Source organism: the organism of the source record quoted next, unplaced genomic scaffold (genome assembly GCF_019419815.1).
Source record: "Pyrus x bretschneideri cultivar Hongxiangsu unplaced genomic scaffold, Pyrus_bretschneideri_v1 Contig61, whole genome shotgun sequence".
Classification (NCBI taxonomy): domain Eukaryota; kingdom Viridiplantae; phylum Streptophyta; class Magnoliopsida; order Rosales; family Rosaceae; genus Pyrus; species Pyrus x bretschneideri.
In genome coordinates, this window is record NW_025999800.1 from 2,070,908 (window position 1) to 2,215,086 (window position 144,179).

Genomic DNA, 144,179 nt, shown 5'->3' on the forward strand with positions numbered 1-144,179 from the left:
GTCTATACGACAGGCTGGCACCTGTCTTGGATTCAAGGTGAGCGTACAGTGCGAGAGATGAACGATCATGTGAAGGCTAGGCCCTACTCTGGCAGAGCACAATCATCGAGGTGCAGGAATATAAGCTATAACTCAATCTCATCAACACCACATCTATTACTATCAACATACTCACCTGACTTACTTGAGCGTCCGCGGCACCAAAGCATAACCAACACAATCACAATAATAATAATAATATCAATGATATTCGACATGGCATTTCAATTATAAAACCATTAAAACGTAATTTCTAGAAAGATACCAATCAATATATATATAGAATATAAAAGCCCACTCATTGACACGTAGAAGGATTGAAAGCCCCGAGCCTCGCGTGGTTGCGCTCGTCCTTCGGATAGTCCTCACCTATATGCGAAACAACTATAAAACCGTCAATTTAACGCACATAACCAACCTTAGGTAATAACTTCTCATACATTACTCAAATGGGGTGTTTGAATATACCAACAGACTCCACTCAACCTCACAAACATCCCCATATTTTTAAAATAATTTTCTGACCTCCTACGCGCTGGCCACGCGCGGGCACATGCTTGGCACGCGTGTGAAACCCTAATGGCGTTAGGGAATATTCGGTTCAAACCCTAATAGAAGTTGATGACTGTTACCTAACGCCATTAGAATATTCCATTAACTTTGACAAAAATATTTGCCTCCTTCTCCGGTGAGCCTTGCCGGTCGCCGCCGTTAGCAACTCGAATTTCGCCGGTTTCTGGAAAAACTTCAAACCTTAATATCTTCTTCATTTCTCAACCAAATTCCATGAAATTTGTACCAAAATGAAGCTTACAACGAGTAAAACAAAACCTTACCACTTTGGGGACCTAAAACCAACAGAATCTCGCCGGAGAAACCTCGATAATTCGACCAACCCTGCAACTCGACAAACTCGAGCTTCCTGACGTCCAAAACACTTCAAAATTACTCCCCAAGCTTCGTGAAGACGTCCTAAAGCTTTCTACAACCTTAAAAACTTCTAAAAACCTCACGATCACGTGTGCATGAACAGTGCACCAAATCGGGGTTCCATGGTTCTTAGGTTTTCGAGGTTCCACGTCGATTTAAGGGTATGGATGAGCTTCTGAGCTCACAAAGAACACAAAAGTAAACTCCTCGATGTCAATTCAGTGAAAGATGAAGGTAGTTTGAAGAGTAACCGTACCACTTGTACGGACAACGGAAGGAGAAAAGAGAGAGTCACGGGAAGAAAGAGATGGGTGTTTGTGAGTGTGTGGTCCAGATGGCAGCCCACCAACCAAAAACAAAAGAAACCAAACACCCTACAACACAAATTAACGTCCAGGGGCAAAATCGTCATTTCACATCTACGGTACAAATAATTCGAGACGGGCTGTCACATAACAGTACTAGAAGTGTTTTGTTAGAACTCCCTTTTTTATTTCATTGATTGAATTTTTATTTTTTTAATTTTTATTTTTATCAAGGTCTTTGATTTTTATCCATGTCATTATTTCAATAATAAAATATTTACATGTTAGCATCTTAAATTTTATTTTCAAATATATCAATTTACTGTTAAAAAACCATTACATTTAGTATACTTAAGTTTATGGCAAAAATTTGTATCATATATTTCTGTTTTTAATTTGTAACTATTTTCAATTTGCAACCATTTTTATTTTTTTTTTGTACCAATTTCCTTTGTAATTTTAATTTGTATCCATAGATTTAAGTTATTTTTGTGCCATATTTTTAAAATTTAGTTTGTATTCATAATTTTTTTGATCTTTTGTTTGTACCCATAGTTTATTTATAACGTACCTATTTTTCATTAAAAATGTACCGAATTTTTTTATGTAAAATGTACCCGTTGCTTTTAATGTTAAGTTTTCACTTTTTGTAACTCAAAAAAGTAAAATCTAGTCGCACATTTTAAATTTGAGGAAATAATTCAAAATCCTCATATGGAATAAACTTTGCATGATTACAGCAAGGAATTATTAATTTTTGTTATTAATTTCTTAATTAATTTTGTAATTTAGCATTTTGTCTTTGAATCAAAGTATTCAAATTAATAAAGTTTCGGTCTAAGATTTTGGTCAATTAGGGACCGTTACCAAAATTTTCATTTTTTTGAACTGCCGATTTAGTCCCTGAATTATCACCTAAGTGAAAATTAGGTCCTTGAATTATTCTTTTTAGAAAATAGGTCACTAAACTCATTACAAACAACCAATTTCATCATTGCCATTAAATTTTAAGTTTTTCCATCCAATTTTTTGTTAACTTAGGTTATGTGACTTGCACAAGACACAATTTGAAAGATAAAATCGTCATTTCATCGCTCAAGAAATACAACCAGGAGAAACATCCATCTCGTCACTTTTCCCTGCTCAAATTTTCCAAATTTTGAAATTTATAAAGCCTAATTTGCAACTTTTTAAGCTGGGAATCTTATACAAACATTAAGGGCTTTCGATTTGACCATCCCAAAGCAAATTTCATGAAAATAATTTCAACTCTCAACAACAAATTTCATTGAAATAATTCCATACTATATTTTCTCTATTTTCAATCCAAAAATAAAGTCTAAGGCACCAATTCCACATCATGCCAATTGCTGGAAATTTTGAATAGAATTTCATTGTTCCACATTGCTCACCACTCAAGATTCTCCCTTTATAAGGCTTTTGTCCCTTATAGAATGTGATTGGACTATAGTACCATACCTTGGAGAATAAAACTGAGCTCATCCTTGGAGTTGGGTTTTGGGGTGTAATAATTAATTGATAATTAATATATAATTAATTATCAAAAGGGCCTTGGGCTTGCTCTTGGGCTCGGGCTCTAATAATTAAATTATTTAATTAATTATTTTCATATTTAATTAATTTCGAATTTAATTAATTAATTAATTTTTTATTATTTCCAACATACTCATCATTTCAAATGAAGTCTGAAGAGTTCATAAAAAACTCAGAGCAAAGCACCCCTCTGAAGAGATGTCTCCCAATAGTCACACCTCATTCTCATACCTGTTGCGAACAGGCATAATCCCATTATATATACATCCATCTGCATGACATTTAGAATACAGAAAATCAACATTCTTCTTCTACAATCATAAACATCCTTTCTAAGAGAACCACACAAAAATTCGCCAGAAGTCAATTTTTCCGGTGCTAGAATTCCCGACTTAGATCGTTGAATCCTGGTGAAGCAGACGTCCGTAGAACTACAAGCACTGAGTAGGGACGAAATTTCTGTTTCAAGGACATTGCAGTACGCAAGCATCGATCTTCAATTTTTCTGTTTAATATTATTTCATTGTTCATACTCTGTTCAATATTTATTAGTATTTATTATTTATTAGCATATATACTTTTATTACAGATTGTTGACATATATCCAACACCAATAACATAACAAAACAAGGTTCGGGAAGCAAAGCAAGTCATGAACTGCTTTTCTTAAGTCATAGGCAGTGTTTACTTTGTCATCATCTGCCTTTTACAAAACAAGTCATTAATTGTCTTTTACAAAACGCAACATCTGAACATTCACGGTCTCCAAGTCCTTGCTCTTTTTGCTACAGATTTGTTCCTTTTTGGTTCTCCAGTTATAACTGATTGGCCTTGTAGCACTTCTTCACTTCCTCTTGGATGCATCACAGATTGGTGCTCGGATCCCCCCCTTCGCTTGTAGTCCTTGTAGTCTGGGCAACATGGCCTCCTCTTTTAACTAAACTTTCTCTACGACCCTATATGCAAATATCAAACATATATTCTTACTGCCATGCACATTGAATATTAATATCATTGATTCAATTTCATGAAAAGAGAAAAGAAAAAAAAAGAAAAAAAAAGAAACAGATGTGCTTACAACTTGTAACTTTCTCTACTTGTCAATTGTTGCCGCCTTCTCCTTGTTTTAGAGGACACTTGGAAAAATTATGTGCATCTGAGCCACAAACTGAGCAGTGCATGATTATATCATACCTCTTCAATTTAGTAGCACCTTTTAGTATCTCATCTTGCTCCTTATTCCTACTCTTTTTTGGTCTTCCAGTTTGCTTGCGGTAATAAGGAGGCTTAATGGGTCCATTACCAGTTTTTTCCCACAAATCTTGGCCAGGCATTGGGGAGATAAAATTCCCGTAAGCTCTGTCATATGCCTTTCTTTTGTATGCTGGGTTTACATAGTCGATTGGACTCTTCTATTGTCTAGTAATTGCGGTCACGACATGACAAGAAGGAATACCACATAGGTCCCATTTTCTGCATGAGCATGAGTGTCTATTTAAATCCACTGCATATTGCGCCCCATAAATGTGTGTCACCTGAAACTTGCCTCCCCCAGCATTTTGAGCAATGCATGATCCACTCTCTTGAGCAATCTTTTCCAAAATCTTAACAATTTTAAGTCCAACCTTTCGATGCCATTTCTCTTCTCTTGCCATTCTCAACCTCAAGTAACTATGAATTCTCTGTAGCATTCTCAATATAGGCTTGTCCCTTGCTTCTAGAATTTTAGAATTGACGCACTCACACAAATTATTTCGCAAAATATCACACTTAGAACCAATGGAGAAGTGTGACCTGCTCCAATTTTTAGCTAGCCTTTTTACCAACCAGTCATATGCACTTTCAGATAGCAACAGGATCTTATCCATCTCTGCTTGCCATGTAGGAATAGTAGTGACCCTAGCTGCAACCCCTAGCCTTTGTTTTAGTGCCAAACTACCATGACCATCTGACCAGAAGTTGCTATGAAGGTGCCTAATACAATGTCTATGCTCTGCATCAGGCATTAAGTTCACAATAGCTAGTCCCAGGCCCTTCTTCTTGTCTGTAATAAATATCCATCTATTTCCATTCAGTATACCAACATTTTTGAAAAAAAAAAAATATCAAGAAACCAAGTCCAGGTCTCTTAATTCTCAATTTCAACTATACCAAATGCTATTGGGAGCATGCCATTATTAGCATCAATCCTAATATCACTAAGAAGTTGACCTGGATGGTTTCCCTTGATGTGGCAGCCATCAAACCCAACCATAGTCGTTCACCCTTCTATGAATCTCTTCCTGCAAGCATCGTAGAATATATACATCCTCTCAAAAACAGGATCATCACCCCTCAATTTTGTCTTCACTAGCACTGTACTCCTTGGATTCTGAACCTTGACCTCATGACAATAATCCCATAATTTACCATACTGCTCCTCAATGCTTCCTTGTATTTTTGTAGCAGCAAATGACTTAGCTTTGTAAACTTGATCCTTAGTCACATCAATGTTGTAGTGCTTTCTCACCATTTCCATGAAATTTGGAACAGACATGTTAGGATTTCTCCTAAGATCCTCATCAAACCTTTCAGCCAACCAACTTGGGGTTGCAAACTTTGCCTTTTCCTCTCTACCACAAGTATGACTTTTGATGAATGTCTTAATCCTAAAAGTCGACCCTCTTTTAACTCTGCTTGCATACAACTTCCAAGGACAAGGTCCTTCTTCAGATTCACCATCACAGACCATCTTAACTCTAACAGTGTCATTTTTCTCAAGTCTAACCATCCTTGCACAACTATTTGAATAGTACCTTAAAGCTTCTCTACACTCTCCAACAGTAGGAAATTCGAAGCCCAAACAAAGTTTTGGATCTCTTAAGTTATGATCTCTATTATATTGTTTAAATCTTGGGGCCTCTAAACTTTTCGACAATTTCAACTTATTTTCTTGCTCAGATTCAGACCCATGCAGACTATCAAGCTCCTCGGTATCATACTCATCTGTTTCCTCCTCACCTGGTTCTTTATACTGCTCTTCGGTATCTTCTGGTACAACAAATCTATGAAAATTATTGTCATCTTCATCCTCACTTTGCTCATAATCACTGTCCCTGGAATCTTCATCATCTTCATCATCTTCATCAGGTTCTTCTGCTTCATCAACAACATCATCAACTTCTAACTCAGCATCCACCAAGGCGCCACCATTAACTACATATTCTTCTCTATCATCCTCTTCATCACACTCATCATCTGCAACATACTCTCCTTCAAGATCTACATAACCAACTTCTTGAGCAACATGTGAACCCTCAATCGGAATAACATCTTCTACATTGATCTGAGTTATAGCATTTTGCAATGATGCTTGAATCTCTATATTCTGCACTTCTTGTGACTTATCTGTGAGGTAAATCACTACTATGCTTCTTTTGGTTACACATTTTGCACATTGAAAGCAATCTGCATCACAAGTAATAGGAACCCATCATTTCCTTTTCTTCATATAAAAGAACTTTGTGGTCTCTTTATTGTACCCAAGATACTCTGCTAGCCCCATAAGTCCCACATGGTTATACAATCTCTACTAATATTGTCCTTCCAATGCACTTTTCCCCCCAAGTAAAAGCCATCCACTAAATAACCCCCATGGTGAATTTTAAGGGAGAATTAGTCTGTTACAGCTGCATAGTCAGTAAAAGGAGAGTCAAATACCCCATCTTAGTGAGCCATTATTGGCTGTGGATATGCATACCTAAACTAATATCACCACAAGGTTTATTTCTCTAAAACAATGAAGGAATGGTTGCCAAATGAATATGCAAAAATGGTATATGCCAAATGAATAAGCAGAATATGTATGAATTCGTTCCAATCACTAAGTCAGCAAAACCCCAAATCCCAAAGATTCATTTCAATCACTAAGTCAGCAAAACCCCAAATCCCAAAGATTCAACCACAAACCAAAAAATTCAATTTTTTTTTATTTTTATTTTTTCGTCAGATAAAAACCAGTGCATTCAAGTATGAAAACAATAGGACGACACAAACACCAACTTAATTCATTAGGACCACCCAATCAACATTAAAAATAAAAAAAATAAAAAAATAAAAAAATAAAAACCTAATTTGATAGTATTAAATTCCCTGAAACCTAGTACAACGAGGGAATCTGTGCAAACACAGAAAGAGACGACATAACTTTATTTTTTATTGAACCAAATTAAGTCCTCAATAAAAATTCATCTGATGAACCAAATTATGTACACTTACTGTAATGTGGAAGCTCCCCACCATCTCTGAGTTGGAAAGACATCTCTTCGTTCAACCAACGTTGATAATTCATTAAGATTTGTCTCTGTTTGAGAATTTTTTGAGCAAAAGTTTCGAAATCGCCTTAAAGTGCAACGCACCTAGATCATCAACCAATGGGCACAAGAAAAGCTGAGGAGCGATGCAGGCGATGTCTCTCTTCTCTCTTGAAAGAGTCCTGGTAACCTTAAAGACCAACGGGCATAGAAAATGATGATTTTACCCTTTTACATATGTCATGTGCAAGTGACATGACCTAAGTCATAGAAAATTCTTTAGTTAACGATACTTGGAGGCCATTGTATTTGTCCTATCTTTACAAGTACTGCATGTGCGTCTCGTGTCCAGTTTTAGATTACGCTCTTCCGGTCCACCAAACGAGCCCTAAATCTTCATTTATTAATTTTATGAAGCTATGCCAAAACAAGGATGCTTCTGGGTTGGAGGCTTCTAGGGCTTATCATTTTGGTTCAGCATCAGGAAGACACACGTGCGGCGGTTGCTGTACCTGTAGCGTCTGTTGAGAAATCCAATTAAGCCGAGCCACACAAGAAATGCAACTCTGCATGTTGAAGGTCGAGGACAAACCCTACAGCTTTCCCGAGTGGCTTCCTCTTCTGCATCAGAAGAGTTATTTTTGTCATACAGATGAATGTATATTCAAGACAGCACCGTAAATAAATAATACATGTACATATATTTCCACGTCATATTTATTTTGTGATCTTGGATTATAATTATCTACAAATAAAAGACACCAAGACATATTAGAAGTTGAAAATGAATCTGAAAATTTGAAAACTATGTGCTAAAAAGCCTTGTATAATACCTCTCTGGTAAATCGGCAATTCGATGGTTGAGTTGAGAACTATAAGGTGTTCTTCATCAGCTTCGTCTTCACCGTCATCTAGAGTTTCTAAAGCTAGCATCCACATTCTAATTGTGTATAATTAATTAACTCCAATTACACGGGAGAAGGCTACTTTTTGTTGGTGCAAAAACACTCAGTAATTAGGCCAATTTATAGGGAGGGTGGAGGGTTGGTGAAGGATAGGGGTATATGATTAGGGTTAGGTTTAGGTTTTGGAATTCTCAGCCATGCAAATTTTGGCCCCTTTTTTCCTTTCCTTTCGTTTTCTTTTTCTGGGTGAGATTTTCGTTTTCCCTTTTTTCTTTTTTAACCGTTTGGCAACGTAGTTAATGTTAATCTTGCTAATTTGTGGACCAATACAATGTATTTGATGACTATTTAGTGTATTTGAAATGACACTGTACACAGAAAAATTAGGATCTGGAAGAAAAGGAAACAAATTTCAAATGTATTTGAAGATTTTATGGAAAATAATGTATCAAAAGGTTTCCAATTAGGGAAAACTAACGAAAGACCCTGAAAACTTTAGGTTTAGTCTTTAGTCCAAAAGTTTTCAAAAATATCAATTCTACTCTTCGAACATTTGTATAAAATGGCCCAGTATTCAGCAATGTTCACGTGGTCTTCATCAAAGAATACAGCCAAAAGAAGGAAATCACAAGTAAAATAAGAAAAATGACAGCTTTCAAAAATAGTTCTGATAGTTTTAAAAAATAGTGCACTGTCACTATTCAAAAAAGTTGCAAATAGTTGAAGAGTTGTTTTGTTGTTTAGGATATTGTATATAAGGGAGTTTTTCCTCCCATGCAAAACACAACTCACACACTACTCCAACATACCTCTAACAGATAGCATCTGAAGTTTTCCTAGAATTCATTGTAAACACTTCTCTTTATAAACATCTTACATATCAATAAAAGTTCAAGTATACAGATTCACTCAATTACCAAGTCTTAAGTAAATTTTATTTCCTTCCTTAGTGTGTTTGTTTAATTAGACTTCTAGTCCAAAAAAAGAAAACATTATTGTAGTTATATTATTAACCTGCAAAATTGACGATCATACTTTGTTCGAGCACTTTGTTATAGTTGAATGTTTACCATACAAATAACTAGACATTAACTAGGGTACCTTTGAGTTCAGCCGTTAAGACCTTATGCATTTACTATGAGTGGCCGTCATGATGAAACATGTCGAGTTCCATGTGCAAGGTTTTATGTCTAGTTGTTATAATAACCATCAAACTATTTAACCGGGCCTTTGCTATGCGAATTTGATATCAGAGCCAAGTTTAGCATTTTAATAATATAATTATATTAGTAAAGTACCTTGAGGACGGAAGTTATTAACACAACTGATATCATACACTTGCTTAATTTTGTATGAACAATAGATATTATTGTCCTTGTAGACCTTGTCAACCACAACCGTTAGACATTTATTGTCCTAGACACCCAACTATAACTAGCATAAAGAGAAAATTAGCATATGTATCCAAAAGAATTAGCAGGACTTTGAAGAAGCAAAAGTTTTATCTTGGTTATTTTGAACACCCTTCATTTATTAGTAAATATAATAACACAGAAGTGCTTCATAGAGTTTTAGAAGCAAAAAGAGCAACAGATCAAATTTTAGAGAACTTGAGAGAAGAAAGAGAGTTTCTAAGAAATCAGTTAGCCGAAACTTTTAGAGAAAGGTACCTTAATTTAGAAATTAGTGAACATCAAAAAAGAAAAATAACCTTCAATCAAAATAGTTTAGTTTGTTATTTTTCATTAAGAAAACATAATCATATTTTGCATGGTGAAGAAAATCTACAAGCCAAAAGTATTGTAGATCTTATTATTAGTCAAGCAAAAAATATAAAATTATAAAATAATAAGCATAATCATTTGTTAAACCAGTTGTTAGAGCATTTTCAGAAAAATTCCACAAAAGCAATTTGAAAAAATTTAGATTATATTACATCCCAGTTAAAAGATAATAATAAAAATATTCAAAGGTTTCCTAGCAAAGGAGAGATAAAAGAGCTTACTAACCTCATAGATGGTAAGCCTAAACTGTCACATCCCGGCCTGGATGGGACCACTTCCCGGGCCCACTTCACCACCATAGCACGATATTGTCCGCTTTGGGCTTACCATTCCCTCACGGTTTTGTTTTTGGGAACTCACGAGCAACTTCCCAGAGGGTCACCCATCCTGGGAGTGCTCTAGCCCTCTACTCGCTTAACTTTGGAGTTCCTACGGAACCCAAAGCCAGTGAGCTCCCAAAAGGCCTCGTGCTAGGTAGGATGGGAATATACATTTAAGGATCAGTCCCCTGGGCGATGTGGGATGTTACAATCCACCCCCTTAGGGGCCCGACGTCCTCGTCGGCACATTTCCGGCCAGGGATAGGCTCTGATACCAATGTCACATCCCGGCCTGGATAACTTCCGGCCACTTCACACCATAGACGATATGTCCTTTGCTACCTCCTCACGGTTTGTTTTGGGATCACGACACTCCATAGGCACCATGGAGTGCTTAGCCCCAGTTAAAGTTCTAGCAGTGAGCTCCCAAAGCCTGTGTAGTAAAAATCATTTAAGGATCATCCCCTGGCGATTAGTGACAAAAACAGTAGAACTTAGATCATTAGAAATAGTTTGAGGCAGTTTAAAAGTAATAGTTCAAAAAATCCAATTAGTGAAAAAAATAGTTGAGTGAACAAGTAGATAAGTTGCATAATAAAATAGATAGATTATTAGTTTAATGATCGATTCTAGAACTAATAGAAAATATATCCAAGCTTTGAAAGAAATTAGTAAGTTAGATAAAGAGCCAATAGGTTTAATAGATTTTTCAACACCAGTAGCTGGTAGTAATATCCCTATTAGACAAAATAATTTAATTATCCAATTAGTTTTAAATTTAGATGAAAAATTAGAACAAGTTGCAGAACGAAGAGCAGAAATAAATCAAATTTTAGATAACACATTTTCATCACTTCCACCATCTTTGTTTGAAAAATTAGAAAATTTAACTTTAAGTACCAATAATCATAATAGAAGACCTAAGATAAATCCTTTTGATAACAAAAAACTAGAACTCTTTAGGAGAAAATGAAAAGAAGTAGTTAGAGCTGAAGATATTTATCAAAACAAAGAAGAACCACAAGAATTCATTAGAAGAAGTTTTGAGAGAACTCAGAAAAATAAATATAATTTGTATCAATTAGGTTTCTTTGAAAATAGAAGTAAAATTGTAAGTAGCATCAATCAACATGAAGTTAGTTGTATTGATAAAGAAGTTACACTTAATTTACTTAGTAAATAAGCAATTACTCATGTAAGAAAATAACACCTTTAGGAACAATATTAATTAGAATAGCAAGATTAACTGTCACATCCCGACCCGGGGCGGATCACTTCCCGGGCCCGCTTCCACTACCGTAGCACGATATTGTCCGCTTTGGGCTTACTATTCCCTCACGGTTTTGTTTTTTGGGAACTCACGAGCAATTTCCCAGAGGGTCACCCATCCTGGGAGTGCTCTAGCCCTCTTCTCGCTTAACTTCGGAGTTCCTACGGAACCCGAAGCCAGTGAGCTCCCAAAAGGCCTCGTGCTAGGTAAGGATGGGAATATACATTTAAGGATCACTCCCTGGGCGATGTGGGATGTCACAATCCACCCCCCTTAGGGGCCCGACGTCCTCGTCGGCACATTTCCGGCCAGGGATAGGCTCTGATACCAATGTCACATCCCGACCCGGGGCGGATCACTTCACGGGCCCGCTTCCACTACCGTAGCACGATATTGTCCGCTTTGGACTTACCATTCCTTCACGGTTTTGTTTTTTGGGAACTCACGAGCAACTTCCCAGAGAGTCACCCATCCTGGGAGTGCTCTAGCCCTCTTCTCGCTTAACTTCGGAGTTCCTACGGAACCCGAAGCCAGTGAGCTCCCAAAAGGCCTCGTGCTAGGTAAGGATGAGAATATACATTTAAGGATCACTTCCTAGGCGATGTGGGATGTCACATTAACCAGAGCATAAGTAGGCACAAAAGCTTTAGTATACATATACGATGATAGATGAGATAATCACCAGCAAGCAGCAATAGCAACGGCTAAAGTAGATTTAAGTTCAAATTTAGCAGTCATAAGTTGTATTTCTAATTATGTTATGACAATAAATGAATTTAGTAAATATATTAAAGTAAGTATAAGAAGAAAAAAAAATTATAATATGAAAGGAGAGTAGAAAAATTTGTGTATTAGTTTAATGTATATTGGTAAAGTTTCTGATAAATATAATCATAAGTTTAATTTAGAATTTCAAAATTTAGTTTAAACATTTGGTAGTAAACATATAAATATGATAAAAGCAAAACCTGTAGATAATAACTTTTTAGAATGAACTCAGTTGATATTAACTAATTTACAAGTAACAAGAAATAGACAACAGATAGAGTACAAATATATGAAACTAGTACAGGTGAAGCAACAATTAGAAAATATAGAAGATGATGAGAGTGAGATTGAAAATGAGAGTATTCATATGGCTTTTGATAATTTAGATATTAATTTAGTTGAGCAAAATTTTGATCATATTGTATATAAGCTTATTGAAGATATTGATCATTTAGATGAAGAAGAATACTTAGAAAAATATAAGGCATATGATTGAGGACTACATAGGATTTCAAATGAAGAAATGAAAAAAAATTAATTTTAGAAATACAAGTAAAACATATTTTAGGATTAAAAGAATATAATAATTTATTAGAGTTAAAAGCAGAATGTAATCCAGCAGAAGAAAATAGTACATCAGGAGTAGAAAATCCAAGATATGTAGGTAGAACTGATCAACAATTTTTGAAATAAACAAATGAACAATATAATGAATAAGTAGGAGTAGATTATGTTGAAGAATATGATGAAACCACCTAGAAAAAATAGGATTCAATATTTAAGAGGATTATAACAAATTAATATAGTAGTTAATATATTAAACTTAGATAATGTAGATCCATAAGAATGAGAGAGAACAATTGAGAGATGGGAAAAAAGTTGCATACATGCATCATTAATGTTAGATTTAGTAATTCACAAAATATGTTAGATTATTTTGAGCATAGTTTAAATGGTCTAGTTTTTTATTATTTTCAGTCATGGAAAACTCAAAATCCAGAGCAATCAGGCAGTTAAAATGCATTTTAATATTGATGGTTTTGTTACTTTAATTAAGTAAGAATTTTTAGATCATAATATGTTAAATGGTAGAAGCGAACAAGAATAAATACAAGCAATTAAAATTTTAAAACAATTACAAATTTGTGATTTACATTACATAATTGAGTATATATCAGATTTCCTTAAATTTTGGGAATAACAAGTAGAATTAGTGATATTAATTTATTAGATACTTATATGACAAAAATAAAATGACCAATAGGAGAAAAGATTTGGAATGAATGATAAAAACATCCAAGGAAAAATGATATTACAATAGGACCTAGAATTCAAGATGTATATGATACACTTAGACATAAGTGTAGCTAAGTAAAATCTAAGAGACAAATTAGGAAACAATTTTATATGAGCTGTAAAAATATAGATTTACCATAACAATATAATTGTCATAAGAAAAATAAGCATAAGAAAATATACAAAAAAAGAAATATAAGTCATACAAACCATACAAACAGCATAAGAATTTTAGCATAAGACCTTCAAAAACATATAGGAAGAGAAAATATATTTCGAAACAATTTAGGAAAAGAAGTGACAGACCTTAGATTAGAAAATATAAAGCTTCAAAAGATAAGAGTAGTTGTAAATGTTATTCATGTGAAGAAGTTGGACACATTAGACATAAATGTCCAGCATTAGGAAAACAACCGAGAGATAAAGTATATTTAATGGAGTTGTTTAAGTTAGAAGAAGATGAAGATATTCAGTCAATATATAGTTTAGATGATTTAAGTGATAATAAGTGTATTTAAAGTATAGAAAATATAAATATGATAGATTCAGACTCGGAAAATTCAAGTAGTTCAAATAATGATTTAGAAGAGTATATGTGTGCATTCATAGAAGAACAATATGAAGAAGAACACAAATACATTAACTTAGGTTGACCAGAAAAAATGTCATAAATGTAGTAAATTAGTTGCAAATAAATATTATAATACATTTTTAATATTGTGTGAAAAGTGTTATAGTGAAAGGTTATTAAAAATTAATTTAGTGGAATCATAAGAAAGTATTGAAATATTAGGAAATATTGTTCATAGTATAGAAAAGCCAAAAAATAGTTGTTTAATTACTATCAATTGTGAAATAGAATTAACAAAAGAATGCAAAATATAAAAAACAGCTATAATAGATACATGAAGTACAAAGAGTGTAATAAGAGAAGAGTTATTACCAGAAAAATATAGACAAAAATTAGCAAAACCAGTGAGAATAACACAATTTGATGAGAGACCAGTTTATTTAATACATTACTTTAATAATGAGTCTATTAAAGTAGAAAAACAACAATTTAATTTACCACTAACATTTGTTTCACCAGTAGGATCATATCCATTCATTTTAGGTTTAAACTTTTGGAAAAGTTTACAAGGTTTTTCTATTTATGAATTCTAACATAACATTTTTCAAAAGAGGCATTACAATAACTGATCAAAGTAATACTGCAGAATCATACAAAAGCATAAGTATAGAATAGTATAGTGGCTAAAATAGTTATTATTTAGAAAGGGATGTGCTTTCTAGATGTGTTATCCACACACTCCATTTTACTTCTCACACACCCCTTGATAATTTATATCCGTTGATTTTCTTCAATTCATTCGATCCGACGATAGAAAATTTAAAAAATGTATGAGAAATAAAATGGGGTGTGTGGATATCACACCCCATTTAGAAAACTAAAAAAAAAATGATGAGCATAATAATATAGAAGAGTTTGATGAATAAGAAGAAAATCGTATAGAAGTATTATAGTGAGATAGACCAAAGATTTTGGAAAATTATGACAATTAGCAGAACAAACTAGAATCATAGGAGAAGACCCACAATCACATTGGAGGAAAAAAATAAAATATTAGCAAAATTAAATATAATTAATCCAGATGTAACCATTAAGACAGCTGATATGCCTTGTAGTTTATTAGAGAAACAAAAATTTGAACAACAAATAAAAGAGTTATTAAATTTAAAAGTAATTAAACCCTCTAAGTGTAGACATAGATCAACAACATTTATTGTAAGAAAACATTCAGAGCTAAAGAGAGGTAATGCTAGAATAGTTTACAATTACAAAAAAATTAAATGATAATACATATGAAGATAGTTATAAGTTACCAAATAAGGATGAGCTTATAAATAAAATTCAAGAGAGTAAATATTTTAGTAAATTTGTTGTAAACCAGGATTTTGGCAAGTAAGATTAGCAGAAGAATCAATTGAGTGAATAGTTTTTACTTGTCCAGAATGACATTTTGAGTGGCTTGTTATGCCATTTGGACTTAAAAATGCTCCATTGATCTTTCAAAGAAAGATGGATCAAATTTTTAAGAAATATGATAATTTTTGTAGTGTTTATGTAGATGATATTTGTAACAACCCGTTCCAAATTTTACGTTTTTATTTTATTTTAAAAGCATGAATTTACGAAATTGCCCTAGAGGCAAGGACTTTGACTTCCGTTGACCATCGACTTGAGAGATGTGGGACTTGTTCTTTTAGCATATCCTCGTAGTACTCATTGGTACGAACATATAGGCGAAAGCCGTTTGCGAGTCCAGATTATAACGGTATAGTTACGGACGTTCGAAATTAGTTATTCAAGGTTAGGGTTTATTTAAATTAAATCCCATTTTGTGGGGGAAGCCCAATCAGAAATGGAGAAGAAAAAAAAAAAAAAAAAAAAAAAAGAGGAGGAAAGCTTCCCGTGCACGCATACCTGCACCACCGCGAGTCCATCTTCTAAGGCCGATTCCGGCCAACTCCGGTGGAGTTTTTCGATGTCACAACCACCATCTTGAAGCTCTCATTCCCCTCTACAAAACCCACCCAAGAACCAACTTGATTAACCATGGGATGTGGAGGTTTGAGGCCACGAAAGTTGACGAAAATCAATGGTGCTCCGCCCACCCTTTTCGATTTTCCGGCAAATCGGAAAAGCGATGGCCGATACCACCACTTGGGCTTTGTAGCCCATCATCCCATTAGCAAAACCCAACCAACCTTGACCCCGTTGGACCACCGTAGACGACGAATCGACGTTGGGAAGTTTTAGGCACCCGCCGGCTTCGTGGGCAAAATTGACCATCTTCCGTCCACTCTTGGACTTCGTTGCAGGGACCAATCATTCAAGACGCCTCGATGCGTGCGCTGGAGAATCATAGCGTGGACTCCAGGTGAGTGCATATTTTCCTTTTTATCGTACATATTATTGAGAGTTCTATCGACACCTTTAAATTGATTAGGCATATTACTTTCATATATAATTATTGTGAATGCTTGAAGTATTATGTGAACTACGAATGGCTTGATCCCTGTTTAGGGTACGTAGGCAGTCTAACGAGACGTTAGATGCAGCCATAAAATATTTGAGACAAAAGCCTTGCTTGGGAAATTGAGTAATGCGAAGGAAATTGGTTAAGGCAAGTTTTAGTTTTATAAATTAGTTAGTTAAATTAGTGTTAATTGGGTTGTCATGAATAATTATCCTTGAAAATAAGTAGTTTGGGAGTAGGGCGTTATTAATTGTACACTTCACACTATATTGTTTATAATTGAAAATGCTACGACATGGTTGAGTAGTAGATTGCATCATGATATATCCATATGTATATTACTTGCATATAATTATTGGGAATGCTTTCAAGTGCAAAGGTAAACTCAGGACATCCAGGTAAGTTCAGGTGAGTTTATGGTACTAGTTGAATCGATTGCGTTATAGCATGACTACAGTTATGAGTTTGGCAACTTCGATACGGTCGTACTGGTTGCCATGAGTTGCACATGTTATATTAAGATGCATTGAGAGCTCATAAACCTGCACCTCGGTGTTAGTGCTCCCGCCCGTGGCCATGGCACAGTCCTTCACGTGATGTTCACCTCCCGCACCTTACGCTCACCTTGGATTCAAGGTAGGTGCACAGTCCTGTCGTACAGACCACTTTGGGTGGTTCCGACTCGTAGGTGACCCGCGATTATTCGCCTAGTCTTCACGTGATCGTAGCAATTGAGCGTATTTATTTACACCCAGTCTTGTCGTACAGACCACTTTAGGTGGTTCCGACTCGTGTGCAGGTATACTTATTGAGCTATTGGCTAGCCAGGATTGATGGGATATGGATAAGTCGTACAGGTCACTATAGGTGACTCCGACTTATATCCTAGCCAGGATTGACGAGATATGGATAAGTCGTACAGGTCACTATAGGTGACTCCGACTTATATGCTAGCCAGGATTGACGAGATATGGATAAGTCGTACAGGTCACTATAGGTGACTCTGACTTATATCCTAGCTAGGATTGACGAGATATGGATAAATCGTACAGGTCACTATAGGTGACTCCGACTTATATGCTAGCCAGGATTGACGAGATATGGATAAGTCGTACAGGTCAATATAGGTGACTCCGACTTATATGCTAACCATGATTGATGAGATACGGATAAGTTGTACATGTCATTTTAGCTGACTCTAACTGATATATCACTTTGTATTGATTTAGTTCATTTGACCTACTTATTAATGTATGGTGGATGTGATGGCAAACCGTGGTTTTGGTCATTTCCGAGTATGGTTTGGATATATGTATATATGTTGTACTGTCTTATGGAAAACGATACGGGTTTTACGTTTAGGGGCATTACTTTTTGAGAGGTAGTAACTTTGGGAAGCTTAGTTTTATTGCTTACTCACGCCTTCTGTTTGGTGCCCTCCAGATTTTAGCTGCTGAGTTTGTATCGACAAGAATCTATGGTGAATCTTAGTATGGATGGATATTTTTGAGGGTATGATTCTTACCCACATTACTGCACCTTACTTATGCTCTGACATCGCGTGTGAAATGGGTTCGCTCCCACTCGTAGCGCACTCTGGTATTTAGACACTTTTAGATTCAAATTTATTCAATTTTTATGCACTATCACATTTTATGGCTTCGTCAACTTCCAGGTGTTGGCCAGCACAACTCGATTCAGGGTCCAAGTGGACTTTCTGGGTCGGGGTGTGTCAATATTTTAGTACATAGTAAAAATAGAAATGAACGTAGGAAGCATTTAGAGATAGTTTTACAAGAATTTATCAATAATGGAAGTGATTAACAAAAATAAAATAGCATTAGAAAAGCAAGATATATAAATTTTAGGAATTTATATTATGTCAGGCATAATACAATTACAAGATCATATAGCTAAGAAATTTTAGAATTTCCAAATAAGTTATAAGATAAAAAATAGTTACAAGCATTTTTAGGATTATTAAATTATTCAAGAAAATTTATCCCTAATTTAGGAAGAAAAATACCAGTATTACATTGTAAAACTAGCAAAACAGGACAAAAGTACTTTATTAGTGAAGATATTAAATTAGTCCAAAATATAAAGGAAGAAATTACTAAACTTAAACCATTAATATTACTATTAGATGACAGTTACAAAATATTTGAAACAGATGCTTCATTATTAAGATGTGCATGTATACTGTACCAGAAAAACAGAAGGAGTCACCAAAGTCTGATGAATAAGTTTTCAGATATTCACTTGAAAATTTAATAATGTACAGTCAATATTACCATCAACGGATTTAGAAATTTTAGAAATAATTAACTCACTTGAAGCATTCTTTTTATTTTTACATAATGAAGTATTTACAATTAGAACAAATTGTCAAAACATAGTTTCTCATTATAATAAGATGCATACTAATAAACAAGTAGCCTGAAGATAGGTTAATTTTGGTAATTCAATTACAAGAAATAGTTTTAAATTAATTTTTGAACATATAAAAGGTAGTGACAATACATTAACTGATAACTTATCAAGACTAATTCATTGAACATAAATGAAATATCATGGACCATCATCCTCAAATAACACAAGACCACAAGACAAAAAAGCATATTTCAATATCATAATGATGCACCATGGATCTCCACCATTTAGTGTATTCCAAAATAGTATAAGCAAACTAGCATCACCACAAGTACCCACCTTTAACTTTAATGGCACCATAGTTGAAGGAATTAGAAATCTAACTCTGAAGTATAAGTCAAGGGTATCAGGACTCACTGATAAGCAACAGGTTCTCTTAAATAATTTTTGGAATGTTCAAATCAAACAGCCAAACATGAGATTAGGCTATGAAAAATTAATTAGAGCCCTAAAACAAGAGTTTGATAGTTTTAATTTTAATTTCCATCGAAGTCAACATCATATTCATTCTCTTGAACACAATCTTCAAGCCATTTATAAAGACCTCGAAGTCAACATCATATTCATTCTCTTGAACACAATCTTCAAGCCATTTATAGAGACCATGAGTCATTACTTAGTAAGTTTACTAAAATGAATCAAGAACTCCAAACTCTTAGAATGCAGCAGAACGTAAGTGATATCCTGAAAAGAGAATTAAAAATAGGTTTAGAAACTGATCAGTATAAGAATAAAGAAAAAGAAGTTATTAAGCCCATATAACAAGAGGCTAATGAGCTCATAGAAGATAGAAAGATTAAGATTGAGCTCTTAGGAAGAAGATATTGAAATGAAGCAGCATCAACATAATGAGCAGTATCATCATCTGAGTGATAGAGAAAAACAAAAAAAATATTAAAGTTTTCTTAGGAATTTACCTTTAGACTTAATAAGAGATGATATCATATTAGAAGAAATTTCAAAAGCAAAATTAAGAATAATGCCACCAGATATGCAAAATAAAATCTTGAGCAGAGCATCACAGTGCATGAAAAAGTTACAATTACAATTACAATGTGCTTTGCATTAGTCCATTTTTGATCCAAAACTAAGGATGAATATTATTACAAAGATGTATCCACCATGTCTTTGTGATAGTACAGAGAGTTGTAATTGCAAACCAGAAGTTAGCATAGCTGTAGCCAGGATTAACATGAGAGATTTTACACCATGATATTTTAGTTATGAGCATCAGAAAAAAACATATTGCTGTAAAAGTTACCCCAACCTTACTATTAGAGTTTGGCTATCTTGATAAAATATTCATTAACCATATTTCCTAACTAGAATCATTTCCTGAAAAGCTTATACAAATAGCAGAAGATTATCTAGAATAATGGAAAGAAATTTGCATAAGTTTTATTAGTAATCCTCCAGATTGGTATGTAAATATGCATAAGAAGAAAACTAGACACATAACCATGATTAATGAAAAGTCTTTTAGACTAGCGTCTATTTCCTCACACAGGTGGATTCCTTTATACAAAAATATTCTGAGATTTAGAGGGATCCAAATATTAGCTTTAGATAAGTTTAAAGACTTTAGGTATACATGATATTAGTAGCAGAAAAAGAAGAAATGTATATTTACAGCAAGTTAAGAGTCTGTCATCAGCCTATATTGGAAACCTCAAAATTTTAAAGGAGAAACAGAAGATATGTATTATAAGGTAAATGAAGATAGAGAAAAAAATGCAGAACTGGTAGAAGGAGATGAACAGTACTGGGAACAATTTAACATAAGAAGAGCTGCATAACATCGACTACATGATGGAAGCTTGAAAAGTTGGCAACAAATTAACAAAAGTAGCATAAGATGAATAGCATCATGCAAAATAATGTATTGTAATCAGACAGAAATGTCAACATCATTGTGGACCCCGCTATAATAGTGAAATAATGGCATATGAATAAATAAAGAAAATAGCTTAATCCATTATAGACTTTTCATACATAAAATGTCATTTTCATTAAGAATGAGTGGTAAAAAACCTTTTTTTTTTGGGGGGGGGTTTTGATATGGGTCTAAAGTAACTAAAAATTGGACCTATTTCAAAAATAAAAAATCACTAAAAATTGAACTTATTTCAAATTTTCCTTTTTTATTTTTATTTTTTTTTATTAGAACTCCTTTCCAATTATTCTTATTTCCATATTTGTAAAAATAATAAAAACTAGAGACCGGTAAAATTTGAAACCATCCCGATCTAAGCTTGGGAAACGAAACTCTACAGGTTTGGCCACATACATGCTTCTCATTTTGGATATAAAAGATGAGATAAAAATTGAACTTGAAAACTCAATATGGATGAGCACCTTAAAAGTGAAAGTTTTTACGTTTATTATTTTGACGTGACTATTAAGTTAACTATTATTCTTAAACAAGATGTTTTTTGAATTTGAACATGAACTGAGCATATACGTACAAATTCCGACCATTCAATATCAACGAGTACATCAACATTATATAACATTAAAACAAGATGAACCGGTAATGACCAAAATTTTCTCCGACCCAAAATAGGCGCAAGCAGGGTTGCTTGCTGGCGCTAATGCCATAAAGTTTGTATTTTCTTAACAACAAATAAAATAATTAAATTTCCACTAAATTTCTGGGTTAAAATATATAAGAATTAATTGTCCATTCTGGTTTGTTTGGACTAAATCCTAGTTAATGTAGTGAGAGAGTGTGATGCTGGCCGCAGCACCTTGCTGACTAACAGACTTAGCGACCACCTCGATCATCGATGGAACCCGCCGCCCTCTTCCGCCTGCTCTGCCCATCCTCCAAAACCGCCGCTCTCATCCCCAAACTGGGCCCCACCCCTGGCGCCAAGGTCCGCATCGAACACCCAACCCATGGCGGCGACGAGTGCGTCGTCCTCATCTTCGCCGAACCAAATGCCCAATCGCCCAACGCCGCCCAAACCCTAGACAAGGCAGAAAGGTCGCCTGCCCAGCATGCCCTGGTTAGGGTTTTCGGGAAGGCGGCGGTTGATGACGCCGGTGAAGCAGAAAAGGGTAATAGCGGCTGCGGCTTGGTGTGTTGTAGGTTGCTGGTGGCGAGCAGCCAGGTTGGGTGTGTGCTTGGGAGAGGGGGAAAGATTGTGGAGAAGATTAGGCAGGAGAGTGGAGCGCACGTTAGGATTTTGCCTAGAGACCAGATTCCGCCGTGTGCATCCCCTGCAGATGAGTTGATTCAGGTAAAGAATGCTTTTTTTTTTTTCCCGGTTTCGATTGCTTTCGTTTACTTGCATTGGACATGATAGAAATGTTGGTACTTTGTAATTGTTGTGCTCTTTAGGTAGCTTATTCCCTTTTTTATGTGCTCTATCTGTTTTGTTTTCGGGATCAATGCACAATCTTTGAGATTCTTGTAGTTGTTACTTGTTGCGATTACTATGAGTTTTTTTAATGATGCAATTAGTAATATTGTGTGGTTTCTTAAAATGGTATATAGCAGTTATGAGGAACTACATTAACACCAGAACTTATGTTGAACGGGCTCTCATACCACGTCATCATGGCTAATATGGTATGACTAACCACTAAGCATTGTTGTGTGTTGAGATGGAAAAGAAGTTTCTCAGTTCGAATTTCAATGCATACTTTGATGTACTAGATAGTCCCACCGAAGTTTTTCTCAGCTCATTGATGTACTAGATATTCGCGCTTAGACCTAAACCACATGCCCATGCATATTATGTGTTGGTGTGAGAAGCAAGTGCAAGAAGTTCTGTATTTCATGATTTATATACTAAGTTTCTAAAATGTGATTGATTTATTTTCTTTCTTTTGCTAAGTGTATGTTTCATAAATGTGAGTGAGTGCTCTTCGTATCTTATTAAACATTTGCATCAATGAGGAAGACCACATTATGAATATTGGGTAAAACTACATTACTAGGACGTTTCATCCAGGCAAAGATGGTAGGACTTTAACTCAAAACCTGCCCAAGGGCAGAAAAGGGTGAATAAAGACAAATAGGACAATGATTGCTAACACTACGAGGGAAGCATGCTTCACCTACTGCAGGGGTACAAATAACATGTTAGGTTTTTGTTGTGCTAATTTATTACTTAGGGCATTATCCATGTTGGTTTGATATGCAGATAACAGGAGAATTTTCAGCAGTGAAGAAAGCACTTCTGTCTGTTTCAGGTTGTCTTCAGGATAACCCTAAGGAAGATGTAGCTAACTCTGGTGCTACCAAAATTTCAGGGGGATCAATTCACGGAACTGGTATGCCTTCACAAGTTGACCCTATTGCTCATCGGGGCTTTGGGCCTGGCTTTAATGCGTCAGATTATCACTCAAGGAATTATTCTTCTAATCCCGGGACTGAAAATATTGGACGTGGTCACAGGATGGCTATGGAAGAAGAGGTGGTATTCAAGTTGCTATGTCATGTTGATAAGGTTGGTAGTCTGATAGGGAAGGGTGGCTCCATTGTTCGGACTATGCAAAGTGAAACTGGTGCATCAATTAAGATAGCTGATTGTGCACCTGATTCAGATGAGCGGGTTGTTATCATATCTGCACAAGAGGTACTAGAGGCTGTATTTGCCTTGCCATTTTATCATTACTTACAGAAACATTTTGTACGTTTTATGTTTGGTTCCTGATACCATAAAATTAATATAAAACAAAACGAAAGGATTTCAAGTTTAATATTGGAAGTTCATTGCAGAATCCAGAGCAAAAATATTCCCCGGCACAGGAAGCTGTTATTCGTGCACATCATCGAATTGCAGAGATTGGGTTTGAACCTGGTGCTGCAGTGGTTGCTAGGCTTCTTGTACATCCACAGCAGATAGGTTGTTTATTGGGTAAAGGAGGTTTCATTATTACAGAAATGAGAAGAGCTACTGGTGCTAGTATACGAATTTTTCCAAAGGAACAAGTCCAGAAGGGTAGCTTCCAAAATGATGAAGTTGTACAGGTATATTAAGCTTATATTGGCCGCAGACATTATTATAACGCACATTCCTTCCGTTTTTTACAGTGTTTAATCTTCAATTTGTTTCCCTCTGAAAATTTATACCAAAACAAAATTTATACCAGATATATCTGGTTTTGGTAAAAATTTTATGAAAGTGTTGGGAGATTGGAAGTCGTAAACTAATCCAAGTGGTGCTTGATACTCATTGATATTTTGTTAGAGTATAATTGGAATTAACTTTTCTGCTTTATGTGCAAACAACTAAGAAGGTTAATGTTTTGCATTTACTAAAAAAAGCTCGTGGGCTGTTGACGTCGTAGAGAAAACGTATCATGCAATACGAAAGTTTAATTTGTTATTAAAAGAGCTTTGAAGAAGTTGAAGATCAGAGCTGGTAGGAGGTTAAATATGCCCAGGTCAATGTCTGTTTAGATTTCTGGTCTGCCATCCTTTGTGTAGACTGGCCAACCACATCATTAGAAATGTGATATTTAATCATAATCGGATTAGTTAAGTAAATGATATTGAGTGTTTCTGCAGGAAGATAGGCAGACAATATTAAACGTTAAAAACTACTTTAATTTTTGGATTGAATTTTGTCAGAGTCCATTATGATGTCTTTGTGCCGGATAAAGTGATTGGCTGTTAGACTTATGTTAACGGTCGATTGATTTACTGGATTTGAAACACTTGTTTGGTTCAGAAATGTACTAGTAACATAGTTCATGTGTTTTGATCTAATTGCATAAATATCAATCTTCTTCTCTCTGTCAATTGTTTTTGGTCCACAGGTTTTCATTTATGAACCGAGCATCCTATTCTTGCTAAATACAGTAAGAATAACCTCTTGGTGCTTTATGGCAGGTTATTGGAAGCTTGCCTTCTGTACAGGATGCACTCTTTCATATAACAAGTAGGATTCGGGAAACAATTTTCCCTATGAGACCCCCTTATGCTAATTTCGGTGGCCCGCCCTATATGTCTCCATTTCCCGAGATGCCTCCCCCTTCCTTTAGACCGAGGCATAATCCAGCCTCCCCTGGTCCCTATCCTTCACCTGGATTCCATCATGGAATTGATCATTCTGCTTTTCCATCACAAACTCCAGATCATCAGCCTTCATTTTCTCATGGTATGGATCACAATGGTCCAGCTCATATGGACCGAGTTCCCTATTCTTTTGGTAATGAGCGACCAGGACATGGTCCAACATTTGAGAGTCCTTCTCCAAGAGCTTGGACTCCCCAGGTTGGTGTCTTACACTTTGAACAACCTAATAGTTATATATATATTTTTTTAATTTTTTTTATTTTTTTTTGTCAATAATGGAGGGGGTTTCAATCTATCACCAGTGATCTTTAATATTTTTGTTAAACCAACTTGAGTCGATACGTCTAGGGAGTAAGCTGTGGGACTCCTAGGGGAGCTGCTGATGTTGGTTCAGGCTTGGCTCCAAGAAATGGGTCTCGACGAAGGTAATATTTCTTGGCCTCTGGAAACATTTGTTGTCTGCTATTGAAGTCCAAGTGTTTGTGATTAGATGGGGTAAATTTTATTACTAAAGTGCACTACATGCTGTCAATACTCGCCATGTTAATTTACCTCAGGGAATTCAGTTATTGTACATTTGCGATATTATCAACCCCCTGTTTAGTAATAATATTTGGGTAAAATTGACTGGACACATAAATTTGATTTGAATTTGTCCTGAAAATATATAGTCGTATTTCTCTGTAATTTTATCCATGCTAACAAGAAGATAAAAGTATGTGATACTGCTGCTACGGTGCATTCTAACTTTTTTTTTTTTCTGCAAATTTTATTTAAGCAGTGGAAGTCAACAATCTTACTTAACCAGCACAACAGTTGAGATCACGATTCCTCAGACGTTGATAACTCACGTTTATGGAGAGAACAACAGTAATCTGAACCAGATCCGGCAGGTGGGTTATCGTTCTCTTTGTAGTTTGATATCATTGTGCTCAAAATTGGTAATGAAGTGCTGGATTGTGTTTTAACGCGTCCATTTTCATGGGTACAATTCATTCCAGATCTCAGGCGCACATGTGATTGTTCACGATTCAAAACCTGGATCGTTGGAAACCCTAGTTGTCGTGTCCGGAACTCCAGATAAAACGCGTGCTGCTCAGAGCCTTATTCATGGTTTCATCCTTTGTGGGCAGACACAACTTTGACAATCTGTCCACCTTTTCTAGTAGCGCCCATTTGAATGAAGAATTTGAAGTCTCCCTTTTAAAAGTTTAGATGAATTCATCACAAAAAAGCGTGTTGTAATTTACTTGAGTTTTCCATCAGTGAAATTAAATTTCTCTTTGTTCAATTACAAGCGAAAAAGTCCGAGTTCGAAATCGAATTCTCATTTTTCGGAGAAAAAATACGAATTAGGTACAACATTATATGGTAAGTACGTATATACATCTCACGTATGAATATCTCATGTTCAAGGTTTAATGCACGAAATATTAGTGATGTAATTAATTAATTTAAGAATTAATCATATTTCTCTCTTCGAAGTTGAAATTATAATTTAAATATCACATAAACTCGCTTTGTCTCACTAAACGGTTTTTCGTAATTACATTATTCCTAAAACTCGTTTTGTCTCACTTTTTCTATTTTTTTGGTTGGCAAATTCGCTTTGTCTCACTTTGGTCGCTTGTTTTCTTATTTTGGTCAAAACCCTTGGTCGCTTGTTGTTTAGTCAATCCGTTAACGATATTTTATTTTTTTCTTTTCGGATAAGATGATGATCAAATTAGTTTGGCGCCGTACGAAGCACAATATAATACAAAATTCGAATTATATTTTTAATAATTATTCTAATTTTAAAACGGAGGGAATAAGATTAAAGACCATCTGCAGCCCCCTCTCCTCCACCCACGGCGGCGACTGCTCCTCCTCCTTCCCCATGGCCCACTTCCGCAGCGGCAACCACTTCATCAGCAACCACCGTCTCCCCAGCTCCAGGAAAGTTAGTGACGGCACGAGGACCCCTGAGCATCAGCGAAGCTCTGTCGTACGCCGCCGCAGCTTCCTCCGCCGTGTCGAAGGTTCCGAGCCAAAGCCGTTTTCCCTGATTCGGGTCTCGAATCTCCGCAGCCCACTTGCCCCACGGTCTCCGCCGGATGCCGACGAACCTCTTCTCGCCGTCCGGGCCCGATTTCGGTTGCAGCTTGGCTCGTTTGGACAGCTTAGGACGACCGGAGCAAGGCGGAGAAGACGAAGCAGAGGAAGGCAAAGAGACCTCAAGGTTGATCTCTCTGACGCGACGCTTCACCGTCGGCACGACGCTGTCCTCGTTGTCGTCGCTGGAGGAGTCGGTGGCGTCGGCGTCGGCGTGTATGATCCGCACAAGCTTTGGTTGGATTCTCGGGTTTCGGGGTGGGTTTGGGGTTTCTCGGATCACGAGTTTGGCTAGGGCGGTTGATTGCTTCGAAAATCGGACATCGGAATTGGCGGCGGAGCGGTTGATTTGGACGGTTGACATGGAATTTGATGGCGGCGGAATTGAATTAGGGATTTGGTGGTGAAAGGGATGAAGAATCGAAGGGGGGAAAAAGCTCAAATAGTAAAAAGCAAAAGAGAAGCGAGTGAGGGGGAATTAGAATCTGACATGGATATTCCTTCTTTAATTAGAAACCGGAGGGAAATGACGTGGAATTTTCTTACTTTGTTTCCAGGTAGATCCAACGTGGCTTACATGCAGGCAAAAGGATAACGCCGCCATATAAGCAAACGTAACGGAAGTTTTATTTATTTATGATAAATAAATTCACGACGAGTAGAAGGGTGAATGCTTTTCTCACATTAACAAAATTAACAGATTTATGACTTGAGGAAATGATCGTTAATTTCTTTTTATGTAGATGAAAATAAATTAATAAACCACATGCCACGTAAGCAAATTCAACGGGCTCTCTTGATTGATTTAACATGAATTAATAAACTATGTACCACAACATTAAACTAACAAATTATCTCCGATGCAAATGTAAACGAATAAGGTGAGACAATGCGACATTATCAAAATTTACGTGTCGATGTCTCATATCCTGAACATTCGAAACGTGACACCATAACCATAAAGATTTAGAAATCGATGACAAACTATTTTGTTGTGCAAGAATTCCTCGATAATTTTGTGGAGTAGAAAGTATATCTCAAACAAATCAGAGTAGTGTTACAACTTACACTTATTCTCTATTTGTACCATTATTTGTTTCATTTCTTTAATAAAAGTGGACCGACCAACACATGTGAGTTTCATCTCTATTAAAGAAATAGTAGTACAAATTTTTTACAAAAATTATTGTTAATCTTCGACTAAATAGTTCCCCACCAATGAGAATGAGACACATAACCAATATGACAAGAATTCGAGTACAAGGAAAAGAACCCGGAAAAGAATCTAGATCCTCGTCGAATCCTCGATGTGAGGATCTCGGGAATTCGTGAATCATATCTGTTCATCGTGCATCGTGGGGTCAAAAATCATTTTAAATATTCTCATTTAAAATTAAATACAAATTGTCACATCCCGGCTCGGGTGGGACGACTTCCCGGGCCCGCTCCACCACCGTAGCACGATATTGTCCGCTTTGGGCTTACATTTCTCTCACGGTTTTGTTTTTGGGAACTCACGAGCAACTTCCCAGAGGGTCACCCATCCTGGGAGTGCTCTAGCCCTCTTCTCGCTTAACTTCGGAATTCCTACAGAACCCGAAGCCAGTGAGCTCCCAAAAGGCCTCATGCTAGGTAGGATGGGAATATACATTTAAGGATCAGTCCCCTAGGCGATGTGGGATGTCACAATCCACCCCCCTTAGGGGCCCGACGTCCTCGTCGGCACACACGCGGCCAGGGTTAGGCTCTGATACCAATTGTCACATCCTGGCCCGGGTGGGACGACTTCCCGGCCCGCTCCACCACCGTAGCACGATATTGTCCGCTTTGGGCTTACCATTCCCTCACGGTTTTGTTTTTGGGAACTCACAAGCAACTTCCCAGAGGGTCACCCATCCTAGGAGTGCTCTAGCCCTCTTCTCGCTTAACTTCGGAGTTCCTACGGAACCCGAAGCCAGTGAGCTCCCAAAAGGCCTCGTGCTAGGTAGGATGGGAATATACATTTAAGGATCAGTCCCCTAGGCGATGTGGGATGTCACAATAAATAACTGCCCACTCACAGATCACATCGACGTCTCGTAGGTCCCTGAGCCTCACTTAGCCATGCCCTGATGTCCGTACAAGCCTCGCTTATACGAGAAGTAACCAAATTGACGTTATTTAACGCACATACACAAACATTCGTCAATAACTTTCTCATACGTTGCTCAATTTGGGTATGTGAATATACCACGGTGATCTACACGACGTCACGAACACGTGACAATTTTTAGAACTCAATTTGGAGCTCTCACACGCCTTCACGCGCCCCGTATACGCGCTGCCCACGCGCGCGTCTTCTTCCTCGCAGTCGCCGGACTGGTTTCGCCGGAGGTGGGTGTTTTGCTGGAATTTCTGGGTAAACTTCAAAGTGTCATAACTTCTTCATTTCTTAACCATTTTCGACGTTCTTTATATCAAAATGAAGATATTGACGAGACGAACACATCCATACCTGCCTTGACCCTTAACTCGGCGTGGATTCACCAGAAACAGCCCCGAAAGCTCCGGCCAAACTTACGGTTCGTGATCCCGACGTCCAATTCCTTCAAACGAAGCACTCCGAGCTTCCTTAGGACCTCACCAAGCTTCCTATAAGCTTCAAAATCCCAAAACCATCAAGTTTTACGTGTGCATGAACAGTGCACACACACGGTGAAATTGAAATCCATGTTTTCCGAAGTGAAACTCACCTAAAATTGGTACCATCGTGTTCGTGTGGTCTTCAGGAGTACGATGGTGGTCTTAAATCCTTCGTTGGTATAGTTTTAGGGTGGTTTTGTGGGTGGTCCGTGTGAGTTCGAAGGAGAGAGAGAGAACTGAGAGAGAATGAGAGATTTGTGAGGAAGGAGAGAGAGAGGGACAAGGTACGGGAAAGGGGGAGAGATTTGAGGGATGTGGGGTCCTACCCAATCCCCAAATCATCAAGTTATAACATATAAACCTAGTTCTAAGTCTTAAATTTAAGTCCCTAAAACTAATGAATATTCCAATTAACATTAGTTTAGGAACTTCAGGTAAAAATCAATGCCAACTTTACGCCCCTTAGTCCCGTTTAAGGGCATTTTCGTAACTTCACGTCCTCGGAATTAAAAATTCCGGGACGGGTTGTGACAATCTTCCCTCCTTATAGAATTTCGTCCCCGAAATTCCAACAACCAACTAAATCATCTAAACTCATACAATAGCTTCGGATAAATCTCTCTCATCCGATTCTCCTTCTCCAGAATCAGTCGTACAAGTCATTCTAGTTGACTCTGGCTGATATATTTCGTATTATGGATGATGTTGCCAAAGAAAGTGATGATGGAGCATGATTGAGGTGTTTATATGTAATTATCCCCGAGTGGAGTAAGATGGAAATGTAACACCTTCAGGAATTGTTGCTTACTTATCGAGACAACAGTGATTTATCTGTATTGCGGGCTGCAGACCGTAATATTTATAACTTATTCGTTGGATCTGTTAAGCAAGTAAACAAATAGGTTATCTACATGAGTTGGTGATTATTCAAGGTGTTCAATAAAGGTTAAAGTTAAAGTTATGCCAGTGAATTTTATTTTGTGGGATATCGAGGAACTGAAAGTGATTTTAGGCACAATTTAATGGCGTTAAATCATGACAAGATGGATTACTACGGGAACTTAGTTACTTTCCATTGATTTGATTGATCAGAGATTACTTTGGTGGGCAGGCAAAGTGGTTTGAGTTAGGCCGTTAACATTGCTGTGAGAGCAAAGAGATTGTTATTAGAAGATTACAAGGGTACTCATCTTATGCGGTACTACATAATGTTGCTCCTACTAATATGAAAAATGTAAAAGGGATTGGACACTTTTTCAATGTTTTCCCTGAAAGTTTACCTGGATTGCCTTCAGGCAGAAATGTGAAGATCAATATCGATTTGTTTCCAGGTATAAAATTTTATGTTAGAGATTAATTCATGATGAGTTAAGAGAATTGGAAATTTAGTTGAAAGAATTGGTTGATAAAAGTTTCATTCAACCTAATACAACACTTTTGAGGAGCCCAATTCGTTGGTGAAAAAGAAAATGGACTTTAAAGACTATCCATTGATTATAGACCATGAAATCGGGTAACGATTGAGAACCGTTATCCATGATGGTGTACTGATGTTTAATGAATCAGCTCAGAGGTATTTGTGTAATTTCAAAGATCGACTTGAGGTCTGTCCATTACCAATTGAAGACTTTGAGCGACGTTGATCCTAAGATTTGTTTTCTGGACTTGTTATAGTCTTTATAAATTTTGGTGATGCTATGCGGATACTCATGCTGTTTCATAAGTTGATGGATGAAGTATTCCAGGAATGCCTTGATAAATTGTTATCATTTTCATGGACGATATTCTGGTACATTCTGAGCCAGAGCAGAGCATGTAAACATATTAAGTCGGTGAAGTAAAGATTGTTAGAACGTTGGTTGTATGCTAAGTTTAGCAAATGCTAAAGTTAAATGAATCAAGTGGCATTCTAAGATTTACTATATCTGCTTAAGGTATTCAAGTGAATCCTTAAAAGGCAGCAGGAATTGAGAAATTGGAATAACCACGAGCCGTAATTGAGATTCGGAATTTCTTAGCTTACCAGACTATCTTGGACGGTTGTGAAAGATTTTTCAGTCATTGCTTTGTCATTAACGAGATTGTTGAGAAAAGAGGTTATGTATGAGTAGGAAGGAAATTGTGAGCAAAGGATTCAACAACTGAAGTATTTCCTCACTCATGCACGTATTTTAGTATTCCCAGAGAATAGTGGTAATCATAAATTTTTAGTGATGTTTCTTGAATGGTATTGGATGCATGTTGATGCAAATGTTAGGGTGATTACATACGTTTCACGACAAAAGGAACCTCATGAAATGAATTACCCTACTGGTGATTTGGAAGTCATGATTACCATTCTTGCTGTGAAGTTATGAAGACATTATATTTGGTAAGAATGCAAGATTTTTACGAATCCAAAAAGTCTCCAATATCCATTACTTGGAAGGATTTTGATATGAGGCAGCGAAGGTGGATTGAATTGTTTAATGAACATGATTGTACGACCAGGGTGATCGTAAAATTGTTCTAGCTGATGCACTTGGTGAAAAGACTTGCGGTAAGAGTAAATGTCTAGCACGCTTGCCAAGATTGTCTTTTTGTGGATTGGAAATCAACTGAAGTAAAGTTGAGAATGGAAGATTGAGAAGAAGTTGTAATTGCTAATTTTCAAGTTAAGTCTTTTTAGTAAGGTCGTACTCAAGACTCAAATGGTTAACGAAGAAAATTAAGAATTAACCAAGGCAAAGAAAGAAAGGAAAAAGAAAGATTGCTGAGTTCAAGAATAGGATGGTTATGATTGAACTTGAAGTGATAGTTGATCAATGTACCAAGTTAGTACATTTACTCCAGTGTTGAGTAACAACCACAGTGCAACAGTACTTATATGTTTTATGGAGAGGAGATTTGGGTTACGGAACTGCTGAGTTTCTTAAGTATGTTGGTTGCGCAGTTTCCGATGTAACGCCATAAGGACCATGAAATGTGTCAATTTTTGGCTGATTTGTGGAAGAAATGCTTCTGGATAAAGAAGATTCGATCACGAAAGAGTTTTGGTAGGCCCTGAAACTATGGATGAGTCTTCTCAAAGTATTCAGGTGATTAAGTTTAACCTGAGAGTAGCCAGGAATGGCAAAAGAGATTAATAGTTGAACATGTCACTAATCGAGTGTTTAACGTAGATGATCTTATAATTTTGAAGTTTTCACTTTAGAAAAGTATGATTCGGCTTGGAAAGGAAAGCAAATTAAGTCCTAAGTACATCGGACTTTATGTGATCATCGAAGAGTAGGTGAAGTTGCTTGAATTACTTCCAGAGTTATTGTAAGAGCATGATGTGTTTCATGATTCAACATTTTTAGAAATTTCATCACGAAAAGAAATAGTGAGATTTGGAAAGGAGACAAAATAAGTCTTAAGCACATAAGACCGTTTTTGACCACTAAAGGAATCGATGAAGTTGCATACAAGTGGTGATGTCTTCAGAATTGGCTAAGGTGCATAATGTATTATATTTCGATGCGTTGTCACTAGGTGGCAGATTCGTCACATGGAGTTCCGGTGCAACTATTGAGAATTAATCCGAATTAGACTGGTTAAGGAACCAATGACGACTTTGGATTGGAAAAAGAATGTATTGAGAATTAAGACAGTGTAATTGGTAAAGAATTTGTGAAGAAAGCGTTCAGCGGAAGAAATTACGTGGGAGAAGGAGAATCGGATGAGAGAGATTTATCCGAAGCTATTGTATGAGTTTAGATGATTTAGTTGGTTGTTGGAATTTCGGGGATGAAATTCTATAAGGAGGGAAGATTGTCACAACCCGTCCCGGAATTTTTAATTCCAAGGACGTGAAGTTACGAAAATGCCCTTAAACGGGACTAAGGGGCGTAAAGTTGGCATTGGTTTTTACTTGAAGCTCCTAAACTAATGTTAATTGGAATATTCATTAGTTTTAGGGACTTAAATTTAAGACTTAGAACTAGGTTTATATGTTATAACTTGATGATTTGGGGATTGGGTAGGACCCCACATCCCTCAAATCTCTCCCCATTTCTCGTACCTTGTCCCTCTCTCTCCTCCCTCACAAATCTCTCATTCTCTCTCAGTTCTCTCTCTCTCCTTCGAACTCACACGGACCACCCACAAAACCACCCTAAAACTATACCAACGAATGATCTAAGACCACCATCGTACTCCTGAAGACCACACGAACACGATGGTACCAATTTTAGGTGAGTTTCACTTCGGAAAACATGGATTTCAATTTCACCGTGTGTGTGCACTGTTCATGCACACGTAAAACTTGATGTTTTTGGGATTTTGAAGCTTGTAGGAAGCTTGGTGAGGTCCTAAGAAGCTCGGAGTGCTTCGTTTGAAGGAATTGGACGTCGGGATCACGAACTGTAAGTTTGGCCGGAGCTTTCGGGGCTGTTTCTGGTGAATCCACGCCGAGTTAGGGGTCAAGGCAGGTATGGATGTGTTCGTCTCGTCAATATCTTCATTTTGATATAAAGAACGTCGAAAATGGTTAAGAAATGAAGAAGTTATGACACTTTGAAGTTTACCCAGAAATTCCGGCAAAACACTCACCTCCGGCGAAACTAGTCCGGCGACGTGAGGAAGAAGACGCGCGCGTGGGCAGCGCGTATACGGGGCGCGTGAGGGCGCGTGAGAGCTCCAAATTGAGTTCTAAAAATTGTCACGTGTTCGTGACGTCGTGTAGATCACCGTGGTATATTCACATACCCAAATTGAGCAACGTATGAGAAAGTTATTGACGAATGTTTGTGTATGTGCGTTAAATAACGTCAATTTGGTTACTTCTCGTATAGGCGAGGCTTGTACGGACGTCGGGCATGGCTAAGGGAGGCTTAGGGACCTACGAGACGTCGATGTGATCTATGAGTGGGCAGTTATTTTTCAGTATATATATACGTATGCTTGACGTATTTCCCAGAAAACGTATTTTAAAAGAAATACGAATTAAATATCCTGTCATATATGCATCATATTTTAATATGTGCATTACCATAATTATGCATACTGTTGCATGGTGCTGAGAAGGTCCAGGTAAGCTACATTTGATATACATTTGATATACGTATGAAATACATTTGATATATGTATGAATTGGTGCGGTGGACGCACAGGTGGGTATCAGGTGAGTATTTATTGTTGTTATGATGATGTTGATATATGCTTAGAGAGCTCATAACCTGCACCCCCGGTGTTAATGCTCCCGACCTGAGCAGGGCACAGTCCTTCACGTGATGTTCACTTCCCGCACCTCATGCTCAGCTTGGATCCAAGCTAGGTGCACAGTCCTGTCGTACAAACCACATTAGGTGGTTCCGACTCGTAGGTGACACGCAATTATTCGCACAACCTTCACGTGATCGTAGCACTAGAGCGTATATATATACGTCACACCCAGGCCTGTCGTACAGACCACTTTAGGTGGTTCCGACTCGTGGGCAGGTTCAGTTTTTTAGTTATTGAGATTGAGATTTGAGCTCTAGATTCAGCCATACAGGTCACTTTAGGTGACTCCGGCTGCCAGTAACATGTTATTGATATGGTTTATACCTGAGCACTTGCATATCATTATGAGGCTTTGATTGGCATACCTGTGGGTATGATTGGCATACCTGTGAGTAGGATTGGCATACCTTGAGCTTGATTGACGTATCTATACATACTTATATATGTTTATTTTCTGGGAAAGTATACAAGTTTTACGGAGAGGGGTTACAAAGTTTTTGAGAAGTGTTTGGATTTGGAAAAGATTTGTTTTACTGACCCACTCAATTTTGGTTTTGCGCCCCTCCAGGTTCAAGAATTGCAAAGGTGTGGTGACTACGAGGAAATTCAATGGTGTTCTGACAGAATGGACCAAATGAGGACTCACCTTCAAGTGGTTCATCTTAGAAGTTGTATATTTTAAAGCTTCCGAACTGTGTAAATGGTTACGTCACTCTCACGTGACGGCCAACATGCCCTCATTCGGGACGGGGTGTGTCAGTTGGTATCAGAGTCTAATATTGTGAAATCCCACATCGCCTAGGGGACTGATCCTTAAATGTATATTCCCATCCTATCTAGCACGAGGCCTTTTGGGAGCTCACTGGCTTCGGGTTTCATAAGAACTCCGAAGTTAAGCGAGTAGCGCGCGAGAGCATTCCCAGGATGGGTGACCCATCGGGAAGTTCTCGTGTGAGTTCCCAGAAACAAAACCGTGAGGGCTTGGTCGGGGCCCAAAGCGGACAATATCGTGCTACGGTGGTGGAGCGGGCCCGGAAAGTGGTCCCACCCGGGCCGGGATGTGACATTGGTATCAGAGCCTATCCCTGGCCGGAAATGTGCCGACGAGGACGTCGGGCCCCTAAGGGGGGTGGATTGTGACATCCCACATCGCCTAGGGGACTGATCCTTAAATGTATATTCCCATCCTACCTAGCACGAGGCCTTTTGGGAGCTCACTGGCTTCGGGTTTCATAAGAACTTCGAAGTTAAGCGAGTAGTGCGCGAGAGCATTTCCATGATGGGTGACCCATCGGGAAGTTCTCGTGTGAGTTCCCAGAAACAAAACCGTGAGGACTTGGTCGGGGCCCAAAGCGGACAATATCGTGCTACGGTGGTAGAGCAGGCCCAGGAAGTGGTCCCACCCGGGCCGGGATGTGACACAAATAGTATCTAACAAAAAATGATCGCACAATATATGATGAACGGACACAATTTATGGATCCCCAGGATCCTAGAACTGAAAACCTTTTCTGACCCATTTGTCCAAAGAGTTAATTTTAAAACTTTTACCTTACTAAGACCTACTCTAACCTTTAAAATAAAACTCAGATTTTAAGTTCTAAACCTACCATAACTTGCTCTAATTCTTGGTTCAAATTTAACAACAGCTAAAATAATTTAAAAAAAAAAATCTTTTCATGTGTTCATATTCTTTCATAGTATTCTATGAGTTTCATAGGGTCGATTTAATAATTTTTCAATAATTACAATCTAAATATTTTTAGGCTAAAATGTTCATAGAATTAAATTTGGATGGTGTACATAATATTTTTTTAAAATTACTTTTAAAAAAAATTATTCTAAATTCATTCTTTAATAATCTCGGATTAAAAATTTAACGCATAAGAATTGAATGAGAAAAACTGTTTATAGGTTAAAACCTAAATTTTCCGAGGTAAAACTTTTTAAGTTTTAATCCAAATGTTGAAGATGGTCTAACAAGTGTGACAACTAACACACCAAGTAAATGAGACATTTTTATAAGTATTCAGAACTCTAAGTAAATATACTATGTGTTATAATATAAGTGAAGATAATATATATATCTTTACACATGAAGTAATGTGTTCCAAGTGTTTGGATAAATTTCTCTAAGTAGAGGAATTTCCAAAATATTCAAAATTACAAAGAATGTAAGTATACGGCAAACCAAGGTGCAATTATTCTCAAAAGGGTGTTACTGGGTGTTGCTAATCTACTTCCTGGCAGCGCTAATAATTAATTTACATATTATGATATGAATGAACGACATAGTTGAAATGTCATGAACTCATGGACCTAAGCCTTGTATCGATAAATTCATGTGTCATAAACATGAGTTGATTAATAATACCATGTGATTGTGCTACAATAATTCTCCAAGGAATGATAAATATATGAAGTAACTATAAGCTCGTGGGTGTGTCTGTGTGTGTGTGTCAAGAAACCAATTTATTTAACTAAAACAGCTGTTTGATCATCAGATAAAAAGTTCAGTTTTACAGACAATTACTTCGTTCAAGCAATGTCATCAAGGAGCAAGAAGATTGAGACTGATGTCAAAACGTATAGTTTAATTTACGTTCAGGAAAATCCTATGGGCACATCGTGCAGTGCCGCGAGACAGACTCAACACATCTAAAGGAAGATTAAATGAGAACTTCCATACTTACTTCGAACACAAGGCTCCGCTTTTTGATGGACTCTCACTGCCGTTTACCTTTCCGGGATTCTAAGAACCCCGTTGGCCTCCAAATTTCAATTCTGTAAGACAAGCAAAAGCAGAAGAGAAGTAAAAAAAAATCAAGAATGGTGGAATAAAATACCATTGTGTACATCTCAAAATCATCATAGGAACAAAGCATACGTTTTATAAATCGGGTTTGGCATCTTCATTCCTGCTCGTGGAAGGGTTTTGTACTGCTTGGGGTGCTGCCTTGGAGAGGTCCCTGAGAGTTCCCTATGGTTCATAGAGGCGACAACGAGTTCAATTAAATACAGCAGTAGAAGTTTAAGTGCAATTAATAGATAATATTTCCTTGTACATGTTAAAAAATGCTAAATGTAACAAAGGCCTCCGTATAAATGTTGACAGAATACTTGGCTCACAGATACATTACATATTTTCTTACGTGGAACTGTTTATTTAATTTCATCAACAAAATACATCCGGAAACACTGGTACACTAAACCCCAAATAAATTTCTTCCTTTTACAACCACCTCCTTGAAACAACTTAACAACTCAGTTCTTTCCTTCCTCAACACGTTTCAATATTGGACTTTTAATCACTCTCAGATCACCCAAAATTTCCATGTTTCACACTTTTTAACTTCTTGTTCACCCCTTCCACCACTGCCTTAAAATCATTGTTTAAGGACCTATATGATGAGACCGTGTATTCTAAATCGTACAGGGTAAAGACTACACCTAAAAAGATTACTAACCAAGTTATAGAACAACAGTTTGACAAAGCTGTAAACTGGCTTCTTCTCTAAAATCTCTGACATTCTAGTTTCCTCCTCCCAATTTGGTGAGAAATGAAATCTATCCATTTTAGAGCACACACCAATCTATCCCTAAATTAGATCAAGTTAACCGAGCAGTTTGCAGTTTCTTAGCTTTTGTTTCCCTAAACCTATCAAAATCCTTCATACTCCTAGTCATTCATTCTACTCGTTCAATTGTTCAAAACCAAAACTCAACTTGTTAAAAATAAAGTACACACCACCCAGGACTATATAATCCAAAGAAACCCAGCTTATCCATTCCAGAAATCATCCCCATCATGAGCCTATACACCCCAAAAAACCTCCCTCCCCTCCCACTGAGAAAGTAATACAAACAAAAACCGTGTGTTGTCCGTAAATGCAATTGCATATTGGGCGTATGGAACTGAATCTTAGTATCTTCTCAATTACCATGAGGACTGTAATATGCAATATGCTACCAAGCACCATTATTAAATAAATACATAAATCAACATCAACATATGGCGAATAAACAAGTCTCTGGTAGTTACCTTGTTTGCCCACATAAGTCCACATGCATTGCAAAGGGTTCTTGGTCCATCGGGTCCACGTCGCATCATTGGTGTACACTTCTCATTGGTGCCACAGTGTAGACAGCTGGCAATAAATCCGCAGTACAAAAAATGAGTTCAAATAGTTTTTAATGTGTTTTTTAACAACAACGATCCAAAATGCTATGTAGTTTTTCATGAAACATTATTTGGGGAGGGGAAATTCAAACTCGGGTCCTCGGATGGAGGCGTAAATGCTCTTCAGCCAGTAGAGCTCATAACATTGAAAACAACAGTATGCACTTTTCACTGCATGCTTACTGGTGATGCATATGCATCTAAGAGCTCTTCAAGACTATTTGGGCCCGCTAGCATATCATAATAAGTGCACTTCAGCAGGTTTCCGCAAGCTCAATATGTTACATCTATATCCTTTCCCAATTTAAATCTAACAATGCAGACATTAAGAAATTTGAATAAAACATGTTGACTTACACAGCCTCTTGAGGAATGGATCCATTAGCATCCTGATCCAAGTTCTCATTTGAGCCCCAACTTGTGATAGCTGATGCAGAATCATCACTGTTGGGCTTAGAAGATGTAAATTGACCTTTCTTTCGTTGCATCCTAGAACAGTCACAACAATGGTAATCATTAAGAGCACCAAAATTTTTTGTAGCATCATAATTCATTCATTAATGACAACCATTCAGAAATGAGTAAACAACAAACAGAGTGAAAACATGGCAACAAAAGAAGGGAAAAAGAACAATAAAGAAACTATTTAACTTTAAAACTTTCAATTTACACATGTAATATACATCATTAGATGCCACATGTACTGCTTAAATTCACAAATTTACAAACTAACATTGAGGAACTGCCTTATTAGTTGTTACATATTGTTGTCTAAATTTAAGTTACATTAAGTCCGTGGAATTACTGTTCATAATCAACACCCTAGCATCTCTAGTAGTATTTAGGCCATTTAGTATGCAATAGCTATTGGTTTGCAAACCGCTTTAAGTATTTGAATCTATACATAATTGGAACCATTTAACAGTTTTCCACCAATGATATTAGATCGAAGCCATAAAGTACAGCAAAGAACAAGAATTCTGCAAAATTTGAGCTAGTTTTCAGCATAATTCAATGAATATTAAAACACAGATGCCCTACCTAAGTGCCACCTCTTTGCGAACAGTATAACGAATCTTCTTGTCGAAATTTCTTTCTTTTCGTTTTTCACGGAATCTAATAAGTGAAGCCAGTCTTTGAGGGACACTCAACCGTTGTGGAATACTAGTAAGGGCCTGGTTGAATTTTTTATTAGCAAGATACTAAAACACAAATGGCTTTCAAGAACAAACGGCTTTCAAGAAACCACTTTAGATAAGTACAAATACCCTATTATCATGCTGGGTGGTTACTGGAACGGCAGGCATGCCTGGAGGTACTTCATGGCCCCCCAATAGTAGCAACACAGCTTGAACCTGAGGAAGGTAGTTCAAAACAACTCAAAAGCTTTTTCTTAGCCACAACGAAACAAATAATATATTTCAAGTTACTAAATGAATATTCAAAAGATTGCAGATTTCCATATGCAAAATCCTGAAACATGTACCAGAAAGTAAAAAACACGGCACTCCTAAAAGTAGATAGCTGGCTGAACTTGTGTATCAACATAAGTCCATTTAAGTTTATGATACCATACTTTATAAGTGTCCATTCAGTGAACAATCTGGTTTTACATAGAAAACTAGTAAGACTTCATTTATTATGTATGGCCATGTCCGCCAAAAGGCTCCCATCTTACCATCTGTGCACCCATGCTAAATCAAATATTTCAGCAAGTCATTTAATACCTCGTATTCATGTGCGCACACTATTATACAATCAAAAGAGGTCAGAAATGTGCATCAAACCAAATAACTTTAACTTATTCATTTGCGCATAACCATTACTAATCAATGCTTTAAACACAAACTATAATGTAGAGAAAACAATAACAAATTGAGCATAAAACTTCGAGAGAATCAATCAAATCACCTTCTCGGGTGACACAGAGTCAAACACAAAAACCTGACCCTGAAATGACAATGTGAGCTGGTCCCCATTATTGCTGCTATGGTCCACCATCCCACTACGCGTATCAGAGAGATTCACGGGCTCAGACTGTACATGAACTTCGGAAAGCTCAGCACCACCAGTATCAGCACCACTTCCATCATCATGATCATCAGCCACCCCATTCCCATTGCTCATCTGATGCAACCCCTGATGATGCTCATGTTCTTGCATGTATTGCAAATGCACTTCATCACTCATATGCATTGGCGCATCGCCGCCACTGATGTTATCCATTCTTCACTCCAAAATTACCACCACCACTGTTCCAAGATCACTACTTGTTTCAACAAGCTTGTCTAAATTCTATGTTTTTCTTCACGTCGCGAAAAATGCCAGAAAGTCTATCAATTCAAAATCAAATGAATTAGTATCCTGATAGGCTCATATTTATACATGTTTTTATCACCTTATCACTTGGATTATCTATAGTTTCATCCTTTAGTAGTAGTTTATTTGTGGTTTTCTTATTTTGTAGGACAAAATGCAAAGAAAAGAATTTCGAGCCAAGTGGAGTTTTGAGAGATTAAAGACAGTCCGTGAACATTCAAAGGAAGATCCCTAGATATCAAAGCAAGGCCTAAAACCCGGAGGTGAAACAAAATTTGGAAAATCTGGAATGTGGGAGTTTCTGTCCAGCAACTTCAGTGGGATGCCATTTATTCATCCAAAGGAACCAGATCACATACCACATATGGCTGGAAAGCTAAGTAAGTCTTCTTTTCAATTGCGCTGGAATCATGTCAATCTGATATCCCTACGATGAATTATGATCATTTTAATGACTTCTAGAACCATATACCCGTGTTATGTTCTTGCCATGATTATGAAATTGAGATTACAACTTACTAAAAACATGCACCATGTTCCGGGTTTTGTGTGGTTGCCTAAAAGTTTCCATCGTACTTAAGGAGTTTCAAGCTGTTTAATATAGGCATACACCATGCTCAGTTGCTTCTTAGAAGTATATAATTTGATGCATACACCATGTTTAGATTATAGAGTTGAGAAACTTAACCATCATCATAGGAATTGTTAAATGGAAACTTGAAGGCTAAGACCGGTGAAAATGTATGCCTTAGCCTTTAACGTCATTGTTTGTTCTTTAAATTTTATTATTACTTGTCTAATTATTTTCTTTAATTTCCAGTACCTATATTTTTGAGTGTTACTTTTCACAACCAATTTTTCCTTTAACTTTCTTGTTTGTTAATATTTTCAATTTCACTCGTTGATTAAGGTTAGTTTTCTGACTTAAATCACCGTCCCTACGGAATTCGACTTCGTACTTGCACCTCTATACTATCTACGCATCATAAAATGCAGGAAAACTGAAAAAAAATGCAGGAAAATCACATTACCGTTAGTGTAGTTAGCTGATGGTAGCATTCATGTGTTTAATTGCCTAGAAAATGCAGGAAAATTTAAGAAAAATATCAGAAATCTTCACAGAATGGTGCTAATATACTTGCATGTATGTGTGCGAGTGATTTTCTTAGCTGAAGTAAGTAATTGAGCTCGTTTTCCATATTTTTTACTCAAATTTCAACAAAAAAAAATGGAAGAAAATACTGAAAATTTTGGATCGTTGAAATTACCGTTCGAGGAGAAGATAATTCAGGACCGGAATAGCGGAATCCGAGACAGGAACATCTAATTCTGGTTACCTTTTGCTGATTGAGAAGAACGATGTACAGTAGAAAGAACAGAGGAGGGGAAACTTGAAATTTGGGTGGAGATGATGAAGGACGAAGATGCGTGGCCGTTGGATTTCTGGGAGAACTTTTTTGTGATCAACGGTGAGATGGCGATGCTCGGAGGGGACCGTGCTGATTGAAGTGTTTGGGAGGATTGAAGTTTGGCCCTCAATCCATATGATTTAGGGTTTTGATTGTTTGTTTATTTGGTTTTTTTTTTTTTTTTTCTCGTTGTTTTTGGTTTGTGAAAATAACCTGTTTGTTTATATAATAACTAGCATATGTTTATTTTTGTTTTTGAAAGAGAAGGAGAGAGGAAGAGAATGTGGGAATGAGAAGTTTTTTTATTTTTTATTTTTTAATTAGAGATATGTTATGATTACATGCAGGTGAGGCTTTGAAAAAAACACAGCAAAATTTGATTGTGTGAAATTACATTTCTGTCCCATATTTCTTATTCATGTTTTATTTTAATTAGAAGGTTAAACTGGTAATTTCATATGATTTTGGTTGACAATGAGTGTTTTATTAATTAGTAGAGATTAATAGAGGGAATTAGAAAATAATCTATTTCCCAAATAAAGGAAATAAAACTAACCTATTTCAAATTAAATTACTTGACCTATAAATATATTAAAACCATCATTTAATATTACGGTCTAGTAATATTTTTCTTCACTTGTAAGTGAAAGGTTAAGTTCAATTATCGGCAAATACGAATTTAAACCACATTATTGATAGCTCATTGGCTACGCATTTCCCTCCTTATTAGTATAGATAATATCATTAGTTAAAATACACACACATACATATATTAAAACCTAAATATTTAAGATTATGGGTGATTTTTGAAAGGAGAAGATTTTAAAATTTTGGATTTCAAAACGTTAGAATTAGACTTGATTTTTAAACTTAAAATTTTTGGAATTCAAGTTATCTCGAAAATTCAGAACATAATTCGTAAGTTCATATATTTTATAAAGTTTTTAATTTATAAATACATCTAAGACTAATAATAAAATACAAACATAGAGTGCATAATTCATAATTTTGGCTCAAAATTCGAAATCCCTAAATGCACTCGATTTCCATTTCAACTTGCACCCTTATTATGTACCAATAGTTATGCTTTTTGTTAATACTTTATTACATAAAAAATTCACTTATAAGCAAAAAAATTATTATTGCGCTGTAATTCTAGTGGCAACAAGAGTCATTGTTGAGACTTGAGACTTGTAATCACTCTCAATCGAATCTCAAGTTAATCCACTAACATTATTATTTGTCCAAAAAAGCTATTGAAAATGGGCTGGTACTATGAGATCTCGACGTTGTATTTACTCACATCTTTATCTCATTTTGATTGTATTAAATTTAGAAGAAAAAAAAATGAGAAGGGCTTGTGTGTTGAAAACATTGGCAGTATTGAAAACATTGGCAGTGTTGAAAATGTTGGCAGATTAATGAATGCCCACATAGATTTTTCAATACTCACACATAGTAATGTAGACTTTGGAAATGAAGGAGATCGTATCTTTCAAAGGGTGTAATTAATATGTTTGGAGTTGCTCTATAAATAGAGCGCTCCAACTGCTATCAAAATACACAAAGAAAAAAAGAAAGATCAATAACATCAGTATCTATTCCTCCTTCTTTTATTTGTCATCCCCTTGTACTATAATTACAGTGTGATATTTTACACCTGCTTCAATCATGTCATTAGTAAATGTTATCTCTCTAACTTTTACCTATTTAGAACATTGTGCAAGTTCCAGTGTCCCCTATATTTTGGTAGTTTTTTATCGAATGATAAGTAGAGATGGGCTAACAGTTATAGCAGACGAGAAAGCATGATTATTTACTTCTAATTATTTAACCTTTTACCCGTATAATTGTTTACCGCTTGAGTAATTGCATAAATTGTTATACTTATACTCATACTCGCTTATAAATAGTTAACCGTGCTCATTTAACTATAACCACATACCTATTTATCCGTTTTTTAACTCATTTACCATTTTTTTCCCATTTACCTTTGAGTCTCACTTTGTGTTTCCATCTTACCAACCACACAATAACCAATCGATATAAGCAAAACATATTACAGAAGAGGGGAAAGAAGAAGGTTCTGAAAGGAAGAATGGAATACCTTGGAAATTGCAAATGGACCGGCTTGTCATCGTTCGTGGCCCGGCCCGCCTCCCCCTGCTTCGGCATCTGCTTGTGGGTATAAATTACTCGATCGTCTGAGTGCCCCCCATTTAATTAGGGTTTAGAATGGAGACCATGAGCAGCAGGTAACGAAGAAACTGCAGTGGACCTATACAATGACAAGGACCTATACAATCTGCTTGAAAAACGTATGAGAAAGTCCACTATCTGTTTCCATAAAGAAGCTCTCTGGGGTGCGTTCTTCAATCTCTGAAGCTGCGCATCTGATGTGTTTATATGTGTGTGTGTGTACACACACACACACACAAAGATGATGTCTTCATTTATATAAATACACAAGTGAAAGATAAAAAAAACAATTTGATTTCCATCCCTTCTGCAGACGTTGAGAATCTGCAGGACGTGTGGGCTATGAATGTAGGAGAGGTCTTTAAGCTTCATGGCCTTGCATGCACATTGAACTGGAATGAGGTATTCTGTAAGAGTAATGTTATTTATATCATATTTTTATACCATATTTCTATATCAGGTGGCATTTGATGTGACATTTTACAAAACTAAGGAAAAGTAGTAGAAAGACTCCTCGTGTACCCCCTTTCCGTAATTTAATGCAAGACTATTTATCGTCTGTCAAAAACAAAAAGTCTAAGATTACAGACATATTCAAATCATAAACATACCACCACATTTCCAAGTAAAGCCCAATGCCCCCATGTGAGAGAGAGAGATAAAGAGAGACATGATCTGGAAATAATCAAATAAGTGCCATTGAAATGTCAAAAATCAAATGGAGGGGGAAATTCAATTCAAAACATTCCTCCATGAAATTACAAATGTTGATCCATATTCCCAAATGGGTAATAAGAGCTAGGAATATCCATTTTTTCCTGTGAGGGTGACATAAGAGCATACATATGTTACCATAGAATACAACTTCCACCACCAGGCGTAATTTGTAGAGCCGAATCATTTCCTCCTTGTACAAAAGCGGACATCAAATCTCAACAGACTAATGTATCTTACTATCTTGGCCCCTTCACCTACTTGGACCCTAGAATTACACTAGGATTATAGAAAACCTATTAATCTCGTGATCGACCTTCCTTCCTCCCGCGCAATCTAATCTTTGGTCTATCGTTCCCATTTGCTTTTCCAGATGTGTCTGCATCATGCCTGGCCATAATTTTTATTGGGTGAGCTTCCGTGTTGAAAACCCATTCGTCTAGGGAGATGACAGAGGAGGGCGAAAATAGAAGATAGAGATATTTGAGTGTCTCCGCAAGAAAGAAGCTTTGCATCATGTTGTCTTTGTCACCAGTGTTAACCTGAAACGACCAACAACCGGCATAAATGAAAAGCCGCAAAATCAGTAAAAGACAATTTATTTCACCTGCTCCAAACTTCAGTATACTGAAGAGCAAGTAGCTTTGATTAGTTCACATATTCATGAGATTCAAGGAATGAAATACAATAGAAAAAGTTGCACTCCAAGAGACCATGAATAAAAGGTACGTAGAAGGAACTCGAAAGCAGATGCAGTGTAGTTATGGGTTTATGGGTTTAAGAAGTGCATACGTCTTTCAGTCCAACATATCCTGACTCTATGCGGGAGTTCTTTTCAAATGCCTGAAATATATTCCAGCCCCACTCTTGGTATGTCTTGTTGCCAGTCAAACGCCAGAGGTAAAAAAGTGATTCAACTGTCTCTGGTCTCAATATATTCCATGACGTACCCACGCTCAAGTCCTGGAAATTTCAAACATAGACCAACCTCTGAGCAAATATTAACTATATTTCAGTCTAAACGAAAATCAGGATAACTAACCTGCCCATCATGAAAGAAATAATTCTCTCCAGCTAACTTTGTCGGTGTTGACTGGTAGAAGTTATAGCATGTCCAAGCAAGCTGAAAATAGGCTTGCAGAATCAGTCAAAGGTTCAAAGGGTAAAACAATTTTACAAGCTTTATTTGTAACTTTTTGCTAATAAGTAAAAAGTTGTGTGCAGAATAACACACACATACTATCTCACTCAATAGAGCTTGTCCAACTGACATGGAATATGCGTTTAAAATAGGCCGTAAAATTCCAAAGGTGAAACTCAAATCTTTCACGGAAGTAATACCTCTTCTGCAAGTGATAAGAATTGCTTAGATTCATCAGGACTATAACCAGATGACCCTAAAGCCAGCATTCCTGGAGCAAAGCATGCTAGTTCGTCCATCTGCATTTGTAAGGAAATGCTACTTAAAATGTAACAAAGTAATTATCGACATGGCATTTAATGATACTGCAACTGCAATCAATAATTTACCTTGTTTGTCATAGTGTTTCCATTCTTCTCACATAAATATGCAAACGAGGATGGTGTTGTTCTCCGGATCAAGCTCAACAGACCTTTCATTGATTTCTCCCACATATCTCTGCTTCCAAAATTCCATAAGAATTTTGACATCAAGACAAACTTAAAGACCATGACCACATATCCACTTCAAAAACAAGATTTTTAGAAAAGAAAAGGTTCAATTATAAATTAAAATTGAAGAACCACGAGACTTTTTGAGCCCCGTACAGGACTTTTTGCCCTTAAAGAATACAGGTCATGGTACCAGAGCCAAAGCCACGTGATGCCTTTTTGGTATTTCTATTGCTAAGCTCTATGGCAAATTGGGTCTTTCAAGTAGATATGATTCCCATAGCTTTTGAAACCAAACAGAACATTCTGTGGAAAAGTGGTTATAATCATCAAAAGACAAAGACAAACTTCTGACCTATAAGGCTTTACAGCTGAAGTTTTGTTCCCCAGTATCCAGACTTTGAGTAAATATTCATAGAAGCTGCAAACAATTGCCTAAAGTTAATCCCAACATTGTTTTAAGCCACTCACAACAAGTATACCTAATGAAACCTGAATCTCGAAAATTACATAATTCATATTAAAAATTAATGCTTACCTGTCACCCATTGCACCGAAGGTTATAGTGGAATATCCTGATCTTCCTCTTTCGGGATCAATATAAATAGGAAGCAACCCATCATCAGGGAAAGTTTTGTTAAGCGCCACTATAACATTCTCAGCCTAGGAATCACAAGCAATTAGTTTTTCACACCAATGAAATGACAGTCACTGATCTATCTCTTGTATACATGTTAATATGCGCAACAATTCATACTATGGCTAACTTCAGGGTTGCGTTAACGTGCTGCAATAGGCTATTTGACCAGGGAAAGAAAAACAAAACCTAGTAAATATGATAGTATATATACCTTCTGCTGGTACTTCGGGTCTCCTGTCCTCTGAGAAAGAGCAATAAACTCCACCTGTTCTGTGCCAGAATCTGCCAAGATACTTTCACCCTAAAGACATGATGAACTAAAATATCAAAAATTTATCGAATGAAATTTTAAAACACTAATTGTAAATATTCAAATGTTTCAGATAAATCATGAAAGAGATCTACACATGCAACACTATTAGTGAATAAACTATATCATAACAAGAGACTATCTGAAAATGGTAGCTCTTTTTCACCACTTACTCCAGTCCATGAAGGATTGTGCGGCTTTCCATATGCCAAGTTGATAATGTTGTACGGTATCCCACTAGGTGTATCCCATGCAGGCAGCAATCTGTCTGCAATCTCTCTAGCCTTATCAAGGAAAAGTTTATCTTCTGAGAGATCATATGCACTGAGAAGTCCACCTACAACTCTGGAAATTTCAGAAAAACAATAGACACGATACATCAGAAATTCTGCTGTCAGATGAGGAAAATAAAGTGCAAGCCCAGGTGGAGAAAATAATTAAAATCAACCATATATTAAACCTTATAATGCAACCTTATGGTTGTCTCAAAAACACTAGCCTCATAATCCTTGTCAAAATCCAATGAGGTTGCAACCCACCTGCCAAGAATAACATATAAATTATATACATTTATTACCAAGATGTAACATGTAACGTTGTAGAATGAGGTTTGGGCAAAAAGAACAAACAAAGATGTCAAGGCAAGAAAATGGGAAAATAAATGAATAATGAAAGTCATAGAAGAGGGATAAACAAGAATACACAATACTTTAGTGCGCCCTAGGGTTGAGGACATCAAGATACAAGAATACAACAGAGTAAAAGAGGAGGAGAATAACAAATAATAGAGATGAGTAAATATGAGGGATCGTACGAAATGAGGAATATTTTCCCTTTTTCTTTTGCAATATACAAGCAAGCATAAACAAAAGAAAAGGTCATCTAAGATAGTTTACACAGTGCAATGAAAATCTGTCAAAGCACTGTTGCAAAGATTAATTGGTTCACGTTGAAGGAGCAAAAGGACAAGAAGCTAAAATGACATACATAGAACAAAGGCCCTACATAGGACATGGTAGTTACTACACTCTCTAGCTCCTACATAGGGCCAAGTAGCCAAAGATTAATTTGGTCCACTGAGTATGCTACCAAAGAATATGAAAATCGAAACTTCAACTCACTCTCTAGCTTTTTGGAACTGCTCATGAAGCCCCATTATATACAACGTATCAAGAGAGTCTACTAGTGTTGCTCCAAGACCACCAAAGCTATTGACACCATTCTTTGATTGCGGCTGGTACATGCAAAACAGCTTTGGTGTTAGAAATTTGTAAAAAAATAATAACATTACCAATAACAAGGAAAGTCAAAAAATACTATCAAGTTTGTGGTTGTTACAAATAGAACTGTCACTGAGCCCAGACAACTTTAACGCTCCTAGATTCTTTAGTGAGCACAGACACAGAAATGTAGTTTATCAGAATAGAGACATGAACACCTAAACTAATTTTATTGAGCAAAATGTCAGATGCAGATCTGAAAGTTAGACAAAAGCTTAAAAACCTTGACAAAGTCACAACTTCAGCAAGCTATACCAATGATCAACTAAAGATACACCAAAAGAATACTAAAACCTTGTAAATTGAATTCATCACAAAGCACAAAATGAACACGTGGGTAGAAAAAGGCCATAATACAGTGTGAACTGCTACGTCTTTAAAGTAAAACTTAAATAGTGTAGAAATAACATTTAAAAATGAAATAGACAATGGTAAACAGAAAGGATCATTATACCTGAAGTTCATCTTGGCCCCATGCATACTTCTCATATGAACTCCACGCGTGAATCATAGCTTCTTTGACTTTTTCTCTTCTTTGAATGTCAATTGGGTCCAGGCCAACCTCTTTCTCACCATCCCTGTCCTTCAATGTATTCTTTTTAGTGGCATCACCTTGCACATTTTGTGAGTCTTCAACCTGAGTGTACAATATACAATGACACATGACACATATCTACCTTTTAAAATGGATTAAAATATTGCTTTAGGGTATTCTGAGACATAATTGTTCATATCCAGGCACAAATATATAATCAAATCAGATTGCAAATAACCATAGAGAACATAACTCATTCAATTTCAAAGAACAGTTGAGGCAGAATAAGGAGAGCTTAAAGCTCTATTAATCTAAGTGTTATAATTGAAAACTTTTGGGATTGATAGCTATGGCAGCAACAGCACCGCCCCACCCCAAATAAATGAATGAAAAGATAGTGACTGAAGGCCAAATAAGAAGCTCAAGCTTGAACATAAACCAAGGCATAAGACGCTTACCAAACTTTTCAAATGGTTCAGTTGTTCATTTAACTTGGCCACTTCTTCCTGCAATTCGTACATAACATCATTAGATGCGGAAAATAAAAAAAATAAAAAGTGAAACTCGGTTCAATTTATAATGCAAAAAGTGAAACTCTTGCATCTGGGGAACCTAGTTACTCCTGAACGTAACATCAAATGAGAAATTTATACATCACTTTTCCATTTCCATATAACCCGGGCTGGGATTGTCCTTTAAATATAAAAGGCTTCTGCCATCCATAACATTTTATGATATATTCCATTAGACCAGATGCTCCTCCTCTCATATTCATGGTTTTAACTATCAAACCACCGTTTTCCACATGCACAATTTAACACTTTGTCCGAAATCTTTTCGAAACAAACAGGACATTGAAGGTAAACAAACACATTAAACATTTTGTCAAAGAATTTAACACTTCGTCCGAAATTCAAAATCTTTTCGAAACAAACAGGACATTGAAGGCAAACAAACACGTTAAACATTTTGTCAATAGCAGTTACTGAACTTCAAATTCCCCTCTAACGCGATCAAACCATTTTTTTCAGCCACACGTAAAGACCCTAAAATGGAAACCGCTAATCCATACTTCAAATTTACACCCCCATTTTCCCAGACTTTCTCAGCAACCAAACAGAGCATACAACACTCAAAAACCCAAATCAAAGAAAGTAAAATAACCGACAGGGAGACCAACCTCGTGCTCTTTGAGGAGAGTCTGGCGGTCCCAGACAACCAGAGAGATGCAAACGAATGCTATGAAGAGCAAAGCCAGGCGTTGCGGCCGCTTCAAATAATACGCCGGGTTGCAGTACCTCAATCTGCTCGACGACGACGATCTGACCCTGGCCATGGCAGCAAACAAACACTGACCCTCCGATTCAGAGGCACAGCATGGAGGTCGCAGCGAGACAAAGAAAACGTCTTTCTTCGATCTGCAACCAACGAAACGACGTTCAAATTGTTTTGCAGGATCGAAACGCCGGAAATGAAAACGGGAGTGCGTGCAATTAAAGACGTTTTGAGCTGCGATGCGATCTCCCGTCCAATGGGATGCGCGTTTCGGTACGGGCGAAGAAACGGGCGACGACTTTGAAATTTCAGAGAGAGAAAAAGATATTATCGTGGGAAAGTGGAGACTGAAAGACGAAGAAAAGAATTTTGTTGTCTGTTTTTAAGGAAAAAAAAAAAAAAAAGGGTTTGTCTGTAAAAATGGCAAGGAAGTTTGTAGGTTTGTCTTGGTCAACATAAGTGATTCGAGTTGTTGATTAATTTTTTTAAAAAAAATATTAATTAAAGTAGATTGTAGTTTATATAGGAAAATATTGGCAAACCCAACATTACATACACAAAAAAAATTTATTATAGTTTGATTGATTGATAAATTTTTTATTACATGAATAGATGAGTATGATACAATTTATCAATGTTGAATGTCAATTGGCATACACGTTGTAATTTTACTTCCTAACTACTTTTATGAGTTTAGGGGTTCGTTTAGGAAATGTTTTTAAATGACTAAAAGAGGTTCGTTTAGGAAATGTTTTTAAATGACTGAAACAGTTTTTATAAAAAATATTTATCAAACAAATCCTTAATAATAATACAAGTTAATTCTAGAAAAACACTTAACGTAAAAGTACTTAAGTGCTGCTAAAACTCAAAAATATTTTTATCACTTTTACAAAAATAACTAATTTGAAGTGCACAATTACTTTCAAATTCAAAGTCAAACCTAAAATACAAGCAATGAAATAGTGTTAATTGATTTTAATAGGGGCTTGTCGGTCCATTGGTGCTTGATCCTTAGTTATGTGATTTCAATCTTCAAAATAAATGGTTGTATTGTTAGGCTATTAATTTCAACCTTTAATTAGGTAATTTGTGTTTCAATTAGGCGATTTATGTTTCAATATGTATACTCTCACATATTAAACCAAGTATTGCACAATGTGAGTTTATTCCCCGAGCCATATAAATTTTTAATAAAAAATTTGACGTACTTCTATGAAAAGCACATTAAGTTTTTATAAAGATGAAAGAAGTTATTGAAATAAGTACTTGAAGTGCTTCATGATACAAGCACATAGGTGCTTTGTTCAAAAAGCACTTACATATTTTTTGAACAAAGAATCATTGTCAACTTTATTTGCCAAACATAATAAAAAACGCTTTTAGTGATATATATATATATATATATATATATATATATATATTAAAAAAAAAAAAAGCACTTTACATGTGGTTTTGGAACATCTCTAGTAATACGAACTAATTTTTGTTACTAAAGCTAGCCAAATGACTCAGATGTTAATTTGGCTTGTCCAACAATACTAACTATTTTAGCTTAAGTTAAAATGTTTCAATATTATGTCTTCCTAAACTTACTAACCCCTTTTTTTTTCTTCTCCTGAAGCGAGTGTATTTTTGCTTATCACCCTCAAGTGGTTGTAGTGTTCACCACTCTACTTATTATCATTACATGAGTTTAAATTTTGAGATTTATATATGTCCACTAAACAGATCTCAAAATTTAAACTCATCCAACGGTGATAAATATAATGATGAGTATTATCATCAATTGAGGATGGTGAGCAAAAATATTGTTTCTTGCAGCCCACAAACAATGCAATTTCATAGTTTTAACCTTGTGCAATAATTTAACCGTCTCTTTCTTCTCTAACTAAATTTAGCTAGTTATTTTTTCATAAGTTTAAGATAGCTAGTCATTTAACTAGCATTCATAAACTATTTTTTTTATACATTTTTTTTAAAGTAAAAGAAATAGATTGTTAAAGATGCTTTAAAGCCACGAAGAGGGAAGGGCCAAAAAAGCTAGAAAATAGCCTAATTTCAACAAAACTCAACCCCAACTAAAAACTGGATTAAAAATCAACAAAGCTCATCAAATCAAAATATAGCCAAAAGAGTATCAGGCTAGCCAATTTTGGCCTAATAGCCAGCCCATTTGCTGGGCCCAACAACAGCTTTTTACTCAAACCGTCTTGGTCAAATCCTTCTCTTCTCACTGACCACTCAGTACTACGGTCTAATAGTATTCATTTTCACTTATAAGTGAGAAGTCTTATGATTGATTCTCGTCAAATTCGAATTTGAACCACATTATTACTAGCACATTGTGAGGTTTAACCTACTCCTCCACCCTTTTAGTGTAGATAATACCGTTTGTTTATTAAAAAAAAAAAAAATCCTTCCCTCCCCACCTCATAAATCAAACCCTCTCTCCTGTCTTCCCTGTATTGTATTGATTCAGAAGAAATAGATGGGGTCACGCTAGGCCTGGCAATTTCTGACACGACCCGATAACCCGACACGACACGACACGAAATTAACAGGTGTTTGGGTCGACACGATAACGAATCGGGTCTTATCGGGTAACCCGATAAGCACCTGTTAAGATAACGGGTCGGGTCGGGTATACACGTGGGTAAACACGATACACGATAAGCAAAATATTATTTTTATAATTTTATAACCCCTAAAAAAATATTGTAATAATTATATACATTAATTTTACAATTTTATACCCCTAAAAATTATAATAAATATATATATATATTAAATTAACTATAAAATTTATAATAATTATAATAATTATATATACTATAATAATTATACCCCCAAAATATTAAGTCTATCTATACTAATTATATTATATTATATATATATATATATATATATTAAATTTTATAAAAATTATAATGCATATGAATTAATAATTTAATATGCATGATCATGCATTTGCCAATTTGCCGTCCTTTTTGGAAAAAAAAATGGAGGGAAAATGAAAATGTTAAGAAAAGTTGAAAATAAAACAAAAAAGTGAGGGAATTAAGGAAAGATGTTGGAGGGAAAAGTGAAAATAATAAGAAAAAGTTGAAAAGGAAACAAAAAAGAGAGGGAAAAATGAAAATTAATAGAAGTGGTGAGAAAAATTTTTTTTTTTTTAAGTTATTAACTTTTTATCACATACATGACTGTCATGACATATCTCACTATTTTTATAATGAACACGTGACACGTGATGTATGTACTATTCCGTGTACCAGTCAATTATAATTTATACGTACAAAATAAATAGATTTAAATCTACTTAATAAATATATATATATACACACACACACACACACGGAACTTGATTGATGGCATACGAATTCTCCAAAACTAATTTCAACGATCCAAACCGTCAAAATTGTTTGTATATGCTTGGAGATCATATCAGCAAAAAATCACAAAAAAAAAAACATTCAGAGATCAAGTAACGGGACAAAGCTTTTCAACGGTTATAAACGAAAAATCACGATTTAACGGTTATTTTAACTCCGATTTTGATAATTTTTTATAACTACACTTCTTGACCCTATATGAATACAATGAATGAATTCGATCTTCAATTTAAAATATTTACACAAGTGGATACCACAAAATCTTATGTTATACTTAATAAAAGTATAAATAAACTCTAAGTGTTAGTCAATCTATCGTTTTACGAATTCTCCAAAACTAATTTCAACGATCCAAACCGTCAAAATTGTTTGTATATGCTTGGAGATCACATCAGCAAAAAATCACAAAAAAAAAAACATTCAAAGATCAAGTAACGAGACAAAGCTTTTCAACGGTTATAAACGAAAAATCAAGATTTAACGGTTATTTTAACTCCGATTTTGATGATTTTTTATAACTACACTCCTTGACCCTATATGAATACAATGAATGAATTCGATCTTCAATTTAAAATATTTACACAAGTGGATACGACAAAATCTTATGTTATACTTAATAAAAGTATAAATAAACTCTAAGTGTTAGTCAATCTATCATTTTACGAATTCTCCAAAACTAATTTCAACGATCAAAACCGTCAAAATTGTTTGTATATGCTTGGAGATCACATCAGCAAAAAATCACAAAAAAAAAACATTCAGAGATCAAGTAACGGGACAAAGCTTTTCGACGGTTATAAACGAAAAATCAAGATTTAACGGTTATTTTAACTCCGATTTTGATGATTTTTTATAACTACACTCCTTGACCCTATATGAATACAATGAATGAATTCGATCTTCAATTTAAAATATTTACACAAGTGGATACCACAAAATCTTATGTTATACTTAATAAAAGTATAAATAAACTCTAAGTGTTAGTCAATCTATCATTTTACGAATTCTCCAAAACTAATTTCAACGATCAAAACCGTCAAAATTGTTTGTATATGCTTGGAGATCACATCAGCAAAAAATCACAAAAAAAAAACATTCAGAGATCAAGTAACGGGACAAAGCTTTTCGACGGTTATAAACGAAAAATCAAGATTTAACGGTTATTTTAACTCCGATTTTGATGATTTTTTATAACTACACTCCTTGACCCTATATGAATACAATGAATGAATTCGATCTTCAATTTAAAATATTTACACAAGTGGATACCACAAATCTTATGTTATACTTAATAAAAGTATAAATAAACTCTAAGTGTTAGTCAATCTATCGTTTTACGAATTCTCCAAAACTAATTTCAACGATCCAACCGTCAAAATTGTTTGTATATGCTTGGAGATCACATCAGCAAAAAATCACAAAAGAAAAACATTCAAAGATCAAGTAACGGGACAAAGATTTTCAACGGTTATAAACGAAAAATCACGATTTAACGGTTATTTTAACTCCGATTTTGATGATTTTTTATAACTACACTCCTTGACCCTATATGAATATAATGAATGAATTCGATCTTCAATTTAAAATATTTACACAAGTGGATACCACAAAATCTTATGTTATACTTAATAAAAGTATAAATAAACTCTAAGTGTTAGTCAATCTATCGTTTTACGAATTCTTCAAAACTAATTTCAACGATCCAAACCGTCAAAATTGTTTGTATATGCTTGGAGATCACATCAGCAAAAAATCACAAAAAAAAAACATTCAAAGATCAAGTAACGGGACAAAGCTTTTCAACGGTTATAAACGAAAAATCAAGATTTAACGGTTATTTTAACTCCGATTTTGATGATTTTTTATAACTACACTCCTTGACCCTATATGAATATAATGAATGAATTCGATCTTCAATTTAAAATATTTACACAAGTGGATACCACAAAATCTTATGTTATACTTAATAAAAGTATAAATAAACTCTAAGTGTTAGTCAATCAATCATTTTACGAATTCTCCAAAACTAATTTCAACGATCAAAACCGTCAAAATTGTTTGTATATGCTTGGAGATCACATCAGTAAAAAATCACAAAAAAAAAACATTCAGAGATCAAGTAACGGGACAAAGCTTTTCGACGGTTATAAACGAAAAATCAAGATTTAACGGTTATTTTAACTCCGATTTTGATGATTTTTTTTAACTACACTCCTTGACCCTATATGAATACAATGAATGAATTCGATCTTCAATTTAAAATATTTATACTAGTGGAATTTATATACTTAATAAAAGTATGAATCAACTATCATATTAATAATTATATACATTAATTTAATAATTTTATGCGGAAAAGAGTTCTGACGTGGAAAATCTTACTGAAAACATCTTCAACATAACTCTTGAAGGCAATAGATCAAGCCAAAGTTCCAATATAATTTCATGATGTTCGATGTAAATTGAAGATTTTGTAAATGGAGGTGTAAACTTTTAAGAAAGACTTACAATCTTAAAAACAAAAACTCTTTATCCTTGCACATTTAATATTTGTAATAGATTAGTAGTGTATGTGTTATTTTTTTTATTAGGCTTTCATTTTCGAGTGTAGATATAGTACTTGAACGAGAAATGTTTTAATGTTTTCAAGTAATATTTATGTCGCAAGGTGTGGTATGTGCAAATTGTAAAAAAATATATTTTTTTCTTAACGGGTCATAACGGGTCGGGTCACTTTACCCGTTGGGTAAAGTGACACGACCTGTTAAGGACCCGTTAAGATAACGGGTGTGACACGACACGACCCGTTAAGATAACAGGTGTTACACGAAAACGACACGAACACGACAGACACGACCCGTTTGCCAGGCCTAGGTCACGCCAACAAAGGGGCATGGACAAAAGAGGAGAATCAACAACTTATTGCGAGAAAGCTCACACTTTATTTCAATATGGTATAAGTAGTAACTTGATTAAAGCCACTCATAAAGGAATGGGTAGGTTGCCTGGTCTTTCATAACAAAGTTGTTATTCTCATGTGCGCTTGGCTTCCTACTTAGTTCGAGTGAGGGTCTTTCATCTGAAAGTTCTCGATAACCTTCGTCATCCGTCGGTTCTCAAAGCCTTATTATGTCTTTCTTTCTTAATGTCAGGCTTGCGGTTCCTTACACCAAAGGCTTTAACTAGAAATAGAAATTAATCGTTCAACGTCTCTCCGCTTCAATTCCCGAAGAAGAATCGAACATTCAACCTTGTAGACTAATTGAGACCAAAATGTTAACTAACAAATTTAAAAAATAAATTTGAAATTATAAATTATTGGAGGGATTATGTTTAGCCCATTCGATTAGAGATAATATATGAATAGGTCATCACATTATTCATTAAAAAATCATTTCTTGCATGGTCGAAATTCTAGATGGAGGTTATATACCCATTCAACACTTATCTTTTGTCATTTTTCCTCTATTTTGACTGGTTGGCTGTTGTATATGGAAAAATTTTAATTTTTTTTTTATAAGACGATACCATTAGTGGTTAAATGTTAAATTAAAAAGTCGACATAATCCGAATCCACGTTAGAACAAGAAAGCACAACTTATTTCCACCAAATGATAAAGAACCACTTGGAAAATTTTAATTTTAATTATGATTTTTTACTTAAAAAAAATTATGATTTAATTTTTAACTTTTTTAGGGCGGAATTGGTTAACGTCGCTCTACGAGCAAAGCATCTCTTTAGCTCACTGTCACATCACCTTCAACCGTCTCTGATTCTTCACTATTTTCTCAAAACCCTAAAACAATCGAAATGCAGTAGCTTTCCGAGAATCCATGAACATTTCCATGCAGATGAGATGAGAACGTCCTCCTACACTCTCGTCTCCCGCCTTCGCCGCACCCACTGCTTCAGTCCTCGCTGCTCCTCCCAATTTCTGCTCTTTCACTACTCAGACACCAAGAACGACGATCGCAGCGTCCCCCAAAACGCTCCGTTTAGCTCCTCCACTCACACTCTGCTGTGCGGCCTGGTTTCCTCGGCTCCTTGCTCGAAACGGGTCGTCTTGCCGGACTTGGTTTCTTCGGGTAATGTTGCTCTTCGTCAACAGCAGCAGCAGCACTTGCTCCATCGCAGTAGGTTCCTTTTTCGATTTTGGAATTCATGAAATTTTATTTGGAATGTGATGAATTTGTCAATTTTAGCTGAAGATTTTGTACATTTGGGTAATTGGGTATGTTTTGATTTCAGGCTTCTTTACTAGAGCTAAGCAGGTGAAGATTGAATTCAATGACCAGCACAGGTACTGAGCCCGGAAATGTCTGCAATTTTTTTATTTTGTAAATTTTTATTGTTTGTTTCCTTAATTTCTTGGAATTTTATTGAACTCTTGTGTTTTCCATTAAATCTATATGCTAGTCAAAGGGCAGTCACAACTGCATTGTGGTGCAACTTCCTTGTATTTTCTCTCAAGTTTGGTGTCTGGTTATCGACCTCTAGCCATGTTATGTTTGCTGAAGTTGTGCACTCGGTTGCGGATTTTGCAAATCAGGTATTCCAAGTCAATGTTGTTGTGATTTTGCATTTCACGATTGAATCGATTCATTCATGCCGAGAAACTAATCCATGTTGACATTGTAGGCGCTTCTTGCTTATGGTTTGAGTAGCTCAAGGCGTGCACCGGATGCTCTCCATCCGTGAGTCTTTCTATACCGTGATCAACTTTTCGCATCGTTGATCTTCATTAGATTTCATTGTTTCATTTGTCTTTTTATCAACACAAGTTTTGCATTATGTAACAGTCTTAAGAAAGGTTTCCGCAGGAAGAAATCTATTACCTAGAATAAGACTGAGCCATTAGTTAGACTGGTTTAAGCACTTTTATGATCTAGAATACTCACTCCAGTGGAATTGGATGTTGCAAGTGCATAATATAGAGGTCAAGAGCTGTGATTAGAAATTAACTACATGCATATATATTATTTTCTGCTTGCACTAAAAATTAGTTTTAATTGTCATGCTATGTCTTTGATTCTGGCAGTTATGGATACTCCAAGGAAAGATTTGTCTGGTCCTTGATATCTGCTGTTGGTATCTTTTGTCTTGGTTCGGGTGCGACTATTGTTCATGGAGTTCAAAACTTGTGGACTTCACAGGTTATTACTAATTGAGTTTTTACTTGGCAAACTTTTGTTACCAAAACCTATTTGTACTTTTTTTTCTTCTAACGTCTTATGTTTAATTTCTTAGCTTATCTGATGTGTTTGTAAATTCTATTGCGGTTTGGTCAGCCTCCTCCAAATATTCAGTATGCAGCTCTTGTGATTGGTGGCTCATTTATTATTGAAGGTACAACTCAATGCATATGATTATATTATTTCCTTTTCACGTTCCCCCTTTTAACCTTTGCATCCATTCCTTAGGTGCTTCTCTTCTTGTTGCCATACAAGCTGTCAAGAAAGGTGCAGCTGCTGAGGGCATGAAATTGAGAGACTTTATATGGCGCGGACACGATCCCACATCTGTTGCAGTCATGACAGAGGTAATACACTGGGTTGTTGTTTCTTTGTTCTCATTTGGTTGTTGGAAATTTTTTGTTTCTGTGATTGCAAAGGAAGAAATGATTAGGCATAGAAATGGGGACGAATGAAAGTTTCAGTGACACCAATTAGTATATTCGAGTCTACTTAATTGCAAGAAACTATCTCAAGCAGTCAAACCCAACATGTAATGTTGTTGAAACCCGTCATTAACGTAGCATAAGCCTAGAGTTGATTGAATTGATGAAGCCACACATATATTTCTTAGTTTCATTCTCTACATGTTAGCAGTTGTCAAGTTACTTTTCTGTAGGTGATTGAATATAATTATTCTGGTATGAAACAAGCTATTATCCCTTTGTAAAATATCTCATGTATGCAGGATGGCGCAGCTGTAACTGGTCTTGCTGTTGCTGCAGCATCACTGGTTGCAGTGAATAGAACAGGAAATGCAATTTATGATCCCATAGGATCGATTGTAGTTGGCAACCTACTTGGAATGGTACGTGATGCTTCTTTCAATAAAAAATTATGCAGAAACTGTAATAGAATACCACATTGCTGTCTAAAAAATGAAGTGAATATCTGCAATACAATGCTGATTTTGAAGTTGTCTGATTACCAAATGCTGGGTATTCAGAAAAAAAGAAAAGAAAAAGAAACCGAAGTAACACGACACATTGTGACTCAGACCCACAGTGAAACTGTAATTATACAACTGAGTTGAATCTACCATGCAGGTGGCTATTTTTCTGATCCAAAGGAATCGACATGCTTTGATTGGCAGGGCAATGGATGACCATGATATGGAGAAGGTTCTCCAGTTTTTGAAAAATGACCCGGTATAATTATGCTAAATGATTTTGGTAATTGATATACGTTCATGCTTTTTAGGTTATTTAATATAACTGATTTTGTTATAGGTTGTGGATTCTCTATATGATTGCAAAAGTGAGGTGATTGGTCCTGGATTCTTCAGATTTAAGGCTGAAATAGGTGACTTCCTTGCATCTTGTCTTCTTTATTTTCTTGATTCCTATTGGGTTAGGTTATCAGTTAAACACGTTTTCTAACAAACCACTGTTGTTCTGGTATTCGTAGTTTTGGCCGAATTTGTAAATAAAGTGTATCATGATCTTTATTGTTAGCAACGCATTGAAATTATCAACATGCAGATGTTTGCAGGGTTTTAACTTAACGATGACATATTTCATTTGTAATTTGGTTACCACTAAAACTGAAATTTATTACTTCAACTATATGTTCTTCCTCCATAGTTCACATTCTTTTACATTTGGCATTATTTGGAAATCAGTGATATAATGGTCGCTATCTGCATGGTACAGATTTCAATGGAGTGGTGGTAGTTCAAAATTATCTCTCTAGGACTGGGCGTGAAGAATGGGCAAGACAGGTTAACCATTTCTATATTTTTTGAAACTTTCTTCGACCTGGAGTTTCATTCTAAATGTTTTACTCACATTATTGGCGTATGAGCTGATTTCTGCATGTTATGTGGATGCGATGCAGTTTCGTGAAGCTGCAAAGGAGAAGGATGATACTGCATTACTTAAAATGATGTCAAACTATGGTATGTGTTCAAGTGTATATTTTTATGTACTTTTTTAAATCATTTTGATGACCGAGTTCAATGTGCAATACATTATGAACTTCATCTCCCATTGCAGGTGAAGAGGTAGTGACAGCGTTAGGAAGTGAAGTTGATAGATTGGAGAAGGAGATCCAAGCACTTGTTCCTGGTATACGGCATGTTGATATCGAGGCACACAATCCAATAGAACTATCCCCATGATTCACAAGTTCATATTTCTGTGGTAACGTTTGATCAACTCTTTTCAGAAAATCTGTGGTGCTACCATTCATTTTATGACATGAACGGCTTCTTGCTTCGTTTAGGCAGGATGTAGAAACATGTATACGAACTGCCAATACTTTGAGATACCACGCGTAAATTTTCTTGTGTGCGATTGGCAGTTCGCTGAACTTTAGCCATGGTTATGCAAAATTGTATAAAAATCTACACCAAACCTATTTTCATGGAACTTTAGCCCCAGCACAAGCTTCTTTAAATTCATTCTGGACATTGTTCTTCGAACGACAGTTCATTGATTAGCGTCTGAAAAACGGCTCGAAATACAGCGGTCTGGGTTGACTTTGAGGCGTGATTTGCCACTTTGGGTGGCGGCATGCCGGCATGGGTTGGCTATGGCCTGGGAATTTGAGCTGGGTTGGAGACGAGCACCGGCATTGGTGGCTGGACGGCTGCTCTGGCGTAGTCGTTAGGTGAAGGCGCACTTAATGTGATGATGAAGCACATAGGTTGGATGTTCACATGTGAAAAATTAGGCCTCAATATCTACCCCCATATACCTTGAATCTTCTTCCAAAGAAGTTGCTTAGCAATAGCCACTTATACGGCGTTGCGGACTACGAGTATTTATCCTCGCTCTCAATCTCAGATTCGACTCAGTCTCATGGATGGATGGATGGATGACAAATTTCATACATATCTCATTGTGCGGTTTAGCATAAATTCCCCTTTTCAAAATTGTTGTACCAAAATGAGAAAATAAAGGATAAATTATATTTTACTACTTTTAACTTCGGATCACATAACAAACTCATATCTCATCTTTTAAACATTACAATTTCATACATCATCTTATAAATTTATTGCAATATTAAATCTTTGTTACATTTTTTATCAATTTAGCTATTAAATGATGATGTGGCAAAGCGAGAGGCCTAGTCATTTTTAAATGATAAAATAGAAATTGGAAAAAAGAAAAAAAAATTGAAATCTTAAAAATAAAAAATGAAGAAATGAAGGATGTTTTTGCAGCCTTCGTCCCTAATCGTTCACAGGGGTTCAAGGCAATCGGGTCTGGTACGATGTGGGGGCAACGTCAATGGATTTGGTGCTTTCTGGGTTTGGGTTCGTGCAGTGGTCAAGGCGGCAACAGTTCGAAACCATGGGATATCGATTCAGGATACAGCAGCAGTGGCTAGGTCAGGCAAACGGTGCAGATCAGATTCGGGTGCAAAACAGTGGTGCTAGCGGTTCTTGAGAAGCAGCGGGTCATCGGTTCTGATCAGGCGAACCTAGTGGCAGCGATGCGGGTTCTGAGAACGAGTTGATTCAGGCGGCGAAGACGGCTCTAGCGCGACGCAGCTACAGACCCTCAGCTTCAGCCCTCGTCCGTCACCTAATTTTCCTGATTATTTTTGCATTCAATTTCACAAATCCAATATTCTGAATAAACTCATGAGGGAAGATGGAGTTATCGAAGAAAAGTTGAGTGAGGTTAGGGAGCGAAAGAGGACGGTGGGGAAAGGGCTGGCGAGGTTGGCGCTGGGAAAAAGAGGGAGCGGATGATTGGGGACGACGGCGGCCAAAAAGAAATCCTTAGGTCTTTTGCTAAACACTTCAATCCAACTTTTTAAACTCAAAAATAATTTTCAAGTTTTAATCCTTAAAATTTATTTGGTAGAATTATTTTTAAAAATTGAATTAAATACTAACTAAAAATTATAGTTTATTCTCTAAAAATATAAAAAGTGAGTTTTTAGAGTTTTTAAACTTAAACCCACTTTTTTCTTTTCTCCCTCTCCTCTTTTTTCACTCCAAATCTATCTATCTCTCTCTTTTCTTTTTCTCTTTCTTTCTTTTTACCTTTAACGTCTCTCCTTCAAACTGCTCTTTTTATTCTCTTGGTTCTTTCTTTCACTCATCTTCCTCTCTATATTGTCCGATTCTCTCTCTTCTTTCTCTTTCCTTCGATCATCTCTTACTTTCTTTTCTTCTCTCTCCTCTTTCTCCCTCTCCTCCACCCCTCTTTTTAGATCTCTTTGTGTAGTTTAAGTAGTAAGATTTAAAAATTTTAAATCGCAAACCAATCAAATTTTTGAGTCTTAAAAAAAAATTGCTTTTAAGAAATGTTTTTAAGAAATGTTTTGAGAAATGATAAAAAATTTCAAATATGATACCAAACAGGCTCTTAATTTTTTTTTAATTTTTTTTTGTTTGAACTCACACAGATATGCAAGTTTTGATACATTTCCACCACTGTAGTTAATTCTTTCAAATTTTAATTTTTTTTTTAATCTTTTCTAGATTTTATTTTATTATCTAAGCAGAAGTAGGCATACGCGCTACCACGTCATCATTTAGCAGTTAAATTGATAGATAATTTATTGGAAGTCTAATTTTCTTCAATTCATTCGTTTCAATCGCCAAAATCAAAATAATTGTGTTAAAAAATAAAAATAATTGCGTACCCTAATAAATAAAGCGTTTCTTGACAATATTAAGCATAAATATGTAATAATGATTTTGAATTCTAGAGTATCTTCAAAAGAGATGTTAAAATATTCAAATGAGTAATAACGGTATCAAAAGACAATATTAATATTTTTCAACCGAAAAGCCAAATTTGATGTGGTATGACATGGAATGACATCTCTTCCCCTTGCTACTAAATTTGACAGCACCTTCAGATTTTTTTAATTAATTATTAAATGTTTTTTATTAATTTTTTATTGGTTTAAATCATTATCCTTTTGTTTATTTTCATTCCCAATGCAAAAAAAATACATATGAATTTTTGTTTTATGTTTAAAATTTAGCATATCAGTTACAGATCAAAATTTTAAAAGATGTTAAAGTGTCACGTAAACTTTCTAATTTAAATTTAAAATTTAAAATTTGACATCTCTTTTAAAGATGATCTAAAATCAGCTTTTAATGTTTTCTTGGCGAATACTTTCATTTTCTTTTTTCAAAAGCACTTAATCTCCGGTAAAAGTGCTTGCAAGAGACGCAATCTCAAATGAACCTCAAGCCCATTGATTGACAGTTCATATGCTTTATATAATGACCATTGGTTTTCTTTCCACTAATTACTAGTCGGTATTTGGTGGTGACACTTCAGAGTGGATGGCATTTTCATTGACATTACAAATTAGGAATAAGAAAAAAGGAACCGCGTGAACCTCGGGCTACGTTTGGTGGCTTTGGACCGAGTCAATCTTTCACACTACGAGGAACTTTCCGCATCCTTCCAGGAAGATAACGTATTAATTTACTTACCCTATTACCTGTTCCCAACAACACAAACAACCAAATTAAAAGTAGCAAAAGAGCGGCAGTTTCCCAGAAAAATATAAATTTTGCAGAACGTTGACAGATATGCCAAATGCATGATATAAAGAGAGGGAAGACAGAGAGATTGGTATAGATTTAGAGAATGAGTGTGTTATCAGTGTTCGATCTGCGAGAAAAAGTGGTAGGTAAGAAAGGAGCAGCAGCAGCTTGCCCCTACTGCGGAGGGCCAGTTATGGGATGGGACTTCGACGCTCACTTGCTTTTTTGTTTCATCCCCATTTCGCACAAAACCAAGAGGAAGTTCTACTGCACCATTTGTTCCAGTCGCCTTGTTCCTGCTGTCTCTTGATACCTTAACGGAAGGGGACTGATATACATATATATATATATATATATATATATATATATCTCTGTGTGTGTGTGTGTGTGTGTGTGTGTGAGTGCTTGGGTGTGTCATTGTGTAGGTGTGCGGATTTTGATTGTTGTTTTATTGTGAAATGGAGCAGAAGAAAGACGAGAGTTGTACTCTGATCATGAGTAAGCACGCAACAAGTGCCCGTGCTTCCCCTTAATTAGTTTGCATCAACAATATTGATTATGTAAACACATTAGATATATGGCTCAATCGGGCCTTTTTCTAGCATTGATACGTGATAAATAATGCTTTATTGTAACACTATAAAGATATATCGATCACTAGTTTCCAACTTTACATTATGTTTTGAATAAAACATGAAACTCGCAGAGTTGTATAATATTGTCTGATTATGACAATTTTCACATTACATCCTATGGGAACAAATACAAAATATCTCATTCTTAGAGATGTTCAACTAAACTTTCAAACGGAGATTATAAATTTAGTTCAAGTGTTAAAAAAAAGTTGCATGAGCGGTCAATATCGTGTGCAAGCTGATTTTGTCACATTCACCTGGTCGTATACGCACTGCCGGACTAAAATTGTTTCCAACTTCAAGACAAACTCATTTCATTTTCTACGTCCATATAGTCACCCTAATTGGAGGCTCCTCCACGCCGAAGCCGTTGATGGAGGAGGAGATTGGGTACATGCACTTGAGATTAGTTCAAGAGTCGGCGGAAAATGGGTTAGGAAGTTTAGGTCAAGAGTTCGATTTCCTTCCTAAATCCCGTATAACAGAACAGAGGAAAATAGATGGTACTAGGTGGTGTGAGTAGGGCATAAGAAAAAGGAATTAGAAAAGACCAAGTCTGAGAATAAATACGGGCATGCTACCATCCCTCCAAGTCACAATTTATAATTAAAAAAGGACCACAAGATTTGCTCAATTCCAAAGACAATTCACCAGCTCAAAGTCGAACTCTTAGACTACCAAGGAAACGATATTCTCAAATGAAAACTAATGAAAAGAGTCTGAAAATTTTGAGTTTTAATAATAAGGACAAAATAAAGGGTAAAGTGAATAGTATCAGGATTGATTTTTTAGTTTAAAAATGTGGTTTTTTGTTAAAGTGAATAGTACTGTAGGCTTTTCGTTAAAACTTACTATTCTCAACCCATATATGTACCCTCCTCACATCCGACCTAAAACCTCAAAGCCTTCCATTGGATAAGAATGGAAGATTTTCAAAGTTGACGGTAAATTGAAAGGAAACCAATGAAAATGATTTGAAAACTTTGAGTTTTAACGATAAGGATAAAATAAAAGGCAAAATGAATAGCATCATGATTGACTTTTTAATGCAAAAATGTGATTTTTCGTTAAAATGAATAGTACCGGAGCTTTTTGTTAAAGTTCCCTAAATTGAATGCACAAGAGAATGATTTTTTATTTGAGGGAAATTGTATATGAAGAAAAATCTTCCTTCTAATCCCTACAGGGACAACTGAAATAAGTTTTCTTGAAACATCGATCTCCTACGTCCAAGTTGCATGTGGTCCAATATTCTAGTGGATATGATGTTGGGCTTCCACCTATGCATCACATGTTCGAAACCCCATCCCCTAAATTAATGTAATAGTTTCGAACTCTTTTCTTCTCTTTAATAATAATTTTTTTAATAAAAAGAAAAAGGAAAAAAATTCTTCCATCTTCAGGTTGGTGGCAATTTTGATATTTCTTACTTGCACGTACCTTAAAAATTTAGGTCTTATCCATTCAAATTCAATCATTTACACCAAATGAGGGCCATGGTCTCATTCATCATGTTTTTTTTTTTGTAGATGTTGTCCTCAGCATCAGCTGTAACTTTCACACAAGTTTAGGGTTCCTTCAAAGCCAAAACTTCCTCGGAAGTTGCGGGCACACGCTTCCTTGGAGAATATTTGTTCCCAATTTCTAACCAATTAATCAGCAGACGAATAGAACATATACGAGCACATGCTTCACAAACACTACATTCATCAAATTCACAACGCTAACTCTCCGCGGTGATTCACTTTTCTTAACAACATCTAGGCAACTGAAAATGAGCCGCGCAGCCTTCCCTTTAACGCATCTCCGATTGCCATCGCCTCCACCAACGGTTGAAGATGCTCTTACTACTCCAGAACACTCCATTCCTTTCCTACTTTGTTTTGAGGACAATCTTTTCATCTAATTCCTCTTCATTGTTTTACTTAATCACGAAACGAAACGAAAAATGAGGGCATCAAAACATATGAAACTCTAGCCAATTTAAAACCTTGGCAAAAGTAAACAAGCAGGCAGCATCGAATGCAAAACATTTATATAATGTAACAAAACTTTCTAGCATTTAAGTCTTCAAAATGTGAATCAAATATTCCGACACCAAAACAAGTCATGAACCTTAAAGCGAAACCAGTGTTCAACTTAAACAAAGGAGTAAGTGCCAGATCCCCAGTAGTTGACAGAAAGAACTCGAATGACTGGAATAATGAAATACTGCATAGACCTAATTCATTCTCCTAATAAGCTCGTTGATGTAGTTCTCACGGTTTCCTGCATCTCCACCTTCCACGTAGTGGTTCCTCTTCTTCTTAAGACCGCCCAGTGGTGCCTTAAGCTTGAATGGCCACAGAAAGTTATTGGCCTCCTTGAAATGAGGACCAACGGTCAAGATCTCGTGAATAAGATCTTCCGTGCAGATGATGCCATATTTGCCAAGAGCCTGTGACAATAGCACATGTTAGAAAGATGCAGCAATTAATGAAACCAATTAGACACGCATTAGCAGCAAGGTACGAACCTCCTCCACAATGGCATTGTCAGTCAAGGCAATCCTCTGCTTGTTCAGCTTACCGTACCCTCTCTTGTATATCAATTCCTTGACGCTCTTCAAGTTGGGGTACCTGAAATCATTCAACTCGTATTAATCATACATTTCCAGACTTTTACAGCTGAGACAAAGGAAATAGAATGTGAAAGATGTTTACACACCCATAAGTAACATATGGTTCAACCCTGTGAAGCATATTGAGGGTGGCCTTGTTAACTTTTAGGAAGACTCCATTGAAGATCTGTTTTAGAAGATAAAGCAAAATTAAACTTTTAACATACAACTGAAAATATGTGGGCACCAATTAACACAGTTCATAACTTTAACAATGGATAAAGGCAAGCGGATAAATACAGGACTATAGGAAAGCTATAAACTCTATGATCAAGACTCAACTGTGTTTAAAGATATCATCAGCTATCTAATGAAAGAACAACCAGATAGATTGAAAAGCCTTCTCACTTCATGATGTGAAACCATCAGACAACCGTTAAAAATACAAAAAGAGAGAAGCTAAAGGAATCCTAATAGAAAGGTTAGCATTTGTATCACTAGGTTAACGGGTTAGGGGTGCTACCTGTCTCAGCCTCAAGAGTTGCAAGATCTTCTTGGTCTTTGGGTCAATGGCGTTGATACTGAAAATTTAAGAAATTAAAGTATAAGATACGGAGCACATATCATTGGACTTCATTTCCATTAAGCTGAACATTGAGAACATACCCACGGATACGAATAATGAACAAGAGCTTAGCCTCTGGGTCAACATAAAATCCACCTTCAACTTAGCCTCACGCTTCAACTGGATCAACTCTTTCTCCTAAACATGGGAAACAAACCAATTTCAACAACAAATAATCAGACCAACATGCAGAAACGCAACAGACAATAAATGAACATTACGAAAGTGACAATATCTACCTGCTGCTCATACTCCTCAGAATACTGCTTTGCTCTGTTGTAAATGAGCTTCCGGTTCTCAGCCTTCTTCTTGTTGGCAGCTACACGCTCCTGTTCCTTAGCCAAGGCCCACTGCTCTTCCCTCTTTCTCTTTTTCAACACGGACTCTGGAACCACTACCTTGACTTCTTCACCCATCTCTATAACATCACAAAGTCAAGAACATGTAGAGGACAAGTACATTCAATAAACACCAAACTGAACTTATACATGAAAATAGTAGCTTAAGTACTATCATCTCAATAAATTATTCGCATCACACATGAAGATAAAGGCGCATTCAGACACGAGATCTACGAAAGACAACAAATTCGGAGTTCTACTTCACTTCAATAGAGCAATTGTAATTTAAATAAATAAAGTTACCTAAATTCGGAGCACATGCTAACTAAAAATTATACAACGACAGATTTAAGACTTGTAAAGGACATAAAAAACACCAGGAATACATAAAAAACACGTAGAAAAAAATTTAATATAACCGATTCCAAACCTTTAAAATCGATACGGTAAAACCAATTTTCCCATATTTCATCCACAACACTGAATACATTCAGAAAACATAAACATACAAGAAAACAATCAAAACATTAATATTAAGAAAACAATTACAGAAAAAATCAACTCATTTGGTCAGTAGTTAAGCTAAATATCAGCTACCCAACCCAAAACAAAAACGTTTTCCAAAAGTGATACCTTTCCCAGCAACCAGACAGAGTTAATCAAGCTAAAAATGCTATCCCAGCGCTCCATTTTCGCAGGAAACAAACAGAAACACAAGCCAGCAATCAAATTAATAAACGTATCCCAGACGCATAAACCAATCCAAATTACGAAAACACACAATCAAACAGCTCGTTCGATGCTCAAAATTTACAGATCAAATCACATGAAACGGAAATGCTTTTTGAAACCGTAGCAGGATTGGGATCTGAGAGATTACTCACCGAGTAGTAGCCGCTGTGTCTTGGGTGACGATGAACTAGGGTTAGGGGTTTCTCGGCGGGCTACTAAGAAGAAGATGGTGGGAGTGACAGATTAGGGTTTTATAGCAATTTTATGGGTGGTTTGGGATGGCATGGCGGACGGTCCTGATTGGCTTATGAAGTTGGAAACATCTTGACCGTAGATTTAAGGGTTAAGTAAGCTGAGTTGGGCTAAGTTTAGTCCGATACTTAGGGCCCAAGATGAATTGGGCTTGAGTCATTTAGGAAGGAGGATATATTGGGCTTGAGTCATTTAGGATGGAGGATATATTAGTTTCGTTAAGAATGTTGGCCCAAATTTAATTGCAATTGGGGACTTCTATAATTCTACTCATAGTTTCAGGACTGACTAGGATACGTTGAAGTACTTAATTAATCACTCATTGACGGTCAGATATGATCATTGGAAGTCATTATAATAATGAGAGTTTTAACGAAAAGCTCGCGAAACTGTTCACTTTACCCTTTATTTTGTCCTTATCATTAAAACTCAAAGTTTTCAAACCATTTTCATTAGTTTTCCTTATAATATATATGACTGTTGTTTGGTAATTGTACCAAGTAAATGGATGTATTGTAGACAAGTTTCATTGTTTCTTTTCTTTGTTAAATTATTTTTTTAATCTGCAACACATCCTACTATTTGGTGGTATTTTTCCTCGCTTGTAATTTTTTTTTTTTCTGAAAAGATGATATTATTTATACAAAGGAGAGGGGATGGGCTAGGCCTCATAATGGGTTAGCAATTGTGGTTTAAATTCGTATTTGACGAGAATCAAAACCTTACTTGTAAATTGAACCCAATACTTGAAGATGTAATTGCTTTTAAGGGTCCGTAATTTTTTGAGCTGATTCGGTAGGTTGACTTGGATATTATTGGACTGGACTTGAGTATTGTGTGTAGTGAATAGTGGATCAGCCTCCGAAATAAGTAGATAATCATGGTTTACCACCAATTGTTATCTTTTTTGAAAAATAAAATAAAATAGTGGATCCGCTTTTTTAGTGCATATCAAAATTGCAAATTTAAGTTATACATTCGAATAAAAATTTAACGGCTCTTATTCAGATATATAACTTAAATAATTAAATATGCACTTTTGATGTGCGCTAAGAAAATTCAAATGGGCGATCAACATTGAGCATTGAGTTTTGTCAATTGTAACCCGTGTCTCAGCTTGAATCAAAGACTCCATGCAAATGCATTCAGGCCCATGAAACATGGATCAGGACTTTTGTTACATATAACCGTTACAAAGGTCCATAGCAAAATTTAACTTTTAATTTTTCAAACTTATTAGTCATTTGTACCATTCAAAAATTAGAAGGAAAAAAAAAATAAAAAACTTTTGCGATTGTCCTTTATGGTCAGTTTCTTAGACTTTGTAGTTCCAAAAAAAAAAAAGACCAGACTTTGTTTACCAACAAAAAAATAAAAAGACTAAGACTTTGTTTACCATAAAAAAAAAAAAAAGACTTAAGACTTTGTTTTTTTTCTAGGCATAGAAGGGGACCAAGACTAATTAACATAGAAACTTTTGGTTTTGGGTTTTTTTTTTTTTTTTTTTCAATGCAGAAAACATGCAAGTAGAACTGTAGAAGGAAGTGTTTTTCCTAAGTATCCCTACATTTGTATAACAATACATGACATATGTGTTCGTATTTCAAACACACTAAAAATCTGTCGGCAAAACCAAATGCATCTCGTGCGTGGTATAAATATATTTTTTTCAACTCACTTTGTTTTAAATTCAACTTTTTCTCCTTTTAATTTAGTCTGGAGTGAGAATATCACTTGAAATAAATAAAAAAATGATAAATTAGGTTCTCATCCTCCATTTCTCCTTCTTGTTAATTAAAACCTTATTATTTTTCAATTTTGATCAAGGTGCCTTGACTTTTCTTCATGTCACTATTTGAATATTAAATTATTTACAAGTACTTATATGTCAATTTAAAAATGAAGAACTATTAATCATTTTCAAATATAATCTTTTTAGTATTTTTTTTCATATATTTCTAATTTGTATCCTTTTTTTTAATTTTATACCAATATTCTTTTGAGTTCTAATTTGTACCCATAATTTTGAATTTTAATATGTACCCATGGTTTTGAATTTTAATATGTATCCATATTTTTATTTTATTTGTACTAATAATTTTTTTTTTTATGAATGTACCCATGCTAATTATATGTGTTTATTTTATGTTTTAAAATATATCCATAGTTATTTCTTGCACTATATTAATAATTACGTGGGTACACTTTTTTTTTTTTGCTAGAGCTATGTGAAGAACAAATTACTCTATTATTGATTTCTAAGTAATTGTTATATTTGTAACAATATTATTTGATTTGTTTAAATTTCATAATTTGTGGAATATTGAATGCATAAATGCATGAGTTAAATCCCTTAAATGATGTTAGGGACCTCGATAAAACTATTTAAACAAATAAAGTTTCATTCTAACAATTAGATTGATTAGGACCACAACCAAAACGACCCAATAAAAAATTTCTTTCCGAACGCCTCTATATGTAAGTGACTCAGTACTAACCTTTGGACGGTGCATTCGAATACATATATTTATGGAATGCATGCCTCTTGCATGCGTGGGAGGCAGAGCCGCATGCAGACTGCAGAGCTATCACGATCAAGATATGAGTAAATTAGGCACCGACCTAATAGATATGACAAAAATATCAAACAGTAGTTAAGCTTAGGGATGGTTCAAAAAATCGAAAATTAAAAAAAATAAAAAATTAAAAATCAAACCAAATCGAATCAAAAAAATTGGTTCGGTTTCGGTAGTCTAGAAACCGAACCGAATCGAATTAATTAAATTAATATTTTTTTAATTTTATTTATTTAATTATCTGTTTTGGGTATTGTTTTTTAAACCCAATTTGTAAGCCTAAATGTGCTAAGCCCAATGTATTGTCAAACTTTAAACCCAAAACATTAAAAAAAAAGCCTTTATGTTATGATTCTAGTTGAACTTTAAATATTTATTTTCATTGTCTTTGATTCTAGTTGGAATGTTTATGATATGATTGTGTTGGAGATGTTAAAATTTAAGATTTCAATTTTTTTCATTTTTTGACCTAAAAAATACATGGTATTTAAGCATATAATGATCACTACCTACTTACTGGTTTGACCTAAAATACGTACTTTTTGTTAGTTTTATATGTTAAATACGGCAATAATTGCAATATGGTAAATTAATTAATCTATTCATTTCTTTTTCATAATATGCTTCCCTCTGAATTTGGATCCCCATCAATCAGTTACGGCAAAGGATGAAAAAGAAACACACAAAATCTGACCGACTCTCAGATTGCGTAGGGGCTGCTCCTTTAAACTTTCAAGGTTCCTTTTTAGCTCAATACTATCACTGATGAAAAGTGATAATGTAATACTATCACTTTGACAAAATTTAAGATTTCAATTTTTTTTTATTTTTTGAAAAAAAACAAAAAAATCGAAATTGAATCGAAAAAAAACCAAACCAAAAAAGAATGAATCGAACCAAAATTTCGGTAAGCTCAAGTGTGGACTACTGTGCTAATTACCAGAGAAAGATATACAGCATGATGCATGCATGCATCTGCAGCCTGCAGCTGCCGCTGTTCATGCATATGCAGGCATGCAAATTCTTCTTTGTTTTGACCAAATAACATGCATATCAGCTGATGAAAATTGCTTCCTATTTTCAATATAATATATAATACATTTTCTGTCGGGTCCGGTTACAATGATATATACCACACATTGGTACTAGTTTTATGCAAGAAATGTGGTAAAAATCCATTAGACACTACGTACCATAAAAGACAAACTACAAACTATTTATATAAGTTATTAATAAAAAAATTAGCCATCCTTTCCGCAGTATACTCCAATATTGAACCAGTTATACCGACCTTTGATGTACCTCAAAGGATAACATTATAACACATATGCCTTTTTAAATTTTAATCCAATAATTGCTATCTTGCTAACTAAATGCCTAACTCTGACTTACAATTCATAACCAAACATCCAGCTTAGCTTCTTACAAGAAATTCTTGTGTAAGGCCCCCATTGATGAAGGCCAGGAGTGTTTTGTGAGAGGGGAGTGAGACACAAATGAGGTCGGTTGAAGGTGGAAAATCAGAGGGGGTGAGCTATGGGGGATTTGGATCTCATCTGGATCCAAATTGTGGGGATCTATGATCCTCACATCTTAACCGTTTATTGTATATCGTGTGGTCAAAAATAATTTGAATTTTTTATTATTTAATATTAAATATAAATAGTACATAACGAAAACTGACTGCACGATGTACGATGAATATGCATAATGTGAGGATCCTTAACCAATTGTTCCTTTTTTTGAAAAATAAAATAAAATAGTGAATCCGCTTTTTTAGTGCATATCAAAATTACAAATTTGAATAAAGATTTAATGGTTATTATTCAGATGTATAACTTAAATAATTAAATATGCACTTTTGATGTGCACTAAAGAAAATTCAAATGGGCGAAGAACATGGAGCATTGAGTTTTGTCAATTGTAACCCATGTCTTTTTTTTTTGTTGAACGACATGGATCAGGACTTTTGTTAAATATAACCGTTACAAAGATCCATAGCAAAATTTAACTTTTAATTTTTCAAACTTATTAGTCATTTGTACCATACATAAATTAGAAGAAAAAAAAAAAAAAAACTTTTGCCATTGTCCGTTATGGTCAGTTTCTTAGACTTTGTAGTTCCCAAAAAAAATAAAAAATAAAAAATAAAAAATAAAAAAAAATAAAAAAGACTAAGACTTTGCTTTTTTCTAGGCATAGAAGGGGACCAAGATAATTAACATAGAAACTTTTGGTTTTGGGTTTTTTTTTTCAATGTAGAAAACATGCAAGTAGAACCCTAGAAGGAAGTGTTTTTCCTAAGTGTCCCTTAACAATACATGACATATGTGTCTGTATTTCAAACACATTGAAAATCTATTGGCAAAACCAAATGCATCTCATGCGTTGTATAAATATATTTTTTCAACTCACTCTGTTTTAAATTTAGTTTTTTTCTCCTTTTAATTTAGTCTGGAGTGAGAATATTGCTTGAAATAAATAAAAAAATGATAAATTAGGTTCCCATCCTCCATTTCTCCTTCTCATTAATTAAAACCTTATTATTATTTTTTCAATTTTGATCAAATTCCCTTGACTTTTCTTCATGTCACTATTTGGATATTAAAGTATTTACAAGTCATTATATGTCAATTTTGATCAAGGTCCTTGACTTTTCTTCATGTCAGCTCTAACCTTTGGTCAGTGCATTCGAATACATATATTTATGGAATGCATGCCTCTTGCATGCGTGGGAGGCAGAGCCGCATGCAGACTGCAGAACACACCCTTAACTACTTTTCCCACACCCTTTCCTCTTTTTTAATACTTAATTGGTATCCTATTATTTAATCTTCCATATGTACCCTTCCTACTTGTTGATGGTAATTAATGAAAGATTAAATAGGAAGGGGTATACATGGAAGATTAAATAGTAGAATACCAATTAAGTATTAAAAAATATGGAGGGGTGTGGAGTAGTTAAGGATGTGTGAAAATCACAATCCATGAGTAAATTAGGCACCGGCCTAATAGATATGACAAAAATATCAAACAGTAGTTGAGCTTAGGGGCAGGTTAAAAAAATCGAAAATCAAACCAAATTGAATCAAAAAAATCGAACCGAACTGAATTCTTTTGGTTCGGTTTCGATTTCGGTTTCAGTAGTCTAGAAACCGAACCGAATCAAATTAATTAAATTAATATTTTTTTTAAATTTATTTATTTAATTATCTGTTTTGGGTATTGACACACCCCGACCCAGAAAGTCCACTTGGACCCTGAATCGAGCTGTGCTGGCCGACACCTGGAAGGTGACGAAGCCATAAAATGTGATAGTGCATAAAAAGTGAATAAATTTGAATCTAAAAGTGTCTAAATACCAGAGTGCGCTACGAGTGGGAGCGAACCCATTTCATGCGCGATGTCAGAGCATAAGTAAGGTACAGTAATGTGAGTAAGAATCATACCCTCAAAAATATCCATCAATACTAAGATTCGCCACAGATTTTTGTCGATACAAACTCAGCAGCTAAAACCTGGAGGGCACCAAAGAGAAGGTGTGAGTAAGCAATAAAACCAAGCTTCCCAAAGTTACTACCTCTCTAAAAGTAATGCCCCCTAAATGTACAACCCGTATCGTTTTCCGTAAGACAGTACAACATATATACATATATCCAAACCATACTCGGAAATGACCAAAACCACGGTTTGCCATCAACTCCACCATACATCAATAAGTAGGCCAAATGAACTAAATCAATACAAAATGATATATCAATCAGAGTCAGCTAAAATGACATGTACAACTTATCTGTATCTCATCAATCATGGCTAGTATATAAGTCGGAGTCGCCTATAGTGACCTGTACGACTTATCCACATCTCGTCAATCCTGGCTAGCATATAAGTCGGAGTCGCCTATAGTGACCTGTACGACTTATCCACATCTCGTCAATCCTGGCTAGCATATAAGTCGGAGTCGCCTATAGTGACCTGTACGACTTATCCACATCTCGTCAATCCTGGCTAGCATATAAGTGGGAGTCGCCTATAGTGACCTGTACGACTTATCCACATCTCGTCAATCTTGGCTAGCATGTAAGTCGGAGTCGCCTATAGTGACCTGTACGACTTATCCACATCTCGTCAATCTTGGCTAGCATGTAAGTCGGAGTCACCTATAGTGACCTGTACGACTTATCCACATCTCGTCAATCTTGGCTAGCATGTAAGTCGGAGTCACCTATAGTGACCTGTACGACTTATCCACATCTCGTCAATCTTAGCTAGCATGTAAGTCGGAGTCACATATAGTGACCTGTACGACTTATTCATATCTCATCATAACATGTGCAACACATGGCAACCAGTACGACAGTATCGAAGTTGCCTAACTCATAACTGTAGTCATGCTATAACTCAATCGATTCAATTAATACCATAAACTCACCTGAACTTACCTGGGTGTCCTGAGTTCACCTTTGCACTTGAAAGCATTCCCAATAATTATAAGCAAGTAATATACATATGGATATATCATGATGCAATCTACTACTCAACCATGTCGTAGCATTTTCAATTATAAACACTATGGTGTGAAGTGTACAATCAATAACGCCATACTCCCAAACTACTTATTTTCAGGGATAATTATCCATAACAATCCAATTAACTCTAATTTAACTAACTAATTCACAAAACTAAAACTTGTCTTTACCAGTTTCCTTCGCATTACTCAATTTCCCAAGCAAGGCTTTTGTCTCAAATATTTTATGGCTGCATCTAACGTCTCGTTAGACTGCCTACGTACCCTAAACAGGGATCAAGCCATTCGTAGTTCACATTGTACGTCAAGCATTCACAATAATTATATATGAAAGTAATATGCCTAATCAATTTAAAGGTGTCGATAGAACTCTCAATAATATGCACAATAAAAAGGAAAATATCCACTCACCTGGAGTCCACGCTATACTACTCTAGCACGCGCATCGAGGCGTCCTGAATGATCGGTCCCTGTGGCCAATTATCAAATCACATCTCAGAACTCTTATCTGAAGAATATGCAATTCACATAAAACACAACCTCGACGACTTTCTAAAATAGGTTGAGACCTATTGACCACAAGTCAACCGTCGATCAAAGATCGACGGTAGGGTTTACAACCCTGTATAACCTGACCCGGAAGATCCGCATATCAGATTTCCAATCTGCAACTTCCAATGATCCACAATATGTTTCTAGAATAACATCTTAAAATTTCATTACGATCCAACGGTCAGATCTTCGCCAATTGCCTAAAACAAGTGGCCGTGAACATTTATTTTACTAACTTACAAATCCAATTCAGGAAGATCCGTAAATCGGATTCCCGATCCGTAAATTCCTATGATCTTTAAATATTACGTATTATAATGTATCCAATTTTGGTGACGATCCAACGGTCGGATCATCGATTCACATTTTTATCAAGTAGCGTATTATAACGAATTTAGGTTCCAACGATCAACCTCCGTCATTCAAATGACAAAACTGAATTCAAAACATTCGACATAGCCTAAAAATAGCATTGGCGGCTCACCGGCCACGCGCCGCCGCACGCGCCGCCGCGGGTGGCGGTCGGCCGCCCCGACTCGCCGGAAAATCCAACTAATTCCAAAAATTATCAAACTTCACAGAAATGAAGATCTCAGTGAGTGGAGCAACTTTCATACCTGCCACGAAGTCCAAAAGTGGACGGAAGATGGTCAATTTTGCCCACGAAGCCGGCGGGTGCCTAAAACTTCCCGACGTCGATTCGTCGTCTACGGTGGTCCAACGGGGTCAAGGTTGGTTGGGTTTTGCTCCTGGGATGATGGGCTACAAAGCCCAAGTGGTGGCATCGGCCATCGCTTTGCCGATTTGCCGGAAAATGGAGAAGGGTGGCCGGAGCACCATTGATTTTCGTCAACTTTCGTGGCCTCAAACCTCCACATCCCGTGGTCAATCAAGGTGGTTCTTGGGTGGGTTTTGTAGAGGGGAATGAGAGCTTCAAAATGGTGGTGGTGGCATCGAAAAACTCCACCGGAGTTGGCCGGAATCGGCCTTGGAATATGGCCTCGCGGTGGTGCGGGTATGGGTGCACGGGAAGCCTTTTTCCCTTTTTTTTTTTTTTTTTTTTTTTTTTTTTTCTTTTCTTCTCTCTTTCTGATTGGGCTTCCATTAATTTAAATAAACACTCACCTTGAATAACCAATTTCGAACGTCCGTAACTATACCGTTATAATTCGGACTCGCAAACGATTTTCGCCTATACGTTCGTACCAATGAGTACTACGAGGATATGCTAAAAGAATAAGTCCCACATCTCTCAAGTCAATGGTCAACAGAAGTCAAAGTCCGTGCCTCTAGGGCAATTTCGTAAACTCACGCTTTTAAAATAAATTAAAAATGTAAAATTTGGAACGGGTTGTCACAATCTACCCACCTTAAGAAAATTTCGTCCTCAAAATTTAAAATCATTAGTCCAATGTAGAATACTCAAAATTAAAGAGATGTACCTGTAAATACATACACAAGGAAGACATCAAGTTATAGCGACTACATAAAAGAGGATGACATTCCGTCATTATCGGAGTGTTATGACTCTTCTTTCATGCCTCCAAACCTATTTTCCTTCTCTTTTACATAAACGTGTTCAAAGCGTAACGCACTTCGAAATTTAGCATGTAGTATTTTTGGGTCAAGCCCAAGCAACCATTAACGAATTAAATAAGTAAATACAAATATTAACGTAAAATAATCTACTTGTTTACTTGCTTAACAACCCAACGAATAAGTTATTAATATTATGGTCTGTACACCACAAAACCGACAATTCACTGATGTCTTGATAAGCAAGTAACAATTCCCGAGGGTGCAATATTACCATCTTGCCCCTCAATGGGAAATACACATACCAACCTCGATCGTACTCATTCACTACCTTATGAGGCAACATCGTCAATAACATAAATTTTCTACATCACCATCTCAATTAAATATTCGTTCGCAATAATCTGCTGTAAATCACAAGCTGCACATACAATATTTGTATTATATTTCGAAGGATACCATACTCTTAAACAGGAATGTAACCGTAGTTACCCATAATTCTAACAAGAGTATGCGTGCATTAAATATGCGTTGTGCGTAAAATCTCCATACATCAACCCCAATGATACCATAGCTAACTCGAAATTGTAACCGTGGTTACAAGTAACTAGAATGGAGATAAGGATATACTGTAGCCATGTTACTGGTGGGACAAACAAGATGCAACTCGTCCACAAAGGTCTGAGTAACTCATTTCAAACTAATCAATCTAGGGTTAGAAATGCGATACTTAACAACTTCTAATACTCAAAACCTTCATAACGACTTCCAAAGGCTTGGAAGTGAAACATATAACACGATGAAATATAAATACACCAAGATGATAATCTTGTCAGGTTTCTGTTTGCTGAATTTGTATAGAAGTCTACAAGTAGTTTTCTCAAAAAGTCATCGTCCTCTGGATGCAATTAGAAAATTGTAGTTGCCCAAGGAAGTTTGAACTCTATATCCTCAACATCCTCACAACATTAATCAAAAGCGGGGTACATCTAGAGTGAGGATTCATTTAGAACACATCAACGGGAGCCTCGATTTTATCTCTTTCCTACTTCCACATTTGATCACGTCACAAAGATAATTTCTAGATCACATCCCCCGAAGAGGTTGACTACATCCCACTTCTATCTTAGTGGTCTTCACAAGTGTCTAGTTGTTGAAATTTCAACACCCATATTTTTTTTTTTTTTTTTTTTTTTTTTTTTTTACGAAACAATTATTGCCAATACTTCAATTTTTAGAGCAAGAAAAATATTGTGTTCTACTTAAGTAAACCACCACCAATTGGAATATCATATAAGCGTATCATTGGTTTAGCATCACGATTAATGAATTTCACATTCTTCACATATACAACATCTCTCGAACTGAGCATATAAAAAAAAATAATTTCTAACTCCATTCATACAAAATGATTAAAATCATTTGAACCATTTCTTGGTAGATTAAAGGTAAATCTATATCGATACTCATACTTCCCAATCAAATAGAAAAGGACATGCTGGAAGTGTGTGAGAGTAGGTACACCATAGTGCACTCATAGATGCCAATTTAATTCTACTATTGCTTCCGACAAAACTTAGCTTGTTCCAAAAAGTAAATGTAATAAAAAGTTCGAAGATCAATGAAGATTTGGACACACTTCTACATAAAAGTCCCAATCAATAATCCAATAAAATTAGAAATTGTTAATTCTAGGTCATAAGTATGATGGTTCATCTTTAGCGGTTCTACCACCGAGAAACATAAGCGTTAACCTACTAAGAAAGTCTGAATCTGAATTAACTTGTCACATCAATCGACAATCACTATGCATCATCAAAATCTCCACCGAGAAGTGTCATCTAGCCTTGAAATAAGGTGATGACTGTTGACTTTAGGTCAATGAATAAGATGGTTCGTTTCAAACGGTTCTAATCGTGAAAATAAAAGCAATACTTCGTCATGTTGCCATACCAACTTAACAATGTGGTGGTATCCGCGGTAAGATTTTTTTTTTGAGATATGACGCCAAAAGTATACGTTCTCGAAATTTACAGTACTACTAACCAACTCTACGACACGAACAAAAAGGTCTTCACAGTTTCCTCGACACTCATAACAATCTAACAGTGAACTACCATCCCGCATTTCGATTCTAATGTCTACCTATGGAAGTGATCGAGAGGTGGTTAGTCAAAGGGTTTTCGTTTACCTAGATAAGTGATAGGGTAAAAACAACAATCATGAGTTTACCGTTCTATTACAAAGCTTATTTCTAAGCTTCCACGATCCTAAGGCTCAAGCGAAGTAGTTCATTGATCCTAGGAGGATTTAATGATTGCTTTTCGGATTTCTACAACTCCCAGGATATGACAACTTACATTCGCAAGCCTATTCTCACCCATTTAATAAGTACAACTACGAAAGCAAAAATTTGGAATAGCGTTGATTGAAAAAATCTCAATGCTAGAAAAAGACCTTGCCTAAGATCTACTTTCAAAAAGACTTCATCGACAGTCGATCTTCCTCCTAAAGATCCAACATGAACCCAAGTATGCTTGAAGATATTAGTGCTAATAGGGACCGAACAATAATTATCCCTCAGATGATCTTCCGCGAAATGTTACTAAGAAATTAAGACTAACTAAGATTTCCATTCTTTAAAGAATCAATACTAACGGCGGTAGGAAAATGATAGAATTATTTGGTAATATCTCTGGCGATACATAATTATCAAAACATTTACTTAGGCCATCAACTTGCCTCACTTTTATACCTTTCCTCCACGAGGAAAATCTTCGTTTCAATTCTAAGGACAACCGCCAAAATGATTTTATAAAATGTCGTCAAGACCACAAAATTGTCCAAAACTGAAGAAAAGTTAACATATTTTTCCATATTCGACGAGGCGATAAAGTTCGAACGTCAAACACAAAAACCAAGAGTGCTCACATCACGCGTGTGATGAACACAATACTGCCCAACATATGCTCTGATACCAAACTGACACACCCCGACCCAGAAAGTCCACTTGGACCCTGAATCGAGCTGTGCTGGCCGACACCTGGAAGGTGACGAAGCCATAAAATGTGATAGTGCATAAAAAGTGAATAAATTTGAATCTAAAAGTGTCTAAATACCAGAGTGCGCTACGAGTGGGAGCGAACCCATTTCACGCGCGATGTCAGAGCATAAGTAAGGTACAGTAATGTGAGTAAGAATCATACCCTCAAAAATATCCATCAATACTAAGATTCGCCACAGATTTTTGTCGATACAAACTCAGCAGCTAAAACCTGGAGGGCACCAAAGAGAAGGTGTGAGTAAGCAATAAAACCAAGCTTCCCAAAGTTACTACCTCTCTAAAAGTAATGCCCCCTAAATGTACAACCCGTATCGTTTTCCGTAAGACAGTACAACATATATACATATATCCAAACCATACTCGGAAATGACCAAAACCACGGTTTGCCATCAACTCCACCATACATCAATAAGTAGGCCAAATGAACTAAATCAATACAAAATGATATATCAATCAGAGTCAGCTAAAATGACATGTACAACTTATCTGTATCTCATCAATCATGGCTAGTATATAAGTCGGAGTCGCCTATCTACCTGTACGACTTATCCACATCTCGTCAATCCTGGCTAGCATATAAGTCGGAGTCGCCTATAGTGACCTGTACGACTTATCCACATCTCGTCAATCCTGGCTAGCATATAAGTGGGAGTCGCCTATAGTGACCTGTACGACTTATCCACATCTCGTCAATCTTGGCTAGCATGTAAGTCGGAGTCGCCTATAGTGACCTGTACGACTTATCCACATCTCGTCAATCTTGGCTAGCATGTAAGTCGGAGTCACCTATAGTGACCTGTACGACTTATCCACATCTCGTCAATCTTGGCTAGCATGTAAGTCGGAGTCACCTATAGTGACCTGTACGACTTATCCACATCTCGTCAATCTTAGCTAGCATGTAAGTCGGAGTCACATATAGTGACCTGTACGACTTATTCATATCTCATCATAACATGTGCAACACATGGCAACCAGTACGACAGTATCGAAGTTGCCTAACTCATAACTGTAGTCATGCTATAACTCAATCGATTCAATTAATACCATAAACTCACCTGAACTTACCTGGGTGTCCTGAGTTCACCTTTGCACTTGAAAGCATTCCCAATAATTATAAGCAAGTAATATACATATGGATATATCATGATGCAATCTACTACTCAACCATGTCGTAGCATTTTCAATTATAAACACTATGGTGTGAAGTGTACAATCAATAACGCCATACTCCCAAACTACTTATTTTCAGGGATAATTATCCATAACAATCCAATTAACTCTAATTTAACTAACTAATTCACAAAACTAAAACTTGTCTTTACCAGTTTCCTTCGCATTACTCAATTTCCCAAGCAAGGCTTTTGTCTCAAATATTTTATGGCTGCATCTAACGTCTCGTTAGACTGCCTACGTACCCTAAACAGGGATCAAGCCATTCGTAGTTCACATTGTACGTCAAGCATTCACAATAATTATATATGAAAGTAATATGCCTAATCAATTTAAAGGTGTCGATAGAACTCTCAATAATATGCACAATAAAAAGGAAAATATCCACTCACCTGGAGTCCACGCTATACTACTCTAGCACGCGCATCGAGGCGTCCTGAATGATCGGTCCCTGTGGCCAATTATCAAATCACATCTCAGAACTCTTATCTGAAGAATATGCAATTCACATAAAACACAACCTCGACGACTTTCTAAAATAGGTTGAGACCTATTGACCACAAGTCAACCGTCGATCAAAGATCGACGGTAGGGTTTACAACCCTGTATAACCTGACCCGGAAGATCCGCATATCAGATTTCCAATCTGCAACTTCCAATGATCCACAATATGTTTCTAGAATAACATCTTAAAATTTCATTACGATCCAACGGTCAGATCTTCGCCAATTGCCTAAAACAAGTGGCCGTGAACATTTATTTTACTAACTTACAAATCCAATTCAGGAAGATCCGTAAATCGGATTCCCGATCCGTAAATTCCTATGATCTTTAAATATTACGTATTATAATGTATCCAATTTTGGTGACGATCCAACGGTCGGATCATCGATTCACATTTTTATCAAGTAGCGTATTATAACGAATTTAGGTTCCAACGATCAACCTCCGTCATTCAAATGACAAAACTGAATTCAAAACATTCGACATAGCCTAAAAATAGCATTGGCGGCTCACCGGCCACGCGCCGCCGCACGCGCCGCCGCGGGTGGCGGTCGGCCGCCCCGACTCGCCGGAAAATCCAACTAATTCCAAAAATTATCAAACTTCATAGAAATGAAGATCTCAGTGAGTGGAGCAACTTTCATACCTGCCACGAAGTCCAAAAGTGGACGGAAGATGGTCAATTTTGCCCACGAAGCCGGCGGGTGCCTAAAACTTCCCGACGTCGATTCGTCGTCTACGGTGGTCCAACGGGGTCAAGGTTGGTTGGGTTTTGCTCCTGGGATGATGGGCTACAAAGCCCAAGTGGTGGCATCGGCCATCGCTTTGCCGATTTGCCGGAAAATGGAGAAGGGTGGCCGGAGCACCATTGATTTTCGTCAACTTTCGTGGCCTCAAACCTCCACATCCCGTGGTCAATCAAGGTGGTTCTTGGGTGGGTTTTGTAGAGGGGAATGAGAGCTTCAAAATGGTGGTGGTGGCATCGAAAAACTCCACCGGAGTTGGCCGGAATCGGCCTTGGAATATGGCCTCGCGGTGGTGCGGGTATGGGTGCACGGGAAGCCTTTTTCCCTTTTTTTTTTTTTTTTTTTTTTTTTTTTTTTCTTTTCTTCTCTCTTTCTGATTGGGCTTCCATTAATTTAAATAAACACTCACCTTGAATAACCAATTTCGAACGTCCGTAACTATACCGTTATAATTCGGACTCGCAAACGATTTTCGCCTATACGTTCGTACCAATGAGTACTACGAGGATATGCTAAAAGAATAAGTCCCACATCTCTCAAGTCAATGGTCAACAGAAGTCAAAGTCCGTGCCTCTAGGGCAATTTCGTAAACTCACGCTTTTAAAATAAATTAAAAATGTAAAATTTGGAACGGGTTGTCACAGGTATTGTTTTTTAAACCCAATTTGTAAGTCCAATGTGCTAAGCCCAATGTATTGTCAAACTTTAAACCCAAAATATCAAAAAAAGCTTTGTGTTATGATTCTAGTTGAACTTTAAATGTTTATTTTCATTGTCTTTGATTCTAGTTGGAATGTTTATGATATGATTGTGTTAGAGATGTTAAATTTAAGATTTCAATTTTTTTCATTTTTTGACCTAAAAAATACATGGTATTTAAGCATATAATGATCACTAGCCACTTACTGGTTTGACCTAAAATACATACTTTTTGTTAGTTTTATATGTTAAATGCGGCATTAATTGCAGTGTGGTAAATTAATTAATCTATTCATTTCTTTTTCATAATCTGCTTCTCTCTGAATCTGGATCCCTATCAATCAGTTACGGCAAAGGGTGAAAAAGAAACACACAAAATCTGACCGACTCTCAGATTGCGTGGGGGCTGCTCCTTTAAACTTTCAAGATTCCTTTTTAGTTTAATACTATCACTGATGAAAAGTGATAATGTAATACTATCACTTTGATAAAATTTAAGATTTCAAATTTTTTTCATTTTTTGAAAAAAAAAAACAAAAAAATCAAAATCCAATCGGAAAAAACCAAACCGAAAAAAAATGAATCGAACGGAAATTTCGGTGAGCTCAAGTGTGGACTACTGTGCTAATTACCAGAGAAAGATATACAACGTGATGCATGCATGCAGCTGCAGCCTGCAGCTGCCGCTGTTCATGCACATGCAGGCATGCGAATTCTTCTTCGTTTTGACCAAATAACATGCATATCAGCTGATAAAAATTGCTTCCTATTTTCTATATAATATATAATACATTTACTGTGCTAATTACCAGAGAAAGATATACAGCGTGATGCATGCATGCAGCTGCAGCCTGCAGCTGACGCTGTTCATGCACATGCAGGCATGCAAATTCTTCTTCGTTTTGACCAAATAACATGCATATCAGCTGATAAAAATTGCTTCCTATTTTCTATATAATATATAATACATTTTCTGTCGGGTCCGGTTACAATGATATATACCACACATTGGTACTAGTTTTATGCAAGAAATGTGGTAAAAATCCATTAGACACTACGTACCATAAAAGACAAACTACAAACTATTTATATAAGTTATTAATAAAGAATTTTAGCCATTCTTTCCGCAGTATACTCCAATATTGAACCAGTTATACTGACCTTTGATGTACCTCAAAAGATAACATTATAACACATATGCCCTTTAAAATTTTATTCCAATACTTGCTATCTTACTAACTAAATGCCTAACTCTGACTTACAACTCATAACCAAACATCCAGCTTTCTTACAAGAAATTATTGTGTGAAGCCCCCATTAATGAAGGCCAGGAGTGTTTTGTGAGAGGGGAGTGAGACACAAATGAGGTCGGGTGAAGGTGGAAAATCAGAGGGGGTGAGCTATCGAGGATTTGGATTTTATCTGGATCCAAATTATGGGGATCTTAGGATCTTTACATCCTAACCGTTTATCGTATATCGTGTGGCCAAAATTAATTTGAATTTTTTATTTTTTAATATTAAACATAAATAGTACCTAACGAAAATGATTGCACGATGTACGATGAATGTGCATGATGTGAAGATCCCTAAGATCCCCACAAAGAGGATCCGGAGAGAATCTTCATCCAGCTACAGGTTTTTATTTTTATTTATTATTATTATTATTATTATTATTATTATTTTTTATATTTTGAGTCGAGCGATAGTATTAGTAAGTTAAATGTTAGATTAGCCCCTAGAACCAATCCGGATAACTAAGAATTTCTCCTTTTTCTCCAAAATCTCTCACATATATAGTGAGCTACATTAATGGTCGGCCATTATTTGGTACTAGCTAACTAGTCGATATTCAAGTATGGGTAATGTTAGGAAGGCCAAATTTTTTAAACCAAATGATGTGGTTGTAGATGATTGAATTATTAATTAAGTGTCGATTAACATGCTTGTTTCTTATTGATGACATATCATTTGGTTTACAATTTAGTTTAAAAAATTTGGTATCTCTAGCATTACCCTTCGAGTATTGCCCTATCTATCTTAACTTGTAAGCCTTATAATGTTATACAATTAAAACATAAACGAATGAGTGACTGACCTGATTCCAATGGTAGCCATGGAAGTCAAACACAAAAGTAGCAGCGCACGGCAACACCAGGATCTTCTATAAACTCCTAGCCGAATACAACTACTCTATGGGAAGTATTATGTTGTGTGTTCCAGGGCTTATTGGGACTGATGTTTTATATATGCTAAAAGCTAGGGTTTCCATCCATAAAGGAAACCTATTTTTACTTCATTAGCCTCCAAGTCAAGTATCATAATCATATTCAATTAAGGATTTCATCAATCCTATTTCCAATATAAGATACCTTATATAGGATTGATATCTTTAAGAGATCAAATCACAATCAACATTATTCTCCAATATTACATTCCTATTACATGTAGTAGACCACTTAAAGATTGATTTATATTGGATAAATCCAACATAGTTAACATCAGCTCAGTTTTTTTTTTCCCTCTCTAAAGATTCTTAACCCTAGTACACTAACTTAATAGCCCAAGTGTACCACTGCCTTCCACCACTCAGCAAACATTGATGTTCTCTTTCTCCAACTCAGTTACGAGAGACATTTTGGTGTACTCGAAATATGATTTAATACATCACGTGCCATAATATAAGTGGAATAACACTTAAAAAGAAAAATTTATCTACACTTATATTATGACATGTAATGTACCGAATCGAGTTATGAGAACATAGAAAATCTCTCCTCGATTACGTCTATATGTGAAAATTGACATTTTAAACTTTATTTCCCTTCTTTCTATCAAGTCATGTTTTTTCTCTTCGTCTCACTCACTCATGTCATGTGTATTTCTTCGGGCCAAACCCTACTCATTGAACTCAAACACATGGTTATCACACCTTAGGGATCCTCATAATTTCAATCGCTCCTAGAATCCAAAACAATTGTCACTCTTACAGAAAAAAAAAAATTAGAAAATATTAAATCAATTTGCATGATTGTCAATCCATTCTTGTTTAGGCAAATGCATGAATAGTTTGTACCATGTTTTATATAGGGTGATGTTATTTATACATTTATATTTTATCTCTCACACACTCCTCTATATTTTTGGTCGTCGGATCAAATGAATTAAAGAAGATTAATGAATAAAAATTAATAAAAATGTGCAAGAGATAAAAAGAAGTATATAAATAGCATTAGCATTTAAATAAGAAAGTGACAATATATACGTTGACAGCGAAAGGAAAACGATCCATATGCGTTCATATAAAAAGTAGAAAAGAAAATTAAGACTTGTCGAAATAATTAATGGCATGTGTATCACATGAATTCCATCACCTTTCATGAAATTGAAAGCTATTTGATCATATACCCTAATTTCAAATTTTTCTAAATGTGTTTTATTAACTAATTAGGGATATAATAGTAAATAAAATTAAAAAAACTCTCCACATTTTTCTCCTTATCTCTTCTCATATTTTTCATGCGGAACTTAAAATAACTTGTTTCTCAATCAATGTGTTGCACATTTTGTTTCTTATGGTACCATATCACCATCCATCAAAAAGCACTCAGGCAACACATGTGTTTTTTTCTCAATCTCCTTGTCATTACTTTTACCCACAAAAAAAAAAAAAAAATTGAAAAATGAAAAGGAGAAGTAATTTCTACATTCAATCAAAGGACTAGATATATGCAAAAATGTGCACAAACACTCAATTGCTTTATTTTATAACTGTTTGTTCTTATAGTATGACGATACCAAACTAGCCTTAAACCATTTCCAATCATTGAGCCAAGCCTTGGGAAGACAATAACATTTTGGGCTAGATTTCCCCCACAATTTAAGTCAGAATAAGAGATTGGACCCCGCCTTATGCGTATAACACATTGGAGAGAACTCAGCATGCATCAACCATAGCCGTTGCATAACCCACATGCGACAAAGTTGTAGTAGGCCTTGACATTGAGAGCTTTGTCAACCACTCCATCAGAGCCCAGCGACTCTTTCCTTCATCATATGGCTGAATTAACTGGCAATTGGTTGATCCAATAGACCATAATTCAAAAAATTTTCATTTATATAATTAGATTAAATCAAACGACTAAGATCAACTATAAGCAAATATAACGGTAAAAAAAATCTAAGTTCCAAAATTAAATCTAATGGCTAAAAAAATTTAAATTTTTTATTTAAATTAAATCTCAACCAAAAACTCTATAATACTTATGTATTTGTTCAAACATCCACAAAAAAATTCAGTTTCCTCATACAAGTTTTCCATTTTTTCTTTCTATCCACTTCCAAAACTATTTCTTCTCTTTTCTAAATTTTTGAAGACGCCAAAAGATCATGTTAGAGGATCTAATTGGTTAAATGATGAATATTCTTCTTTGTGCTTGTCATAAGTTTCTATTGGCGAAGATGACGTAGTCGGCAAAAACCAAAATAAAAATCTTTTGTGGGGTGAAATCTTTGGCAAGTTTAATTCCATCTCCAACACCAACCAAACCTATGAAGGTGTTTTATGATCGTTGGAAGACTATTAACAACATATGCAACTTGTAGAAGGGAAGCTTGGATAGAGCTAGTGGCGGAGCCACATAGAGTCTAGAATTGGCCTAGGCCTACCGTACAATTACAACGTTTAATACCTATTATCTACAAATGCTTACAAAAACTAGCGTGTGCCCCATTTGTCGGTCATGTTTTGCACTTCCAGAAGGCCATGGTTCGAGACTTTTTGGTATGCTAACCCTTTAAGATTTTTTTAACTGAAAGAAAAAAAAAAATCCCTTATAAATTATCTTTTTTTACCATATTAAAGCTAAACCCTTTTTTTTCTTTTTTTTTCTTTTTTTTTTCTTTTTTTTTGGGTTATAATTGACCTTATGTTTTAACTATAAAAACCATATAGTTGAGAGCAACGTCTTAGTTTAAGTTATAACCTTAAATTGAGTTTGCATTTAATGTGTTAATTTTTTATCTTAAAACTCGTAAAGAAATTTTGTTCTTATGATAATCATTTCAATACTAAGATTTTCTTACAAAATTAAGGCTCCACCATTCTTGTTTGATTAAAATTTTCCATGCCAATACAAAAACAAAGACTTTAATTTTCCTCTCATTAGTTGTATTGTAATTAATTTTTCTAATTTTTTTTGTAGGGTTTTAAAGGCCCATCCTAGTCTGATTTTCTGGATCCGCCACTGGATAGAGTTGTGGTTGACGCCACTAGTGAAAAGAGTCCGGAAGAACATTAAGTGTCTTCCTTCATCGTTTATGTTTCATGTGCACAATTTTATTTCCAACTAATTGATTTTTAACTATTCCTTGCATAGACTTTGAGAAAGCAATGACGATTTACAAGATAAGGGTTACACCCGCAAACTTTGTTTTTAAGTTGTTTCCTGCTTGAGATATCCTCAAGAATTGTCCAAGGTGGTGAACCAATATGGATCAATAATGAGCAAAATTATTTGCTAACGAAGGCTCAAGAGTGAATGTTGATGATGATGTTGACGAACTAGTGACCCATCTTCATCTATAACAAGGTTGCCGAGACTAGATAAGCAAAATGAAGCAAAAAAAAAAAAAAAAAGAAGGGAAGATGCAAGATCCGATTGGTGCCAAGCTTTGTTCTAGAGTTGAAAAATTATTGAAAGGCATGAGGAAACAAAGGAAAAATTGATCCGAATAAGCTTACTCATGGAGAAGCAAATGGAAAAGGAAGATGCAATAGAAGTTTGAGTTTAAGGTAATGAAGCCGGACCTCAACAAATATACTCCAAGTTAGAAGAAGTTCTTCCGTGATAAGCAAACAGAAATTATAAGACGCCATGCTAGAAGAAATGTCTTCGATTCATCTAATGATCCATCTAGTGTCCATTGCCCAAGTCCACCACCAAGTCAACCAAATCCCTACGAATATTAGTATTAGAAATTGTTGTAATTTTTATTTTCTAATGTCTATAGTATTAATTATCGTGTTTTAATTTTTAAGAAAGTGTTTTAATTATCATTCGTATTGTAATGACCCAAAATAGTGAGAAGCAAATCACGTGATAGGCCAAAACAAAGCTATGGTTAATCTTTACTCTATTAACCACAATAAAATTATTTTGGTTACTTTATGACTGCATCTAACCTTCTTGTTAGACTACCTACATACTCTCAAACGGGATCAAGTCATTCGTAGTTCACCGTCATATTTAAACCGTTTACTAATAATATTCAAGTGGCAGATATGTTCAATGCTAGATTCAAACAACCGAATGACATTAAATAAATATCAAATATGAATTCAGGATATCGAAATTAACTTGAGAAGGGGTCCACTCACATGTTCACCATCATATGTTCAATGCATGCTAGACTGATAATTATAAAATATTCAATTTGAGAAGGATTCCCTTGCCAATGAGTTGCTCAAACTAGAAAGGACGATGTCACTTCCTACCGACGCACCTAAACACAAATAGAGGTCATTTAATAAAACTCTACTAAACGATAGAATTTGGGAAAACGGACATCGCATTTGGAATTAGGGCATCAAATTACCCTAAGAGGGGTCCTGGGCAAATTTCGCAAAAAGTCAACGATTGACCTGAGAAGTCAACTGAGACGTCGAACTGGTAAAAAAAGACAATGTTTTCACCTCAAAGGGCATTTTCGTAAATTCACACTTTAAAATTATGAAAATCGAAATATTTGACAACGGGTCATTACAATTATTATGTTAAAATATTCACAAAAATATATTAGGATAATCAATATAATTTTTTAAAAAGTTACCGAAAAAAATTAGGCTAAAATCTTTATTTAATAACCTCAGACTAAAATTTAAGCTTTTTACATTAGTACCCCACAAAATGTTGAATGCACCCCACATAAAATTTAATACTAAATTATTTATTTACCTTACTATGCAATGACAATTTTGACCTTATTAGGTTTAAAAAAAAAATCTATATACACCCCAAATCACTTTTACATATTATTTATCTTCTTCACCTCTGACCCTCCATTGTTGAACAAAATTCTAACCAATGAAACTACAAACATGTTGATTGAGAAAAATTGTTTTTGACGAATGAAACATGAAATCGATCTTTCGAAAGCTTCACATGAGGTAAGACTTCATATTTTTATTGTTTTAGTGATTTTGACGACATCAATAATTATTTAATCTTGCTTTTGATGCGTTATTCAAGCTTCTATGTTCGTTTCATCTTTTAGGGATCATAAGGATTACATGAAGAATTAAACAACTAAAATTACCACCAAATATTAAAAACAGACAACATGGATTTAATGGTGGAATTGAAAACAACCTATATATGCTTTAAATCCCAGGCGACATCTTTGGTCAAAATTTCAGTCGGCATTTTTTTGTCCAAATTAAAAGCTCTATAAGATTTGAGAAATGTGGGTTATATAGAAAATGTAAGGTGTATATTAAGAACGTGGGGTATGAGGATATTATAGGGAAGTATGTGGGGTGTATTAAGATAATTTTTAATTGAAAAAGCAAATGTGGGATGTATTAAGTTTGTAGGGTTTATTGAACAATTTGTGGGGTGTTAATATAATAAGCCAAATTTTAAGCCATAGTCATTGGAGGAGACCGTTTCTGGGTTATGACTTAAAATTTTCTAGCTTAAATTTTTAAGCTTTATCCCTAACTATTAGGGTTGGTCGTAGAGACAAGTCTTGCTAGCAATTCTCTTAGGGTGCATTTGTTTAGCCTCATTAAGTTTCACTGGACTATACTGGTCTACTAGTCCGTGTTTGGTGGGAGAAGGGATTGATTTTAATGGGACTAAGTCGGACTCGTGTTCACTAAATCCTTTGCTAGGCATTTTTAGTGAGACCCCCTAGGAAGGAGCAGAATACTAATCTCATCTCCAACCCGTGCTTTGCTTTGCATCAGACTTGTCCAAACTGCTTCACACTGCTTTTGTAGTCGACGATCTCCGTCGAAACCCAAATCCCAGCTGATGGTCTTCGTCTCCAAACCTGTTTCTTTTCAGGTCTGCGTAGGGTGGTTTGCAACAACTCCCCAACTAGAGAGGGCGACGACTAAGCCTCTGCAAATGAAAAAAACAGAGAGAAATGCAAGGTAGAGAGACTGGATGAAATAAGTTTAGATTAATAATATAAAATATTAATATAATGAATTAGAAAACGACCAAAAATTATTTGAATATAAAAATAATTGAATCCGTATTGAGTCTGACACTGTATCATACTCTTTGTTGTAAAACTTAAGAACTCTCAAGGTTTTACTTCAATTTACCTACCCTTTCAGAGAGAGGCTGCATGTATTTATATTCACTTTCAGATTACATCAGGGATTGAAATCCCTATTTACAAGGCTATTTCAAATTCAAAATTACAACAGAAACTACAAAGCGTATTACGAAAAACAACTAACATTCGAAAAGAAGTTTGAACTAATCTAACTCTTCTTGGATAAGAGTTTAGGTTGATCACAACCTCCTGAATTTGAGGAAACCACCACCAGACTCTGACTTGGTCTAACATTTGTTACCCTCATATTATTTAGTCTATGTCAAATCAATTTAGCTTATTCTCTAAAGTTAATCAAGCTCAAAATAATTTGATACGACAAACGCATATTTAATGAATAAGCACAAACATAATTGTTAAATGCATAAAGGTGTCTGTCCTTGCACTCTAGAAAAAGAATTATTGTTTTCTCACTAAACATATAGCAGCAAGTCCTCCCTTCCTGTCGTGTTCATACGCATCAGCGCGAAGCTTCCTCGAACCTCACCTGTCATGACTCACCTCATCCCACAAAAATCTAAAAAAAAAAAAAAATTTGAAAATCAGAAATCTCTCCTCCTTCTCTGGTTCTGGTTATCCCCCAGCCTACAATGCGACGAGCGAGTCACGTACAGGTAAGCTCTCGTTTCCGCTTGTAGCCGATGGTCTCCGTCGAAACTCAAATCCCAGCCGATGGTCTTCGTAGAAAAGAGACAATATATGCGTCGACAACGAAAGGAAAAGGATCCATACAAAAAGTAGAAAAGAGAAATAAGACCTCTCGAAATAATTAATGGCATGTGTATCACATGAATTCCATCAACTTTCATTAAATTGAAAGCAGCTATTTGATCATATACTGTAATTCCAAATTTTTCTAAATGTGTTTTATTAACTAATTAGGGATATAGTAGTAAATAAAATTAAAAAAACTCTCCACATTTGTCTCCTCTTCTCTTCTCATATTTTTCATTCGGAACTTAAAATAACTTGTTTCTCACAACATGTGGCTTTGATCTAGTATTGGACTTAAGATCATGAGATTATTGTGTTGCACATTTTGTTTCTTGTGGTAAATTGTGTACCATATCACTGTCCATAAAAAAGCACTCTAGCAACCCATATGCTTTTTTCTTAATCTCTTTGTCGTTGCTTAAAAAATAAAAAAATAAAAAAAAATAAAAAAGAGAAGTAATTTCCACATTCAATCAAAGGACTAGATATAAGCAAAAATGTGCACAAACACACAACTACTTTATTTTACAACTATTTATTTTTACACCATGTCAATACCAAACTAGCCTTAAACCATTTCCAATCATTGAGCCAAGCCTTGGGGAGAAAATAACATTTTGGGCCAGATTTCCCCCACAATTTAAGCCAGAATAAGAGATTGGGCCTTGCCTTACGCGTACAATACACTGGAAAGAACTCAGCATGCATCAACCAAACTCGTTGCACAACCCACATGCGACAAAGTTGCAGTAGGTCTTGATGCTGACAGTTTTGTCGACCACTCCATCAGAGCCCAACAACTCTTTCCTTCATCATATGGCTGAATTAACTGGCAGTTGGTTGATCCAACAGACCATAATTCAAACTTTTTTCATTTATATAATTAGATTAAATCAAAATACTAAGATCGATTATAAGCAAATATAACGGTAAAAAAAGATCAACGGCCCAAAATTAATCTAATGGCTAAAAAGATTTAAAATTTTTATTTAAATTAAATCTCAACCAAAAACTCTATAATAGCTGTGTATTTGTTCAAATATCCACAAAAAAATTTAGTTTCCTGATACAAGTTTTCCATTTTTTATTTCTATCCACTTCCAAAACTATTTCTTCTCTTTTCTAAATTTTTGAAGACGCCAAAAGATCATGTTAGAGGATATCGTCAAATGATGAATATTTTTCTTTGTGCTTGTCATAAGTTTCTATTAGCAATCGGCATAAACCAAAATAAAAATCTCTTGTGGGGGGAAAGACTGGACAAGTTTAATTCCATCTCCAACACCAACCAAACCTATGAAGGTGTTTACGATCGTTGGAAGACTACTAACAAAGTGTGCAACTTGTGGAAGGGAAGTTTGGATAGAGTCGTGGTTGATGCCGCTAGTGAAAAGAGTTCGGAAGAAGCATTGAGTGTCTTCCTTCAAAGTTTAGTTTTCATGTGCACAATTTTATTTTCCAACTAATAGATTTTCTACTATTCCTTGCCTAGATTTTGAGAAAGCAATGACGATTTACAAGATAAGGGTTACACCTGCAAACTTTGTTTTTAAGTTGTTTCATGCTTGAGACATCCTCAAGAATTGTCCAAAGTGGTGAACCAATGCGGATCAATAATGGGCAAAATTATTTGCTAACGAAGGCTTAAGCGTGAATTTTGATGATGATGTTGATGAACTGGTGACCCATCTTCATCTATAAAAAGGCTGTCGAGACTAGATAAGCAAAATGAAGCAAAAAAAAAAGAAGGGAAAATGCAAGATCCGATTGGTGCCAAGCTTTGTTCTGGAGTTGAAAAATTATTGAAAGGCGTGAGGAGACAAAGGAAGAAATGGTCCGAATGAGCTTACTGATGGAGAAGCAAATGGAAAAGGAAGATGCAAAAGACTTTTTTGAGCAAAATAGTTCGAGTTTGAGGTAATGAAGGCAGACCTCAACAAATATACTCCAAGTTGAAAGAAGTCCTTCCGTGAGAAGCAAACAAAAATTATAAGACACCATGCCACAAGAAATGTCTTCGATTCATCTAATGATCCATCTAGTGTCTATTGCCCGAGTCCCAACAAATATTAGTATTAGTAATTGTTGTAATTTTTATTTGCTAATGTCAATAGTTTTAATTATCATGTTTTAATTTTAAGAAAGTGTTTTAATCATCGTTCATATTTGTAACGACCCAAAATATTCGAAATCAAATCACGTGATAGGCCAAAACAAAGTTATGGTTAATCTTTACACTATTAGCCACAATAAATTATTTTGGTTACTTTATGACTGAATTTAACCTTCTCATTAGACTGCCTACGTACCCTCAAACGGAATCAAGCCATTCGCAATTCACCGTTATATTTAAACCGTTTACTAGTAATATTCAAGTGGCAGATATGTTTAATGCTGGATTCAAACAAATGAATCACATCAAACGAATATCAAATATGAATTCAGGATATCAAAATTAACTTAAAAAAAGAAAAAAACAAAGTCGGGCCCACTAGCCATGCATGTTGCGACGGCGGTTTCCGGCGAACGGAAACCCAATTTTCTGACTAAACTTCAAAATTTACCAAATTTCACAGGATTGTAGAACACACCATGGGAAAGAAGTTTCATACCTGGGTCGAAGTCCAATTCGGTTGGGAAACACCTGAAATTGCCTTGATCCGTTAGAAAACCCTAAAGCAGGTGTTCTTCGATTCGTCAAATCCACTACTCTACCCACTTCATACTTGTTTGGGCTTTGTTCCTGGCCTCAATGAGGAGGCTAAAGGTAATGGTGGATGAAGCAACACCTTTAGAAACGGCAGATCGCCGCCATGGAACCCTCGGAGCCACCGACTCCGTTCTTCACGAAATGGGATCAATTTGACTCGGGTTTTTTTTTATGTAAATGGAAGAGGAGAGGTCAGTGATGAGTTTCCAGGTGGTGGCTCGATGCAATTCGTCGAAATTGGCTGGAGAAAGCGTTGGATTTCATGGCTACCATCGGGTCGGGTTGTGCTGGGAAACGGGTCGAGGGTGGATCCGGTCCCCTCCTTCTTCCTTCCTTCATTTCCCTTCTGTCCTCCTCTTCCCATTGGGCAGCCCACTGCCTCATTTCCCTCTTTTCTCTTCAAATGCGTCATTTCCCTTATATTTTTGAATAAAACTTGATCTCATGAACGCGTAAGCGTAAACCGTTCGTGAAACGGAATTATAATAAAGAAGTTATTAACATTTAAAGTCAAGGATATTTTGGTAATTTTACTTTATTTTAGAAGGCTCCAGAAAATCTAGAGCAAAGAGTTATGCCACGTGTGTGGCTGGGATGAAAGCAATAAAAGATATAGACGGCTGGGATGGAAAGTAAAGAATAGAAAATGATAGAAGGAAGAAAGGAGAGAATTTTTTTTTTGGGGGGGGGGAGGACCAATCGGAAAGAATAAAAGGAGGGGAAATGAGAGAACAAGAAAAAGAAAAAAAAGAGGGTGGGGGGTCGACCTGCATAACCTTCGGACCCGACTCGTGTAGCCCCTTCCCGGGGCTTTTCTGTCGATTTTTTGGCAAATCAAACCACCTACCCACCTGGGAAACACACTAGGACCCCTCCTTCCATTCCACACCAAGTTCGATGGAATTTGGCCTTAAAAAATAGTGAAACCCGCACAGGTGGGTACGGCAGGTTCGTGTGTAAATTATGCAAATCCTAAAATGTTTTCCTCCAATTACCACCACCATTAGACTTGCCTTGAGGCCTGGAATAAAGCTCATGCACTGGCTGGGGCGTAGGAGTTGTTTTGGATTCGAATTAAGAACACCCAAATCAAGGGTTTTTGACGATTTAAGGGCGAATTGAGGTGTTTTCCGGCCGAATTGGACTTCGGCCCAGGTATGAAAGTTGTTCCTCTTATTGAGCAACACTTTCCTGTAAAATTTGGGAATTTTTAAAAATAGTGAAATTTTTTGGCAAGTCGGGATTGCCGATCGCCACCTGCGGTGGCGCGTGGCCAATGGGCCGACGCTGCCTTTTTCATACAAAATTGGATGTTTTGAATCCATAATTGATAACCATTTGATTTGATTCGATTGTGCAAGGTAAAATGGAATTTGGCCGATACTAGGATATAATAGAAAATGGAGAATATAATGAATGTGAATTACGAAAGGCTTGATCCTGCTCAAGGGTACGTAGGCAGTCTAACAGGGTTAGATGCAGCCTTGAATAATCGAGAATTCCATTTTGGTTGCGTAGTTGATTTAAGGAAAGAAATTTGATGAATAAGATGAAACTAAATCTTATGCGTTTTATAAGATGTTTTTGGTTGAGATTACATGACTTATTTAGGAATGTTAAATTAAGAATAGTGTTTAATGGTAATAAATTAAACAAGAGTTAATTAGCCCTACTATGGTAATTATTTCCCGAAAATAGATATTTCGGGGCGGGGCATTACAGCTCTAGCAAAGCTGGAGCCTTCTAGATTAATGGTCAAATGACCATTTTGCCCTTATCTTTGCTTGTTTATACCTCATTCGTTATAACTCCGTTTGGCAAACGGTTTTAGCCTACGCGCTCATAGGATTGATCTCTATCCAAATATGCCAAGAAATATGGTGAAACATATAAGGATAAAATACATCCTCGTATAATTCTGTTGGCATTCTCATCTTTTTAACTTATTGAAAAATTTAAACACCGTAAATATAAATACGTCGTAACTCTGAATACAACACATAATACTTAATAAAATTCGAGAACAGGATTTCACATTTCCCTTCACTTGGATTTCATAATCATCAATTAATTTGAATTTCATAAATAAATCATATATTTAAAAATAATCTGGGTATTACAGTATTAGTAATTGTCGTAAGCTTGAATTATGTAATTAAGAATGAGTAGGTCGTGTGATTTTATATTATTTATCAAAATTTAAATATTATTATGGTAAAATATTCATAAAAATTAATTAGGATAATCAATATATATTTTTTTAAAGTTATTGAAAAAAAATTAGTCTAAAATCTTTATTTAATAATTTCAGACTAAAATTTTAAGACATAATCATTGGAGGAGACAGTTTATGGGTTATGACTTCAAATTTTTTTACTTAAATTTTTAAGCTTTATCCCTAACTATTAGAGTTGGTCGTAGAAACGAGTCTTGCTAGCAATTCTCTTAGAGCGCGTTGGTTTGGCCTTGTTGAGTTTCACTGGACTAGACTGGCACTAGTCTGTGTTTGGTGCGAGAAGGGACTGATTTTAATGGAACTAAGTTGGACTCGTGTTCACTAAATCCTTCGCTAGGTGTTTTTAACGAGACCCCCTAAGAAGGAGCGAATTACTAATCTCGTCTCCAACCCGTGCTTTGCTTCACATCAGACTCGTCCAGACTGCTTTGCACTGCTCTTGTAATCGTCTCCGTTGAAACCCAAATCCCAGCTGATGGTCTTCGTGTCCAAACATGTGGTCTGCAACAACTCCCCATCCAGAGAGAGCGACGACGAAGCCTCTGCAAATGAAAAAAAAGAAAGAGAAATGCAAGGTAGAGAGACAGGAGAGAGAGTCAAATGAAATAAGTTTAGATTAATAATATAAAATATTTATTATGAATTAGAAAACGACAAAAACTTATTTGAGTATAAAAATTATTTAATCCGTAATTGAGTCCAACATTGCATCATTACCGTCATACCATTTATTCCATGCCAAATCATGTTCAAAATAATTTGATGCGACAAACGCATCTTTAATGAATAAGCACAAACATCATTGTTAAATACATAAAGCTAAAGTCTCTGTCATTGCACGCTAAAAAACAGACTTATTGTTTTCTCACTAAACATATGGTAGTGGATTTTTGAACCGCGCAATATATATAAATATATATATATATGTATATGTATATATGTATGTATGTACACGTCAGTGCGAAGCTTCCTCGAACTTTCCCTCCATTAGGCGACGAGCGAGTCGTGTACAGGTAAGCTCGATTTCCGGTTGTAGCCGAAACCCAAATCCCAGCCGATGGTCGTCGTCTCCAAACCTGCGTCTTTTCACGCCTGCTTAGCTTCGTCCGCAACAACTCCTAACCAGAGTGGACGACGACGGACGAAGCCTCTGCACAACTTCAGAGGAGGTCCGTCAAAGCCTGTGCACAACCAGAGATCCGACGAAGCCTCTACACAATCCGACTAAGCCTCAGCAAATTGAAAAAAAAAAAAATTGGGATTTCTGGGTTTGATATGAAATGAAAGAGAGATAATGGGTTTGATATGAAGAGAAAGCAAATGAAAATAAGAGAAATTACGGGTTTGATTTTTACTGGGAGCAATTGTGGACGGTGCAAAGAAGAGGGTAAATGAAAAGAAGCAAGGAAACGTAGAGACACGAGAAAATTTTCATTCTGATCGTAATACTATGATATATTAAGTGTTTTTATTTAAATGGCGAATAATTTTATTTTTTAAATTATTAAATTTTTAACGTACATATTTATGTAATAACACGTGAGGTACTACTTTGTTTTTCGGTTATACTAGAAAATTTCTCTAAAAACACAAGGAAGAGAGAGAGTCAAATAAAATAAATTTAAATTAATAATAATAACATGTTAATAAAATGAATTAGAAAATTACAAAAAATAATTTCAACCTAAAAATAATTTAGTCGTCGACACATGACTAAACCCTTCATTATCCTCATGCTTCTAAGTTCATGTCTAGCAAATTCAGTTTTATCTCTAAAATTAATCAAATTTATGATAATTTAGTGCAACAACGAATCGTAAACACAAACATCATTGTTAAATAAATAATGGTGTTTTTCATTGCACGCCAAAAAAGGATTATTGTTTTCTCGGCAAACAGATGGTAGTGGATTTTTCTGAACCGCGCAATATATATACAAATAGGCAGCAAGTCCTTCTGTTCCTGTCATGCTCATGCACATCACAGTAACAGCACGAAGCTTCCTCGAACTTTCCCTACCAGTCATGGGTCATCTCATCTCACAAAAAAATAAAATAAAATAAAATAAAATCAGAATTTCTGGTTATCGTTATCCTCCAGCCTACGATGCGAAGAGCCAGTCGTGTACAGGTAAGCTCTCGTTTCCGGTTTACCTTCCTGAATTCGCGGTAAAATTTATATAGCTGTTCGCCGGAAAAATAGAGACAGTAGCATCGCCAGTAAGGTAAAAAAACGAAACAGAAAAGAAACGTTGATTCTTTTGTTGTGCGGTTGTTGTTGGCGTGTTGTTATTCAACTTTGGCCTCGTGTTTTTTTATTTATTTTTTGTGAATTTTGGTTTTTTGTTTTGTGTTTTATTTGTGAGACTTGGTGGGTGGGGCCAGAGAACGCTCCCGGAGCCGAGTATAAAAAGGACGGAGGAGCGGGAGGAGGAGCAAACTCTTTTTTCGTAGCGTACGACGATTGAGAGATGGCTGCGTCACGTGGTTCGTCGTCTTCCACGAACGGGTTGTTGCCAACGTCGTTGTCGGAGCAGAACCAACACGACATGGAGGCAGGGGGAGGAGGGGCGAGGGTGGGACTGGAGACCGAGTTCGACGACGACGCTGCCGCGGCGAACGACATGCCGACGGATCCTTCGACATTGCCCACACCAAGAACGCGCCTCACGAGACGCTCAGGAGATGGAGGGTACGTGTTATACGCATTCCATTTCATTCACATTACTACTGATTGCATCAAATAGCAATGTCATTTTTGTGGATTCAAATCAGTCACATATTAGTCAATGTCATTGAAATTTTATGTATACTATGCAATGTCGTGCTTGCTAGCGTTGTTTTTGGTTCGTTGGAAGTGGAAACGAATCGGCATCGAATCGAATCAAATTTTTTTCAATCCCAGAAAATATTGCCAATGCTATTTGATGCAATGTAATGGGGTACATTACACTCGTTACGCATACTTTCATACCCAAAGTTATGTTTTACCAATGTACAAGATTTGGAAGCCCTTTGGGTTAGCTCAAGCAGTAGGATAGGTTCAAGTTCGATTCCTTTCAATCTATGATGCACGGATACTTCTGTTTGGTCCTGTATCCCGTATCCAATACTTGATCAGATACAATACTTGCCTGATACTCTCGGATACTCGTCCGACACATATCCTGGTTGATGGACATGAAATTGATAGGATGGATACGTGTATCCTACATTTAGGATACACGTATCCGGCTTTTAGGATACATTTACACTTTCAAAAATGGTAACGAGGAGGAGGAAATTAATAGGAGACATCTATAATTGAAAGTTGCTGAATACAAAGAACTTCCCTCTAATTAAAACCATGAATACGATTCTCACACTTCATCTATAGTTTAAAGAGGATTAGATTTCGAACTTTTCTTCTCTAACGACTCAAATGTACTTGATTTGAATGATGAATAATGTTATAAAATGTATATTTTTGTTGCTATATACATTTTTATTTGCCGTATCCATAAAGTATCGTATCTTAATTTTTAGAGATTTTCCGTATTACCGTATCGTGTCGTATTGTCGTATCCGTATATGTATCCATGCTTCATAGCTTTCAATGTAACAATTTTTTTTTGTTTTTTACACGGTTACGGAAATGGGATAATCTTTTTTTTGGTCGTAATTATTAATTTTTTAATTTTTTTTTGGGTATCATTGTTCTAATTACACTTGCTTTATCACTTTCTTGGCAGCAAGCGGCATTAGTGTTAAATGCTTCCAGACGGTTCAGGTACACTATGGACTTGAAAGCGGAAGAAGAAAAAGAAAATAGGAGGCGGATGATTAGATCCCATGCACAAGTCATACGAGTAATATTTCAAACAATAAGTAACTATTCAGTAATTGGAACAATTTTTGTCTGTTCGACTGATGATTGCTTGTCATATTAGGCAGCATTGCTTTTCAAATTGGCAGGAGAACGGGAACTTGGTATGTTCACTCTAGCTTCCAGTTATTTATAATTACAGTGCTATTTTGTGAAGGTTACGTATTTCATCCACAGGTTTTGCAGTATTTAGTTTGTCAACGTTTGTTGTGTTAGACTCATAGACATTTTTGGGCTTATTTCATTGAAACTGAAGCTTTTGCCTTTTATGGTCAGTTAATACAGTGCTCAAACTCGTTGTATACTGGTCCGCTGTCTAAATGATGTTGATCGCTTACCTTCTTTCTGTACTCTGTACCCTCTTTAGTTTTGCCCGTGCTAAACTCACATTCTAGCTTTACTTTCACTCTTGTCGGAAGATTCCATTCAAGTTGCTTATTTGCATGATTTGCTTTTGTCCCGGATGATATAGGGATAGGCACAACAGTTGCGCCCCCAACTCCCAGTGGTGATTACGGAATTGCACTAGACCAACTTGTTACATTGACCAGGGAGAACAATATTACCGCTTTACAGCAATATGGAGGGGTAAGTCATCTGCAACTGTATTTTTCCTTGTTTTTGTAATGTTTTGTGTGCTCTACTTACATAATGCAATCATCATTTCACTAGGTTAAAGGCATATCAGCATTGCTAAAATCGAACGTGGAGAAAGGAATTCATGAAGATGAAACGGATGTGGTAAAACGAAAGGAAGTGTTTGGATCAAATACATATCCTCGGAAAAAAGGGCGGAGTTTCTGGGTATATTATCTAATTACAAGGTGTTACTTTTTGTTATTTTCTGGTTTTATTCAGGAACATGTTGCAGTAACTGAAATTCATTCCTGTGCTGTCCTGCAGAGGTTCCTTTGGGAAGCTTGGCAAGACTTAACTCTTATAATCTTGATCATCGCAGCAGTGGTGTCATTGGCACTCGGATTAAAAACTGAGGTATTCTCGACCATTTGTATCCTCTATTCTCGTATTTAACCTGTAACTGAATGGTGCTCGTTTGTCTAATTATCTGGGCGTGCTTTGTATTTCTATGTTTTTTTTTTTTTTAAACAGTTTTGTCTACCTTTTTTCTTTTGATATCCTCATAGGGTTTGGAGGAAGGATGGTATGACGGAGCAAGCATTTTCTTTGCTGTGTTTCTTGTTATAGTTGTCACAGGTATTGGAATTGATATTTGTAATTGTGATTTGATCTGGTTTCTGTTAGACTCATCTTGGAAGCACGAGATAAATTTGTTTGTTTGCCAGCTGTTAGTGATTATCGGCAATCTCTTCAGTTCCAAAATCTAAACGCTGAAAAACAAAATATACAATTGGAGGTGTGCACTCTTCCATATTTGGAATATTAACGTTTACTCTTTGGATGCTGAATTGACTATATATTTGAAAATTTCTATAGGTCATGAGAGGTGGTAGATCAATAACGATTTCAATATTTGATGTTGTGGTTGGTGATGTTGTACCTCTCAGAATAGGTGATCAAGTGAGTGTACTTAATGTTTTATTTGTTCTATTGGAAATTAATTTTACAATTCGTAACCAAATTATTTTGTTCATACTTGGTTGTTGTTCTTGTTGTACTTAGGTCCCTGCTGATGGAATCGTAATCACTGGTCATTCACTTGCTATTGATGAATCTAGCATGACTGGTGAAAGCAAGATTGTGAGTTCTTATACAGTACCCTGCACTTATTCAATTATGATCATTACCGATATGATTCTTAAGCGCCATTTCTTTCAGGTTCACAAGGATCAGAAAGCACCTTTCCTAATGTCAGGTTGCAAAGTGGCTGATGGAGTGGGTACTATGCTGGTAAAGTAATTTCAATTAATTTATTGTGCAGCACTTTTCATAACTTGACTGGAAAACCAAATGTTTCATGTCTATTTGTTTTGATGCTGGAATTATCCCTATAATGCTTTGTTCCTAGTCTCCTTTTTTCTTCTTAAAGTAATACGTGACTGTCAGTACCAGTACTACCAGGTGGCTTCACCTTTTCGGCTATCTGTAGGTAACTGGTGTTGGAATCAATACTGAATGGGGATTATTGATGGCGAGCATCTCAGAGGATACTGGTGAAGAAACGCCTTTGCAGGTTTTTGCATTTTTCCACAAGTACAGTTGTTTAATCTATAGGAAATCCATGTTTTTTTTAATTATTTACAGCTCAAGATATATTATCTTCCGGTGATCTGTGATAGGTGCGGTTGAATGGAGTTGCAACTTTTATAGGCATAGTTGGGCTTTCAGTGGCTGCTTTGGTGCTAGCCGTCCTTTGGGGCAGGTAACATTGTGATCATTGAATAATTATACTTTATATTACATAAATTGCTTATCATCTTATCAGCCTCTCTTTTATTTAATGTTTTAGATACTTTACCGGAAACACAAAAGATCTATATGGAAAAGTACAGTTTAAAGCTGGTCAGACTAGCATTAGCAAAACTTTTGATGGAGCAGTGAAAATTTTCACCATTGCTGTAAGTGAAGCTTCTGGATGCATTTCGGTTTAAGGATTATATGTTGGCCTTTCTTTGACAAACTATAGAACCATGCAGGTCACCATTGTGGTTGTTGCAGTGCCTGAAGGGCTACCTTTGGCTGTTACCTTGACGTAAGTAGCATCCACCACTTTTGCTTCAGGTTGCAATTACAGTGGATCTAAGTCTAGTATACTAATATAGTTATCATTTGTGTTATCAACTTTGCATCTGGTCTTCAATTCTGTGACAGGCTAGCATACTCAATGAAGAAAATGATGGCAGACAAGGCACTGGTAAAGTGTCTTTGCTCTTTTTAATTAAAAGTTTTTCAGTTTCTTAAATGTAAATGCTTTCACTGGTCAAACATCGTTCTGTTTTCATTTTTGTGATATTTTTGCGTCTACTAGGAAATGGATTTAAAAAAATCTTGTGAAACTAGTTTCTTACAGTAAAGATGTGCAGGTGCGTAGACTGTCAGCATGTGAAACTATGGGCTCAGCAACAACAATTTGCAGTGATAAAACTGGGACATTGACTTTAAATCAGGTGTGTTCTATGGTCAAACTGAATTTATTTCCATCAATTTATGGACGCACGGTACTGGTCAACATGTGAAACCTCAGTATCATGTAGTTGTTTTGATATGAAAAATATATTGGTAACATAGAAATACTGACAAAAATATGTGAGGATGCAGATGACTGTGGTTGAGGCATATGTTGGGATAAAAAAGATAAATCCGCCAGATGATACCTCACAGTTGCATCCGCTGGTTTCCACTCTCATAAGTGAGGGCGTTGCGCAGAATACCACTGGCAACGTATTTGAGCCAACAGTAATATTTCTCTTTAGTTGTCACAGCATCATTAAGGGAGGAGTGACATTGTTTTCCTCAGCTGTTGAGCTTTGATGGTATTCTCAATTTTAAATGTTAGTATTTAAACACAAAACATTAATTTATTTAGCAGGGTGGTGAAGTTGAGATTTCTGGATCTCCTACGGAAAAGGCTATACTTTCATGGGCATTCAAGGTTCATTTAATGTGCTTTAGCATACTTCGGTACTCTTGTTTTCCAATATTTGAAGATTTTCTAAGTTATCAAATTCTGCATCGCAGTTGGGGATGAAGTTTGATGCTATCAGATTGGAGTCTACAGTCCTTCATGTTTTCCCTTTCAACTCAGAGAAAAAGCGAGGTGGTGTTGCACTAAAACAGGTACTTGATTAGTTAAAGGTGTAAATTTTCAATTTCGGAATCACAAGATTAAGACCCAGTGGGATCTGCATAGTAAGATGCCTTTAGTCCATCTAGAAAGCCTCACGTGGTGCATAACTTTATATATGAGCTTGAAGTAAATCGACTATATCCGGTGGAAGGTGATAACCCACTGCATTTTTCATCTAGAAATTATTATTGTATTTTTGAATGCAAGATTAATATACTTATATTGTGAGACATACATGATAATACCTCCATAGAGCTACTTCTATCTTTTCTGTGCGCAGCTTCTCTTTTGTTGCCTGATTAATCGCGTGATAATGTTATTTCTTCACTTTCTTTCTTTTCATGACAGGCTGACTCTAAAGTTCATATACATTGGAAAGGAGCAGCGGAGATAGTTTTAGCCTCGTGCACAGAATATCTTGACTCAGACGGTTGCTCGCAGAATATTGAAGATGATAAGGTTGGGAACACGAGCCATAAAAACATAATCAGAAAATCTTAACATATGAAAAAACACATTTCTGAAAGATTTTGAGAAAATAAAATCTAGGAACAAGCGGAATTTTACTTAATTTAAATGAACATACTCCAGGAAGTTATGTATGAGAGTAAGCGTCATATCTGGCACTTCTGCTCTTGGTAATGATGAGAGTTGATACGCACAAAACTCTTAGGGTCCATTTGGATGGAAGATCCGGAATAAGGGTATTGGATTGCATGTAAATTGCTAAGTTGTGCTTTGAAAAATGTTGCTTGTATGTTCAGAAAATCCACATATTACCCCCTTGGAAGTAGAAATGAACAACCATCATGAAAATTTGCATGTGGGAAGAGTGGACAATCGTTATTTCATATATCCTCGTTTTCTTGAAGGTAGCTGTTATTGGCACTCTAAAAAGATCATCATGCACTCCAAATTTACAAAAACACAGGGAAAAAATTGTACAGTGAGGATTGCAAGATAGCACTATGCCAATAACTACACCTCTTCTTGAATAGTAAAATGTACATGTGAAATTTCTATATATTTTTCCTTCAATCCCAATGGGCCCTTAGTATCATTGATTGGATACATAGGTTTCTCTTAGAAAAATGAGAAATATTTTTGTCTCTTGACATTATCCTGTGAAATTTGGTTATGATATCTTGTTATATCTTTTGCAGGAGTTTTTCAAGACGGCTATTGATGACATGGCAGAACGCAGTTTGCGGTGTGTTGCCATTGCATACAGACCATATGAATTGGACAAAGTTCCTACTGATGAAGAGCAATTAAGTCAATGGGCTTTACCAGAAGATGACCTTGTCCTGCTTGCTATTGTTGGTATAAAGGTGCGTCCAAGAACAAGTCTCATGATACTGAATTATTTTTCTTGCCGTTTAATTTCTCATCTGCACACACATGGACAAAATAAATTCCCAACTATTCCAGTTATTTATTTAGAGCAACTGTTGCGTATCTGTTTGATGGCCTATGGCATGACAGTACCATTTTCTTAGGCCTTGCTTTTGATATAAAGTATTTTCTTCCTAGCTAATATGTTATATGTATGTTGGTGAGTAGGATCCTTGTCGCCCTGGTGTCAAAGATGCAGTGAAACTATGCACTGAAGCTGGTGTTAAGGTAACTTTCCTCATTGATTTTATAACATCTTGATTTATGTTACACTTCTGCAAACATAATGATGTATACTTATTTACATGATAAAAAATTTTATATTATGGTTCTCAAGTCTGGAAAATGACCTGATGAATCTCGTTTTTGTGAACCTGTAGGTACGCATGGTCACTGGAGACAATCTTCAAACAGCAAAAGCCATCGCGTTAGAGTGTGGAATACTAGCTTCACTCAAAGATGCAACTGAGCCTACTATAATCGAAGGAAAAACATTCCGTGAATTGTCTGAAAGGGAAAGGGAACAAACTGCCAAGAAAATAACAGTATGGTTCCTGCATTATGGAAATTTTTATAATATGTATTGAGCTTTAAATCTTCAGTCTGTTTCTCTTGCTAATTCTGTTATTTCTAGATTGCATGTCTCGGATTGTACCTAATGGTAATGAACTTTTTATTACGGTGTTGCATAGGTAATGGGCAGATCTTCCCCTAATGACAAGTTGTTGCTTGTGCAAGCATTACGTAAGGGGGGTGAAGTTGTTGCGGTAACAGGAGATGGCACTAATGATGCTCCGGCACTTCATGAGGTTTGTCATCTTTGTGAATTTAATAAGTTCATGTGGTTGGCGATTTCATGTCTTCTTAGTTTTAAACTTCCTGATAACCAGTCCTTTTAGCAAAATTCTCCCCTTGATAACATCCCTTCTTGTAGGTCATGTTTTTTTCCTGTTATAGTTGATCAGATCTTACCATTTTGTATTTTAGGCAGATATTGGTCTTTCTATGGGCATTCAAGGAACTGAAGTTGCAAAAGAAAGTTCGGATATCGTTATCTTGGATGACAATTTTGCCTCTGTTGTAAAGGTAAGTCTACTTAATGTAAAACAATAATGAGGTTAGGGTGGTGATTTTTGTCTATTCTGAATGTCTCTCTGTACATTATGTAGGTTGTTCGCTGGGGACGTTCTGTGTATGCAAATATTCAGAAATTTATCCAATTTCAACTTACTGTTAATGTTGCCGCTCTTGTAATTAATGTTGTGGCCGCAATCTCTTCTGGTAGTGTTCCGTTAAATGCAGTACAGGTCTCTCTCTCTCTCTCTCTCTCTCTCTCTCTCTCTCTCTCACAATTTGGAATATGAAGCCAGAACAAAAATGAGTGAAAGAGTTTTACGGCATATTTCTTTTCTGTCATCTTCCTTTGTACATTGTGGTTCTAATATTTATTTCGTGTTCTTCGTACAGCTTCTGTGGGTTAACTTGATCATGGATACTCTAGGAGCACTTGCATTGGCTACCGAACCACCTACAGACAACCTTATGCAGAGAACACCAGTTGGCCGAAGGTGTGAGATAGTGTCATTAGCTAGCAATGCTCTTAACAACCTGAATTGGATACTATTCAAAGTTAAATTTTTTCGTATTCTAGATTTTGTCGAAGTGAAGTAATAATCTGATATTTGTTTCTTAGGGCACCTCTTATAACGAACATCATGTGGAGGAACTTACTCGTTCAGGTACCTCCTCTCTGTTGGATTATCGTTTTGCACTTTTACTAACATCGCAGTTGAAGCATCATATATTAACATTGTATGACTCTGTTCTCTAATTTCATCATTTTTACTTGGCACAGGCTATGTATCAAGTTACCGTCCTCCTTGTCCTCAACTTTATGGGAAATCGCATTCTTGGTCTGCAGCAGGATGACCAAAAGCATGCCATTGGTGTGAAGAATACTCTCATATTCAATGCATTCGTCTTTTGCCAAGTAAGTGTAGGACTTAAAAATGGTATATGTGATATTACGATTAGGAGTCGTTTCAGTTGTTTAGTTAAGCTGGATTTATTATTTGTTCTAACGCCTATCTTGACTTTCAACAGATTTTCAATGAGTTCAATGCTCGAAAACCTGAAGAAATAAATGTGTTCCGCGGAGTGACCAAAAACTACCTCTTCATGGGAATAATAGGAATTACATTGGTACTTCAGGTGAGAGGGCACTGCATTTATATTATGGTTTCAGGTTCTTCCTATATACAATTACTGAGTTTAACTCCATTTTCAGATAATCATCGTTATGTTCCTCGGAAAATTTACAAAAACAGTGAGGCTATCATGGCAGCAATGGCTCATATGCTTGGGAATTGCCATTGTCAGGTAAGTTAACTTGAACAATGCTTATGTTTTTCTGACTGGCTAAAGTTTGGCTAACGTTTAATAAAACATGCCAGTTATTTTTGTTTAGAAATCTTAGTAACTTAACTGCCTTTATTTTCCGATAGTTGGCCTCTTGCTGTTATTGGAAAACTAATTCCGGTCCCAAAGACTCCGTTTTCCCACTACTTCAGTCGCCCTATTCAGCGGTGCAGAAATTCTCGTAATCGTAATACCTAATGCTCATCTCCCTAGTTATGTTCTGTACATGTACATGCTATCAAACCATCAATTTTCAGAACACCTTTGGAAGATCACACTAGTCATCCGAGTTTCTTCTTACTATGAGAAATAAATGAGGAAATTGATGATTCTCGTTCTCAGAACGCAGCTCTATTGATCTGTCAAACTAGGAGGATATGCATTTGGCCAAAGACGGCTTAAATCCTTCTCGTGGGTATGCCCTTTTTGGTTTTTCCCCCTCCTCGTTTCTCAGGGCACACGAGAATAGCGATCTATCATTCTGTTTTCACCTGAAAATCTTTATTCCGGCGTATATGGATGGTAATAGTATGGCATGTCCTTCTTTACCACTATTTTCTATAGCTTTTCTGTGTAACAGTTTACTCGTCGCAGATTTGTATATCCAAGTAGTAAATTGCTGTGTAATTTATTAGCATAGTGTAAATAGAAAGCTGTTACTGTCCAAGTTTGGAGTAATTTTTTTCGAATTTTCACTTCAAAATCTTACTCTTTGGAAATTGCATTTGCACTCAGAAGAAATTACCATTCAACATTTCAACTGAAGATAGTATTTTTGTTTTAAATCCAATTAGTTCATCGTTAATAAACACGATTAGAAGACTAATCTCAACAATTTTCAAATCTTCTTGACCAATATTGTGCGCTTGCTTTCGTGATTTTGAAAACGAATTAATAGAGAAAATATGCTCATATTTAATAAAAGAAATTGTGGATCAAATATTTTGAGAGTGATTAGTTAGTATAAACTATTTTACTCCTAATCTCACCTTCGCATTATGTATCAGTAATACCTCGGGATCTAATGTAAACGTTTTTATTCAAATTTAATAAAATTCGTCATTCGTTTGGAAAAATAAAATTATAATAATAAAATTCTTTATTTATCTAAAACAAATTTTATCAATCATTGGACTAAACAAAATAAGCTCATCCATTTGTTCTAACAAAAATGAAATTCTATGCTATCCTAATCCATAGGGAGAAGAATTTGAACTTAAATGCAAGTGGTTGGCACACTACCCTCGCTAACTGGCATAGCCCAAGTCTGTAAAGATTTGCCCATCTTTATGGATGAAAGTAAGAGTCATTTGCTAAAGTTTGCACGTCCGAGCCAACCCCCAAATATTCACTGATCTGCATGTCTTGCTGGTAACTTGCACCATCAACAACATTTTGCTGCTGCTGCTGCAGTTGCTGTTGTGCAATGTAGGATGCTATTTGACCGTTTGTCTTGAGTATCTCGGATTGAACCTCCAATATATGGTGTTGCAGCTGAGAAATAATTCTAACACATCCATAAACTGGGTCTTCAACGCGTAACGATGCCTCGTAAAACATGGAGTCTGCTGCTGCTTCTCTTAAATGGACTGGAAGTTGCTGCATTCACAATACAATTCGACGATTATTTATGATTATAACAAATTCGGTACACTCGTATATCCCAAAAATAAGAACAAGTATATCAATTATTTCTATATTTTCGACAAAACATTGGAGTTAAGGTAGTGAGGAAAATACATGTATACATTTCTCGTATACATGTTTAGAAAGGTCCCTAGTGCGAATTTCCCTTATTCCACTGATAAAAAAAGAAGGTTTTATGCAATTGGCCATAAGAAAGTCTTCCTCCGCGTGATGAACATGCATGAGTGTAGCGGCATTGGCTAGAGCAGATGTTCTCTCCTCATGCATCCGAGTTCAAATCCCAACCTCGCCGCAGTTTAGGACAAATGCTACTTAATTAATGATGAGCAATATCTTAATTAATTGTTTACCTCTAACATTTTGGTAATGTTGCCGGCACCAAAGATCTTATGAACACAAGCAAATCTCTCTGGATTGGAGGAGGGAAAATAGGGGGCCAAAACACAATCTTGAGGGCATCTTCTTCTCAAAAACCTGCAAGCTGCACATCTCGTTGGATTATTGGAAATCATATTTAGATATTACCACAGATTCTTTACAATCTAACCAAAAGATTTTGCTTCTCAAATTTTCGAGGAAATCACATATTTCTGAGTGATTTTGTTTCCAATATATATTAGGTGTTCATAGATCCGTTTGAATATTTCGAATTCAATCACGAAGGCTTAGGGTGGTAAATTTGTCTAATATTGGAAAAAAAAAAAATAACGGCTACTTTCTTTTGTCAAACTTTCAAAAATTTAGGGATGGATTTGATTGAAGGCAAGGGAAGGCATAAATTCATTATTTTTTAAGATTTCCATATGAATTGTTAGGGTGTAGGATTTACCATTTATTTTTCACTCAAAGTCTACATTATTTCAATTATTTCTATTAACTTTAATATCTGTTTTAAAATAAAATCTCAAAGCTTTTATGTTGTGGCATTGACTCCTATAAAAAGTCCCACAAACCTAAGCTATTGTGCGTTTTTATACAAGCAATTTTAGAGAAGGAGAATCAACACAATAATTCAAATACAAGGTTAAACAAACTTAACTATTAGAATTATAACTCCACTGTGTATTCGATTAACCTCTCCTTGAGCTTTTAGCAAATTAAGATGAAAGCCCAATGGCTATACAATAGAGAGAAACTTGGGTAAATAGCCTGACTAGCTAAATAGTCAGGTCTCATTCGTATAATCTCTTAATATACAAAGTATCACTGCAAATGAGCGTGTCGTAACCGTCGTATCAATTTTTGCCTTTAATTATTTCTGCTTATTCATAGTTTTTGCAAGTAAATAATTTAATAATGAAACAAAATTCCAATCAGCTTGAAAACTAATTTTGTAATGAATAAAAATGTAAAATGACAACGTTAATGATGATCATCCTAGAAGATTATTCTTATACTAAACTAATTTTTTGCACAACGTTTTATAATATTGACATAAGAATTGACGTTAAACTTAGCACAGAGCTCACAATGGGCTAACAATGATGTGATTCAAATTCGTCTTCGACGAGAATCGAACTTAAGACCTCTCATTTACAAGTAAAAAAGAATATCATTAGACCGTAGTACTAAGTGGCTGAAAAGTCTCATTTTAAAATAGTCCCTTGGCATTGTGCTCTTCAATGAATGTAAATAAAAGTAAGGCATGACCATATGGTATGATTTTGAGATGACGGTTGGTGATATGAGTGTGTTAGGGTTACAATTGAGAATTTAAGTAACTTCATGAGGGTATTAATCGGAAAGGCAAAAGTTCTGGGTGTGTGAGGAGAACAGAGAGGCCCTTCCGTCCCGAGTAATTTTTCGGTGTACCCGGTACACCAAAAAAATTTGGTGTACCCTCACTCATAATGGTGAGGGTACACCAAAAAAATTTGGTGCACCCTCACTTTTTGTACACCAAAAAAATCCTAATGAGTGAGGGTACACCAAAAAAATTTGGTGTACCCGGTACACCTAAAAATTTTCCCTTCCGTCCCTTGTCTAACTATCGCACAATTTCCACATCTGCCCCTCCCTACGCTAAACGGTCGCCCACCCTCTATCCTCTCCCTTTCTTAGCTTCCATTTTTCAGTCTCAGCCTCCACCGCCACTGCATTTTGATGCCCGTCGTTGTTCTCCGTAACTGTTCAGTGTATTTTCCACCCCTTCTCTGCTTGCAGCCGCCAGCTGATCCGACTCAAGTTTCTCCTCCATTTTCTCATCTATTGTCAAACAGGTATTTCTTTAGCTTGCGATTGAGATTTGAGCAAAAGAATCTGCTTTTGAGCTTAAAAGAATCATCTTTTGATTGTGATATTTGGGGGTTTTTTTTTTTTTAATATTAAAGGAGGGGACGTGATTGTGAATTTGTGATTACAGGGGATTTTGGTGAAATTAGGGATTGGGTTTTTAGTAATGTTGAAATTCATGCTGTTGGGGATGGTTTTTTATTTTTTATTTTTATACCGGTAGACATATTCAGGCGAATGGTTTGAGCTGTTGGGTTGCTTCTCAGCTTTGGGTGCGGATAATAGGTTGGATTGGATTGCAAAATTATCAAACTAGCCAGCTTGCTCTGGATTTAGTTTTGCCCAATTTTAAATATTTTTCATCCCATCAACACCAGTAGTTTGATTCTTGCTCAGTCTGTGTGCATTTGATCCTTTGCTTAATTTGATCTGTGGATGGACAGAAGAAGATTAGGAGATGACAGACCGTTTGACCCGTATAGCTATAGTGAGCTCGGACAGATGCAAACCCAAGAAGTGCCGCCAGGAATGCAAGAGGAGCTGCCCTGTTGTCATCACTGGTATGTTACAGTAACCACTTCTTACTTATATAATTTCCATTAGTGTTATGTAATAATATGTGTATGCATGTCTGTCGCTCTTCATAAAAGAAATAAGTATCAGGACTCATTAGATTACTCAGATAATGGTTTGTTTGGTTTTGTCGAAAACAAAAGTGAATTGTGATCTTGCTATTATATTTCTATATGGTTTCTGTGATGCACGGTTCTTGATAACTTGGATTTGTCAGCTGTTTTTTTATCATGCAAATTGGTATTTATCTTGAAACGTATTATTTGTGTTCAAATGGTCGTGGAAGCTACTTGTGACAGGAGAATGACTCGATGATTATGTTGTGTAAATAAAAGGAGATAAAGGTAATGAATACCTCCTGCAAGGAGAAACACTCAGAAATTTAATTATGCTCAAAGCTTGCCATAAAAAGAGATTATTGGTTTATAAAATCAAGGAAAGCTTCTATTGAAGGTTACTAAAAGTACAGGCATGAGCTCTTGCATATAATGAGGTGGCTTCAAATAGATTTAATGTTTCTGTTGGCAAGTTCCTGTTATGCATTATCATAGCAACTGTGTTTGCTTTTCTGTAAATGAGCTGCTTTTTTATTATCTTTGTCTTTATGTGATATATTTATGTTGTTTTCCTATAGTGCTACAAACATACACACTACTAATCAGTCTATATGCAGGTAAACTATGTGTCGAGGTTACCCCTGCATCCAAGATTGCTTTCATCTCAGAAGAATTGTGCATTGGATGTGGTATTTGTGTGAAGGTGTGTAAGAAGTGCTGTTATTGTCATTTGCCTGTTTATCTGCAATAGTTGTGTTTTAAAGGCATTATTGGACTCTATACCATCTGATGATGCAGAAATGCCCATTTGAAGCAATCCAAATCATTAACTTGCCAAAGGATTTAGACAAAGATACAACCCATCGCTATGGGCCTAACACTTTCAAGCTACACAGGTTAGCTCCTCATGACATTACCGGGAAGTGATCGCTTTTGCATTTATGTGGTTTGGGATAACATAAATTTTGCAATCTCAGGTTACCAGTCCCAAGGCCAGGTCAAGTTCTTGGTTTGGTTGGAACGAATGGCATTGGGAAGTCAACTGCCCTCAAAGTTTTGGGTGGAAAGTTGAAACCAAATTTAGGTCGTTTCAAAGTAAGACTCCTTACAGAAATTCCCCTTCTTTGACAAGTTCATTATGTTTCAAATATGTTTGGTGCATTCTTCGATTATCTTATCTTGATGGTTTTTTATTTTTTATTTTTGCAGAATCCTCCAGATTGGCAGGAAATCTTGACCTACTTTCGAGGATCTGAGTTGCAGAATTTTTTTACCCGTATCCTGGAAGATAATTTGAAGGTACCATTTAATTTTGATGCCCATAATCTTTCGTACTAAAAGTTTAGCATTTAAATGAATATAATTTTGTGTGTTCTATCGTGGGTATATTTTGGCCATCTTTTGTTGTCTCTAATCATTATATTGTCTTATATTATATTTGTTCTTGCTAATTTGCATAATATTCTTTTTACTTAACAGGCCATTATAAAGCCTCAGTATGTTGATCACATTCCAAAAGCAGTTCAAGGGAATGTTGGGGAGGTGCTCAGTCAGAAGGATGAGAGGGATATGAAGGAAAAATTATGTGCTGACCTTGAGCTGAACCAGGTTATAGAGCGTAAGGTAGGGGATTTATCTGGTGGGGAGCTTCAAAGATTCGCCATTGCTGTCGTTGCCATACAGCATGCAGAGATATATATGTTTGACGAACCTTCAAGTTATCTTGATGTCAAACAAAGGCTTAAAGCTGCCCAAGTTGTCCGATCTTTACTCAGGCCTAATAGGTTTAATTTTTTATTTTCTCTTATTTTCTCAAAATTGAATTGCATGGTTTTTTTGGATTCCATTTCTTGATTGTCTTACTGCATATTTAGCTAATAGTCATATTTTCTTATATTTTCCAGCTATGTAATTGTTGTGGAGCATGATCTTAGTGTCTTGGATTACTTATCAGACTTCATTTGCTGTTTATATGGGAAACCGGGTGCATATGGAGTTGTAACTCTTCCTTTCTCAGTTAGAGAAGGAATCAACATCTTCTTGGCTGGATTTGTTCCTACAGAAAATCTTAGGTTCCGGGATGAATCTCTGACCTTCAAGGCACGATTATAAATTTTATCAGTGAAATGCTCTTTTGACTTGTAACTGGGAAAAAAGAAAGACTCCCTTGACTTATTATTGCTTTGTGATTTACTTCGTTGTCTTTACCAGGTTGCTGAGACTCCACAGGAAAGTGCTGAGGAAATTGAGACATATGCACGATATAAATACCCATCAATGACTAAAACTCAGGGAAACTTCAGGCTTCGTGCGGTTGAAGGTGAATTTACTGATTCTCAGATTATTGTAATGCTGGGAGAGAATGGAACAGGGAAGACAACATTCATCCGTATGCTGGTATTCTTTATTTTTTATCTTCTTTTCTTCAGTCATAGTTACTTTGCAGCTTCAGATGTTGAGTTCGCATATTGCCCAATTTTCAGGCTGGTCTATTGAAACCTGATTCTGTTGAAGATTCCGATGTGGAGATACCTGAATTCAATGTTTCTTACAAGCCCCAGAAAATCAGTCCAAAGTTTCCATCCACTGTCAGAGCCTTGTTACATTCAAAAATTCGTGATTCATATACTCATCCCCAATTCATGTCAGATGTGATGAAGCCTCTTCTTATTGAACAATTAATGGATCAAGAAGTTCTGAATCTCTCTGGTGGAGAGTTGCAAAGGGTTGCATTATGCCTATGCCTCGGGAAGGTAAATTATTGTTAATCTTGACATAAATCATTGAATTAGTAAAAGTAATGTTGTTCTGCTGGGTTGCTTCAATCACGTTGATGCGGTAAGCTTTTTTATATGTCTTGGTTCTGAATTTGAGAAGCCTGAATATTCTCCGTAAGCATTGATTGTTTTCATAGATTCTTGTTTTTCAACAGATGGTTTGGTAGTTTAGTTGAAATACTTAGTGAAAGGTCACAAGGTTCAACTGGCTATATATTTCTTTACATTTCCTGCTTCTGAAAATTGGAAGTTGTGTTTACTTTTTCCTTATTATCAGTCTTGCGAGTATAGAGTAAGAAGGGAGAGATAGGGTTCCCATGTGATTAATAAAATGGGCCTTTGTGTTGTCCGAATGAATCCTTTTCAAAACTTTATGTTTCCCATCTATTCGTTGCCTTGGATGCATCTGAGCAGGCAGGAATTGTCTATCTGAGTTTTGAAGTTGGGATGAGGATAAAAAAACAAATGTTATTTTGATGTCTAACCTACAGGAGGGGGTAGTGCCAGGCGCCTTGCAAATTTTTGGAAAAAAGGAAGGGATTGTGTTGTCATCTGCTAAGTGTGGTCCCTGCCATTTTGTTTTAGATTTTCAGTCCTTGAACACGTTTGACATATATCATGACCATCTGTCATTCCTATGCTTGTGCTCTAAAACCTTGAAATAATTTTTTTTTCTCTTGCTAAATATTTGTTTATCCTTTGCCTTCAATTTAACGTTGTAAATCTAGTGATTAGTTCACAATAACAGATTCACTCATTTTTATTTATATTGTTTCACTGGGAAGGCTGAGTTATAGTTTTTGTTGTTCTAACTGGTGAAAATGCATGCAAATCAGCTGTCATGGACACATTCTAATCTACGTCTCTATTTACTTAATGCAGCCTGCAGATATATATCTTATAGATGAACCGAGTGCGTATCTTGATTCTGAGCAGCGTATTGTTGCATCCAAAGTCATAAAGAGGTTCATCCTACATGCTAAGAAAACGGCATTCATCGTTGAACATGACTTTATCATGGCTACCTACTTGGCAGATAGAGTTATTGTCTATGAGGGGCAGGCATCAATTGATTGTACTGCAAATGCTCCGCAGTCATTGTTGACGGGGATGAATCTCTTCTTATCTGTAAGTGTTGCAACTTCGTCGTTTCACTCTATTGTTTTGGCCTCTAACTATATTAGTGTGTGATGATAAGAATATAATTTTGCTCTCTTCACTGATTTTTTCAAAATGATGCATGCGTGCAGCATCTTGATATCACATTTAGGCGTGACCCGACTAACTATCGCCCAAGAATCAACAAATTGGAGTCGACGAAGGATAGGGAACAAAAAGCTGCTGGGTCCTATTATTACCTGGATGATTGATTAACCCATATGATGGTACGTTACTACGCTACATTCTCTTTTATTTGGGTACAAATATTACTATACTTCATTCATTACTCTGTTGATTTCTTGTTTCTTCGCCATCTTGATAATTTCACTGGTGTTTCAGATCGACTTTGCGTTTTTGGCCGAATATGGAGGGTGTTAGTTTGATTTTATTATGGAATCTCGGCGGAGTCACAGCGTTCTGACATTTGATCGGAGGTCCGTTGTCTGTTGAAGAGGGTGATGTTTGTTTCCAGGCCTTTAGATATTTTTGCTACTCAAGTCAAATATGCACATATAATGTGCTTACAGTTATTCAGTTTTTGGTCTCATAGTCTCAAAATATGGATGTTCCTTTTTGGGGTGCTTAAAACCAGTTTAATACGTTTAATTTTCACCAAATGACATTGTAGTTCGACATGGCTCTTACTTCAAGTGCTTTTGGAGGATTAACTTGCATTTTTACTAAGGCTTGGTAAACATTTTTTCTAAAAGTGCTTTTAGTCATTTAAAAGCACTTCTTAAACGAGCTTTATATTTAATTTTGGTTATATAATCAGGGCCTTTATCCAAAGGGTTCTCATTTTTTGGATCCGAATTTTCTTCCTTCCAATTTTCTCTCTCCAAAATCTTATTTGAATACTTACGATTAAACAACTGTTAACATCTTGTGTTGACTTTTCTATAGAGAGAAAAAGAGAAATAGGAGAGGAGGGGAATAGAGGGGAGAGAATCTTATTTTTTATTATTTTGTTTTTTAGAAAACTAATAAAAATGACTTTAAACCTTGAGGTTTAACGATAAGGATAAAATAAAAGATAAAATTGAATAGTATTAGGATTGATTTTTAATGGAAAAATGTGATTTTTCGTTAAAGTGAACAGTACCGGAAGCTTATCGTTAAAGTTTTTTTTTTTTTTTTTTTTTTTTGTGTTTTTTGGGTAAAAATAGAGATTAGTTGTGGGTCAAATTCAAGGGTGGGGCAACTATCTATCCTTAAGAGAAGGGGACTCTAAAGATGAAATTGCAACTTGACAATAGTATTGCAGTTTAGCGATTATTTTCAAAATCAAAGTTTAAAATCTCAGGTTCAACTTTTATGAATGGCAGTACCGATACCTTTTTTTTTTTTTTTTTTTTACTTATTGTGTAGTTAAACCCGAATTCTAACCCCAATATCGTTGCATGAATAAGACAAAAATGCAACTTAGGCTATTATCTAAAGACGTTGCTACAATTCAGCTTATTAATTTATCCACAAATGTTCTCTTGGTCACTTCGTAGTAAAAGAATGCATGGTCACTTGCCGTTTGATTTTAACATTTGATATTAAATCTAACCGTAAATGATTATGTATTCTTGGTCACCAGATGACAATAGATACGAGACTCTTAACTTACATATTTTGTGCTAGTATTTAACTTATCGAAATTTACCAACCCAACAAATCCCACTTAGAAGTTTTTAACAGAAACTGAAGTCTAAATTGAGGTTGTATAAGGAGAAGATTGTCCAAAACTTGTACGCCAAGATATCGACCAAATAAATACTTAGTCTAGTCCTCCTCTCTCATTCTGTCGTCCCTGAGCTCAACATCCTTGGTTGAACTGCGCCATTGGAGCTCGATCGGCCACCTAAGCAACTCTCAGACTTCGTCCGGTAAACTCCTCTTCAAGCTTTCTCTCTCAAAGAATTGTGCTTAACCGACTTAATATTCCATCTTTTCTGTATATTTGTATGTTTCTAGTGCTTCAGGCATTGTTTGGTTCGGTTTGAAATTGAAAACCACTGTTTGGTTGCAATTCCGGTTGCGATTGTTGTTTATGATCTGAGCCTTTTACTTGTCGAGATTTAGCGTGCTGCAAGTCTAGTAGTTTCGGTTATTGGATGACAATTTTTCCAGTGTTTCTAGGAGTTTCTTATTGTTTATAAGTTCTTTGTAGTGTTTAGGGGTTATTTGGTATTCAATTTGACAATAGTTTATAGTTTTCAAAATTGACGAATGTAGCTAAATTACTTAGTAATCAATAGTTTCAAAAACAAAAAAGCGTCCAAGAAGTATGCCAAACAGTCCCTCAATAAGTAGTTTAGGAGTTTGACGAGTCTGTTACTGTCGGTATTAGGGATGGGTAAAATACCCATGAGTTTGGGTAACCTCGGTTACCTGCCCATTTAAAGTTCACAGTTACGGTTATGGGTATAACCGTTTATCCGTGAAATTATCCACGGTTATAACGGCTATCCATCAGTTATGGGTATTACCTATGGTTATACGGGTATCCATTTACCTATTTAACTTAATATATGTAAACATTTAAAAAAAAAATTATCGCAAGTGTTCGAAATTATATATATATATATATATATATAAGGACTTGATAGCGTAAATATTTATTTTCAAATTTACCCCTGACAAAACCTACAATTACTCAAGGACTTTGAAAAGACAGACACAAACACACATACACAAAAAAAAAAAAAAAAAAAAAACTAACTGAAAGTGGTGGGTGTGGTAAATGAGGCAACACCAAAAGCCCCATATGCGACAGAAAAAGGCAAAGACAGTGAACGGCTTTGGTTAGGTTCTGTCAGGGGTAAATTTGAAAAAAAATATTTACTGTTAGTTGGGCTTTTAATTCAGTCCGTGAGTTTTTTTTATTTTTTATATGGCTTTTAATACATCAAAACATTTACTGTTAGGTTATACGGTTATTTAGGTATTACCGCGGTTATAACGAGTCGATGATAGTTTGTCATTGAATGTGTTCGAAAGTGTTTAGTTTTGGGAAAAATTTTCTTTTGTAATTTTTAAGTTGTTAAAAAAATCATCTAGACGGGTGAAAAAAGAGATAAATGGGTAAAAAAAGGATAAACGGGTTCAAAAACGAGTAAACGGGTAAATGGTTATGGTTAAATGGGTACACGGTTATGGGTATGGATAACTGTTTATAAATAGTTATGGTTATGGGTAAAACCATTTATGTAATTACCCAACGGGTAAACGGTTATGCGGGTATGAACATAAACGGTTATTGGTAAATAACTGTGGTTACCTACCCACCAAATCCGTTGCCCATCCCTAGTCGGTATCATTTGATTTATACCTATCTGGCCAGTCATAAACAATTTGTTCGAGTTTTATATGGCAAACCGGTCTACCCGCATAGCAATACTGAACACTGACCAATGCAAGCCTAACAAATGCAACCAAGAATACAAGAGGAATTGTCCGCCCGTACATGTTGGTACTGTAACTTCTGAATCATATGTAGTGACTGTCTGAATACTACTTACCTGAGCCGCTTTACATTTTTCATGTCCCTCAAATTTGCAGGCAAAAAGTGTATTGAGGTTACACCAACGTCCAAGAGCGCTTCTATCTCCGAAGAATCTATCTCCGAAGAATTGTGCACTGGTTTGGTATCTGTGTTCACGTATGTAATGATAGTATTCGGTTTGGTTGTAGTTTCCTCCTTTTTGTTTATCTTCTCTGATTGTGTTGAAGAGACATTCTTTTGAGTCTGGCTCATCATGATCATGTAGAAATGCCCGTTTAAAGCAATTCAAATCATGAACTTGCCGAAGGCATTGGACAAAGAAACAACCCACCGTTATGGGCCTAACCGTTTTAAGTTACAGTCTCAGTCAGTTGGTTCCCTATAACTTTGTCGGGAACTTCAATCAGTTTCATGTTTAGTGTTTTAAGATGGTAGAATATAAATCCTACACAACTTCAACTTACAGGTTACCGGTCCCTAGGCCAAGGGAAGTTCTTGGTTGGTCGGAACTAATGGAACTGGGAAGTCAACTGCCCTCAAAATTTTGTCAGGCAGTTTGAAACCAAATTTGGGTCGTTTCAATGTAATACTCTTTACTTATCGTTTTCTTTTCTGCTAAGCATACGATAACTTTTCTTAAGTTTAGTGGATGTGCTAGTTCTTTTTAAAGACTATATATCTTTGATCCTTATGCAGAATCCTCCAGATTGGCAAGAAATCTTGACTTACCTTCGAGGATCAGAGCTGCAAAGTTATTTTATTCGTCTCTTGCAATATAAGTTGAAGGTGACTTTCGATTTTCATGCTCGTGTGATGTCCTCTCTTTTATGCTCGTGTGTGCGCGATAATAAGGTTTCTTCAACAATTATAAATCTTGTCTTTCCTTAAACAGGCCGTTATAAAGCCCCAATACGTGGACCACATTCCAAAAGTAATTGAAGGCAGTGTAGGGGAGATTCTAAAACAGAAAGACGAGAGGGGGATGATGGAAGAACTCTGCATTGATCTTGAGTTATACATGGTTCTGGATCGCAATGTTGGCGAATTATCTGGTGGGGAGCTTCAGAGGTTTGCCATTGCTGTTTCTGCCATGCAGAGTGTAGATATATATATGTTTGATGAACCTTCAAGTTATCTTGACGTGAAGCAAAGGCTCAAAGCAGCAAGAGTTATACGTTCTTTGATCAGGCCTGATAGGTTTGTTTTCGTATCCATCTTACTGCCTCAAATTCATTGATTATATATTTGCAGAATCTTTTTCCTTCTATATTTTCACCGTGCATGTTCAAGTAATAGGCATTTTCCTCATATTTTTCAGCTATGTAATTGTTGTGGAGCACAATTTGAGCGTCCTAGATTACTTATCTGATCACATATGCTGTTTATATGGAAAACCGGGTGCATATGGAGTAGTAACTCTACCCTTCTCAGTTAGAGAAGGAATCAACATCTTCTTGTCAGGATTTGTCCCTACAGAAAATTTACGTTTCCGGGAGTTATAATTTATGTCAATGTAAATGCTGATTTTTTGACTTATCAGTATCTTCTCTTGTGATTAAGTTGTTATCTTTTCTAGGTTTCTGAGACTCCACGCGAAATTGGTGAGGAAACTGAGACATATGCGCTGTACAGATACCCCTCAATGGCGAAAACTTTGGGAGGGTTCAAGCTTCAAGTGATTGAGGGTGAATTTACCGATTCTCAGATTATTGTGATGCTCGGTTAGAATGGAACAGGGAAGACCGCATTTATCCGTATGCTGGTACGCTTTCTTTTCATTTCTTGCCGTTGGATCAGATTTTCAGTTTCATTTTGATATATTAGAGTCATTGTACTCATTCAAATTGTAGGCTGGTATATTGAAACCCGATGCTGATTTGGAGATGCCTACGCTTCAAGTTTCTTACAAGCCTCAGAAAATTAGTCCCAAGTCCAAACTAACTGTCAAGGACTTGCTTCAAAACAAAATTCGCAATTCCTACGCTCATCAGCAGTTTGTGACAGACGTGATGAAGCCTCTCCAAATCGAAGATTTATTGGATCAAAAAGTTAAGAAACTCTCCGGTGGAGAGTTGCAAAGGGTTGCTTTATGTCTGTGCCTTGGACAGGTAACCAGTTTTAATTTATAATCAAGTTTATGATGCGTCATCTGCTTTACTTATGGAATCTTATAACGTATGTCTTTATTTTTCGCTTCATATTACAGCCTGCAGATATCTATCTGATTGACGAACCAAGCGCGTACCTTGACTCTGAGCAGTCGTCGCTGCAAAAGTCATAAAGAGGTTTATCCTCCATGCGAAGAAAACTGCGTTTGTGGTTGAGCACGATTTCATTATGGCTACGTACCTGGCAGATAGAGTGATCGTATATGACGGGAAGCCAGGAGTTGATTGTACTGCCATTTCTCCTCAATCATTGTTAACCGGGATGAACCTTTTCTTATCTGTAAGTCTTGCAACCCTTTTGTCTGTAACTTTTTTTTACATAAATAAAAATAAATCTGAGTAAGTTTTGTAATGTGGCAAATGCAGCAACTGGATATCACATTCACACGTGATCCTACTAATTATCGCCCGAGAATCAACAAGTTGAACTCAACCAAAGATAGGGAACAAAAAGCTGCGGGGACGTATTATTACTTGGACTATTAAAACAAGTCCCCTCCGCCCGTCCCCAAGGGCGGGACTCTATGGGACAAGACTCGACTAAGCCTCAGACCCCAAACGGGTCAGGTACGGTTCACTCATTCCAACACTAATGCCCGATTTTCCTCTGTTTATGCTGTATATTCATGGCATCTTGATACATAGTGCAGTTATTGTGTTTTGCATTTTTGCAGAAACTTAGAGGGCAAGGCATCGATAATACTGACTCGAGTGAAAACAGTGATGGAGACAAGGCTGCGCTGTACGTGTGCTGACAGTTGACGATCGGAGGAGGTCCATTGCCTGGTGAAGAAGAGATTCTAGAGGAGGGATAACAAAGTGTGTTCGATGCGGTGTTACTCAGTACTATGTGTGTTTTGATTTGATGCCATATGAGCTAAAATTAAAATCGATGTTTTCGATTATGTGAAAATAAGTTGGAGATGAAAACACCGAAATTGAACTAATGATTTTGTATTTCTCCGTTGCTATGAGTCTCCTCAAATCTTCTTGCACATAGTACAGAAATGTATGCATCCTCCCCAAATGGTACAACGAGCGGGAAGCCCAATTATCCCTGCGTTGCTGCACTGCCATTGACAACTGATCACGCGAAATGAGCTTGAAATAATTATAAAACAAAATTTTCAAACTATCTCACCATATTGGTTAAAATGGGGTCCCCCAAAACCCAAGCAAACAGCAACCGAAATGAAAAAACTAGCTCACTAGGCTTATACAAACGGCCTTCGGCCTTGCAACGCCAGCTGGTTCATCCGAAGACAGAAGGATGATAACAGAAAATAGAGGGCGCAGATTCAAAGGAGCATCCTACATCAATGAAGAAACTCAACCTAGTCAGAAAATCAGTCACCGTGTTCTTCTCCATGCATATATGCTTCATTTCAAAATGCTTGAACTGGGAGATAATAGCCTTGCAACGACTTTGGACAAGTGAGACCAGAGAACGAAGCTGACAAAATCTTCCGTCCTTAAATCAGTTTTTCAAATTCAGTAACACCTCAATACATAAAGAGATGCTCAAACTTGATCATGAAAACGCTTCCACTATATCTTCTGGTCTTCCAGTTCAGATGTTCTAACATCTTCGCTATCATTATCTGTAGGCGAGCAACGCCTTTTTTTTCTACAGGGGCTTGTAGGAAGTATCAGCTCAACTGCTCTATAATCATCTTCCATATCACACATCTCCTCCTGTACTGCCGGGTTCCTGTTACAATTGATTACACCACGAATACTTAGCTTAGCTCCGAACACAAATACTTGGCGTAGATGTAAACAACAGAACAGTGATACATCAGACATAACCAGAAATGAAAACACTGACTGAATGTAAACAATACGGTGAGTTACTTTTCAGGTTCAAACCAACTACTTTTGAGAGGAAAACATACCCACAAGCCCATAGAAAGACATTCTCGACAGTATTACGCCTTGATAGGACATTCGTATGCCAATCGGTCCACTCTCTATTTTCCTGACAAGAATGCTTCTCATGTAAATATTTATTCCAGTATATAAATATTAGAACCTCACAGAAAAAGAAACATATATATGAAGAAATAAAAGTATGGACCTGCAAATATGCCTGAATCTCGCTATTGTTGTTTCCCAGTTGAATGATTTTGTTGGATATACGTGTTAAATGTCCAATGTTCCCTAACCTGGGTGGGGATCTACCCTCATCAGGAACTGTCGGCCGGTTTGGATCAGTTTCTAATGTGTAATTATTTTCTGCTGTAAGTATTCTTCCGACAAGATCACACTCACAAAGAAGATGTTGTACAAGACGAGCATTCTTGCTTTCTAAACATGACACTATTATGTTCTCTATGTGGTGATGGACAAAGTTGTTAAATGGGTACCTGGAGAACAAAACGTGGGAAGTAAGACCTTGTATCAACACACTCTTTCTTGGATAAGAAAATTCTCAAGCTTACTTGAAAAACAAGGCTAGAATTCTTTGTATTGCTCCGAGACGAATCAATTCCTTCTCAACAGTTTCACCACCCACCCTCAGTAATACTGCAATGAACTCTACAATCTTTAAACGATGTTGTCCAAGAGGTGGCTGTAACTTGCCATATGTAGTTAGCAACACATTGTCCACCGTTGAAACATCCAAAAGCTTCAGCAAATCACCTGCATCATAGCATGCTTTGCAGCATCAATTTTTTTACCAATCCGAAATTATCTACACGTCCTTTTGTTACACAGAAGAACAAAGGATAGGACAAGTCCAAAATTGGGCAGAATCCTATGTGGAGTCGAGGAAAGATCGGACCACACTAATTTAAAATTAAAACCGAAAACATAATGCAAGTAGTCGTGAGCACCAACCTAACTGAATGCAAGTACCATGTACCAAATGACCAAACTAAGGAGTTAACTTTACCTAGGATCTCCAGCATGCCAACAACAGTCTCGGAATTAGCAGTATCTACAGATCCCTGAGTAATTGGAACTCTACCGAAATTCTCATTTGTTCTCGAATTTAGCCTCGTAGGGTCTAACAAATACAAGCACACTGACAATAAGTTAATAAGAACATATTGCGGTCGTGAGTCCTCCAAAGCATGCCGGAACAATCTTCCTATAAAACTGCGTAAAATGTGCACAAAATGAACTCACTGCAAAATCTTAGAGCAGAAATGCAATCAACATCAATTTATCGTAAATGTAAGAGGAATAATGCTTACCTTGGGCTAGATATTTTAGTAGCAAGTCCAGGTGGAGCGAACCTTGCTACAGCACAAAGTGTCTCTGCTGTATTAGCATGCACTTCCGGAGAATCCTGTAGAAAACATGCTCATTAACAGCAAACAAGCCATCCTTTATTGAGACTGGCAATACTTTTAAACATAAAAGGGATAAACCAAAATGGAAATATTGATATTTCCAGCACATTAATCATGGTTTTAACCCTATAAGTTTCACACGAGATCAGTGCAAAAATGTTCAGCACAGAGCGAGCACTTACAGGGAAACACTGAGAAGCCTATTCAGTTGCATTAATATAGCTTAAATGCAAAACTAACTCATTACTTACCCAAGAGATGAACTTTTCTGTTATTTTCTCCGGCACATCTGTATCTTGTATCATCTCTAGCACATTTCCAAAATGTCCCTGATGCAGTGCTTCGTAAAACTTTTTATGTGTATGTTCACAGCAAATCAATTGAGTTTTCACGAGTTCCTGTTGACAACAACCAATTCGAAGCATGTCAATATCTAAAAGCTCAAAAAGTTGCCTCTTATATAAGAAGTTACAATCAAAAGCTCTAGATCCTAATCACTGTTGTAAAATGTTAAAAGTAGGAACTCCAGAAGTATTACCAGTAGGGATGAACAAAAGTAACGACCAACATCAATGCTAGGTCTAATTCCAATTTGGTCAAATGGCTTATCGACAGTAATTTTATCAGCCTGCGTACCCACAAGAGGAGAGCACACGTGATCAGCAATACCTTAGGAAGCAAATAACTTCTTTAAACTGAGAAAGAATGTCACATATATGGCGTCATGTTCTCTTGCCGGACTGTTTCACATAATGACATTGTAAGACTGAATCTGGACCGTGCATTTAAACAAAGATCAACAGCATCGATGGTCTATTCACTGGAAACATAATGTTGCCACACCGGTGACAGAAGAACATAATTCATAAACACAAAGCCTTGAGAATATTCACCACTTTACGTCTCCTTTCAAGCCAGATAAGGGATGCAGGGGACGTTCCATTCTGAAAGCAATCGTCCACAATCCTCTTGACTACCTGTAATCCTTCAGACGAACCAGTGGCGGGAACACTGAACCCCTAGTTTACAGGTAAATCAAAAATCATCAAGTCTATAATTCATACCTCATCTGGGGTCAGAACACTAGAAAAACAACTATGCAATGGGACCAACGAAATCAAAAGGAACGGTAACACTTACAGAAACAATAACATAACAGCCCGTCACCTTGCAAAGTGCCTGAGTCCCAATCATATATATCGTCAAAAATTAGAAAATCAGGCAGAACAAGGAATTAATTTTCTTTTAGTGGGAAGATCAGTAAAGCACAGAATCAATATCACTTTATGCACCTTTAAAGTGGATTTATCTGGACCTATGAGACGTCCACGCCGTTTATAGAAATTCTCCTGTACACAATTGTAGAGATATTAGAACAAGGGAAAGTAAATTTGCACAGCCCTCTCCATCAAGTAGGTGATGGAACACCCAAAGGCTCATATTCCTGATATTGTTCTCACATTCCTTATTCACTAGACCTACGTCGTAAACAAAATGTATACTTTTCTAACATCATACAAATAAGGAGACGGGGAATTTACGAGATACTCACCAAGTCAATCCCGTATTTTTTGGGCCCAATCATGATCATAGTGTATTTCAATTCGTCATTTAGTACTTTTATTGCCTGAAATCAAAATCTTGAGCACTCAAATGAGAAACTAATAGAGGATAGCTCAAACAAAGACCAGTACAACGAAAAAAGAAATACTTGGAGTTTTCAAGCAAGAAAGAAAAATCAGTGTACATATACATCATATCTTAGATTCTTAACTAAAGGTAGATAAATTTGATTCTTAAATTTTCATTCAAATGTAAAATTGTTCTGATATAAAGCTATAGATGTATATAGGACGATAATCATAAGCGGGACCCCGCTCCATGAACAGAGAAGCGGGATCCCTCTAAAAAAAAGGGGTTCCTATCCTATCTATATAAAGTATTACATACACACATATTATTGGGATGTTGTTGCATCTTTGAAGAGAAAAACAACATTGCATGGAAAGAACAAAGCTAAACCTTAAGAACTACTTCAAATCATTTGAACACAAAGAACAATCATAAGTTGCATATAACAAAACAATCACAAAGAATCCAGCATTTGTACCAGACGTGCAGGAAAATTTCTTGCCAAAAGGCGAGTAAGACCCTTAGCCTTGTCAAGAATTTTTGGGTCTCTAGTCTTTTCAGTAGTTGAGACTCTCATGCAATTATCAACCTGACCATAATTTGAAATAAAATCTCATCAATCCAGATACGCAGTTGAGAACACAAATATTGATAACCGATGTACAAACTCAACATAAGACTTTTCGTAAACAACATTTATTATGACATACCAGTTCACCTGACATGTCATGCTCTAGTAGAGCAGATTCTACCACCGGCCAAACCTCTGTTATATTATTTTCTGCACATGACAAGGCAAAGGCAGTCATAGAGATGAAACAGTTTAGTTCGCTGGTACAGTGGTACCCTAAGATTTAGCCAATACAATTTGAAATAGTTTTAAGCCCTTTCGTTTCTATTAAAATTGGATGGTTTAGTTTTCACCATCCACCAGAGGCCATCCGAGTGCTTCAGACATACCAAAAAAGCATTACGGATATGCGTTAGGTATTCTGTGGACATATTAAGATAGTCAATTTAATATACATGCCTGATCCATCCACGGTACACCCATATATGAAACTCCCATTTTACCCTACACATACCAAATTGGGTAACACTACAGTTTCTCCTCAAAAGAACAGTCAACAATTCCCTAGATTCTAGAAACCAAATATAAAATCTATTACGTGTTTGTCAAGCAACCAAGTAGAAGCACCAAAAAGATTTGCGCTTTGAAAAGAATTAGCCAAATGTTGGAAATTTTGAGTAGAAATTTCATTCGCCAGAAGTTAAGTTTTCCAATGCTAGAATTTTAACTTGATTATTGAATCCCGATAAAGTAGATGTTTGTAGAACTACAAGTATTGAGTAGAGACAAAACGAACGAAATTTTTGTTTCAAGGACATTGCATTACGCAAACCTCAATTTTTATATGTATATTTATTATTGCATTATGTTTATATTCTGTAAAATATATTTATTCACATTTATTATTAACATATATAAGTTTCTCGCAAATCATTGATATTTATCCAACACCAAACAAAGAAAGTAGAAAAGGAACAGGAGAGAACGTACTAAAATATTTCGGGACGGGCCTACGGAAAAATCTGAGCTTTGTTTTTTGGGTCGGAAGGGATTCAAGCAAGCCGTCGTCTCCCTTTGACGAAGGGCCAAAATCCACCATCTTAGACTCCTCGTGCTGCGGGACGACGCCGTTTTCGTTTTTTTCCATCCTCAGTCAGACTACGTCGTCGTTTTTGGGTATCAGCGAACGTCAGAGAAATTGGACGGTTGGGGAAGACGACACAGATTTTCAGTTACCAAATTACATTAAGATAAAAATAATGAAAAAGAAACAAGTCCAACCTCACGCATCCGGATATATGACAAGGGATATCGATCAAAATTCTCACTCTAGAATCCACTACCAAATAAGTTGAAGTCGTCAGCAATTCTGAATTCACCAAAACATAGAGAAGACTTCAAAGTTTATTGATAATAATATGAATTTTTTGCAAACTTAACGTCAATATGACCTATTTATAATGGAACTTAACCCTAGAAACCATATAGGTTCAAATAGGCAAGAAATTAAACAAATAACAAAATATCTAAAAGATTCTAATTTAAATATTAGAATCTCGTTTTACACATGGTAAACGACATAATTCGATTGGACTCTGCACCCTGAGTGTGCACGCTTGTTGCCAAACTTTGGTTCTTTGCCAGAGGTGTATTCACGGTGATCAGTTTCTCAGATTTAGAATTAGGTGTAGGACGAGGGTGATGGTGAGGGAGATGAGAAGGAAGAAGAAGAAGAAGTGAGGGTAACAAAGAGGGTGCAGCAGTCCGAATGGGGCCACAAAGGATTTTCTTACGCTTTTCAAGTAATATGTGTTGTTTTCGTTGGTAATATTAGCTTTTATTAATGTGATCGAGTATTCATTTATTGAGTAATACGCTGGGTACGACTCATGTAAATTGTCGGTCTCTTACAATCCGCATACAAACTGACATGCCAAACAAAAGTTGTGTTAATCTGAACAACTTGACAAGTGCGTACCTTGATTCTGAGCAGTGCATCGTCGCTGCAAAAGTCATAAGGAGGTTTATCCTCCATGCGAAGAAAACTGCGTTGGTGGCTGAACAACATTAATGCCGGATTTTCCTCTTTATGCTGCATATTCAAGGCCTCTTGATATATACTGCAGTTATTGTGTTTTGCAGTTTGGCAGAAACTTAGAGGGCAAGGCATCAACAATACACACTCGAGTAAAAGTAGTGCTGGAGACAAGGTTGCGCTGCTGACGTGCGCTGACTATTGACGAGCGGAGGAGGTCCGTTGCCTGGTGAAGAAAAGATTCCAGAAGACGGATAACAAAGTGTGTTCGATGTGGAGTTACTAAGTTAGCTAGAAGTAAAGTCAATGTTTTCGAATATGTGAAATAACGTTGGAGATGTAAACACCAAAATTGACCGAATGATTTTGTATTTCTCTATTGCTGTGAGTCTCTTTAAATTTATTGCACATAGTACAGAGATGTATGCATCCTCCCCAAATGGTACAACGAGCGGGAAGCCCAATTATCCCGGCGTTGCTGCCCTGCCATTGACAACTACTGATAACGCGAAATGAGCTCGAAAAGGGCTTCGTAGAGAACTCCTTGCAATCCAGCTCGAAAACAATGTCCCCCGAGCTCCAAATTAAGCAAAGTACAACCCCCACTTTGCAGCAAGGAATTCCATTGCAGGATCGAGGATTGTATAATTTCTTGTGCAACAAGTCATGAATTCATCTTTTGCATTCCTGGTGACTATTCCCACCCGTCGCGAATCACTCCTTCTCGGCGCTCCCTTTAACAGGGAATCCTTTGATCAGCAAGAACCTGACACATTCCTCCGATCCTATAAGCCCCGGCAGCGAAGGTGTGATGCAAAATGTGTGTTCTTCTTTCCTCTGAATCAGAAGAAAGATTTCATATTTTATGTACACGGTATTGTAGTTTAGCTTATGCATATTTTAAGAAAATCTCAAAATAATTAAACTCCGATTTAAACTATATATGGGGGTTCTGATCCAACACCTCTTTAAATGTATGAAAAAAACACTTTGCATACCAAAATAGTAAAAACCAAACTTATACTATTTTTAAGCTTAAAATTTTAGCCTTGCAATTTTAATTTCCATTCTTTCATGTTTAGTCAAATTATACGAACAGTCACACAGTTTTACAACAAGAATAATTATAAAGCTGGACCCAAAAATCCCACCAGCCAGGTCAAGTTCGACTTGCCCCGAAGGCTCTCGGACAAGTCTAGGCTCCGATCCAACTCCATACAATACAGAAAACAACACATTTTACAAAAAAATAAAGTAAACACATTCGACCGAAAAATCAAATCATTCCGCCGTCTGTGGGAATCGAACCCACGACCACGTGGTTAAAAGCCACGCGCTCTACCAGCTGAGCTAAGACGGCTCTCTTGTCCCTTTGATTTACTTATTTTATTACACTTAACTGTTAAATCAGAAGAGAAGAAGATTAGAGAGACGACTAATCCTTACCCCTCCCATTTTTTTTTGGGGCATTTAGATTCAGGTCCAAAAAATCAGCTACTTTTGGATTGAGTCCAGTTAGATATTCTTCCTAGTTTAGGTCTAATTGATCTCATCTTATTCCCGTTTTGCCCTTTATAGTAAAAATAAATATATATTTAAATTTCCTAATTTATGCATTATTTACTCAAATTTGAATTTCAAAATTTGATTCTTCGAATTCCTCAGTCTAGCCACAATTTAAGGAAAAAAATTTAAAAGTAAGTTCATGTGTATGACTATAAACCCACGACTTAAGTTGAAATGAATGATATATATAAAACATATGAAAAAACCTATGAACAAAAACCTGTGATATAGGTAGACTATGAACAAAAACTTGTAATATAAGCAATGAACAAAAACCTATGGTATAGGTAGATAAATACTTTTAATTTGAATTAGAATATCAAGAACGAATGTGTGTGTGCACTATTAATTCATGGTATAAGGTAGATAGAACAAGATAACATATGATACAGGTAGATAAACACAATTAACTTATGATAACATATGATACAGGTAGATAAACACAAATTTTTCTTTGGTTACGGCCTTTGGATTGAACAAAAAATCAAAAGCGCATCAACCATCAGAAGTAATAGAAGTGCATAGGACAAAAAGAGCAGTGTAGACATAGACGAGGGCACTAAGGGGCAAGGGGGATCAACTAACCCTTCGATGAATCTTTATGGATAATTTGTATGTTACCCCTTTTAAAGGTTAGAATAGACCTTCATACATGCCCTTTAACTATTTGATAAAATGCCTCAAAGAAGAGTCGACCTTATTATTTAAAAAAAAAATATATATATTATATGCAACTTCATATAATTTTTTCTGAATCCGCCACTGTATGTAAAAATCATTCCCTAATTAATCGTTTTACCAGTCACATATTTGCATTGCATAAATGTCCATATTATGTTTTTACAGACACGTGACGAGAGACATAATGGCATCCCGTTAGTAAAAAGCCATGTGCAGCAACAAATAATGCTCCTGTTCAACCAGATTTGGAAAATATGACAAACAATATTAGAATGAATATACGGAAAAATGTTATGGTACATATAATCAAACAACAAATGATAAGAACCATTTAAAGGTTCAGAATTTCCTGCCCTATCAAACACTGTCTTCAAAAGAACATTTTTAACAGACAATTTCTGTTTAAGGTCCTTGTAACCCAGATTAAGTATACATTATACAAACTAGCCTGTCCAATCTGCGTAACCAATTAAACCTCGATTGAGGTAAGCAGCGAAAGCTAACACCGTCTTTGAAGGCTTCGATACATCTGCCACGCCTTTCCTTTTCCCGGGTTTCCTCTCACGGAGAGACATTAGCAGTAGCACGCATAAGCCAAATGGTTCTTCTTCGAGACATAATGTGTGATGAATTTGGAGGGAGATGCAGAGGCACCGGGGATGTCAGCTGGGACAAGTATTTGAGTTTTACTGGACGTGATTCTCTTACCTGCCACATTTGCATAGAACAAACCTGAAATGGCTGGTACAAATACATCACTTTGCGCGCACACGTAGAAGTCAATGATCTTCTCGAACTCAGACCCCTCAGAATCCAGGTACTTTGACTTCTTGTCCGCTGGGATAATGCCATCCTGCAAAGAATTCCAGACTCACTAAGTACAAAATCTACATCTGAAATAGCATTGCAATGATATGGGTTTCGGAAAGAAACTGAAACATAGTAAAAAATTCAAGGCATAACAGAAGGAAGTGTGCACCTTGATATACGTTTTCGGAAAGATGTCTTTCAGAGCATCAAGACTGCTGTCCCATTTTGATTCGGTCAAATAGATTGTGGTATCCTTTGCGAATCCAAGTTTCCTCAAAAATAAAGCAATCTCTTGTGCATTATAGCAACTTTTTGTTCCGCTTTCATCTCCTCCTTGGCAACCGTTCTTCTCCAATATGTCAACCCTCAAGTCCACTGCTACAAATTGGCCATCTGACTTGCGGCTCAAAGTTTTCAGACGCTCAACCATTGATTCGACCACTTCACTGATCTCTTGTTGCAACTCTAATGTTCCAAACATTCCCAAACATGCAACTGAATCGCTAGAACTCTTTGCTTCTGTCTTCTTCATATTAACTGAAGGAAAGTAAGTAGCCAACCTTATGTTGCCCTTTGATCTATAAATTGGTTCCACGTGTTCAACAATGTAATCTTCTGTAACCCGATTGGGAACCTTAACAGCGGCAAGATTCCTTGTGGATAATTTACCAGGTCGTTTTTTTACTACTTTGACCACACCATCCAGGCTACTTATAAACTTCTCGACATCATATATCTCATCAAAGTTCCTGGAATTTCAGTTAAATTAGTTGCTTGCCAAAATCTTTTATCTAAATCGAACCAAAGAATTCTTTTATGGTATTAGTAGAGAAGATATCAGCAAATTTCAGATAGAGTAAAACGGTATATTTTTACTGCCAAAACCCAACACAAGCACAATGACAGCAGCAACACGGGAAGAAGTATTACTTGTTCTTAAACTATAAATAATCAAAGGAAAACAGGGTTTTAATAGAGCATTAGCGACTGACCTCTCATCCCCTGGTTTGGTCCCTCTAATATCAGGAAGTACAAGTGTTGCCCCTAGATACCTTGCCACGACAACAGCATCCGCGACCTGAAGAATGTCAAGGAACAGATTACTGAGTGAATAGCGAATTGGTTTACAAATGAAATGGCTAATGTAGGAATGTACAACAGAAAATCTTTACAAAAAGACCCAGGATTTTAAACATTCCAAATTAGTAACTTTATCAACGAGATCAACGGTTCATTAAATACCTGTGAAACATGGTATTCGGGGCCATTTGTTAATGAGAACAGGACATACCCCTCCGTCTGCTCTACATCATCTGCAAGCCAGGTAACAAGATAAGAAATTACGAAAAGTAATTAGGCAACGGATCATTGCAATAAACAGCATATGAAATTACCAATGATTTCAAAATGCAATGAAAACTTACCAGATGGCTTAGACCAACACTGTCTTAGCTCCTCGCCATCATCTTTCCAAGGTCCGCCATTCTTCTTAGCGAAGCTACCGAGGCCCTCCTTTGAATACTCGGAAGTTTCTAAGGTATCTCTTCCTCCTCCTCCAGGAAATTTCTCCTGTATAAATCAAAAGATAAGAAAATCACACAATATCCCTGAAATCGATGCTCAAATCTATCTGCTGAAATTAAACAATGTAAACTTCATAAAAAAAAATCCACATGAGACATGAACTCTATGCAACTCTTCTAGCGCGAAAACGCCGAAAAGTGAAGTGTGCCAAATGACCCAGGGGGATACAGACAAATCTTTTGGATAACAATTCAAATTCTTCAAGCAATAGAAATGTTTTGAATATTTTAAGTTTTGAATCCATTTTGCCTCTCAATTTCTAACAAAATGGGGTAAATCTACATCAACAAATCTACTGTGACCCAAAACACAAAGATTGAAACTTGCTGTGATTAAACTTCGCTTACAACAAATCAATGAAAACCCATCAAAGATGACAAATCAAATGAAACAGTAAACCCAGAAGCAGAGAAAATGCTATTGCACGGTGACATAAAATTTGATTATTCTGAAATAAAAAATCAAACAAAAAGCAGTAAAGTGATGATCTTTAGCATTTTGGAGAGAGATTAATGATGGGTTTTGTGGACTTACTTCAACAGAATCAAAATGGTCTCTCTTAATCATGTTCCCAAGCATCACAAACATTGTCAGTGTCAGCACTCCTGCCACTACCTGCCTCAAATCCACACCCATCTCTTTCTCTCTCTACAAAAAATAAGAACTCTCCTTCACTCAGTCACAGATCCTACTCGATCACCTCAAAATACACCCTCTCACTAACTCTGCTGAGAGAGAGAGAGAGAGAGAGATGAAGCCCCAGTAGGTGGTGATGGATTGGAGCACTAGGAAACCAAGCAAGGCACTTGGGTAATAAACAGTTGGGGAAAAGGAGAGTGAGAGATTGTAGTTTTGAATCAAAAATGAAAAACTTTAAAGGCAAAATGTCCAGCACAGGAAGTGTATCAGATCACATGTTACTCAGAACTGCATTTTGTAATTGTAAGTCTTCCTTCTTACAGCACAGCACACCGACACTTTCCTTGGGATAATGACACCTAGCCTAAATTTTTTTAATTGTAAGTCTCCCCATTTTCTTTCTTTCTCTGTAAATTCTATTTTTTACCACCTAAGATTACAGTATAATGATATTTCTCTTTCACTTTGTAAATAGGAGGTTTTAAGTTGATTCTCATCTGAGCCTATTTGAACCATATTAGCCAACTTTTTCACCCTCTTAGACTATATGATGTCGTTTGTTAAAAAAAAAAAAATCATCTTATTTTTTATTTTTATATTTCTTTCTTCATGTGGGTTTATTTTTGTATTTTTCTTAAGTGGTTGGAAAAGAAAAGGTTTTCTTCTTCTTTTTTTTTTTGTTAAAAATAAAAAGGTTCAAAATTTTGAAGAGCACAAATTTAATATTGAAAAATTAATACTATTAATTGTTATCGATTGGGATCGCACATTTAAATAAAAATTGTCAAATTAATATTTTATTCAAAAAATATTTTAAATTAATTATCTGATAGCATAATTTAATTAAAAAAATATAAATTTAAATCAAGAATGATATTCATAATTATAAAGCAGGAAAATAATTTTCCATCCAAAGATGCGAAACGAGAGATGCAAAATTTAGAAAAGCAAAGAAATATACTTTTTCTTTTATATAAACTAGGACTAAAGTGATATGTTGTTGAACTTTAGTGGCATTGTTGTAAGGAAATTTTGATCGTAAAGATTTAGTGAAATTATCATTAGAGAAAAAAAATATATAGTTGTAAATAAAAATTGCGTGTTGAACTATAAAAATATTATTACTACGTTTTCTCCGGGTGATGCGTCATCAAGTTGCATCAATGCTTTCATATTCTTTAATTTTTTATTGACCATAACACCTATCTTTCTGTGTTTTTAAGAAAAATAAGATTGGTGGTTGAAATGGCATTATCCATGTACTTTCTGAGAGAGAACTCTTTTAAGGAATTTTTATTACGATTTAATAGTATTTTTTTTATGTGCAAGTGATGGATCTTAATTTTAATTATTCTAAACATAAATTCGAATCAAATTATTATTATTAGCCTTATTATAAAGTTTAACTTATTTTTTCTCCGTTTAGTTTTATGTATTAAAAAAAATTAGGGATAAATTACACAAAGTATCTCAACTATTAGTCGAATTATAATCACTTACCTCATATTTTAAACATTACAATATCATACCTTAATTTATAAATTTGTTATAATGTCAGACATTCGTTAAATTTTTTGTCAATTTAGCTGTTAACTGTCGACGTAGCAGGCAGCTAGCCCACTCACTCATCCAACCGGATTGATAAATAAATAATTTATTAAAAAGTTAAGAAATTATTTTGTAACAACAAAACTAAAATAATAAAGAGGGTCCCACCACTAAGCTTGGCAATTCCTTCCTCCCCCATCGTGCATTATCCTCTCCCACACCAGATGCCACCCTCACTTTCATAACTCCGGCCAAGTCCTCTTCTTCTCCGGCCACTGGATTTTCCCCGCTGGCAATTATTTCTGAAATATCTTCTCTCTCTGGGCTCTTCCAATTATGAAGTTTGAAGGTTATGGAGGAGAGAGAGGGAGTTGCTGGGCGAGTTGACCAGGCATGGAGGAAAGAGAGGTGCTGGGGTCGGGTCTGTAGTGGTAGTGGGCGTGTGGTGACTGAAGATATTGAAGGTTTTGAGCTTCTTGATTTGCGTGGGTTGTTGCAGGAATTTGGTCTCTATCTGCATTTGGAGATCTGCAGCTATCCCTGTTGCCAAGAGCGGGGTGCCGCAGGTCAGTGCACGGGTTGCAGGAGCCGATCGTGAAGAGGATCGACGTTCATCGAAATTCGGGCCTTGCTGAAGCCCAGGGCTTTATAGTGGCTGTTGTTGCAGATATGCAGATATTGAAGAAGATGACATTTTTGGAGGGGAAAAGCGAAGAGAGAGACATCGTGAATGGCTAGTTTCGTGGTTGAGTGGCAAAGGTTGATTTGAAGCTCTGACGGCGGGAGGGATCGGACGACAGAGATTTTGAATCCATGGTTGCAGAGGACTTGACTTTTAATTTTTTTTAAGGCTCCGAGGTTGCTGCGAGTTGCAGCTATGGGTGAGCGTGATAGATTTTTGTAGTTGAAGGTGTGGGTTGCTGAGTTAACCACCAATCAGGTGGCCGGAGAAGAAGAGGACTTCGCCGGAGTTGTGAAGGTGAGGGTGGTGCGTGGGAGAAGGAATTGCACGGTGGTGATGGGAAGGAATTGCTAAGCTTAATGGTGGGACCCTTTTTATTATCTTAATTTTGTTGTTACTAAATTATTAATTTTTTTATATTTTATTAATTTATCAATCTAGTTGGATGAGTATGTGGCCAGTTGTCTGCCATATCACCCGCTAACAGCCAAATTGACAGAAAATTTAACAGATGTCTAACATTGCAACGAATTTGTAAGTTAAGATATGACATTGAAATGTTTAAAGTATGATGTATGAGATTGTAAATCGACCAATAGTTAAGGTAAATTTATGTAATTTATCCAAAAATTTAAAAAAAAGTACGAAAAAAAGTCTTGCTTTCATAATCAATGATAACGTGGCTAACCCAACGTTTTTCTAGACCAACAAGTAATGCTTATGAAATTATTCTTGCAAAAATAACTTTCTTTTTTTATTTTTTTATACAAGCAAGATAGCGAGAGGAAATCAAACAAGAGCGTAGGTAAGTAAAAATGAGTGTGTGGATAATACTATCATTTTTTAATCCATTATCGCATCCTCCCCACCACACATTTTATTTACTTAGGAGACATTTTATTTTGATCATACACTTAGGAGATCAAACGGTATCAATTTGAATAGTATTCCACCACACATTAATGACCAACTAATTCTCTTTTTCATGCAACTTCGGTACCACATGAAGTAATATCATACTTTGACTCCTGACAAATGGTATCAATTTTAATAACAAGAACGAATTTGATCATAGAATGTAACACTACAAGATTGATCCATAGTTGTGCTAGTAATAGTGTTAGTTACCTTTTCTTAAAAAGGAAGAATCCCACTTTGTATAGGAAGACTTAAGCATCTCAGTTAAGTATCTTACCAAAAACAAGAAAAAAAGCATCTAATTTAAATAACTAGATCTCGGATCCACTCTACCAAAACAAACAAAATTAGATAGTTATTTTATTTTATTTTTCTTAGAAGATCTAGATTAATTAAAATAAATATTGGTATTGATAATTAATAGAAATCTATTTTGACAAAAAAACAAAAAAATGAAATCTATGATTACATAATCCCTACAAACACTGGAGCCAAAATTGATGGACATCACTCCGCTGTCTGAGGCGGATGATTGCCAGTTGAGTCAAGTCACTTCCTTGTCAGCTTTGGCCGCTTCCTACTTTCTCCTTAATGTTATTAGGATGGAACTTAGTTGCTGAAAGAATCAACAACTTCTCTCGATCACCAATCACGATTGGATACATGTTCAAATTGGATTAAAAAATAAATAACTTGAACACATGTTCAGCCATGATTGGTTATCAACAGGGGGTGCTACTGATTCTTCAACAACCAAGTCCCGTTCATATTATTAGTCCATTAGTAAACTTGAGTGCTAAAGTCTAACTGATTACAATCAATTAGTTATAAATGATGTGATCATAAGTGTATTATTTGGCATTAAGGAGTAGGAAACGTAAATTTTGTAGTTCAGTTGGTCAAGTGTGCGCATGTGTCCTTACCTACAAACTTATGTGTTCGATTCCTTGTTCTTATTGTCACTTGTATGTATGGGTAATGAATTATGTATCTCATGTAATTGAAAATAGCGGACAAAAAAAAAACAATAAAATCATATCAATTTGAAAGAAAAGTTATTATACTGTCATACTCTTGACAAATAATAGGGAAATTAGTAGACTTTCACGATTTAATCATAGTGCCGCAATAAAATTATGTTAAGTCAACAAGGCTAGAAACAATTAGGTATCAAATTTATTATAAATTAAAATGTATTGTCATCTCCAATTATGTGACTTAAATTTGAAATTTTCTTTAGCAGTGAATAAAAGTACCGCTAAATCAAAAAACTACTTAATAAGGTTGTGTTGCCATAACAGAAAATAAATACATAAACTACAAAGTTTATATGTAAAATGTTATAAACACTAAAATTCCACTTACTCAACGAGTTTGGCAAGCAAAGAGCTTATAGTTCAGCCGATATTTCACACTTGAAGTTCATTTTGTCCATTAATCTTCTTCAATTCATTCGATCTGATGATAATTGAAAATTGAAAATGATAGATAAGAAGTAAAAATAGGTGTGTAAATAACATTACTTTTCAAAAATTTGATAGTTTAAACGTCCGATGCAGCAATAAATGACATAGCAGCACAATTGTAGTTCATGATAGTTGAATCGAGGACCTGAACTTCCATCAACAAAGACTATGGGTCATTAGACCAAACTATCATCTATCATCATGTATTTAGTTTGCCCAAAAAGTATAATTATGTACTAGTATTTTGGTTCATTTTTTGCTTTTATATTTATTTGGTCTTCTTGTGTTAATTCATTAACCGCTTTTTAGCCAAAATGGTCATTTAGATTTGTGTAAGTCCTCATTTTGGTCTCTGAGATTTAAAATCCATATAAGTGGTCCATGAGATTGTCCACAATCAATCATTTTGGTCATTGGATGAAAAATTATGTTAAATAAGGATCAAAATGACAAAATTACCCTCAATTTAATAAACAATATGCTAAAATGATTTGACCAAAATCAAGGGTATTTTTGTCATATTATCCTCATTTTATAGAGATTTTTCATGAAAATGACCAAAATGATTGATTGTGGACAAACTGAAGGACCCATTCTATTGATTTCAAATCTCAGGAACTAAAATGAGAAATTATGCAAATTTCAGAAATCATTTTGACCAAAAAAACCTTTATTAACAGCTTAGCATTTGAGGGTTGATATACGAGTCAAAGATGAAACCCCTTAACTAGTGTTAAACGAAAAGGATTTTAAGGTGCCAAAGTCAAGCCTTGCAGGGGTGGAGAATGCTGCTCTATTTTCTTAAAAATTGTGTCTTAAATTAATTAATCAAATGATTAAGGTGGTAGGGTTTGCTCTAGTTAAGTTTGAGATTCTTATCCTTCATGACGTGAACGAAATTATAAGTTATTTCAAGTGGTTTTTGGTTAATTAGCTGGGCAATTGTTTTCAGTTTTAAAAATATAGGAAAGCTTGGTTTGACTGAACAAGAGCAAGATTGCTCAACTAATTTTTAAGCTACATAGAACACATTTATTGATTGTATTGTTAATCACGTCTCTTAAACTAAAGAAATTCAATAAATATGATACGAACAATTGCCATAACTTG

General features: G+C 36.0%; 10 protein-coding genes, 1 non-coding gene and 1 pseudogene across 18 annotated transcripts; 5 read left to right on the forward strand and 7 right to left on the reverse strand.

The window, feature by feature from the left end:
• Positions 1-21,505: 21,505 nt before the first annotated feature.
• LOC103932619 (KH domain-containing protein HEN4) lies at positions 21,506-26,259 on the forward strand. 2 transcript variants are annotated; one of them, XM_048572519.1, is made up of 7 exons: positions 21,506-22,179; positions 23,089-23,523; positions 23,667-23,918; positions 24,783-25,166; positions 25,317-25,393; positions 25,747-25,861; positions 25,970-26,259. In XM_048572519.1, the coding sequence occupies exons 1-7, from the start codon at positions 21,724-21,726 to the stop codon at positions 26,111-26,113; spliced, it is 1,863 nt and encodes a 620-aa protein (XP_048428476.1). In that variant the 5' UTR covers positions 21,506-21,723; the 3' UTR covers positions 26,114-26,259. The 2 variants fall into 2 exon arrangements, with proteins under 2 accessions (XP_048428476.1, XP_048428477.1); XM_048572520.1 differs by having other exon boundaries at positions 21,510-22,179; positions 25,750-25,861.
• Positions 26,260-26,722: 463 nt separating this feature from the next.
• Positions 26,723-27,746, reverse strand: LOC103932618 (pathogenesis-related genes transcriptional activator PTI6). Its single transcript, XM_009342254.3, has one exon. The coding sequence runs from the start codon at positions 27,424-27,426 to the stop codon at positions 26,785-26,787; it is 642 nt and encodes a 213-aa protein (XP_009340529.2). The 5' UTR covers positions 27,427-27,746; the 3' UTR covers positions 26,723-26,784.
• Positions 27,747-37,403: 9,657 nt separating this feature from the next.
• On the reverse strand, positions 37,404-45,209 carry LOC103932617 (GATA transcription factor 28). Of its 6 annotated transcripts, none has more exons than XM_048572419.1 (9): positions 42,696-43,065; positions 42,459-42,502; positions 41,020-41,360; positions 40,377-40,463; positions 40,150-40,283; positions 39,466-39,597; positions 38,971-39,088; positions 37,816-37,908; positions 37,404-37,712 (listed from the first exon to the last, which is right to left on the reverse strand). In XM_048572419.1, the coding sequence occupies exons 3-8, from the start codon at positions 41,332-41,334 to the stop codon at positions 37,819-37,821; spliced, it is 876 nt and encodes a 291-aa protein (XP_048428376.1). In that variant the 5' UTR covers positions 41,335-41,360; positions 42,459-42,502; positions 42,696-43,065; the 3' UTR covers positions 37,404-37,712; positions 37,816-37,818. The 6 variants fall into 6 exon arrangements, with proteins under 6 accessions (XP_048428376.1, XP_048428372.1, XP_048428377.1 ...); XM_048572415.1 differs by having other exon boundaries at positions 41,020-41,441; positions 42,696-43,058; XM_048572420.1 differs by having other exon boundaries at positions 38,971-39,076; positions 41,020-41,441; positions 42,696-43,044.
• A 502-nt stretch (positions 45,210-45,711) lies between these two features.
• On the reverse strand, positions 45,712-51,568 carry LOC103926814 (mannosyl-oligosaccharide 1,2-alpha-mannosidase MNS1). The gene is made up of 14 exons (XM_009335692.2): positions 51,327-51,568; positions 50,605-50,652; positions 50,066-50,248; positions 49,453-49,565; positions 48,805-48,870; positions 48,505-48,676; positions 48,233-48,322; positions 47,920-48,044; positions 47,737-47,802; positions 47,280-47,388; positions 47,091-47,189; positions 46,792-46,872; positions 46,542-46,712; positions 45,712-46,291 (listed from the first exon to the last, which is right to left on the reverse strand). The coding sequence occupies exons 1-14, from the start codon at positions 51,480-51,482 to the stop codon at positions 46,049-46,051; spliced, it is 1,722 nt and encodes a 573-aa protein (XP_009333967.2). The 5' UTR covers positions 51,483-51,568; the 3' UTR covers positions 45,712-46,048.
• A 6,978-nt stretch (positions 51,569-58,546) lies between these two features.
• LOC103926815 (metal tolerance protein C4-like) lies at positions 58,547-62,417 on the forward strand. The gene is made up of 13 exons (XM_009335693.2): positions 58,547-58,950; positions 59,066-59,117; positions 59,234-59,366; positions 59,456-59,511; positions 59,856-59,970; positions 60,106-60,163; positions 60,238-60,356; positions 60,737-60,856; positions 61,095-61,196; positions 61,278-61,350; positions 61,701-61,768; positions 61,885-61,945; positions 62,043-62,417. The coding sequence occupies exons 1-13, from the start codon at positions 58,674-58,676 to the stop codon at positions 62,165-62,167; spliced, it is 1,359 nt and encodes a 452-aa protein (XP_009333968.2). The 5' UTR covers positions 58,547-58,673; the 3' UTR covers positions 62,168-62,417.
• Positions 62,418-68,171: 5,754 nt separating this feature from the next.
• On the reverse strand, positions 68,172-70,761 carry LOC103926816 (60S ribosomal protein L7-2). Its single transcript, XM_048572585.1, is given in 8 exon segments — positions 68,172-68,590; positions 68,669-68,771; positions 68,860-68,939; positions 69,276-69,333; positions 69,419-69,476; positions 69,479-69,515; positions 69,617-69,795; positions 70,603-70,761. Coding segments are annotated over 7 exon segments (729 nt in total). The 5' UTR covers positions 69,794-69,795; positions 70,603-70,761; the 3' UTR covers positions 68,172-68,374.
• A 31,303-nt stretch (positions 70,762-102,064) lies between these two features.
• LOC103926817 (calcium-transporting ATPase 9, plasma membrane-type) lies at positions 102,065-111,872 on the forward strand. Its single transcript, XM_009335696.3, is given in 34 exon segments — positions 102,065-102,717; positions 102,720-102,779; positions 103,819-103,935; positions 104,017-104,056; positions 104,425-104,540; positions 104,625-104,756; positions 104,856-104,945; positions 105,098-105,167; positions 105,257-105,327; positions 105,408-105,491; positions 105,594-105,671; positions 105,750-105,821; positions 106,021-106,104; positions 106,211-106,293; positions 106,381-106,489; positions 106,568-106,623; positions 106,743-106,785; positions 106,955-107,038; positions 107,190-107,327; positions 107,461-107,523; positions 107,610-107,708; positions 108,067-108,177; positions 108,882-109,049; positions 109,282-109,341; positions 109,494-109,658; positions 109,806-109,922; positions 110,101-110,199; positions 110,283-110,420; positions 110,581-110,681; positions 110,807-110,852; positions 110,969-111,103; positions 111,217-111,324; positions 111,401-111,492; positions 111,618-111,872. Coding segments are annotated over 34 exon segments (3,300 nt in total). The 5' UTR covers positions 102,065-102,558; the 3' UTR covers positions 111,730-111,872.
• A 608-nt stretch (positions 111,873-112,480) lies between these two features.
• On the reverse strand, positions 112,481-113,799 carry LOC103926818 (LOB domain-containing protein 24-like). The gene is made up of 2 exons (XM_009335697.2): positions 113,529-113,799; positions 112,481-113,130 (listed from the first exon to the last, which is right to left on the reverse strand). The coding sequence occupies exons 1-2, from the start codon at positions 113,688-113,690 to the stop codon at positions 112,819-112,821; spliced, it is 474 nt and encodes a 157-aa protein (XP_009333972.2). The 5' UTR covers positions 113,691-113,799; the 3' UTR covers positions 112,481-112,818.
• Positions 113,800-115,141: 1,342 nt separating this feature from the next.
• Positions 115,142-120,651, forward strand: LOC103926819 (ABC transporter E family member 2). 2 transcript variants are annotated; one of them, XM_009335698.3, is made up of 13 exons: positions 115,142-115,397; positions 115,854-115,970; positions 116,657-116,742; positions 116,838-116,935; positions 117,017-117,134; positions 117,249-117,338; positions 117,519-117,823; positions 117,944-118,139; positions 118,251-118,436; positions 118,523-118,792; positions 119,699-119,944; positions 120,067-120,201; positions 120,317-120,651. In XM_009335698.3, exons 2-12 carry the CDS (start codon positions 115,868-115,870, stop codon positions 120,184-120,186), a joined length of 1,818 nt encoding a protein of 605 aa, XP_009333973.1. In that variant the 5' UTR covers positions 115,142-115,397; positions 115,854-115,867; the 3' UTR covers positions 120,187-120,201; positions 120,317-120,651. The 2 variants fall into 2 exon arrangements, with proteins under 2 accessions (XP_009333973.1, XP_009333974.1); XM_009335699.3 differs by having other exon boundaries at positions 115,857-115,970.
• A 2,652-nt stretch (positions 120,652-123,303) lies between these two features.
• Positions 123,304-126,553, forward strand: LOC103926821 (annotated as a pseudogene).
• Positions 126,554-134,462: 7,909 nt separating this feature from the next.
• Positions 134,463-134,535, reverse strand: TRNAK-UUU. The gene has a single exon. It is a non-coding gene; the product is annotated as a tRNA-Lys (tRNA).
• A 1,140-nt stretch (positions 134,536-135,675) lies between these two features.
• LOC103926822 (protein MANNAN SYNTHESIS-RELATED 1) lies at positions 135,676-138,577 on the reverse strand. The gene is made up of 6 exons (XM_048572555.1): positions 138,351-138,577; positions 137,657-137,801; positions 137,475-137,545; positions 137,225-137,310; positions 136,402-136,981; positions 135,676-136,275 (listed from the first exon to the last, which is right to left on the reverse strand). The coding sequence occupies exons 1-6, from the start codon at positions 138,450-138,452 to the stop codon at positions 135,997-135,999; spliced, it is 1,263 nt and encodes a 420-aa protein (XP_048428512.1). The 5' UTR covers positions 138,453-138,577; the 3' UTR covers positions 135,676-135,996.
• Between the last annotated feature and the right edge of the window lie 5,602 nt (positions 138,578-144,179).

Excerpts from the sequence above, each read along its gene's own strand:
- LOC103932619 (XM_048572519.1), top strand. The coding sequence starts at position 21,724 with ATGGAACCCGCCGCCCTCTTCCGCCTGCTCTGCCCATCCTCCAAAACC. Across the intron at positions 23,524-23,666 it reads TTATCATATCTGCACAAGAG|AATCCAGAGCAAAAATATTC; the intron begins GTACTAGAGGCT and ends AGTTCATTGCAG. Across the intron at positions 23,919-24,782 it reads AAAATGATGAAGTTGTACAG|GTTATTGGAAGCTTGCCTTC; the intron begins GTATATTAAGCT and ends GCTTTATGGCAG.
- LOC103932618 (XM_009342254.3), bottom strand. The coding sequence starts at position 27,426 with ATGTCAACCGTCCAAATCAACCGCTCCGCCGCCAATTCCGATGTCCGA.
- LOC103932617 (XM_048572417.1), bottom strand. The coding sequence starts at position 41,334 with ATGGATAACATCAGTGGCGGCGATGCGCCAATGCATATGAGTGATGAA. Across the intron at positions 40,464-41,019 it reads ACTCTGTGTCACCCGAGAAG|GTTCAAGCTGTGTTGCTACT; the intron begins GTGATTTGATTG and ends TACCTTCCTCAG. Across the intron at positions 39,598-40,149 it reads CGCAAAGAGGTGGCACTTAG|GATGCAACGAAAGAAAGGTC; the intron begins GTAGGGCATCTG and ends TGACTGTTCTAG.
- LOC103926814 (XM_009335692.2), bottom strand. The coding sequence starts at position 51,482 with ATGGCCAGGGTCAGATCGTCGTCGTCGAGCAGATTGAGGTACTGCAAC. Across the intron at positions 48,677-48,804 it reads GTTTTTGAGACAACCATAAG|AGTTGTAGGTGGACTTCTCA; the intron begins GTTGCATTATAA and ends TGAAATTTCCAG. Across the intron at positions 48,045-48,232 it reads ACCCGAAGTACCAGCAGAAG|GCTGAGAATGTTATAGTGGC; the intron begins GTATATATACTA and ends TGTGATTCCTAG.
- LOC103926815 (XM_009335693.2), top strand. The coding sequence starts at position 58,674 with ATGAGAACGTCCTCCTACACTCTCGTCTCCCGCCTTCGCCGCACCCAC. Across the intron at positions 59,367-59,455 it reads TTGCGGATTTTGCAAATCAG|GCGCTTCTTGCTTATGGTTT; the intron begins GTATTCCAAGTC and ends TTGACATTGTAG. Across the intron at positions 60,164-60,237 it reads TGGCTCATTTATTATTGAAG|GTGCTTCTCTTCTTGTTGCC; the intron begins GTACAACTCAAT and ends TCCATTCCTTAG.
- LOC103926818 (XM_009335697.2), bottom strand. The coding sequence starts at position 113,690 with ATGATTTCCAATAATCCAACGAGATGTGCAGCTTGCAGGTTTTTGAGA. Across the intron at positions 113,131-113,528 it reads ACATTACCAAAATGTTAGAG|CAACTTCCAGTCCATTTAAG; the intron begins GTAAACAATTAA and ends TTGTGAATGCAG.
- LOC103926819 (XM_009335698.3), top strand. The coding sequence starts at position 115,868 with ATGACAGACCGTTTGACCCGTATAGCTATAGTGAGCTCGGACAGATGC. Across the intron at positions 117,824-117,943 it reads TCTTTACTCAGGCCTAATAG|CTATGTAATTGTTGTGGAGC; the intron begins GTTTAATTTTTT and ends TATATTTTCCAG. Across the intron at positions 118,437-118,522 it reads CAACATTCATCCGTATGCTG|GCTGGTCTATTGAAACCTGA; the intron begins GTATTCTTTATT and ends CCCAATTTTCAG.
- LOC103926822 (XM_048572555.1), bottom strand. The coding sequence starts at position 138,452 with ATGGGTGTGGATTTGAGGCAGGTAGTGGCAGGAGTGCTGACACTGACA. Across the intron at positions 137,802-138,350 it reads ACCATTTTGATTCTGTTGAA|GAGAAATTTCCTGGAGGAGG; the intron begins GTAAGTCCACAA and ends TGATTTATACAG. Across the intron at positions 137,546-137,656 it reads GTGTTGGTCTAAGCCATCTG|ATGATGTAGAGCAGACGGAG; the intron begins GTAAGTTTTCAT and ends CCTGGCTTGCAG.